This window comes from Amphiura filiformis, chromosome 10, assembly GCF_039555335.1.
Source record: "Amphiura filiformis chromosome 10, Afil_fr2py, whole genome shotgun sequence".
In the NCBI taxonomy this organism is placed as follows: Eukaryota; Metazoa; Echinodermata; class Ophiuroidea; order Amphilepidida; family Amphiuridae; genus Amphiura; species Amphiura filiformis.
The window spans coordinates 31051353-31195531 of NC_092637.1; the positions used below are offsets into that span (position 1 = coordinate 31051353).

The 144179-nt window shown below is 37.0% G+C and overlaps 4 protein-coding genes and 1 non-coding gene across 6 annotated transcripts; 1 reads left to right on the forward strand and 4 right to left on the reverse strand.

The window, feature by feature from the left end:
• Positions 1 to 14800: 14800 nt before the first annotated feature.
• On the reverse strand, positions 14801 to 15310 carry LOC140161797 (uncharacterized). Its single transcript, XM_072185095.1, has one exon. The coding sequence runs from the start codon at positions 15308 to 15310 to the stop codon at positions 14801 to 14803; it is 510 nt and encodes a 169-aa protein (XP_072041196.1).
• Positions 15311 to 25390: 10080 nt separating this feature from the next.
• LOC140162735 (TPR repeat-containing protein DDB_G0287407-like) lies at positions 25391 to 65997 on the reverse strand. Its single transcript, XM_072186020.1, is given in 26 exon segments — positions 25391 to 26695; positions 28661 to 28902; positions 30853 to 30973; positions 35233 to 35378; positions 37083 to 37206; positions 38165 to 38307; positions 39157 to 39294; positions 39767 to 39964; positions 40848 to 40932; positions 41671 to 41804; positions 43070 to 43261; positions 47707 to 47786; positions 48818 to 48990; positions 49182 to 49320; positions 50023 to 50218; positions 52246 to 52377; positions 52896 to 53123; positions 53469 to 53639; positions 54200 to 54321; positions 54324 to 54500; positions 54767 to 54982; positions 55739 to 55940; positions 56705 to 56802; positions 58201 to 58273; positions 58649 to 58747; positions 65897 to 65997. Coding segments are annotated over 26 exon segments (3873 nt in total). The 5' UTR covers positions 65978 to 65997; the 3' UTR covers positions 25391 to 26532.
• Positions 65998 to 71563: 5566 nt separating this feature from the next.
• Positions 71564 to 89846, reverse strand: LOC140161798 (uncharacterized). Its single transcript, XM_072185096.1, has 10 exons — positions 89742 to 89846; positions 83450 to 83602; positions 82882 to 82950; positions 80558 to 81355; positions 79362 to 79581; positions 77075 to 77340; positions 75783 to 75947; positions 74325 to 74467; positions 73445 to 73546; positions 71564 to 71581 (listed from the first exon to the last, which is right to left on the reverse strand). Exons 2-10 carry the CDS (start codon positions 83577 to 83579, stop codon positions 71564 to 71566), a joined length of 1911 nt encoding a protein of 636 aa, XP_072041197.1. The 5' UTR covers positions 83580 to 83602; positions 89742 to 89846.
• Positions 89847 to 127373: 37527 nt separating this feature from the next.
• Trnaa-cgc (transfer RNA alanine (anticodon CGC)) lies at positions 127374 to 127447 on the reverse strand. The gene has a single exon. It is a non-coding gene; the product is annotated as a tRNA-Ala (tRNA).
• A 2389-nt stretch (positions 127448 to 129836) lies between these two features.
• Positions 129837 to 139411, forward strand: LOC140162180 (cystatin-like). 2 transcript variants are annotated; one of them, XM_072185448.1, is made up of 3 exons: positions 129837 to 130040; positions 134388 to 134483; positions 139110 to 139411. In XM_072185448.1, exons 1-3 carry the CDS (start codon positions 129852 to 129854, stop codon positions 139197 to 139199), a joined length of 375 nt encoding a protein of 124 aa, XP_072041549.1. In that variant the 5' UTR covers positions 129837 to 129851; the 3' UTR covers positions 139200 to 139411. The 2 variants fall into 2 exon arrangements, with proteins under 2 accessions (XP_072041549.1, XP_072041550.1); XM_072185449.1 differs by having other exon boundaries at positions 134388 to 134451.
• The last annotated feature ends 4768 nt before the right edge of the window (positions 139412 to 144179 follow it).

Genomic DNA, 144179 nt, shown 5'->3' on the forward strand with positions numbered 1-144179 from the left:
CATCTGTCCAACGACGCGAAAATATACGGATTATTATTGACATGTTGTCTTAATCATAGTACGTCACCAACACCGCTTAACACACACCAGCAAGTTCAAGCGATCCGTATGGAGAGGCTGAAGTGATCACGTCAATTTAACTGATTGTTTGTTTTCTATCAATCATATAGGGTAAGTTGTGCTTTTTAGAACAATTTAGAATAATTTTGATATAAAAATAGCAACAATCGCGGGATTTTTTTCTCGTGTGTGAAATAGGATAATAAATGCGTAATACTTGTTGCTCGAGAAATTGTACAAAATAATGCACTTGTACTGAGATGTTGATGCATCAACATCTCAGTACGCGTGCATTAAGGTTACTTAACATTATACATGTTAAATGGGTGCATCCCTTACAAATCACTTATTTTACAATAAAAATTATATAAGTAATAAATTGCACCTGTAATATTGTATTAAAATAGCATTAAGGTGATACTACACCCTGATAAATTTTGTGACTGAATTTTTAAGAAATGAGGTACATTCTAGCGGTACCTCATTTTGTATCATAAATAACGTACCACTTGCTTTGAGTCACTGAAATTCCAGTGTAGTAACTGGATTCCTTGCCCTATAATATAAACACAGCCAAAATAAAAAGTCTCCACTAGTTCCACCCCCATTTAATCAGAGTCTGATGAGTTTATGGCAAAATAATTCATATAATAATTTTCTATACACTTTCCTTCGAAGGTTGATACCAAATTTGATATCAAAAGTTTAATCATCGTGAGCTAAGGAACCGTTGTTTGGAAATTCGTGCAATTTTAAAAATGACATATGAAATTGTATCACGTAACGGAGCTAGCGTGAGTGCCAAGAATTACGTCGCCTGAATAGGCCGGCAGGTTAAAGGTTTATCCATGCATGTCAAAATGCAAATCAAATACCCCACTCTTTCAATTGTGCGCAGGCAAGTGTACAATGATTCCTGTACGGGTTGCTTCAGGCCACATAATAAGCTGATACCATGCATTGACTTTTGCGTGGTCAATTCGTAATTTGTCATTTTTAAAATTGCACGAATTTCATTTAAAATTGCACGAATTTCCACACAACGGCTCCCTATGCTCACGATGATTAAACTTTTGATATCAAATTTGGTATCAACCTTCGAAGGAAAGTGTATAGAAAATGATTCCGACACATTACAATTATAATGTCATATTACTTGCAACATATTCGCAGCATTTACCTACCTTCGTGTTTCGATTAAAACGTGTGCCTGTAATTCAATAGTAAATTATATTGAATAGAGTTAGAAAACACTATTATTATTATGACGTGAATGTAGCAAACGGGTACTGCATCAAAATAACTATTTAAGCTAATATTAATTTTCCTAAATTATTGACGAGTTAATCTTACTCACTCCAAAATGAGGTAGTAAATTTTATAATTACAGAATAATGCTTTTACCCATTGCGAAACTTTGTCATCCCCTCCCAAAAAATCTCAAATTCAGCCTGCTTAAATCCGTTATTTTTGGCAAATTTACTTCATAGTGTAAATTCATGGAAATCAATTATTTTATAAAATATTAACCTATATCAAAGTAATAAATTGCACCTGTCACCTGTATTAAAATAACATTAAATCATTATCATTAAATTCAATCGCTTTAATGATAAAAACATGTTAATTCATTTATCATCACCATCTTGCCATTTTGATTTTTTCATCAAACCTAAATAATAACAAGTACAATTTTAAATATCAGACCATAAAGGTAAAATTCAGAAAATAGATTTTGTACTTGCTAAATAAGGTAAATTTTTCTAAATTAAAAACGTATAACATTTTGGCTTTTAGTTGCTTTTGATTTGAATAAAATTGGACATTTGGTTCTGAAGTTGAGGGTAACCAATGGGAACAAAGTCACGCGAATTGCATTTTGTCCTATACTAATGCACGTAATGTATTTCTTATGTATTGTGTTGTTTTCAAGGAGTATTTAAGGAGTATTAATATAAAAATTCATTACTGAGTAGTATAAAAGTTCATTGCATATAAAAGTTCTAATAACTAGTATAAATTTTATTGTTGAAAGAAACATGTTTTTTTAATTAACCTCATTAACATATTCAGTATTACGCAAAATGTCATTTTCTACCAGATGTCGTTTCGCGCAGCGTTTCGCAGCAACCATGTGATTGCTGCCAAATTCTGCATGTATGTTATTTAATATTGTTGTTATAAAGAGATGTGTTAAGTTTTGTTTTTTGAAAATTGAATATGATGATTTTGTACCAAATTTTTCCCCAAACTGTGATTGAAATGTAATCATTTGGCTTCATAACTTTTTAGAGTGTGTATCTAGCTTTGTGCATGCCGAATTTCAAAGTTGCGTGCAACAAATGCCTTAAAAATCTAACATGACCGCCGTTACCAGTGATGAGAATGAGTACCGTGACACGACCTTAAATAGTTTGAAATAATTTCTTTTGTTCATATAGAAGTTGAGCGGTGGGTGTAGCATCTATAGGGTAGTATTGACGAAGTTGAAGACCCGTTCAAATACATGTAGCTAATTTTTATACTGACAGTATATAAATCACAGATTACATGTAAATGCCTTATTTTGTCTTAAATACACGGCTTTTGGCTTAACCACTATCAGGCTATGCTAGCATATCTATGACAATGACAAAGGTACCAAAATCTGAATTTTTATTATTTTTACGATCGGCCGGATGAGCAAATCACTGAATGGGCCTTTAATTATGTTTTAAATGTTCTATCGTGTAGGCCTCACATTACCATATTGTCACCTGACGTAGTGCGAGGCCCCAAACTTCGTGTAATAAAAACTTCTTTACGACATCATAATTATTCTTCTACGATATATACAATTTTTCCCTCTTATACAGGGTCTGATCCAACAACTAATTGTCTTCCTGAGAAGATAATCATGAGGGTTATGGTGAGAAGGCTGGTCCGGAGCGGCATTTGCTTCATCCTATCTGTCCTGTGTGTTGGCTTATACCATGAATACGGGAAGATAGCACCAGGAGCGCCAGTACCGATCAAGAATTACCACAGTGGTCGTTTTGATAAGTTGAGGGAGTTGAAATTGAATTCGAACTACCATGGTTACGAGAAGAAATCACTAGCACCAGTACCGATCGAGAATTATCACAGTGGTCGTTTTGATAAGTTGAGGGACTTGAAATTGAATTCGACTTACCATAGTTACGTGGAGAGCCCAAGAGCACCAGAACCTATCGAGAATGATCATAGTGGTCGTTTTGATAAGTCGAGGGAGTTGAAATTGAATTCGACTTACCATAGTTACGTGGAGAGCCCAATAGCACCAGAACCTATCGAGAATGATCACAGTGGTCGTTTTGATAAGTCGATGGAGTTGAAATTGAATTCGACTTACCATAGTTACGTGGAGAGCCCAATAGCACCAGAACCTATCGAGAATTATCACAGTGGTCGTTTTGATAATTTGAGGGAGTTGAAATTGAATTCGACTTACCATAGTTACGTGGAGAGCCGAAGAGCACCAGAACCGATAGAAAATTATCAGAGTGGTCGTAATGATAAATCGAAATCGAATTTAAGTTCAGTTGTACCAGTAAGTCAATAGTATCTACACACACAAATAAACAAAGCATTTGCAAAAAAATAATGAAGTTTTTTTAAAATTATTATTTAAGCTTTAACATGTTTAACAGAACCATATATCAAAAGCCTCAATTCGTCGTCGAAATAGTGTAATGATCGGAATAACTACCATAGCAATAGCTATTTAAAGTTCTTTGCCAAGACCAAAGGAAAAATTTACGTTTTTCTGCTGAAAGTTTCGCCAGAAACCTTCTGGCTTTCTCAAAGCGATTGATGTTGTTATTGATCCATCTGCTTGGAGCGTGAATCCCGGCCGGATGTTATTGTTTTACCGGAAGTCTCCAACGTTGGTCTTGAGCAGAGGATCAAAGACGTGGCTTAGAAATAATGTCATGGTGTTGTCTCTTCTCCTGCGAATCCATACTAATTCCTTGGCCCATCTTGCCCTGCGGTTTTCTTCCCAATCAAGGATTGATGAGCTCACCCAGTCTATTAAATGATTGGTCCTTGACACATGATCTGTCATGGCTATCTGACAGTAAAACTAACATTTTGTGGAAAAGAAATAGAAATCTGTTTTTATGTAAATATTACAATATGGCTTTAACATAAATACATGCTACTTTTGATATATTTACTGCTTTACTCACATAGCCGGTCTGGTAGAAGGGGCGCCAACATTGATGTTTAAACATAAATCATTATTTTATTAATCGGGAAAGACTTAATCAATTCGATAATTGCAATATTGTGATTTTCAAAAATAAAAACTAATACAACTTTCTCAAATTAAATTTTTAAGAAAATAAAACATAATCTTTCGAATTTGCCATTCCTTACCCTTTATAGAGCGTTTCAACTGACCAACATGACCAAGAATGCAATGTGCCACGATTTGACCCATCTACCAAGCCAGACAAACATGTAACATGCAAACGCGTGAAACCATTGAAGGATTCTTGCAAGATAGCAGCCGATTTATTTTTGTCACAACCAGTAGAAAACTGTTCCTACCAAAAAACCTATAACATATGTGAGGTTATTAAGGTGAGCAATGCCGATGGCTTAATTTTATAATATGGTGTTCTTTACTATACGATCTATTATTGGTCGAAGCAGCCAAAAATGTATTTTAATTGAAATCATCAATGCAATTTTTGCCAAAGCTGGCTACCATTCTACCATTCGCAAGATGCTGTAACTACCAAATCGCAACAGTTTAAAATAGTTGCTAACCTTTAAAAGCCAGGAAAGCGACAAAAGTAGCAGAGTTTGCTATTTTAACTGTTGTTCATGAAAGTTCATCTGTGTTGGTATAAATCATGATTTTGATTTAAACTTTTGATCCAAACACAAGGAATTAATTGCTACCTCGGAATTTTCAGATGGTACTCCATCTTTCATCAGCGAGTGAGTGACTGTATCAGGTCGTGATTTTCTTGACCTTTGACCTGATAACAGACTCGTAGACTCCTGAAAGCTTGAATCTCGTAAATCTCTTGTGAATCTCGTAAGTAAACCTAAGAAAATTGATTCGAACATTAGCAAAGACGAAAGGAAAGCGCTTTAGGACCTAAGAAAAGATCAATCCATTCGTATTTTACCTGCCGATAAAGGCCGTTTATGTGTGATTTTGGACACCACTGAATATCACCAAAAGTGTGAAGCTTTGCTTGGGGATACCAACACATACAAAAAGTTCGGAAAACGTGATCCTTCCTCCAGATACAAGAAAAATCTTGTGTCAGTACTGCAGGACTTTGAAAATGAAGGTGTCATAAACAGGGTCGAGTATCGGAACCCAACTGCTGAAAATCCCTAAGTTTTATGGACTACCCAAGGTGCACAAATTGAACACTCCATTGCGCCCAGTAGTCAGCTGCATTGGCTCCATCACTTATAACTGTTCCAAATTAGTCGCGGACATTTTGTCACCTCTTGTCGGGAAAACTAAACATCATATTTCTAACTAGCAGCAATTTGTTGAACTTATCCAAGATCAAAGAGTAGAGGAGCATGAGGAGTTAAGATCGTATGACGTCAGTGCCTTATTTACATCTGTCCCTGTGGACAAAGCACTTGAGATTGTACGTTCTCGCCTAGAACAGGATAGCGCCCTCGGTGATAGAACTGAATTAACACCTGACCAGATAGTTAGACTCTGTGAAACCTGTCTGAAACAGTATTTTATTTACAATGGAGACTATTATGAACAGTTACACGGTGCGGCCATGGGCCTTCCGCTTTCTCCGATAGTGTGCGACATTTACATGGAAGACCTTGAACAGAGAGCTATTGCGACAGCACCCCACCCCCCTCTGTGGTGGTTTCGCTATGTAGATGACACCCACTGCAAACTTAAGAAGTGTCACTCGCAAGAATGTACTGACCATCTAAATTCGCTAGACAAGGACATCAAATTCACCACCGAAGGAGAGGAAAACGACTCGCTTGCTTTTCTAGATACCCTCACTGTAATCCAACCTGACAGATCCATCAAAGTCACCATTTACCGCAAAAGCACACACACCGATCAATATCTCAATTTCTCGTCCAATCACCCCATTGATCACAAACTTGGAGTCATCCGAACTTTGTACCATAGGGCTGACACCGTGTTCACTAACCTCCAGGATCGCGAGGACGAGAAAGCACATGTGAACAATGCTTTAGTGAAATGCGGATACCCCAAATGGGCTCTCGATAAAGCTACAGAACCAAAAACTCACAAAACGAGCGACGTGGGCGATAAACGCCCAAATAAAGGTCACGTAGTTCTCCCCTATATCAAAGGTACTTCTGAAGCCAATAGAAGGACTTTTAGTAACTACGGTGTTAGCGTTTTCTTCAAACCGACCCGCACACTAAGACAAATCCTCGTGTCACCCAAGGACAAGACAGATAAGAAGGACATTACAGGTCCGGTATACTACATCCCATGCCAGGGCAAAACTGTTACCGGTACCGGACGGTGCAAAGAAGCCTATATTGGCAAAACTGAACGCTCATTGAAAACACATTTTAATGAACACAGGAGACCCAGTAGTACAGCATCAGAGGTCTCAAACCACATCCACATCGAGTCTCCGGGACATTTTGTGGACTTGGATAAAGTCCGCATACTTGACAGAGACAGCAGGTGCTTCCAACGTGGAGTCAAAGAAGCAGTTCACATCAAAGCCAACCAACCATCTCTCAAATCAACAAAGACGGGGGCCGGTTCAAGCTTTCAGGAGTCTACGAGTCTGTTATCAGGTCAAAGGTCAAGAAAATCACGACCTGATACAGTCACTCACTCGCTGATGAAAGATGGAGTACCATCTGAAAATTCCGACTTAGGAATTAATTCCTTGTGTTTGGATCAAAAGTTTAAATCAAAATCATTATTTTAACTGTTGTTTCTTCCTCTCTCAGATTTATCTTAAATCTTGTTTGCATCTTTTCAAGGGGTAGACACTTGTATAATGGTATTAGAACATCAGCAAAAAGACTAACAAAGGGCATTTTCAAAAAAAAAATTATCATAAGTTATAACTCATATTATTTGCCTAGAATAAAAAATATCACAAAAAGCAGAAAAATTTGAATAATTTGATACAGAAACGAAAATCAATGTTAAAAGTTGCTACAAAATCTATGTGTATAATTATACAGTCTATTATTGTGTTAGCTGTTGGTATTATTCATGTCTAAAATTGAGCATCATATAATGTTTCGCTAAAAAAGTTCATGAATGATCACATCAAACAACCGTGAATTTTCTCTGAACCCTTTTCTCCATCCCCATTCCTAATAGCCCCTCTTTTCTTTGCGCTTTCTCTTTTTTACCTACTATTATTCAATATCGCAATTATGCCTTTTCCTATAATTCCTAGTCTTCGGTTCTTAACACGTTCTTCAGTCTCATATTAGCAAGCTTTGAATTGTCTTGTAATTTACATGTTTGTTTTGTCTTCTGATTATGTAACACGATCTGGTCCATGGGGGCCAAAGGAGGCATTTCTGAAAATTGAGTTACTGTAATTATTACATTATACATACAATAGTCTATCATTTACTGAAAACACCAAAGGTCTAGCAGAATTAGTTCTATAAAGTTATGAATTTTTTTGATGTCTATTTTCTTATGTATTTTATTGTATTTTTTTACTCCATATTTTTACCTTTATCTCAGTTTCAAATTTGGCGCCTTGGCCCCCACCAGTTAAACCTTTATCTGGTCTTATCCAAATACTGGGGTTTCGTGTTTATTCATTGTTCTGTAGCTTTATCAAGCTACCTGTAATTTATTCTATGGTTCCAGCAGGAGTCTCTTTTCATTTCTTCTCATTAAAAATCAAACTATCTCTTGATCCAATTTAAATTTAGTTGACAAATACTGATAATGTTAAAACAATGTGGCATAAACTGGTAATTATGTCCTCTTTTGGAAGTTGCATATATGCAGGACATTCGGTACATATTTGCTAAAATTCCAGCATTTTAAATTAAGAGATAATAATTATTGACATTTGCTATTTACTTTGACAACAGAAAGGTGTTTTTTTTTGTTTATCTTCTTTCAATTTTAGGATGCAAAAAGCACGCCATCAGCAAGATGCTCTCATTCGATGTGTAAGAATGGTTCCATTGTCTTAGGTATTGCCGATTGGAACCAAGGAATTGTAGAATGGAGTAAGATTAAAAATTCCGCTAAATTGGAGGCCCAAATCCAGAGCCTTGTGGAACAGCCACCAGAGAAACCAAACTTTGGGTTTTGTTTCATCAAGTGCATTGTCGTGGAACAGAAAAAACGGGGATTGACAAAAGGAGTACGTTCACATTAACGCGTCGCAGCTGCTGCTACTCCCACCACAAATAGATACCTCGAACTTGTCGGGCGCAAAAGCATATAATGCGGTGAATATCAATCTGATTTGGTTGGATTCACTTTCTCATAGCCATTTTATGCGTTCTATGCCAGCTACGATTAAAACGTTAAAAACTATTCAGAGACAAGAGACTGGTTATGTGTTTAGCTACAACTTATTCCAAGCGGTGAAGTACTATACTCTTCCAGTTGCGAGAGCGCTATTCTCAGGTGAAGTAAGTAATCGATACGGAAACATCCAAAGTGAACTGTTACTGGGAAGATATAAAAGAGGGGGTTATGCGACTTCTTGGTCAGACGATTTATGTTGGAAAAACAAGTGGGGCCTTGCAAACAAGCTTGCGTCTGATGGTAAGAATTGGACAAAGATTAAAGACGCTATCCCACAAGCAGGTATTGATAGAATTGATATGACATTATCTAATTGTGAAACTCTAAATGGTCGTTCCTATTTTAATGTTAACAAAGAAATATGTTACAACGGAAAATCCCAGCAATTTTACATCTTTACGTATTTAGCTGAACTGCAAAAACAGTTACAGAAACACGGTAAGCCATATTTTCACTATACGGAGTCGAACGTCGCGCACGAAGGTACCGGTAGGAGGATACAGACTCTTGATGAAGATCTGGCCAACTACTTGCGCACATTATCAACCCAGGAAAATACGTTAACGGTATTACTGGCGGATCATGGCAATAATTATGGACAATTATTCTCGAAAACATTTGAAGCTGAAGTTGAAATGTACCATCCTTTGTTAGTGATACATGCCTCAAAGGACTTGCCTCAAATAATTGGAGAAGATAAAATGAAGGCATTGGCACTTAACCAGGATCGGCTTGTCACCATACTTGATCTTCATTACGCTCTCCATACACTAGCTCCAGAGGGCAGCATTGAAGTGGCAAAGGAGCATGCTCAGTATAATATTGAACCGATGGGATTGTTCGCACCAACTGATGTCAATAGAACGTGTAATACAACCCCAATACTTGATCCTAATGGATGTATATGTGAAAGGAATGATACTAAATATGGTACTAATGACACAAAACATATGATGTTGGCAGAATTTGCTTTAGGAGAGATAAACAATATGATACAAAGTCAGTTCCGAGCTAAACATCCTGATGCGGCGACTGGGTTTGGTTCATGCCAGAGACTGTCAGCAACGTGGTTTGGCAATGTGCGTGATACTATTCTGACGGTAAGATAACCCATGTGAATTAAACTATACAACTCAAAAATATAAAAGTATCAGACTTTTTAATTGCCAAATTGAAAACGTTAACCATGTGTTAACCTTAATGGCCTTCATGATTGTGTATTTAGTGCTTTAGTTCAGCATCGAACAATATGAAATGTACAATCACTTATTCATGCGTTTCAGAGTCTTAGTTAGTTGGACTCTTGAAAGATACAGGGTGTCCGAAAATTATACAAAGCTTATTACCAAGTTTTACCAAATGAGCTTTCTGCAAATTATAGCTCTCACATTGTAAGCACTGAATGATGATTGCAAACGCTTTTTCAAATATCAACACATTTCTTGGAACATACTTTTATATGGGATACCCTGTATTCACTAAGAGGCCACTTGCAGAATCATCAGCCTCATCGGTAAAGATGACAGGACTGAGTCTAGTGTCTGAGGTGCCAGTCCACATAAGCGTTGGCGTAACATTAAATCTGGATTTGCGATGTGTTTCAGTCAGCCAGTACCACATCTGTTCTTCTGGTGCCAAGTACTACGAAGTTTTGTGCGATTTAATTGTCTCAAACTTGTACACTTGTGACATTGTGGAACCAGCTCCTGAGTCTCAAGTTACGGTCCTGGGCTGGGTATGTGACGACCTTGGACGACCTTGTCCAGATCTCTTATAATATTCTCCAGTCTCCCTGTACTTCTGCACAACCCTGCTAATGACAGTTTGGGTAACTCACATTATATCAGCCACTTGCCTCTGAGTCATCCCATCCTCAACCATTTGAAACGCCCTAGCAACTTCATCTACCGTCATCTGTCTTCGGACAGCAGCACAAGTCTCTAGCACCAAGATTTATGCACAGAGACACTGGATGGACATTATGAGGTGATCTTTTTTTCTTCTCCCTTCAGTCTTGCGCTTCAGAATCTTAGGTAGACCTATTATGACAACGCATATATTTTATCAAATGTTCATGAGAATCACGTGAACAACTACAGTATTATGGTATTTAGTCCTACTTAAGAAGCTTGCAGACCTATTGTACTCTGTTGCCGACTTATAAAGGCATTAGAATTTCTATGGAAAATGACATAACTGGGTAAATATTTAAATAGATGGGCGGACCCCAACGGTCACGATTTGCTTCGGTGAACTCACTGATTCTTACTAAACTGGGCTTAAAAAGGAAATTTTTCACAAGGTTATATCTTAAAATCATGTCCATAAAAATGAACCAAAATTGCACTCAGGGCTGCTCTAATACTCTACTCTAACACAGGTCAGTAACCAAACAGTTGTCCAACTGACAAGACAGCAAAATGCACTGACATGGAACAACTTCCTGGACCACATTCACAGCCCAATAAATGGCACCCAACACCCAAGAAATCTGTGAGTAAGTGGAATAGGGTGGAACACTAAAATTCCACTACTCTTTGTAAATAATCACATGTGTAAGGATCTTGTATGCATTCTCACCGATTTCTTATGCTGGGTGCCAATGCTGTTTCGTGTCAGTGCATTTCGCTGTTGTGTCAGTTGGACAACTGCTTGGTTACTGACATGTGTTTAGAGTAGAATATTGAAGTAATCCTGTGTGTAATTTTGTTTAATTTTTATGGACAGGATTTTAAGATATGACCTTGTGAGCGCAGTTTATTTATGTATTGGATGGCCTACAGATTGAGTGAACATGAAAAGCCAGCTTCGTAGTAACCAACATGATGTGACAGGAAAAGGCCTTGGCTCTCGCACAACTATAACGTGCGGACATTTGATTAGGATTGTTGGTGCTCAGAATGTAATGTCAATAACGGATAAATGTGTTATGTGAATACAGACAAACACTTTGGACATTATTTAAAGTCAAATCGTTTAATGTTATTTGTTGAAAGTTTGTGGCAACTAATTAAAATGCTTGAACTAACAACTGCTATATTCCTACAAACATATCCGTTGCATTGTTTCATCCTCATTGAATTATATTCACTTTTATGTTGGTACAAAACACAGGGCGCGGTAAGCACACAGCTATCTATTTACGTACCTGCTGGCAAGAATGCGAGTCAAGACGAAGATGTGTTCTGGGTTACCGTACTTAAGTCCGACAAGTACAAAATGAATCTGACCGACTACAAGCGCATATCCAGATACGGTCCATACAGAGCATGCGCAGATGACGGTGTTGACATCAAACTGTGCATATGTTCATTGATACGACCAATCAGCAAGTCAGATTACATGGCCATCCCATCGTGGCATTCAGGGTTGCCAGATATGTTTCAACGCAACACTACCACTAAAGCGTTGGATAGCAGCAGCTGTCTATTTTTATTTGAACGGAAAACAGAATGGGGTATGACCTTGGAGGTCTCATCGGAGTGCTCAAAGAAATCATATTTCGTGGAAGTTAAAGCAGGTAATCTTGATAAAGCTTTCACAACGTTGCCATTGACGTATAAGGTAATGCTGAACCCAGGTGATATGGTATTCCTTTTAATGTTTATGCCAAAAAAAACCAACAAACTCAAATTGAATGTGGAATTATATCATGCGCGTATATTGAGGGAGGAGGCTTTTGGGGCGGGAGACCCCTACCCGGGGTAAAAAAACCAACAGGGGCGACAAAAAAGAAGAAGCAGCAGATTTAGAAGATGAAAGTGCGGCAAATAGAATTATTAAAGAAAAAGGGCGCACAATTGTCAAAAGTGTTTACAAATTACAAATTAATTATACATACGTTATTGTTTTTAGGTTGTTAGCTCCTATTATCCTCTTTTTCTTTTCCTTTTTTTTTTTTTTTTTTTTTGCTCTTCACTTTTTCAAACCATCGGGGACAAAATTGGGGCAACCTTTTCGGAATGATGAAGGGAGCAGCAAAATTTCACCCCCCCCCCTGTAGAAGCCGCCTGAGTACACCATGTTCAAATACTGATAATAATGAAAGTGTTGTACCTAAACACTACAAACTACAGATGCAAAGTGATAAAAAAAAAGTTTTTGAAGCTTTTTAATATATTTATTTATTTATTTATTTATTTATTTATTTATTTATTTATTTATTTATTTATTTATTTATTTATTTATTTATTTATTTATTTATTTGTTTATTTATTTATTTATTTATTTATTTATTTATTTATTTATTTATTTATTTCATTTATCTATAACATTCGGCCGAAGCCAGGCCGAATATACAGTAAAGTATTTTATTAAGTAAGAGGAAATACTAATGGTAATAAACTCGTGTCATATCTATCTAGCCTTATATACTGAGTGAGTAAAAAAAAGTGCAACAGAGCAAAGAATCGATGATATTTATGTAAGAACCAAGTTGAACTTTCCAATTATTGAAAGTTTTTACAAATGCTACACTCAATAGTCACCTTCTGTGAAAAAATGAGGTGACTCGCTACCTAACGCTTAATTTTTATAAGTCCTTTTGCTGCGATACCCAATTTCATTATTTGTCCACGAGGTACCATGTATTTTGAATGAGAGCACACAATGCACGAGCTCTGAAACTGACTTTAACTTAAATAAGGTTGATTTTTGCGTTAGTTTAATTTTTTTTCTGTTCAAACCAACTTTCTAACATTACTTTAAAGGGGCATTTCGTGATCCACAGCCTCATCCCCCCACTTTTCTCAAAAAAAGTTGAGATTTTTATATCACTGGAAACCTCTGGCTACATAATGTTTATGTACAAAATATTTCGTGCAGATTAATTCGTTTAGCAAAGATATCGTGAAATTTGAATTTCGTTCTGGTGCACCAGAACGAAATTACAACGCATTGTCTATGGAGCAGTGTAATACACATAGGGCCTAATCATGCATAACTCGCGAACGCAAAATCGGAATCAACTGAAATTTTGAGAATAGGTTTTTTCGTGGATATCTAATGAAAAATGACATAAATAGAGGATGCTAGGATCACGAAATACTCCTTTAAGTCCTCCATACCTCACTCAACTCCAACTCCAGTTTTTTAACCCCCAATACGTCCAACTTACTGGATATTTTGTAATTCATCCCACTTCAATTTTCGTGCATTTCATTTCGACATTTGAAAAACCCGCCTACAAATTTGTTGTTGATAGAGAATAAACATCTTTAAATGAAAATGAAAATAACAACAAATAATGTTCCAACTCTACCTTACACAGAGTGGGTTGACATTCAAATTTTAGATATCTCTTGGACAAACATTAAAATTGGGTATCGCTATAAAATGTGTCATAAAAACAAAACAGTAAATGCTAATTCCTTGATTTTTTCACATGGATATGTTATGTATAAAATGTTTTAAAACCTAAACGGTTCAACTCGGTTCTTAAATAAAATGGATTCTTTTCTCTATTGCACTTTTTTTTTTACTCACCCTGTACTTACATGTACATGTAATCGTATTGCGGCCCATTATGGTTGCAGAAAGAAATTACGCGTCTCGCGCTACTAAGTACATGTAGAAGCCCCAAGTTACTATCTGTGGGCCCGGGCATTAGCGCCAATCCGGCTTGAAATGGGGGGGGGGTGGCAATCGGCCAAAATGGTCAAAAAGTGGCTGAAACAAAAAATGGGTCAATTTGCTGAAAAGTCCCCCTGTCCTCTACCCCCCCACAAACCCCGGGATTGAGGCCCACGGCCCCGAGTTACTATTTGATTTATTTGTACATAACAAGCAATTTGAGACCAACCCAGCAAACACAAAACGTTTTCGACATCATTCGCAAAAGGTTATAAAAGGTTGTCAGAAAACGTTTAAATGTCGGGTTATATAAAGGGTATATTAAGGGTATAAAACGTTTTCATAACATTAAAAATCATTTTTGATAATCTACTGCTCAGCAAACAAAAATGTTTTAGAGAAAACGTTTAAATGTCGGGTTATATAAAGGGTATAAAACGTTTTAATAACATTCCAAAAACATTTTTGAAAACTTGATACAAAACATTCTAAACAGAATGTTATTTTAGGTTGAAAAAATATTTTGCGAAAAATGACCTTTGCATCTGCTGATATACTGCCCAACACTCCTTGTTGCTGTATGCAGGTGGAGTAATCCGAGCAGGGTTTAGTGAGTGCGCAATTTATGATTTAGTTTCTTAAGTGTTCATGGAGTTGTTGCTTGAATACTTCTTGGTCAGTTGCTGATGTGATGTGGAAAGGTAATTGGTTCCAATCGACTATGGTCCTTGGGAAAAAAGAAAACTTGTAGCAGTCTTTCTTCGTAGATATACGGTGGTAGGTGTTGTTTATGTTGACAAATCTAGATGAGCGTGTGGTCGGGCGTAAGATGGTTCTTGCCGGGATGGATAGGTGACCGTGTACTGCGTCATACAGCACATTCAGGCGACGCTCCTTCCTCCTCAAAGAGAGAGGATCCCACTTTAAGGCGGTGATCATAGATGTAGGACTGCTTGTATACTGGTAGTCATTGAAGACAAATCTGGCTCCCCTGCGTTGGATGGCTTCTAACTGAGTAATCTGATCTTGTGTATATGCATCCCAAACAGCGGCACTATATTCCAGATGAGGTCTTACGAATGTGGTGAAAGCCCTGGCCTTGGTTCTTCTTGAACAGATTGCCTTTATATAACCCGACATTTAAATGTTATTAAAACGTTTTGAAAAAAACATTTTAAGAACATTTCTGTGTTTGCTGAGTGCACATATTTTAACATAATGTTATTTAAGTGTTGACAAAATATTTGGCAAAAAACGTTTGCAAAAGTAGTTTACAATAACATTTTTGAAAACATTTTAAAAATATTGTTGTAGTGTGTTTTCATACAAAACGTTTTAAAACGTTTTCATGACCTTTATATAACCCAACATTTTAATGTTATTAAAACGTTTTTATCCAAACCAAAAGCCAAAATATAACTTATTAAAAACGTTTTTAAAACGTTTTTGTGTTTGCTAGGAATTTCGTTCAAATCGGAGCATTTTTAATTTTTGGCCCCTGTGTGGCCAATAAAACTGACCACTGCCCAAAATTTAACCTTTTTGCTTATAACTCAAGAACGGTATGTCGCAGGTAGGTCAAACTATACTTTTTCTGAATCCTTGCAATGAGAGGAATAATTTGGTGTGCTTGTTAACCAGATTTGAAATTTGACCACTGTGTTGACCTTTAACCTTGAATATGGCCGGAGTGCCGGGAAATATTTTTGTTAACATCTTATATGTGTTATAGGACCATAAAAAGGAAACTAAAAAGTTGGTTTGGTAGAGTCCTGGGGATGTACATTTAAAAAAAAGCAGCATGAAAATGATATTCACAAGACAGAACAACATATTCTACAATATTTTATTTGAAAAGCACACACAGACAGATTTATTGCAATTTAGATGGACGAATACAATTAAACTCTTTGCAAATACTTTTCAGGAGCGGATCCAGTATTGTCAAGGGGAGAGCACAGGGGCCAGAATTGGCTAGATTGGGCTGATTTTGGCATGAACTTTTTCGGATTTTAGCTTAATTCCCTATATTTTGTGGAATTTTTTAAAAGAGGGGGTGTGCTACATTTTTTGGACCCGACCCTGCTTTTCATATGCATAACTTAGGTAACAAATTATCTTAAAATGGCTGCATTATCCACAGATTTAATACAGGGTGCTCTAAAGTTATTTAACTTTTTCAAGAATTCTTTATACAAACTTTTTTTTTTCTAAAGAACCCTGTAGATTACCCTGAATATTACTTGCAATGTTAGTTTCTAACATGTGAATGCAAAATGTGAATATTAACCAAATATTGGATGCCTGTATGTGCAATCGCCTTCAATCGAGGACACACACTCTACATTCCAACCATGGAACACTCGGCAATGGGGGACCTGCAATAACCGTCCTCGGTTAGTGGAGGTCTGCAAAGGACTGCAATTTTATGTATTATGTATTTGCGAAATACATCCTCTATCGTTATGTAAGAGATAACATTCACAGTTACTAGGTTAAATTCCATACCACAAAAATACACAAAAAAATGGCGAAAAACTTCCTCGGTATGTCGATTGAGTACGGATTCGGACATCCACATTTGCATAGTCTTAAACAGTGTCCATGTTTGACGGCGATTGCACGTAGGGGTGAGTGTGTAATGGTAAAATATATATCACAATGTCAAATTTTGACTGTCGCCTTGTGTGATATATACAAAAGTGATAGATTTATACCATACAGTAAACGTTCGCCTAATGGCGCACCTGGGTTCCTTTACCTTGGGATAAATTTCATGTACAAGTAGAGAGCTCATTCTCCTCTAAAAATCCCAAAAAGAATTAAGAGTATAGGCTCTTTTTTGTTGGTGGGATTCTCATGCGAGGGCACTTTTAGTTTGTGTCTAAACGTCCAGTTATGTCAAGGGAGCTCATAGCGCCAGTATGCAAACGTTTACAGTATTGCACAAACAAAAAATCAAATGCCTAATGTGTTCATTCCATTTGAAATTCATACTCCCTGTGGAAGATATTTCTGTAGTACAGGGGAAGTGTGAATTTCAAATGGATTAGCCGAATTCACTAAAACGGGTGATTAGATTTGGTTGAGAAGAGTCCTTAGAAATGGGATGCTAATTATTAATTTAAAATCCACACTACCCCTGTGGAAGAATTAGCTCAAGTCTTCCACAGAGGGAGTATAAGTTTTGAATAGAATAGACAATTGGGTAACTTCCATTTGAAATACTCATCACTCCAGTTGTGGAAGATATAGGTAAAGCCATAATACAGTGGGAGTATGGGTTTCAAAACTCTGACCATTTATATTTCAAAAACTTTCTCCCTCTATGGAAAATATTTCCAAATTCTTCCACATGGGTAGTGGGGATTTCAACTGGAATAGCCCATTTCTTTGGCATTGGTACCCGTCTTTCAGGTAATAAGTTCAAACTTGGGGAAGATATTTAGCAAAATAAGCAATTTAAACCCAGGAACCTGAGATGAGTGTCATTTCAAAAACAGTGATATTTTTGTGTTGAAACATAAAAAGCACATTTTGCTGTATAATAAAATGTCTTTGGCATAGCAAATGAATCTGCTTGTAAGTTATCTTTTTTACAATCCAGCGCACACACACAACCCAACACCTAAATGTGACCGTCCACCACAAACCAGTCGCAAAGTCGTCCAATTGTATTCTGAGTTACAGTGTAAAATGTGCATGAAGGTCATATTCATAGGTACCTCAAGTTGGTGCTACATATATATCTCATTTTGCTACTAGTGGCACTGTCGAACACCTTTTAAACCAGTCAATAATCATATTGTGTTGTGGAAGAGGATAATAAGCTTCTACCTATGTCTATAGAATTCTTTAAAGCTCTAGTCTTTGTTTGCTTTGGCTAAATCCTGTTCAAATGGTGGGTGAATGCAAAATAAAACAAAATTGACCAGGGGCCAACTTTATGGCTAGTTTGAGGTGGACGGTCACAGATGTTTTCACCAACAAACATGCACCCTATGACGCCTCCTATGTAGTTAACAACATCACAACCATGGACCTCTTAAATGCACTGACATTTGACTATTAAAAGCATAGACTTGTGTGGTAAGATATACTATTTAGTCATGAACCTGGTATTACACCTACATGTACGATGGGAGACCTATAATACCCCATATGCATTATTACGGTGTGTAGCGCCCTCTGTTGCTCTATTACAACTATGGACGCCCACAGTTTCTGTGGGTCTGCCACTTTATGAGTGAAATGTCATAGGTGGGTCCATGATTGTTGATGAAAAGAAACGCACTACACATGAAAAGATCAATTCAACGACTACAAACCACACAATATACTCTCTGCATTACGTTTCACTACCTGGAGAGAATTGCATGATCAAACATTGAATTTTCTCCTGAGGTTCATATCCTGTCAATGAGTTGACCAGATCACAAGGATATCATTATAGCTAGAGGCAGTATGTAACACAAATGGGTCAATTAGTTACATAAAAATGATCTTGTGTGGTACAGTGGAAACTCATTATAACAAAGTTGTCAGGGACAGAGAAATTACTTCCTTTATATCCAAATTTCATTATATCATCAGGGTTGTAAAAACAATAAATAACAAAAGAATTATGTATCTTGGTTCTGGAAAAATACTTCTTTATAACAGGGTTTTTCTTGTATCAGATTTCGTTATAATGAGGTTTTACTGTATTTAGTTCCCAGGAAGTGAGTTTTGCCTGAGGCAATATGTGGTTAAATGTTGATCCCTCATTATACATGAGTTATTACCGTCGATTTGGTTGAAAAAGGAGGTGAGACATGATCAGATCTCTCCAGGTAACAAAACGTAATGTGGCAATATCATTCTACGAGATACACTATGGCCCACAATGGCCTCATCCCAATGACATAGTTCAATAACCTCAATTCTTACAATCATAGTGCAAAATGTGACCTCAAGTTGCAAAGTATGAGGTTTTGTACCCAAATTCAATGAATGTACAAAATGTATTGGGGTTAAAGAACTGTGCCCTGATAGATGAGCAACGACAAAAACCCTGTTCTACAGGTGGTGGACTTGCCAAGAAAGGTCCCGAGTCGGTTGCCATTTTTTACTGGAAGAGGCTAAGCTTGAAAAATCTAAAAAGACCTGGAAATTTCTGTCAAAATCATTGCTTCAATTCCCCCCCCCCCAAAAAAAATGCTGTTTTAATTTTATACAACTTAAAAATCCCCAAAATGCAAATTTGAGCACGTAGAACAGGGTTTTTTGTCGCCGCCTAAGAGTTAAGACATTTCTTAACATCTAAAAATACAAGAATTTTCTCTATATTCAGTTGACAGTTTCCAACGATTTCTATGAATTTGTCAAAAATAAATCTATATAATACTATATAATTGAAAACAAACAGTTGCACACATATTTTATACATTCTAAAACTTTGTACTATTGCCATTCTAATAAATTACATATTTAACATATTGCAAGAGTTAACATTTACACAAAATAATATTTTATTTCTTTTCATGATTAATTTGCTTTTAGTTTATATGTGACGTGTCATGTCAAAAGGAGACACTTTTGGGCAGGTTATCAATTTTGAGGTGTTTACATATCTTAAATAAAGAGATATTTTGCTCCACAACGTCGTTTTTCCCAATGAAATCGGACATTCCTAAGCGAAGATATTGAGTTCGTAAGTTATGTTATAATAAAATTAGAAATTGAGATATCGGCCTTTAAAAATATTATTGACAATGTTGAGAGTAGGAATTACCTTGAAAAATGTCTCAAAAAATACAAGATGCCAGTTATATTCCGGTCTGAAACTATCAGACAATATTTTTAACATTAATAACATCACAAATTCACAACAAACCCAAATTGTGAAAAAAATCACCCCGGGCAGACTTGGCCATTTCTCCATTTACGACCCTGCCCAAAAGTGTCTCCTTTTGACATGACACGTCACATATTACCTACATGTATGCTAAAAAGTCAAATAATATTTAGTAATTTAACACCAATATAATTAAAGGCCCATTCAGTGATTTCTCATCGGAAGGATCATAAGAATCATCAGAATTCAGGTTTTGGCACCTTTGTTAGTGTCATAGATGTGCTAACATAGCCTGATAGTGGTTAAGTTAAAACAATAGAAGACATTTCTCTACTTAAAAAGTAGAGAAATTAGCTGCATGTATTTGAATGGGGCTTCAATTTCATCAATACTAATGTTTTCATTTCAAAAATACCTAATGACAATTTGAATGACTTATCTTATTTTTATTCAGTTTATATTTTTTATGAACAATTCAATTTTCTACCTTTACGCTAGGATCACTGAATGGGCCTTTAATATTGTAAAAACTTTGAGCAATATATGCCCTCAATCATTATCCTGATTTAACATGATTATAATTACTTTAAGGGGGTACTACACCCCTGGCCAATTTTGTACCTATTGTTGCATTTTTCTCAAAAATTATAGCGCATTAGTGACAAGTAAGATATGTATATTATAGGGGCAAGGACTGCAACTACTGTAATGAAAATTCAGCAACTCAAGGCAAGTAGTTATTGATTTATTGATCAAATACTGGTTTTCCTTCATTTTTGACTGTAACTCCACAACTGTTGTCTGTGCTGAAATAAAATTTCCAGTGCAGTAGTTGTAGTCCTTGCCCCTATAATATACATATCTTACTTGTCACCAATGCGCTTATGATTTTTGAGAAAAATGCAAAAATAGGCACAAAATTGGACAGGGGTGTAGTACCCCCTTAATGAAATTCAAAAACAGGATTGGTACAATTTAAATCATGAAATCAAATGATTTTTTTTTCAACTTTTACATTTTTTTACCATTTTTGCTCAAAGTTAAGTTAATTACTTTCTTAAATTGACTGTTTTACTAGTTCATTCCTAATGCTTCTACAACTTTTGGATATAATTAAAATACCTATATGATGTCATTTTATCTATTGCTAAACATTTATTTTCAAGGTGCAGGTTTTTTCCATGATTTTACGATTTGTTTTTCTTTGAAATTTTCACATGTAAAACATGTCCAATAGTCTCTTTTGACTTTATCATGGGTATAGAAGTTCTTGATTTTATTTTTTAAATCAAGAAAATCCCCAACCCTGGCAAAAACCATGGTCTAATTAAAAGGTGCTGTATTTATGATGAAGTCCAAGGTTTTCAAATAAAATCTTACGATCCTGAAGATAATTATCATCAACCATTCGATTATTCTCAACAAAAAAAAAGTATATAAGATAAATATATATACATATAATTTGGTTAAATACACCTACATGTATAAATATTGTTGAAATTTGCCTGAATGATGTTACTAAGTTTCTTTGTGAGGTAGAATTGGTTGATGCAGCGCCTGACCGGGTCGCTTCCGTCAACCGCTCCGTGATTTTTTACTGATTTATAACTGTGCAATTGTATTTGTGATGAAATGACTTTTACTTATGTGAGGGATCTATACCAGGATGAATATGATGCATCAATTTGTGAGTTTTATGTCCGGATTCTGTGCAATTTCTATGATATTTATGCAAACTCTTGCCGTTGAATGGGTATGTACTGTACATTATACATCTTCCGTATTTACCTCCATTGGATTTTTGATCGATACTACCAGTATAATCACTATGGATGATCATCTGTTCAACACCAAAACAAATCTGTTAAACATCAATACCAATATTGATCGTGTTTGTTATACATCGGACTTTCTTCATTCATTAGATTTGAAACCACCAGGTTTAGACACTAGTGCAATAGACTGTGGTATTTCTGTGGAATTATGTAGGCATTTGGAATCCATGAACTTACTCCAACATGCCTGTCCTTTCCACTCATCTGTACACCCCACAAAAAGAAAACGATGGAGAAAAAGAGGAAGGAGAGGTGTGCGCAAACCAAAAACTTTGAACTCTCATCGAATTCCCGTAATTGTGAATAACAGAACTGAAATTCATAAACCCGGTCAGGTATCTGCTGATCCCAACAATTTGCGTCAATTGAATAGACATGATAATAGGAAATTGAATATTAGACAGTGGAATGCCAGATCTGTTGGAAATAAAACTATTGCTATTGCTGACAACATCATTGAAAATGATGTAGATATCTTTGTCATTACTGAAACCTGGCGTGCAGAAGATGACCCTGTAGTTATTGGAGAAATGTTACCGCCTGGTTATTCTTTTTTATGAACTTTCCACGCAAAGGTGATAAACATGGTGGTATTGGGGTTATCCACAAAACACAAATCAGTCTCTTGAACAACACATCTGATGAAACAACATATTTTGAACATGCAATCATCGTTGTAAAAAACACTGGTCTTAGAATTGTCATCATATATCGCCTCCCCCTCAAAAGTAAATGGCTTCAAAACCAGCCAATATTTAGAGGAATTTGAATGTTTCCTTGATGATGTGTGTCTTGTTCCTGCCAAAACTGTATTTCTGGGAGATTTCAACATCCATGTAGATCAGCCTACTAAACCAGAAGTCATCAGATTCTGTGATACCCTATCAGCACATGGATTACACCAGTATGTTCAAGAACCCACGCACATTAGTGGACATATTTTAGATTTAGTCATATCGCGCATTGAGGACAGATTGGTTTCTAATTGCTGTGTATTACCATCGTTAGGTTCCGATCAGAAGATCGTTGATTGTGTTTTTGACTATGCTAAACCCATTCCTCAAAAATTGAAATCTACTGTAAGGAACTTTAAGAAAATGGACAAATGTGTATTTTCTAGTGACTTAACTTCAGCAGTTGGTGGTATTGACTTTCGAGGTACTGTTGATGAGATGCTTGAGCAGCTTGAATCGTCAATTACTTGTGTTCTTGATGCTCATGCACCTCCTCAGACACGTTCTCGAAGCTTGAGACCACGCTTTCCTTGGTACAATGAGGAAATTAATGATGCAAGGTGTAAGCGTCGTAAACTAGAACGTAAATGGCGCAAAATTAAAACCAATGATAATCATGTTGCTTATGTCGACCAGTGCAATATTGTTAACAAACTCATTCAAACTGCGAAAGAGGTATATTACAATGATGAACTTGAATTTTCTGACTGTAAGAATATGTTTGGTATAATGAACAAACTGTTGAACAAAAATGTCAAATCTTTACCCAGTTGTGATTCAATGTCTGAACTGAGCAACTCCTTTGCTCAGTTTTTCATCAACAAGGTTGCTAAGATAAGACAAGAACTTGTCTTGGTTTCTGATAGAAATCATGATATTTGTGTTATTGACTCCAATGTAGTTATTGATGTTGAACAATTTGATACTTTCAAACCTGTGAGTGCAGAGGACATTGAAAAGACAGTTCTTGCTTCTTCTAATAAGTCATGTGTGTTAGACACACTGCCGATGTGGTTGTGTAAAGATAATATCAAGATTATGTGTCAAGCTCTGGAGGTAGTTGTTAACAAATCTTTTTGTAGTGGTGAATTCCTTCTAAGCTAAGCGAAGCAGTGGTATGCCCTGTTTTAAAGAAGTCCACCCTTGACAAAAATGTCCTGAACAATTATCGCCCTGTTTCCAACATAAGGTACTACTCAAAAATCATTGAGAAGATTGCCTCAGTTCAATTACAGGATCACCTTCACTCACATGGTCTTCAGGAGGAGTTCCAATCGGCGTATAGGGCGCAGCATAGCACGGAAACAGCATTGCTCCGTGTAAAAACTGACATCATGACGGATATGGATCGTGGCAATGCGGTGTTTGTGGTGCTACTGGATCTCTCAGCAGCCTTCGACACGGTGGATCACCAAATCCTGCTCGATCGTTTATCAACCACTTTTAACATAACTGGTATGGCGCTGAGGTGGATTACATCTTACCTCCAGGGCGTAGTTTTCGTGTTTCCATCGGTGGTGATCTCTCCGTGTCGGAGGAGGCTGAGGAATCGGTGATGCTGCATGCACAGCATCGGGCAAGTATAGTCTGGAATTTGGAGTACCTCAAGGATCGGTTCTCGGACCGCTGTTTTTTGTGTTATATACCAACTATATTGGCGCAATCATTCGTCAGCATGGCATTGCCTATCACATTTATGCTGATGACATTCAGCTTTATCTGGCATTTGATCCAAAAACTGATGGAGCTGCCGAATTAGCATTAGCCAAATTGTCGACATGTATTAAGGACATTTATGAGTGGATGACAATCAATATGCTCAAGCTCAACAATTCTAAGACTGAGTTTTTGTTGCGGCATCCTCACATAACTTGAAAAAGCTGCAAGATGTATCTCTCAAAATTGATGATATAAATATCACCCCATCTTCTACAATCAAAAATTTGGGTGTAGTATTTGACCAAACTATGTCAATGAAGGACCATGTGAAATCTGTTGTTAAAACAGTTAACTTTCATTTGAGGAACATCTATAGAATCAGGAGATATATCACGGTTGAAAGCTGCCACCACCTGGTTCGTTCGCTTATCCTATCCCGCCTGGATTATGCGAACTCGCTGTTGTTTGGAATTTCAGCTAAGGACAGAAAAAAGCTGCAAGTACTGCAAAACAGGGCAGCTCGAGTCATTTTTAGATGCAATAGCACCCCTGCGGAGAGAATTACATTGGTTGCCTGTTAATGAGAGGGTTATCTTCAAAGTGCTGCTTTTGACCTTCAAAGGTATCAACAATCTCACACCTGGTTACCTGTCCTCATTACTCATTCAGTACAAACCAAGCAGGGAAAATTTGCGCTCCAGTAGTAATTTTCAACTTCAAGTTTCTCGTACTCGACTGTCAATAGGGGACCACGCCTTCAATGTTGCTGCCCCACGTCTTTGGAACTTGGTCCCCCTCCATATCCGCCTTTCACCCTCAGTCAATATTTTCAAGAAATTGTTAAAAACTCACCTTTTTCCATCTCAATAATGTTTTGTTCCTTATATGCATCCTTGGTATTTGCCTACATTTATTTTGTCATTATATTTGCTTTGGGGTTTTAAAAATTGTACTTCTTGTATTGTAATCATGTTAATAGGGTCTATTGATGATTTATCGTGTTGTTTTTTAATAATTATTGTTGTACATGTAAGTGATATTTATTTTTGCTGTATAATTTTATATTATTGTGTTTTTAACCATGTTATATGCTATTGTACAGCGCTGTGGTAATTTTTGATATAGCGCTCAATAAATGATGTGATATATATATACTCGGACGAATACGGTAAGTCATTACATAATAGTCACTTTATAGTCAATACTATTTGGGACTGATTAATAAACAACTAAAACAGCCACCTAAAGTCATGCAATCTTATAACAAAAGTCTGATTTAAAGATACTAGTTTGCATCTGACGTCCTCTGTTAATGAAACTCAGAAACAGTTTGTTTACGATTTGTTATGATGATTGAAATTTCTAAACGCAGCCAAAACAGCATGCTCTACAGTTAGTTTTACACCTTCAAACATACAAACTGTCTTAAAAGTTAGGTCTTAGTGATAGGAAACTTCCTTTATTGAAAAAGGCATCACACACAACCAATGCCTAGAAAATGCTTTTTGCTTCTTACTCTATTTTCTGTGATTCCTTTTCTCAGATGAAGGCACCAGATGAATAAACTTGTTTTACGCGATACTAAAAAAATAATCAATTACAGGCCATGGGGAGTTTGATTGCCATTATCAACAGATGCAAATTACTCCCCATTCCAGAAAAATACAGCACTAATTTTTTTGGGATTAAAAAAATATTATCAAGTTCTACCAAATGAAACATGGCTCAATCCTAATCATTCATTTAGTCCTAACTGGAGATAAAAGAAAAAGTTCACTATTTTACTAATTTCTTGAAAAAAAAAGGCAAAAACATGCATTTTCGGCACAAAAATCAGACTTGGAACAAGTCTAAGCATTCAAAATCTTGAGTATATGCCGAAATTTTGCTCTAATTTTCACTTTTATGTGTTACTTTAATTAAATGGTTGGTTATAAGAATGAAACATATCTTTTCCAAAATTTAGAATGCATAAACTGAAATTATTATAGTCTTAGTACAAGTCTTTGGGCTTGATTGTCACTACATACGAAAAACACCCTAAAAACACATGTTTTGGACCTTATTTCCAAAAATTGGCTAAATATTAAAATTTGACTTTTATTGCTAGTTAGGACTAACTAAAGGATTAGGATTTAGCTATGTTTCATTTGACAAAACAGGATAATATTTTTTTTATTCTATTTTATTCTGTATTTTTCTGGAATAGGGAGTAGTTTCTTTATTTCCGACTTTTATTATAGTTCTTTGACTTAAAATGGCACATACGAGTCTACTACCAGCTGGGTGTTCTTGGACTTATCCGGTAAATTCCTTCAGTTTTGCCATAGCTTTGGTGGCAGCTTTGGTGTGATAGTGATCGTTTCCAAGAAAGCCGATGAAGATACGCAGCGCCTCCTTGAACTGAAATCCAGCTCTCTGATATAAGTTGTTGGCCAGAAAGAAAGCTCCCAAATTGTACCTGTTAGAGTTTAAAACATACATCATTACAGTCAGTAATTTTGCAAAAAAATAAACAAAAATGTGCCAAGAAAATGATGGGAAAATGGACAAGCATAACAAACCATTACAGTGGATCTTCACTTGTTTATTTTATTTATTTTATTTTTTATTTTATTCATTAGGCAACAAACATCAAGTAGAAAATAACATAAAGGAGGCCTGGGAGCACTGAAAAGCACAGGAAAGCACTGTCGCCAAAAGGCGCAGTGCCCCCTGCTATACAGCGACGAATTTGGCAAGTTAAAGCCATATTGTAACATTTTCATACAAAATAGATTAGTATTTCTTGGCCATAAAATGTTAGTTTTTATTATAAGATTATGTCCTCTTTTAATTTGGAGCCGAGCAACTGAGATCAAGCAAATAAAATTTGAATTTACTACCAGCGCTGATGTCGCCAATGTGTATCTCTCTGTCGGTAGTGCTATGGTACGATCCTTTAATGTGTGTGTGAGCCGTTCCGCACGCCATGTTCGTACTATGTTAAAAACATTGCGTACATGTTTGACTAATATTTCCATCATAATAATGAAACAGTGTTCCTGTGTTTTATTCAAAATCTCGGATTTTGACAAAACTACAAAGTCTTGATTTTTGCAGAATATGTTAGTTTAATAAAGTACCGGTACATAACACCCGGGGGGGGGGGGGTTACTTGGATTATTTTTGGACAGGGATGTGCAGCTCGAGCTTCCGAACCCTTACCCATTTCCAAGGGTATTTTACCGCAAATAGAGACCCATATCTAAGGATATTCCGAGTATTGGGACCCATATCTAAGGATTTTCAGGAAATTAGGACCCATATCTCAGGATTTGACCTGGAAAATAGTAAAAGCAACACATTTTTCACACATAGCACAAAATTTTTTTAAAGGACACTCATGTGTAAGGATTTTTTTCTTCAAAACATAGACCCATGTCTAAGGATTTTTTGTGGAAAACCTACCCATTAGAGTGGCACATCCCCGTATGCCTTTACTATGTGAGTACCCCTCCCGGGACATAACAATCATGTCCTCCTCAGAAAATGTTACAATATGGGTTTAAGGGTTGGTATTAACCCTGCAATTATGGAAACATGGGACACATTACTGCTAAATTTCTGGTCTAAAGCATATAAAAAGTATACATATTTAGAGTAACAAATATTTGATGAATCCAACTGTGACATCAGTTTTGGAAAAAATCATAAAAAGCATGATTTTGACTCCAATTGTTGTGGACAACATAAACAAATATTCTTCAGTAACAAATTTTTCTCAACAATTTTCAAAAAATATTAAGATCTAGGAACGCATCTTATTATTCGTTTTTATTTTGACCAACTTTATCTTGGGTAAAATCATGAATTGGGTAAAAATCATGCTTTCATATGATTTTCTCCAAAATTGAGCTTTTTTTAACCATTTTTGGTGAATATTTCAAAAAGTTGAAATAAATAAGGTTATGAGGCCTGAAAGTTTCCATGATTTCAGTATTAACAACATCCTAGCCCAAAATTTCTTAGACTCAAATGCTGACGGATGGACCTAAATTATAATTAATGCTTTATCGGCTGCAGTTTTGCTATATTATAGCAGGATAACTTTCTAAAAAAAAAAAAAAATTGGGACAGCTGGCTACCTCGCAGTCTGAATTTTCTAAATGTCATAGCACAAAATCAGTTCTATATGGATTAGCCATGTAAAATTCACATTAGCTGATTGTCAGCTGATAGATTGGCACTTCTTACTTTTCAACAACAACAATCACATGATCATCTCTGTCAGACTCTACCAGTTGTTCAATGGATGATTGATTGAATGAACGATTAACCGCTTGATCAATTGACTCGAGGGCCCTGTGCTTGCACTGATCAGGGTTTACCCTCGTTAAAGATGTCATTAAATAAATAAATAAATAAATAAATTGACATTTCTTACCTTACAATGGCCACATCCACATGGTCATTGCCATAAGCCTCTACCAGTATAGCCAGCACATTCTGGAACATATCCCCAGCTCTCTTATCATTCAGATCATCCATCACCAAGGCGATATTATTCAAGATGGCCGCCACACGTGGATGGTTGAGACCAACGTCACTCTGCGTCAGTTTGAGGTCCCACAGGTGGTGAAGGATGGCGTCTTCCAACTTGCTCTGACCGTAGGAAAGCTCACCAATCTATTAGACACATTACCAAACAAATAAGGTAAAGGTTTTTTATTACATTCACATCTGATCAAATACCTCAGGTCCATATTTATTATGGCACCCTCATCTCTACAAAATAATCTCATTTAAGTTGTCATTGGTGTGACAGGTTGCGGGTTCAAACCCCGGTGGTGGTTTAGTACGTTCTCATGGAATTAAGTAGGATTGAAATTCCCCTGGACAATGAACTTACTAAATTGTCTTGTTGTAACCAGTACAAAACTCAGGGAGCTGATTCTGGCTGCAAAGTTCAATTGTGGAATATAGGGTGTGTGCAGCAAAGTTCCTGAGTAGTTGTTAAATGGTTTATGGAATGATGTTGGGCCGTAGTGGTCAGCAACAACCGGTACAGTGTGCCGAGGCTTGTGGATTAATGTCTAGGCATTGTGCCTGTGCCTGTTTTTTTTTAAATATCTAACAAACATGTATGCTCACCTTATTAAATCATGTCCATTGTATGAGATGAAAGATTAAAATTTGATTTGATTGCACACTTAATTTATAAATATGAGCATATTTCAAAATATTAACCCCATGAGAACTACCTGCTGATTGGCCAGAAAGAAGTTTTCATTATCCATTGGCCCAATCAGCAACATTGTTAGAATAATTTCACCACACAAAAAATTGGGGTGAATTATTTGCAAAGCTCCATTCTGATTGGTGATTAAAGTGAAGATATCATGTAATTGACCAATCAGGGGCAATGTTAGATCGGCAGGTAGTGCTCAGGCGGTTAAGCGTTCATTTGATATCCATGTTTCTTGATTTGAGATATAGGCAGATATAACTTGTCAAACATACAAAATATGAGCTGTTTTTGATCATAGTTTCAAAACAGTAGGGTGTCAATTTAAGTTTGATTTTAGGGCAGATGTTGGTGGCCTTAACGCACAAAGTTTGAAAATGGCGTATACCCCGTTTTGCATCTGGAAAACATTTCCAACCAACTGATCATACCCTAAAACAAGCTCTACAGAATCTCGGAAGTGCTGGGCTTTGGGGGGGGGCATGAATGTCCGATGTGATCAGAGTAAATTTGTTTATGTCCGTCACCATAACTATATGAATACCTGAGTGGAAGAAGGGCCCAACTCCATCAAAACTGTTTTTGAGATATTAAGAAAAAACTTAATATTTGGAAAAGTTTTATAGGCAGAATGTTTTCATCTTCAGGGGAACTTTAACACATGAACATACAATATTACATACATTCGAAATTATAAATGATGTTTCCATGGCAACGGTGCAGGTCTTAATACGAGCTGGAGTTGGGCCCTTCTTCCACTAATATACTGCAATAGCTACAGAAATAGCTACAGAAACTTGGTAATTATCCATTTACTGCACAAGTAGGAGCATGTAATATGTTAGCAAGAAAGTTTATTGTAGTGAATAACAGATTTCATGGATGAACGAAATTCCTCTTTAACCCAATATTTGTGGAAGAAGGCCCAACTCCATGGAATTGGACCTTTCTTCCATAAAAACCATAATTAAGTGTACGTGGAAGTCTTTTTAGAGAGTGGATTTTGGCTCATCTTTCACACACAAGGAAGAACAATCTGCTGGCAATAAAATGCTGGGTCTAACTCGTTTTTGTAAAAAATTGGAGTTGGGCCCTTCTTCCACTCAGGTATTCATATGTTTTCTTTATATATCTCGATTTTCTCTCCATACTTTCTTTCTTAAATGCAATTTAGTCCCACGTTTACATCTTACCGGCTTTCTTTACTCAATTGAACTATTTACAGATTTACTGATGATAAGACTGCGTCCATCGCGATCGCATCAATACGCGCACAAACACTTGTGCGTCACAGCCATTGCATAAAGCATGCGCAATGTTTAACATTTGAACGTTTGAGCTGGCTTTGCCGATAAATATGGTGGAGGACAACTAAACATGTTGTTCCTTACCTGTCCAATAATGGCTGCCACATAGTGATGATTTGAACCCAACACCTCCGTGGCCACTTCCTGTGCTCTCATTAAGAACCGCTTGGCCATATCAGCATTACCCTGTAGCCTCATTACAGCACTGTCATACAAAAATAAAAGTTCAGTTTCATGATAAATCAAATTGATTGTGTAATTTAATGATTGATTGATTGATTGATCGATTGACTGGTGACAGATGTTAAAATTTCACGAAAAATGGTTATCACAAATTGACATATAAAATCTATTACATCTGTGAGATTTTACAACATACTACGTTTTGTAAATAACTTTCAAAGGTCTTCTTTTAATAGACACATGAAGTCCTGTACGATAATCACAAGTTTATAAGGCAAAAAAAAGGTTTGTCTCAAAGCTCGCTCACGCATTTGTAAAATCGCATGATTTGAAAAAAAGAAGAAATGCAGACATGTTTCTTATTTAAAAAAAAAAAAATTTCAAGTCGGGAATAAAAAAAATCGCATTTCGCATTTGTTTTCAAACCACTCGTGAGCTTTGAGACAAACCTATATTTTTTTTTGCCTAATCTACGCCCAATACAATTCACCTACTTAACGTTTTCCCCATGTCCATTTGCAATCGATATGTCACTATTTAAACACCCCAGTTTTGACATCTGTTACTAATACTATGTAATACACCCAACAAATTGTATAATTATAATAACAATACAATAACAATAGCAGCAAGTGAGCTATGCTTTCTACAAATGGTCAAAAAATGGCATTGATTAAATGATTGATTTATATGACATTTGATTGATTGCTTCATATGGTATTGATCAATTCAAATAATATTGATTGATTCCAATGATACTTATTGATTGCTTGTTTCATGTTATAGTGATCAACGTGATTGATTCAAATGATATTGTGTGATTGATTCAAATGATATTTACAGATTGGGTGACTGATTCATGAAAATGTTTTGATCAGTGTTGCCACTGATCAAAATGTCACTGTCATATGATGTAATGTCTGATAAATTCACCTCCTTCCATGTTTTTTGTTTGTTTTTTTGAGTGTGGCAAGAAAAAATGTTGACAATGAAAACACCCAAAATGATCCCAAATGACAATGTAAAACACTGTGTTATATGGAATACCATGTTAGTCCAAAAATATGTTTGGTTGCCCTCAGAAATCTTGGGTTGGGTGTTTTGTTTTTTTCCAATCACTTTTTTAGTAGAAACCTTAAATTTGGACAGTATCAAGGACAATTAGTATTTGTTATTCACTCATTTTATTTATTAAATGCATATTTGATAAGGAGTATTTCCATTTAAATTCTGTCCAAAAATGCAATTTTTTTTAATGTGAAATGATCAAGAATTTGTCAATAGCCTTTTCAAAATGGAGCAAGTGCCCATGAAATAAAAGGATCGACCTACCAACCCTCCAAATGTTTGTCTTTTGGGCTTAGCACTCTTCCCAGCCTTTCTTACAAAGCCCCTGATTGATTAATTACATGATATAAGCATTTATGTAACCAATCAAAATAGAGCTGTGAGCTCTGTTGGCAATTTTAAGTTTAATCCCCTTTCAGCCCTATATTCTTACCATGTCTCTGATTGGCTCAATACATGATAGAGCTCTTTTTGTAACAAATCAAAATAGTTTTTATGGGCAGAATTAGCCATGCCATACAGGAGAATTCTGACAGTAAAATGCAAATGTTTAAATATCCAGCATAAAGGAGTATTTCATGACTCTGTCATCCTCTTTTATAGTATGTTTCAGTAGCTATCCACGAAACAAGTTTATTCCGAAAATTTCAACAAATATGTTTGTCAAGTGAGTGAATCTGCAAGAATTTGTTTTGCAGACAAACATGACGTCACGGTTGTTTGATGTATATAGAATTGGCTTCATTATTAACTTAATGCAAGCTATAGATGGCGCTATTTATCCTAAATCATATTTTTTAATTTGCAAGGGGTAGGTGATCAATACTGCCTTTAAAACAGATCGAATAGGTGAAACAAGCAGCAAAGAAATTTTATAAACATATTTCATCAAAAAATTTAAGAAATTGGTTGTATTAAAAGCTTGAAAGAGTAATTTTCAGTAACTAAATAGCGCCACCAATTTTGTCATAAATAGATACATTTTATATCCGTAAAGCTTTAAAAAAGGCTATAAAAGTGAATAATTTTGTAAAAGAGGAGAAATGTAAAGTTAAAAATGACTAAAAAGCATCTGTATACATTAGCATGATATCGCCTTTAGCTGTTTAAGCCTAGAATTGGATTGTACATGATGTTTTGATTAAAAAACTAATAAATGATCACATCAAACAACCGTGACGTAGATATAGGTTTCCGATGGTATAAAATATCAACTTTTCTTTTAGAAAGTAGGGGGACGAGACTGTGGATCGCAAAATGCCCCTTTAAGCATCCAATATGCTAATCAGATCAAAAATTGTCAATGAATGAGCTTTTGTTGATAAGATGATGTGTGATACAGATGTTCAATTATATTGAATTGGAAAACAATACCTTGGATCATAGTCAGCAGTCAATACAATACTAGTAATAAAAAATAAGTCAATATTAACTAACAGAACAATAGGCTATTCCAGTTGAAATCCATACACCCTATGGAAGACATGACCTTTATTTCCCACACAGGGAGTGTGAATTTCAAATGGGATTTAACATGAATAAGTGACTCAATTTGAAATCTACACTCTCCGCTGCATGGTGGATTATGGTGATATCTAGGGTGTATGGATTTCAACTGGAATAGTACAGTAACTAGCCTAGCCTTAGACTGCGGAACTCAGTCTTCAATGATAGTCAGTAATTTATCTTTTGGTCGTTACATGACTATCATTTGAAGACTGAGTTCTTATCATACATCTTCCGAGGAGCAGTTTCAGACAATAGCTCGGGATTATTGGGGCAGAGGTTATCTTTTGAATTCTTTCATGACCACTGAAGCATAGTCACGCCTGTCAAGGACACTCGGCGTGAATTGAAAGACCATGTCACTCGCCACAAAAGAATGTCAAAGGTCATAAAACACCAATTTGGTGTCTTTCCGCTCCTCGAAATATGATGCTTAAGGCCTATGACTGGCCTAGCCTGGTAGTTAAAGAGGAAGAATTGTTGACCAGGCCAACTATGGCCAAGGAGGTAGCCAACATCTATTTAGGCTCAGCATATATTAGTAGCAATAACTTAATGTTTATAATTGAATGTGGGCAGGTGACCTTGTCCTTACATATCACAGTGTTCTTTTGCACTGGCTTGGACCTTGGTGAGTTGGACACTTCCAATTAGGAAAAAAAATTTGATTGTCCTTGACCGACCGTACTTCTTGTGCCGATACGAAAAATATTTTATTATATAATTCTTTTTTTACTTTTACCATAAAAATCAGAGCCCATCACGAAAAAATTTCTTCTGTGTTGTGTTTCGCAAATGAAATAACATCATCGCAAAATGACGAATTCCCACTATATCAACCTAGAACTGATAGGTTTATGTTGTTAACATTCACAAGCAAGATAATTATTTTCATAACACAATGCCTACACCATTCTAAGCGTGTTCTGATAACACTCCAGTATCAAGTAAATAAAACAAGGTGGCATAAATCTAAAGCCAAGAATTTTCCGCGTTGCGGAAATTCCGCGAAAATCGCGGAATTCGGAGGTAAAGCGGAAAACGCATTTCTGAGAAAAAAAATTAAAAAATAAGCAAAAACGACCTAGAAAAAGAAAAAAAATACAATTGAAAATAAATAAATAAAATACTAAATGAAATGGGTCTTCAAAATTCATCAAAATAAAGTAAAATCCGTCATAGATTTACCGTACAACGCCTGTCCTTCAATTCAGTTTGAAGGGCGGCTACAGTAAAGGTAAGATTCTTGTGAAATTTTATTATGTCAGAAATGTGCTAAAATTACAAAGCGGAGAAAAGCGGAATTTAGCATTTGTAAAGCAGAAAATTCTTGGCTTTACATAAATCACTAGATTCCCCCCTTGCAGTTACAGGAGGGTGTGATAAAAATAGGAAGTGCTTCTCGAACCACTGGGCATCCTACCATATAGCAGTAGCAATAAGTCAGTCAGTCCAGCAATTTAACCCTATTTAACCTCATTTGAAGTTCGACCCACAGCCCAACTCCACACAACCACCCATATACTCGCTTAGATCAAAATATATCACATTATCGGGCATACAATTGGAGTGACGCAGGGATGGATGCCAAGTGTTTCTATAGCCCTTTTCACCAATTCTTGGCAGGGAACTAATAAGCAAAATAATGGCTTTACACTCTCAGCTTACAAACAAACAAATATTCCTGAAATCTAACACAATACCTACCCCATTCCTAAGAGAGCTTTGACAAGCCTGATCTTCTCTTCCGGAGTACTGGGTCTTGGCTGGCGGCTCAAGGCTTCATGGAAGTTTTTGAAAGCGTCTTTAAGCAATCCAAGTTTTTGACACACTGTTCCCATGTCAATCAACACCTGTAATATAATAAACCTAACAAGTTATAGTATTTCTACAAGTGCGCTGTTGGTTATCGCATTACTGGTGGAGCCAGTCCCTGTGTGAGTGGTCAAGCTTTCATTAGATATGTCTCTGACTTCATCAGGGCTGCTGAATTAATCTTCATTAATTCCTGATGAAGTCACGATGAGTTTTCCACTTATTGTGATAAATTGATTTCATTGTAAGTTATAGTCTTCCTACGAGTACGCCATGAACCGGTGCAGCTATTTTTCAGATGTGTCTCTGCACTTCATCACATCTGACGAAAGCTCGGTCACTCACAGAGAGATCGGCTGCTCTGGTACTGTGATAACCAATGGCGTACCTGTAGAAATACTAAAACCTTTTATGAATTCCTGTCGAGAAAGCTTATCTACTTAGAGGTTAATAACTGCGATCGGTTATTTGGAGGCATTGTGAAAAATCTAAACATTTTGCCTTTGGAACCGAGGAATATCCCGAGGCGCAGCCCCGAGGATATTCCTAGGTCCAAAGCAAAATGTTTAGATTTTTCACAATGCCCATATATAACCGATGCAAAGTTATTAACCTCATTCATCTTCGTCACTTTGATCTTTTAACTTTACAAAATAACACAAAATTGTCCTCAAAAGTTTGTAAAATAAACAATTTTACATCTTCCCTTTCCCAAAATCGATCAGGCTAAAACAAAGCGACCAATAACAAAAGTGCGTATCAGAATCTGTACAAATATGGTAGCGCATAATCCAAATCGGCAGCCAGCGCACTTGCAGTTCGTTGGACGCTGTCTGGTACGCAGAAGTCAATTGTGTGCGACATTGGAACAATTACGCATTTTGCGGTCAATTGTGAGATATTAATGACCTCGATTTGCGTTGGCGTTTTCACAAATAATAAAATATGATTGGATCGCACGCATCGCGTTTATTAATGAGGTTATGAATTATAATTAATACAACTAAACTTTTGACACCATCAGATACATATACATGTACACTGTACACATAATTTTTCTGCTGAGGGGTATAATGCCCAAAATGTATCCTTACATGCAAAAGGAGTCAAGTCAAGGGTTTTATTTTTAAAATTTAACATAAAAATATTTAAACATAAAAAATAAGGACATAACATTCATACTTGAAGAACATTACGTTATTTTGATAACTATATGATACAATCGCAAAATGTCTGGTTCCATCATGGATGAATAAATTAGAAAATTAATTGAGGGCATGATTGTTCGATATGCCCTTGGCTGTGTACCTCTATTAAAGCCATAATGTACGATTTCTATCAAATTTTTATTTTGTAATTATTTACTCAAAGTACTGAAATAACATTTAGTAATTCATAACTGTTAGGAACGGTTTCTGGCTGTAATAACAAGGTAAGGTGTTTAACATGGCATTCTATGTGATACAACCAGGGTTGCCAAAAGATTTCAGCCCGAATCGCGGGTCAAATAATCTAAAAGTCGCCCAATTTGTCTCATTACCATTGGTTTCTATGGGGCAGGAAACTATCGGAAATCGCGGGAGCCAATGTTGAAAAGTCGCCCAATTTTTTTTTAACCATTGGTTTCTATGGGACAGGAAATTGTCAAAAGTCGCGGGAAAAATCTTCAAAAGTCATCCAATTGGGCTACCAAATCGCAGGTTTGGCAACCCTGGATACAACCCTAAGTATTCAAATCTTACATTGATCACTTCTGTGTGGTTGCACTTCAACTTGTGAGTGTAGTTACCATGGTGACGAACCAGGACGCAGTGAGTCTCAGAATACCGCAGCTCCAGCTCCTTCAACAGTTGTTCAAACAAGAGCCTGCAACAACAGAGTAATACAGACATTTGAGTGATTACTACAAAGTCTTAAAATACTTTTAATAATTGACCATTTAAATTGCTTCATCATACTAAAAATGGTACTATATACTTTTAAAACATACTTAGTATTGGCATTTTACTGCATATCCTACATGGTGTGTAACAAGGGGTTCTCAACTAGATTTTTTTAAGTGTCAATTAAAAATGTAGCAAATTCATAAGTGTCACTATCCACTATCCATGAGAACGGAGTTCTGCATAGTGGAGCGGTTTGACTAACAGGTGGTGTCCATGGGTCAGTCTAAAAGCCTCAGTTTGGGTAAAGGAGCAATTCCCCAGTGGGGATCCAAGGGCCATGCCACTGGAAGCTCCTGGATTTTAGCCTAGACATGAAACCTTGATTAATCAAGAGAGAAAGTCAAGATGGAAAATTATGAATTTCAATAAGCCCTTAAAAAATTGTACAAAATTGTAGGGTAGGTAGGAATTTCTTTTCTTTCTTTTTTTTTACTTTTAAAAGCATTAAGCATTTTTTGCATTTGATAAAGGCCTTGGAACTTTTACAGGGGTATGACAGATTTTAAATGGAATAGCCCAATTGCAATGGGTTATTCCATTTAAAATCCACACTAACCCTGTGGAAGATTTAGCTATAAAGTCTTCAACAGAGGGAGTATGAATTTAAAGTAGAATAGACAGTTGGGTAACTTCCATTTGAAATACTCACTCCAGTTGTGGAAGATATAGGTAAAGCCATACTACAGGGGGGAGTATGGGTTTCAGAATGATTAACACTGACCAATTACATTTGAAAAACATACTCCCCCTGTGGAAGGTATTTCCAAAATCTTCCACAGGGGTAGTGTGGATTTCATATGGAATAGCCCAATTTCACAATAGCCACCTTTGGCCTGATTGGATCACATCACATCATAAATTAATCATCAAGAACTTACTTGGCTCCATTGAGAAGGCCCAGCTGCATGAAGAACCCAGCCATGGACCGCACCAGTCCTGCTTTGTCCCGAGTTTTCTCAAATTCTGCGGTGCGTGTGAGAACACCAAGGTAGGCATCCTCCACTTGCTCGTACCCACCGAGCTGGAATGAAACAAAGTATATATATATTCTGTACAAAATATTTTGTTCAACAGCTCCACAATACCATTAAAGGCACACATAAAAATAACAGATGTGGAAATAGGAGTATAAACTGACCAGTAGATACCAGTTGTAGTCCTACTAATGCATGGCATATTGAATGGCCTACGGGAAACTTTTGCAAGACTATCCTTGCCTTAAAGGTGAAAGAAACCTACACATATGTTACCCTCTGGCCATGGTCTGGCCAGCTGTCAGAACTTACCCAGGGAAAGATGACATTCCAATATTCCCCTTTAACATAAATACCCCAATTTTATCATAATACATAATTCATGTCTAGTTTATAAAACATTGGAAATAACTTGTTCTGTAAATGTCAATTGTAATTCATAGCATTGATTGCTCTGAAAGTAATATGCTAAAGTTTGTGTGGCTTATCACTGGTGAAAATTATTCGGTGTTTGTTACTGCATACATTAATCAAGTCCCAACTTACACTCGCGTAAATTCACATAAGTGTGTGCCAGCCACGTATTATGCAACTAGTGTAAGTGCTGCGTCCAACTGCGTGCACGCCATTCTATCAATATACACAATCTTCGCGAGTCTCATTTTTTCGCCAATTATAAGCCGAACAAACATTAAGCATACATATAGTTTCTGCTTTTGACGATAATAAAAGTATGAAGATACTTATATTCTACCTTCATTTGAAAACGTGAGATTTTGTCTTTACCACACTTTCCATTTCCTTGGTTTATTAGCACATCTATACAATGTAAGCTTGTTCCAAATATGTTCATTATGTTATTTTTCTTGTTCAAATTTTTTCTTCAACATACATACCAACTGCCATGATTTGATGAGTTGAAATTTGCCTTCTTCGGCGCTCATGAGTCTCTGGAACACAGCTATGTTTAACACAGTAGCTCGCAATCGTTTCAATTCCCCAGCCTGGGCCAGCAAATATGGGACTTCATCCACCTATATAGACAAATAAATTTCAGGGGAAAAATGGTGTAAGGCAAATAAGTTATACAGGATGATGGGTACCAATCATTTTGATACAGCTTGTAGACCTGTTAAGATTAGAATTCAAGCCAAAAGAGTGGCAAAGTGCAATTGTCTGGTAGTCTTTTTTGGAATATGTGCAGAACTTCGCTTCACCAAATTTGTTATTTGTTGATTTTTGCCCCACTCCCAACACTTTTGAATACTGGATGCCGGTACACCACTGCAAAAACTCCCATTATGTATGTACTGCTGATAGTGTCAGCGTATTATGTACTAAGCATAAAAGGAAGTGTTACATACATACACCTCTAAAAGTGAGTTCCACAACGAGTACAGTAACAATAGTCTACTGCCTCATAGACGACAACCATGAACCAATGAAATTTAGCGCTTACAAATTAAATCACACCCACTGACTAAGAATTTGAGCTAAATGACTTACATATCTGTCATCTATATCATCACTACAGAAGAAATCAGCCAAAGCCAAGTATCCCTTGCGTTTATCTTCTGGTGTCGGCAGGTATTTGCGTTCCACGGCTTGACGTAAGTGATCGTGGAAGAAGTTGACGATGCCGTTGCGATTCACAAGATTCTCGTCCAGGGAGAGGTAGAAAGGCGACCAAACATGGCTTGGAACCTGTCAAAAATTATTGTTAGGTAAAGGATATTATCATTCTGCAACTGATCCTTACACACAACATATTTTACACATCCGCAAGTTTTGGTCTTGCTGACCTTGTCCAAATACTGTTGATCTTGGTGTCCTTGGTTGGGTGGTCACAAAATAAGATTTTGATTGGATCAATATTTATTGATCTAATGCAGATAATGCAATTTATCAGGATACTCTATCTGGTCTCCATACCGCACATTCACCCATACTATGCTGCTTCAACCTAGAAGTACAAACCAAATCTGTAGCATCAGGGGTCAATGCTTTGCGTCACACGCACTGCTCGGCAAGTTCAAAAACCGCATAGAAGTTGGCTCTGGCAAAGAAGCATTTACACCCGCATTGCACTGAAATAATAATTATTCTCATACCTCCAGTTTCCGAGGTCTGCTTACTTTGCACTTCTGTGTTGACGGACTATATGAGATGACAACTATACTAACCTGTCGTCCCCAAATTTCAGTTGTCTAATATCATGCTTTAATTCATTCTTAATTTCTAGTAAATGAAATTTGCGAAACAAACAAAACAAAAACAATTGGGCTATTCCAATTAAAATCCACACTACCCCTGTGGAAGATTTTTGAAATATCTGCCACTGGAGGAGGAGTATGAATTTCAAATGGAATTCAAACACATTAGCAGCTCCATTTAAAACTCACTCTCCCTCAGAGGAAGATTCATGTTGAATCTTCCTCAGAGGGTCTATGAAATTCAAATAGAGCTGCCTAATGTGCTCATTCCATTTCAAATTCATACTCCCCTGTGGCAGATATTTCGAAAATCTCCACAGGGGTAGTGTGGATTTTAAATGGAACAGCCAATTACAACAGTAAAATCAACTTACTTTCAAGAAGTTGAGTAACTCTTGTTCACTCATTCCTCTATGGGAACACCAGATGGCTGTGGTGGTATCGCGTACAAGTCCTGGTCTGAATGGGGAAAAATGTAATTGTTTTAGAAAGGTCATTAAAGGGTGTGACCTTATCGACAGACTTATGTCCCATTATCTTCATCAAAACTGAGATTTTGTTATCAGAAGAAAGCTCATATTTTTCTAATCACCCAGGTAAATTGAAGTATATAATAACAATTAGTAAGTTTTTTAGCAGGTTCACCATCAGACAACTTTACAATTGTCTAGCTTTTGTCATGAGTAGCTCTGACTTCTTCAGGACAAAATACCTAATAATGAGACATGTAAACCGCCCCTTGCCTACTGATGGCTCTGAAAAGAGCCGTTCACTGAAGACTGTCCCTTGTCAACAGAGAACAAGGAGACCACGCCTATCTGCTAATGTAAAAGATTTGAAGACTGTCCCTTGCCAAGTGAAAAACAAGCAGAACTTGTCTATCTGCTGATGCAACTGCAGAGAGTTTGATTTTTCATTTTTAGTCTATTTTATAAGTTGAACTCAAATGACCTTTGACCTTAGGATTTTAAATTCTTCATATGAGACCAGATTTTAAGCAAAATCCGTACATAATTGTTGACGGTCAACACACACACACTGACAACTCGTAATGCCATAAGGTCTCGTCCTTCGGACGACATGAAAATATGAATTTTGATTAATTTTAAGGTGTTCTAGTTCACCAAATCACTAACTAGGTCTTTAATTATTCCTTACAATTGTTTATATAGTACACACATGCTTTTCTACAAATACCTAGACACAGCTCCATTGTCAAAGTCAGCTTCAAGACGTTCCAAAATCTTGACAAAGAGTTCCCCTGCATTGTCTGCTGCAAGGTAAGACTGGATAGCTTTGGTAAGCTGGGCAAAACTGCCATACATACGAACCTGAAATGGGTAAATGATTGGAACAAATTAGAAATGGTTAGCTTTTATATTGCTCATGACAAAATAAGAGGTTTTCCTGGGTCATATGACTGGATAGCTTAGTTAAGCGTTGCAAAACTACCATATTTACGAACATGCAATGTGCACAATTAACAAATAAGAACTGCTTAGCTCTTATGTTACTCTTCGACAAAAAGTGTTCCATGCATAAGTAGAAAATAAAATGCATAGCATGTACATCAAAATTAATCCATATATTTGTAAACACCAAATGTGTACATACTGACATGTGTAGATGCATGTCTATTTTTGAATTTTTCTACACTGTTTCCTTCGGGGTGTTTTTTGGCAGAAAGTGCCATGATATTTGTCTTTATATAAATATTCTTATCATTTAATTGGTCAACATTTCATGTACATATCCTTAAAAGTTTTGAATCCATGCTTTCTTCAAATGTTTTCAGCTTTGACAGCCAGTTGCCATGGCAATTGCCATGAGCATGAAAGTTAGTCTTAAAAACACAGTGGTCAATCTGTCATCCTAACCAGCTGGACTTCACTTGGGTCACCATACTTTATGCCCTCTGGCAATTCCAGCCCAGAAACTCACTCCCCTGCCCAGCTGACCTCCAGAGCACCAGGAATGTGTTGACATGCAAAAGGTCAAACATCAGCAGGTGTCGAGGTATATAAGATCAAATTATGAAATCCAATATCAGAAAATGAAACCAGTGAAACAAAATTAATTACCCACGCTTTTCTCTAATCGAGGGTAATTTTGCTAAAGTTCTTTAAGGACCCGTCGACGAAATGATTACTATTGATTATTTTTGCTATTTGTAGAAAAAGACTATTGCACTCCGCGCCAGTGCAATAGTCCATTTTCCATTGCACGCACGCGCAGCTACCATAGCAAAGCTGATAGACGCGAGCGTATAGCGTGCACAGTGACCACCTCGACTCGCCAATTATAGGTGTGGGCATCGCTTTAAAAAAAATACAGTTATTAATATTTGTTTAATTTATTTTGTTTTCCTGGGGATTTATAAAATTAAGTGGAAGAAAAAAGAATTTTTACATGAGTTATATAAAACAAACATTGAATGTTTTTATTCGTACAATGGAAAGAGTATTTTCATTCGGTGAAATATGATCTGTTCCATTCAACTCGGCAAAACCTTATTGAATGGAACAGTCCATATTTAACCTCATGAAAATATTCTTACCATTGTACTCAAACATTGCCCTTTGACCTCTGACCTTACCTCATCCAACAAAGCTTTGAGGTAGAGCGGGTTACTACTTTGCTTAGCATCAATGATAAGTTTCTTTTGTTCTTCTGTAAGAGTCTTGGCATAGAGGGCCATATACTGGGTGATAATATCCGTTTTCTCATCAGAGTTGAGCGGAAAAACCTGCATCACAGGCCACTTGGCAGCTTCCACTGCATCCATAGCCTAGGAAAAAAAAATAAAAATACTAACTTAGTAAAGCAAAAATTAGTAACGGTATCTGAGCTATAGCGGTGTTTGTGCTCAAATACTGAGAAAAAAGAGCCTACACTCATAGGGTAAGGTATAGGTTTAATACACGAGATCCCCAGGCACATTAATGGGCTTTATTTACCTCCACGTGCATGATTTTCACTGGGAGGTGGGAAATAGCCAAAAAAAAATTTTTTTGACCTATTATTTGTCATGACTTAATAACTGCAATACGTATGGAAATATAAATGTAACCACTGGCTTCCTTGACTCATATTGCCAATGTATTACTCCTGGGGTATTACTCTGCAGAAATGATTGTATTATTTAAGCAAAACCCAAACTGGACAAATATCACCTGAAGATTTTGAACTGCCTTTGGTGGATATTTTTCAATGTTTTTGTGTAGTTTGGTTATTTGGATAAATATTTAAGGGTCTTTTTCACAAATTTCCAACAAATGAAACAAAATAATGACTTTGTGTGAAAAATTGGAAAGTGGGAAAAGGATTCAGGATCATTATGTGGAATATATTTATAACATCTTTCACAGGGGTAGTGTTGGTTTTGTATGGAAAAGGCCAATGACAAATATAAAATAAATGTAATATCAGAAAAATAATAGAATGTTTTCTCATTCATGAAATGGAAAGAAAGAGCGCCAGAATATTCTAACAAAATCACATTGGCCTTTGAAACATCACACTCATGTTAAGGAATATGCATGCAATGAAGTGCATTATTCCGGTAACCTATTTTCAGCAGGCCTGTTGATCTTATGAGTTGACTTCTGACGTCATTGCCTGGCAGTATGCACGGGCATCATCACAATTTCCATTGTTGTTTGCCTGGCAATATGCGTGTGCATCATATTTGTTCAGGGTTTGTGGTTTTAAAACTCCCGCCACTCACAATAAAGGCTATTGAAAAGTGTAGTTGTTGTACGCAGTTCGCTGAAGCATATCGATATACCAGTCCCTTGCCTTTGTTGATAAACATTGAGGTCAACTCATCTATAGATGGTGGTTATTAGTAAACAAAATAGTTTTTTACAATAAAATCATGATGTTGTAATGTAGGATATGTAGCAGCCAGCATGCATTACTACCATCACCCTCCCCACCACCACCACCCCCACGTCGACAGGCCTGTGGAAGTATACTGTAGTTAACAGTGCATATCAATTTTCCTACAAATCCTATGAATGATCATAAACATTTGCTACAGTGTATTATGCAGAATGTGAAAAAACATGCAATTAAGGGCATTGTTTCTGCTGGATAGGGTGGGGATAGTGCAATCTTGTACCCTTTCTTGGCCGGTGTACGCTACAATGGTTTATTTATGGATACAAATTAATGAAAAAGCTATTTTATGCAGTTCATGAAAAAAATATGCAATTTCAAAGTGGGGTGAGTGATTACTTATGACAGTATTCGGCAAGATCCCTCTTGATCAGCAATCAGCAATGTCCGAGTGCTCTTCACGGATATTGCGTAAAAACTTATGAAGAATTCAGTTACGCGATGCTACAAAGCTTGATCGGCGAATGAGGTGCCGATGTGATCAGCACCCAACTTCCATGTTTTTGCTATAAACAGTGCCAAATCAGTAGACCACTGAAGAACCTTGCCAAAAACTATAGTGGATATAATTTCCCTGCACTCATATATATATATGCTATTAAATGCAGATTATAAATAAGCATGGATTAAAATGCATCATTCCCTGGAATTAGGTTGGGGATGGTCTGATTGCCCCCCCCCCTTTCTTTGCTTGTGTGAGTATATAGGCCTAGTGGTTATTGGTGGATGCACATTTTCCTGCACTCATAATGCACTCAGATTGCAAATGTAAGTCATCAGATATGGGATTGTGGTAGAGGAAGGTACATTTCCGCCACACCTTATGCATGTGCCTTGTGCCCCCCTCAGATTGAGGTGAGGAATTACTAATAGGTGAATATCAACTCCCCTGCAATCATAATGCTTTGGGGTCGGGATATACAGTGCACCACAATCACCCCCCCCCACTCACTTCTTTGCTTGTGTGAGTATAGACAAATCCAATTTCACGCATTCCTACACCTCAATGGCAGCCATAGCCGCGACGGGGACCCAGCTATCTCACCTAAAATGTGAAATGATGCGGCCTTGAAGGGTATTTTAAACTGCATTCTATCACCCGTGTTACACGTAGACAAAAGAATGATGACAGTTTACAACACAAAAGAATCTAACATTGAATTTTAAGCGGGTTTAATCCACCCAATTGGGCACTCACAACACCTGTTTGGTGCATGCGGGGAACCAATAATGGCTGACCAAATCCTGACCATGACTTGGCTTGTTGGATTCGTCTATACAATAAGTTTCCTATTAATGGATATTTCCCTGCACTAATAATGTTATTACATATGCAGATTATAAATAAGCACGCAACTAAATGCACCATTCCTTTGGACTATAGGTCTGGCTGATGCAACCCCCCCCCCCCTAAGTTCCCCCTCTTCTTTGCATGTGTCCGTGTACAGTGGTTAGTTATTGGTGAATAAAAATGTCCTGCACTAATAATTAATGATAATTTATGCAGATAATAAATAAGGATGAAATTAAATGCATTGGCAACTTGGGATTGGGGTGGGGGGATGATGCACCAGCCATACATTCTCCCAGTATGCAATGGTTATCGGTAGAAATACATTCTCTTGCATCATATTTGCTGATATGCATATTATGAATAAGCATGCAATTATTAGTAAGTACAAACATTTTGCCATGCTGTGAATATCTCAAAACCAACATGCAGACATGCGCAAATCAAAATGTAAACCTACTGAAGTTTCGCTGCATGACTTGATGTCAACATCTCATTCTCTGTAAATATAATTTACATAAATGGTTATAAGACTTCATCTAATTATACAGTCAGCTATATAAGTAAGGTCGCAGTTCAAGACTTATGACCTTATAGCCAAATTGAGGTCGATTTCAAAAATCAATGTAGCCATAATGGCGGCAAGGGTGTTTTCTTTAATTTGACATATCAGTGACGACAAATAAAGCAAAATTATATAAGTTATGGAACTAAGACCGATAGAAGGTACAGATTCGAAAGTTCCAACCTTACTGGTTTATACCCATCATGCATGCCATGAGTATATATGACAAAAACCTTATTCATCATGAGTGCCGAAGACAATGGGGCTTGCTATGGTAAACATTGACGGAAAGTGAAAACTTGAAATAGTACTTCCTATCGGCTTTAGTTTTAGAATGTAGAAACTTACATCCCTGTCACATGAATCTGAATGCATCTTAATTTACCTAAACACCAAGTTGGGACTCCATATCCATTAAATATTTTAAAGAGGAAGTATAAAAATCAGGGGGCTTCAATAACCACTGAAGTGGGTTAGTGTATACATTGTGTCCTTGCTTTATACACCAGTGAGGTCCAGGGTTCCAGTCCTGACCTCGGGTCCAGACTGTTCCAAAATGTATTCCTCATGCAATTGAAACTAGGCTTTCTTCCCCAAGTATATTGATCTGCCTTGTCTCCCATATTGAATGTGATAAATAAAAAGTATTGGATACTGGTGCAAGTGTTGAGTAACCGATAAGCATCAATAAATCCAAACACAACATACTACTCTTCAGGTTCAAAAGTACCCTTTGCTCCAGGAATGTGGGGCTATTTTTTCTTCTTTTTTCACTTAAAAGGGCATTTCGTGATCCACAGCATCATCCCCCACTTTTCTCAAAAAAAGTTGAGATTTTTATATCACTCGAAACCTCTGGCTACATAATGTTTATGTACAAAATATTTCTTGCAGATTAATTCGTTTAGCAAAGATATCCAGGGGTGTGAATGGAGCTTTCCAAAAAACGTGGAAAAAAGATCAAGTATCCATTAGTGCCAAACTCGCAGATTTGAAAAATTTGTAAAAACATGGATTTGGGAGTATTAAAAACGCGGATTTCCATGTTAACGCAGAGATTTCACACCCCTGGATATCGTAAAATTTGAATTTCGTTCTGGTATACCAGAACGAAATTACAACACATTGTCTATGGAGCAGTGCAATATACATAATCACGCATAACTCGCAAACGCAAAATCGAAATCAACTGAAATTTTGGGAATAGGCTGTTTTCGTGGATATCTTCTGAAAAATGTCATAAAATGAAGATGCTAGGATCACGAAATACTCCTTTAAATAAGAACAAATTAAAAAAAAGCCTTAAGCCCACATCATTTGGTAGTTTGTCAATCCAATCTCTAAAACCTAACCCCAACCGCAATCCTATCCTAAAATTAATCCTAATCCTAATAATCTTTTGAGGTGGTACTGGTCAATTTTTAAAGTCTCAAAAAGCTTGTTTCTTAAACCACAGAATATCACTTTTTCTTCTTACCTTTCCTGGTAGTGTGGACATCAGCAAGTAAACATTTGGTGGCAATTCTTTGGGCAACCATTTCAATTCCTGCTCATCACCTGTATGGAGGAAACACACAATGTTATTTTTCATGCACATTGATTAAACCAGGGGTGGGTGACCTCGCACCAGCGGGCTGGAAAAAGAGATATTCTCTGCATACACTTATCATTGGGGGGAGTTGTACATGGGGCCAGTTTGTATACGTGGGGCGAGTTGTCTGTTGGGGCGAGTTGTCCGTTGGGGGGAGTTGTATTTGGGGCAAGTCATCTGGCATTCCAGCCATAATGGTTTGCTGAGCTCACCCAATTATTGCTGCCTTCACTGACGGTTTAGCTTTACTAACAAGCACACAGTATACCAGTTTGCTGACATGTATCAGAGCCTTCAGCAAAGCAGCAGGATTATAAACATAGGATGATTTGATTTGGGATGGGATGACACAGCCATAATCAATTTCTTTTGCATTCAGTAAGTGCATAAAATGACCCACTCATCAAATGTTAAAGTGGTCATTAAAACAGCATGTCTGGGGTTGTTGTCTGTGGGCAGTAGTAAGTCAATTAGGTATCAAGGGGTTGTCAATTCAAGCATGGTCGTAAAATAGATTAGATCGATTTTTGGTCAACGGTGGTATCAGAGCGGTGTGTATAAATTCAGCAAAGCCTGCAAGTTTTCTACAGGCTTTTATGGATTTGGGCTTTGCTAATAGCCAGGTACCCTTCCCTAGAATGTGTTACTGAAAGCAGCAAAGCTCGGCTGAGCCCATCAGTTAATCATTTTGGCTGTCCTTCCTAAGATCGAAACAGGTTGGTCCCCTCTGTTTCACATCCAGGGTTGCCAAACCCGCAATTTGGTAGCCCAATTGGGTGACTTTTGAAGATTTTCCCTGTGACTTTTGACAATTTCCTGTCCCATAGAAACCAATGGTTAAAAAGAATTTGGGCGACTTTTCAACATTGGCTCCCATGACTTGCCCCATAGAAACCAATGTAAAGAGAAAAATTGGGTGACTTTTCGATTATTTGACACGCGATTCACGCTGAAATCTTTTGGAAACCCTGTTCACATCATATCCTCTGAGACTTACCTGAGGAGCCTGCTCCACTGTCAAGTTGATTGAGGGCATCCAACACAAGCATGACCCTTTGACCTTTATTACTGGCAAGCTTGAGCCAAGCAGGTAATTCCAAGACAAGATTACGATCTGATGAAGGCACTACTAGGTCTTGTCGGAGGTATACACGGATCTCTTCATATAATCTGAAATGATAACAAAAATAAAACAAATAACACGTGTCAGACTATTATATGAACCCAAACCAAAGATATCACACTCAAAACAAAGTTAGTTAATCCACCATGTTGGTTTGTAACTCATGGATGTCACTTCATGTCCCTAATTTGTTGGCAAGATATACAGCATGTGACCTCATCACACTTATAGACCTTACCGTCTGAGTAAGTTGAGATGTGAGGCACTCTCAGGTGAACTTCCAATGAAATGCATGAAGAGGAAATCTTTGGGGTTCTTTTCTTCAAACCGTCCACACCAGTTGGCCACTAGGGCTGACTTTCCTGAACCAGACTCACCTGGTGAGTAAAATAACATAAACTAATTAAATGATGTACACATTAAGTAAGAAGCAGAAATTTAGGCAACCTGCATTTTTTACAGGACGGAATGCCCATCTCTCTTTCGTTAGTTATTGGTCAAGACTCCACCATGAAATATTGCTGGGGGATCGCATTTGCCACACCTGCTCCGCAGTAAGTGTGCTACATAATTCTCAGTATTTAAGAATGCCAGTACCCATTTATACACCTGGGTGGAAAGGAGTGATTGAGATAAAGTGCCTTTACTCAAGGGCACAACACAATGGCGTCGCCGGGGTTCGAACCAATCTTCCGATTATGAGTTGGAGCTTGTTCCGCTTGGCTCATATATTATATATTATTGAATGTAATCAGTCCGAAATAACAAGATCCATCCATCAAGTGATGAGCAACATGTCACATAACATTCCCCCAGGAATATCAAGGCCCAAGTTATTATTACCCTGTTCTATGCATTTAAAAATTAGAGTCTAACATATTGAAGTGTAAGTTGTCTCTATAAATAAATAACTGCAGGCAAGTGACTGATGATTAAACTTGTGAAAATTACCACTTTTACAGTTTTGTTTGGTGGTTATTTTGCTGACGGTGTATGTAAAATACACCAATGCATCCTACATTCAGTCCCAGTAGCCTTATAAAGTCAAACTGTATAAAAGCTACTCAACCTTAACTTACCCAGAATCACAAGAGGCTGTTTATCACCAGCAGCAGCTTTCTCAAAATGCTCATCGATGGCTTTGAAGTACTCTTCACGTCCGATGTAAACTCTCTTGCGCGCATCGGCAAAAGCTGCATGCGCTTCCTTTTCTCGCTGAAGAGGTGAGAGCTGTGAGCCCGGTGGGAAGTCTTCGTTCACGCATCGAGTTAAATCCTGAAAGAAAAGTCAAATTTTTTAGCTGCCGTGAGATTTATGTTATAGGGTTATCTAGATGGCAATTTTTAGCGGAATCTTATTGGACTCCATGCTGTTTCTCTGCAATAAGTGTCTTCATTTGACCGTCAACTTGCCCTACCTCAAGTTATATTTCTAGTACTGGAAAATAATGTGTTCCAGCACCAGTCCAGTGCTTGGGAAATTGTAACAACATAATAAAAGAAACTCTAGTTAGTTACTCATGAACTTCCAACAATTTGCAGGAGGATTCCTGCAACGACCCTGAGCAATACAGGTAGCAGTTACATTCAGTGACTCTGGAGTACACCCCGTCAGTCCGATACCCCGTCAGTCCGAACTATCGCTAGTCCAAATTTTAAGCTTACCTAACCCTAATCCTAAACCTAACCCTTACCCTAACCCAAAAAAATCGGACTAGCGGTGGTTTGGACTGATGGGGAAACCCTAATACGTACATGCACTCACTCACTCACCAGGCTGTGTTCGACTATTGTTGGACGTAGCCCTCTTCATGATTCTTCCACTGTTCTCTGTCTCTTGCATTTCTTGTCCATGTAGGCAGTAATGTCATCACGCCACCTCCTCTTCTGTCTTCCTCTTGATCTTTTGCCTGTTCTTGGTTGCCATTCTGTTAGCCGTTTAGTCCATCTGTTATCTTCCCTTCGTGCCAGGTGACCTGCCCATCTCCATTTCGCTTCTTTGAGTTTCACCATAATGTCTTTGACTTGAGTTTGACGTCTTATTTCAGTGTTCTTAATTTTATCCCTTAAGGTAATGTGTAGCATCTTCCTTTCCATTACTCTTTGGGCTGTTTGTAGTTTCTGTTCCAGGTACTTGGTTGTTGTCCATGTTTCTGCCCCATATGTCATTGTTGGCAATACACACTGGTTGAACATTCTACTTCTCAGATGCATTGGTAACTTTTTATCACATAGAATGTCTTTGAATCTTCCAAAGCAACTCCAACCTACCTTTATTCTGATCAGAGCTTCTTCCCTGGTGTTGTCCTCCATCTTCACTGTTTGGTCAAGATATTTATATCCTTCCACCCTTTCAATAACATCGCCTTCAACTACAATGGCGTCCTCTGACTGGTGGTTTGTCATATATTTAGTTTTGCCCTTGTGTATGTTCAGTTCAATCTTTTTACTTCCTTTATTCAGATCATTTAACTGGACCTCCATATCCTTTACTGATGTTGTCACCAAAGCTACATCGTCTGCAAATCTCAGATCTGTAAGCTTCTCGCCATCAATGTTGATCCCCTCTCCTGTAGGTTCAGCTTTCTGAATATATCTTCCATTGCTGTTGTGAATATTTTTGGGGATATTGTGTCTCCCTGTCTCACACCACGCTGAATTTGGATTGTTTTTGAAACATCATTTTCAATGTGGATTTTTGCTGTGGCATTTGTGTAGATGTCCTCAAGAATTTGGACATATCCTCATTGACTCCAACTTTACGTAGTGCTGTAAAGAGGTCTTTATGTTCCACTGAGTCAAAGGCCTTCTCATAGTCTATATATCCAATGCATAGCTTCAAGTTATATTCATTTGCCTTCTCAATAAGTTGGTTGATGGCATGTAGATGGTCTACTGTTGAATATCCACTTCTGAAGCCTGCCTGTTCTCTTGGTTGGTTGTCATCAAGCACTCCTTTTATTCTGTTTTGTATTATCCAAATAATACGTACATGCAGCCCATCATCAAACAGATAATTGAGAGACTCTGGTATTTTTGGAGAGGATAATTTTGGCCTCTGGACAGAGACTCCTGTCAGTATACTTGAGTATTACATTGAAATCATGCCCTCCTGAAAGAAACTCAGGTTTTCCAGTGTTACAAGTCAAGACCAGTGCTGGGTTTGCTTTGTGCTTGATCAGTAAATCGGAATAAGGGCAACTTTATTTTTGTTAGGGTGGCTATATAGAACCACACACACACACACACACACATTTAGAATCTCAATGAAATGGCAGTAAAACTTTAAGGATTCTGACTTACTTCCTTTATCATTTGGCAGCCATCTTCAGCTGTCTTGAACTCTCTGGTGGTGATGCCAGAATTTTTCACGATTTCACGGAATTCATGCTGCTGGTCAAAATGCCATTGGGTCTCGCCTTTCTTCTTTTCTTCCTGAAGAGAATATTAATATAAAACAAATTTAGGCAATTTTCATAAAGCCACATACATTTCACAATAAAATGAAAAATAAGAGTGCAAAAAAGAGCAAAAACAGACAGAGGTATTCACATAGCATTCAATAAAATGGGCTATTTCAATTGAAATCCATACACCCAGTAAGGAAGACATGACCTCAATCTTCCACACAGGGAGGGTGAATTTCAAAAGGCCCTGCTTGTGCAAACCAATATTAGGGATTTTATAAGGGTGTTCCCTTTGACAGATATGAGAAATGGGTAAATGCAATAGATGGTACAACCCTAACCCTACAAATGATGCTGGGATTCTGAAGCCCCCTCATGGTTAGAACCTTGATGCAGCCAAAAGGGTAGAAGATCCCAACATTTTCAGGATTTTTAAACCACATTTTTTTATGATTACAGTGCAATTTTGAGGCTTTAAACAACTGACTTAAAAAAATATTCTAAACAATAATTTGGAAAAGTGTCATAATTTTTTTTTTTTATTACCTTTTTCTTGCCATCTTTTTCATTTCCATTTTTGTTTTCCTCCTTCATCTTCTCCTCCTCCTTCTTTTCCTCCTCTTTCTTCTCCTCCTTGTCCTCCTCTTCCACCCCTTCAGGTTCTGGTTCTGGAGGAGGAAGCTGGTCCCTCTGTACTCGCGATTCTCTCAAGTAGAAGAAGGTGCGATTTTTCTCCACTCCATCATCTCTGAGGGCAGCATGCAAGACCTCAAGCTGAAATAGAATTGTACAGAAAATGGTAACCTGAGAAACAACATGACTTTAAAAAAACTCTTTGTGCTCCTTACATCATCATGCTCGGTTACAATGGTAAATTATTTGAAAAAAAGGCTGTTCTATAAGTTGCACCTGAGTCCATGATAGGAGTCAACTTCCTTAAAACAAACACATGGACATGCCTGGCCCATTGTATTGTTTGAGAGTTGACTCCTATGGATGGAGTGAACATATTGAGTGAAAATGTACCGTATTCATTCCATTAACGTTCCAAGAGACTGCCCACCCCCCCCCCCCCCTCCCTTAGAAGATTGCTTGGGGGGGGGAGGGCCTTAGGCTTACCTTTGTGACACTTGTGTTAAACCTGTAATCTTCCAGCCATTTAAACTTCTTGAAATTCTCCATGGCAAACTTGTAGCTCTTATCCAACAGCTTGTCTTTCTTCTTCTGAGTCTGACTCCAGCCAAAGCGGTCGCCTAGGAGACAGATAAAATATGGTCGACAACGCTCCACCTACATGTAGAAATAATCCCAAATATTACAGGGTGTAAATAATGACCAAAGTGAAGAAGCATATTTGCCGCACAAAGTCCCCCCCTTAGGCTATTCCAGTTGAAATCCATACACCCCTGGAAGACATGACCTTAATCTGCCACACAGTGGGTGCAGAATTCAACTGTTGTCCCCCATTCAGGTAACCCCATTTAAAATTCACACTCCCTGTGTGGAATTTAAGGTCATGTCTTCAACAGGGGGTGTAAGTATTTCAACTGGAATAGCCCAATTGGAGATGTTACCCAATGAATATCGCCGTTGGGCAAACCTTATGTGTCATTGGCCCCTTATGTGTCATTTGCCCCTGAACATGCTTAAAGCAAAACCTTCGGTTCAAAAAGTGAGTGTTGTTGACCAGTTTTAAAATATACCTTTGATGTCTATTCCCAACACGTATAAATCTCTTCATTCGCCAAAACCTTCTATGTAACTGGTTGGCAGTTTTATTTTAAACATGTTCAGGGGCCGCAAACACATACATGTAGGAGGTTCTTCCTGCGCAACGACGATATAATTACCTCTCTCAAACAGATGGAAATGGTCTCCCCGCTTTCTGTTTGCTTTGTCGTTATCCCCCATCTCAAATCCACATACGTGAAGAACACACCACGATCCAAACACAGGCGATTCAACTCGCGGGCGCTTTCTTGATGAGAATCTCTCTCTCGTCTTGGAAGTCGACAAGCGTACTGGAAACGAAGATGCGAATCTCACGTTTCTTAGGCCTTCCTAGTGAGACTGGTTTTACATCATTGCTTGCTGCTAGTGTAGTGTTGGTGTTGACCTGAGCTGGGGATGGCTTAGGGGCTTCTTTTTCAGCTGCAAATAAATGGATTGGATGTGAGATATTAATGGGTGAATAAAATCATTACATGTTTAATTCGCCCCCAGATCCACTATGAGTTGTTGTGGCGTGTGTGGTGGTGGTGAACTCCGACTTGAAAATCGTGAGTGTGCGCTGGTTCGAATCTGAATGGTTTTGATGGCCCTTTCTATTGGCCTGTGACTGGGTTTTTACAGAAGCTTGCAGTGTCAGCGGACCACAGGCCGTTAAAAATGCATAACGAAATTACATAACAACTTACCTATTGTCTTTTGCAAATCTTGTAAGCCTTCCTTGTACTCTGCGTTCAGATCTCCAATGACCCTGTTCAATTCTTGCATCTTGTTTGGAGATAGTTTGGGCTCTACGACATCTCCATCCTGATCCGAATCATCTGGCGCCACCTCACTCTTCACACGTAGCATTGCAGCAGAAGCGTACGCACCAAAGTGACCACCCCAGAACTTGTCATCGCGAGCTATTCAAAAAAGAAAGTGACAATTTAATTACTTTATCATATCATTATTTAGACAAAACAAATTGTTTGTTTCAGAGCTCCAAAGTCAAGTTAGCTCAATTGATAGGACATTTGACTATGGTGCAAGAGGTTGCGGGTTCAAAACCTGGCGTTGGTTAGTACGCTCTCGTGTTAAAAATTGAGTTAGCTTGACATTCCCCTGGACAAGGAACTTGCATCTAATTGTCTCGTTGTGACCCGTACGAATCTGCGATGGTCAATTGTGTAATGTCTAGGGTATGCGCTTATTAGCTGCAAGTCTCTGTATGGTTCTTTAATGGTTTGAGGAATGATATGGGGCTGTAGTGGTTAGCAACAACAGAGAGGGGGGGTAGAAAGGGATAGCGAAAGGGAGGGCAAAAGGGAGGGAGAGAGGGAGGGAGAGGGCGGAAGGGGATTTAAATAAGTTGCAATTCTATGATATAACTTCACATGGGCGATTTGATTTGATTTTGTACACAGAATATCAAGTTTCCCAGGGAATTTTGCACATGATTGCACATGACCTTAATAACACAAAGGAAATTGATTATGGTTGTGTCATCAACCCATGTTTATAATCCTCCTGCTTTGGTGAAGGCTCTGATACATATCAACAAACTGGTATATTGTTCGCTTGTTAGTATCAAAGGCTCTAGCGAAGCTTAACCATCAGTGAAGGCAGCAAAGCTTGGCTGAGCTCAAGAAACCATTTTGGCAGTACTGCCTTACACTTACCAGAAGTTTCAAATCCAACGATCCTAACTCCCTTTTTGTAGCCCTTGAATGTAAAGCTTTCCTTGATCCAATCACGTGTTTTAATGCTTCCCTTTTCCCCGGTAGTCTGGCTGGTGATAACTGCACCATCGTATGTCATAAGACTGACTGTTAAACCATAGAAACCACCTTGATTGCAGCCTTCATGGAAAGACTCTGAAACCTGAGATAAACAAATTTAAAGAAGAAAAAATCAAATTCTTGTACTGTTTTAAGGACTAACGAAGGGTTTTAAGTCTGGTCTTAAATTTATGGACACTTTTGAACTTCATAACTGCAAAATTGTTGGTCTGAAGTATATAAAGGATTTGGAAACATTTGCGCCTCATAACTGCTAAATTAAATTGTTGGTATGAAGTATATGAAACTTTAATACACTCAACACGTTCATCTGTGACATCAATCTTGTGTAGTTTTGAACAAAATAAAAAACAAACAAAAAACCAAGGGACCCAACCTTTTTTGGACAACATAACAAAAAAAAGACCTTTTACAAATTTTCGAACTTTCTGACCATTCTTGGTAAATATTTCTCAAAGTTGAATAAAATTCAAAACAATTTAATACACCTTTCAACTTTTAATTATGCTTTACTGTTTAATGCAAGTTATTGTTATTTTATTATATTATATTAACCTTTTGCTTGATTTTTTGATGATCTAGTTTGGCAGTACTTGCGTGTAGGTGTATATGTGCTTGTTTGGGTGTTTTTTTCATTAGGCCAAAGAAAAAAAAGGTTCGTCTCAAAGCTCTCGCGCACATTTGTAAAATCGCGAGATTTGAACAAAAAAGAAATGCAGATTTTTTTCTCAAAATACAATAAAAAAGTCTGGAATGAACAAAAAAATCGCATTTCACATTTGTTTTCAAACCACTCGTGAGCTTTGAGACGAACCTTTGTTTTTCTTTGGCCTTATCACCCCTCACCTGTATTTCAGGACAGGAGTCAAGATGCTTCTCAGAGAAATGTTGGGTCAGATCAACTTCTTGATACTTGGTGCACGTCATGTAAGAAGAAACGAACACTAAACAAATTTAAACAGACAAATGAACAAACAAAAAATAAAAACATGAGATTAAGGAGTCAGTCACCCACCTTTGCACAGTATTTTTTGTGGGACCTGAGAGCATATCAGACATATCGAATTGCATTATGAATACGAGGAATGTCCTTCTGATATCAAATATATAGATAAATATTTTGAAATTTGTGATATAATATAAATTTTACAGCAAATTATTAAAATTTGATATTTTTTAAAAATTTTTATATTTGACAGTCCTCGAAGTAAACTTTATAAGTGATATGTACTTGTATGTAGCTGGGATGAAAAGCTGACCATCAATTGAAAATACATTTTTTTCCAAAAAGACCTACTTTTTTGGGCGTTTTGGAGAACAAATCTACCGTATTTCGTCAAATAGGCGCCCCACCTCAAATAAACGCCCCCACCACTTTTTTCAACCAAGATGTTTAAAAAATGCTGATATTTCCATGCTATCTTGTAGTAAGCTTACCAAGTTGCCCACATGCTCGTCAATAATTATTTTTCCCGTCTTGATTTTTTTCTGCGACTATGATTTTTTTTCTGGGAACGCCGGTACCACGATACCGGGGATTTCGTAGCCCTGATAATAAAGGTCAAAATTTTCATATGATTGACGGCTTTCCATCCCAGCTACATACTTTAAGTACATGTACATATCACTAGATTTATACAATTTACTTTGAGGATTGTTACATTTCAAAAATATAAATTTATAATCATTTGCCATAAAATGTGTATTATATCGCTGTGTCTGATGTGCTCTCAGATCCCACAAAAATATGTGAAAACTTCGCTATCCAAGCCCTAAGTTCATAATCATGACAAATCCAAAATTCTACTCAATATTATACAGTTTTGTGACCCAGGTCGGGTGACTTCTTCAGTAATATGATGATCCGCCAGTTTTCCCACGAGTCTTCTCATCCCTAGGGTGCACAGTTCTCAACAGCGGCTCATATACATATATGTATATGCGATTCAAATAATATATGCAATTTAGCGTCTCCTGCCCCCTCTTTCTGATCCATAATGCCTCACATTTCCATCTTGGGTGTAGTCATTTTCCAGTATCTTTGCCCTCTCCCAGTCTATGATATGATTCGACTGCTGGGAGATTTCATGACATAAAACTTTTACTAAATAAAATTTTGCTGAATAAAAATTAGTTTTTAGTGATTACAATAATATTCAACTGACCAAGAATGAGGATATGTGCCACCATCCACTACTCAAAATAATGAAACTGTCTCTCAACTTTGATATGAAAACCAATTTTTGTATCTTTATTATCTCTAAATACCGGACATAACCTACATGTACCAAAAGATTGCAACTTCATTTCTAAATTTTCATTTCAAATTCTACTGCACTTACTTTTCTCTGTCTGGTCACCGCCATCACTTGTTTTCCAATTTCCAGAACAATTCCAATGGGAGAGATCTCCCAGCTGCATAAAAACAAACAAACAAACAAAAACAGTTCTCAGTTTCAATTTTGTAATAATCCAGCACCTTCAAAGATATTTTAATTTACATTTTTCTCTTTTTCATTGTAAAAAACAGGTTTCTAAGAAAAGTTATATGTTTGAAACTTTTACGGAAATAAAGACGATTATTCGATTGATTGACTTATAGATTGATCATCTGTTTGATTGATTGACTTATAAGATTGATCATCTGTTTGATTGATCGACTGACAGACAAATTGACTGATTGTTTACTTGATTGACCTGTTAAATGACTGATTGACCGATTGATCAATTGGTTGATTACTTGATTGATCCATTGATTGATTGATTGATTGATTGATTGACTATACCCACCTCAGCTGATGCATTTTCTAGTAGATTAGATGACCATCCAGCAATCTTCATTTCTTTAGGAGAGAACGTCCTATCCAGAGGAATCAGGTTGTCACACACCTGAAGAAAAAAACCAAAATGTTTTCAGGGACCTTACCAAACTTGAATGTCTTCCTGTTGTATTCTTTTTAAGTATTCTGAATATATTCATAGAATGTATTCATGATGTATTATTTTTTAGTGGTTTGAATACTAGCTAGAACCACATAATTCAACGGACATAACAAGTCTTTCTGAATACTAATATGTAAATTAGAAGATTAATAACAGTATTTGAACCACTTATTTGAACCACTTAATTTATATTAGCTTATGTTGTAATACTAGCACTAGTATTCTAACCACTACCACTAGTATTCTTACCACTACCACTAGTATTTTAACAACCAACTAGTATTCTGAATACTAATATGTAAATAAGAATACACACACTAGTATTCTGAATACTAATATGTAAATGAGAACAACTCACTAGTATTCAAACCACTTATAAGTATTCCTATAAGCAAAAAAATTTAAATGAGAATACTTGCTAGTATTCTTAATACTAATATGTAAATGAGAATACTAATATGTAAATGAGAATACTAGTGGCATTTCCTTCTGAATACTATTGCAAATGAGAATACTAGTGCTATTTATAGCATTCTGAATACTAATATGCAAATGAGAAGACTAGTAATATTGCTTGCCTAAATGTTACCATGGTTATTGAAGTCATACAGCTATTTTGTTCTGAACATATTTCTGATTGTGGTCACCTCATTTTGGCGGCAGCAAAATATGTCTAGAAGGAAACCTGGTTCTATTTCAATTACACATACCACAAGACTACTGAAGGCATGTTCATGTTGGTCCGACTCCACTTATTGTGCATGCAATACAAAATGCTGTTTGCATCAAATTTGAATGCTGTTTAGGTCAAATTTGAGCTGCTGTTGGCAAATTAGTAACGAAGGAGTTTCCTTTTGAAGCTCACAGTTTACCTACCTTAGGAATTAATTTCGAGTTTTATGACAAACATTTTAGCTTGCAGCAAGGAGTTGCATGACATTATGGTAGGCCTACAGTACAAGTTTTTAACCACCCAACCGATGCAGACAAGTAAATTCCACCGTGAATGAACAAATAAAAGATATGATACATTATAAATCAATTTAATACTTGTTAATGATGATGACCATTGATAGGGGAGCACTCAACTTAAGAAGTGACGGTATGTGTCTGTCAATAGGCCCCTTGAAGTCGCATATACCCGATGACCCCTTTTTAAAAGTCATACCCAATCACCCCCTTTTTAGGTGCAGCTACCCAATGACCCCTTTAAATTGTATCATAAAATGCTACGATGAATAATGCGGAAACTTTCAAATTCTCTTAATTCACTGATGAGCAAATTTGTATTGGAATTTAGAATAAGAATTAGAATTTTGCTCCATTTTTTCCAAAATTGTCTACCTGATGACCCCTTATTTAAAATTGTATACCCAAAGACCCCCTGTTTTCAATATATTATAGGCCCCCTACCCAATGACCCCTTTTTATTTTCTTTGTACCCAATGAACCCCTTTTTTAAAACAACTTTTTGTAGTGATAGGCCCCTACTTTAGGCAGGTAGGCACATATATTACCCGTCACTTGTAAAGTTGAGTGCCCCCGGGCATTGACCATCATGATTGTAATGAAGCTGAAGATCCTAATGGAGATGGCATTCTTTTAGCGGCATTATTATATTTTGTTTGCATTTTGATGGTAACCATCTTGATGAGGACTGACCAATGATGATGACTATCATGTTGATGATAATGATGATGCATGTAATCGAAGCTGAAGATCCTAATGGAGATGGCATTCTCTTTTATTTGCATTTTGTGTTAGTGTGTGACATTAATGATGACGATGATCCATCGATCACGATGATGACTTGGACCCGTCTAAGATCGATTTATGCGACATCTTGTTTTAAGGTATTGCCGTCCGCCGAAAGCTACACTCTTCCCCTATTGAATGATGTGTTAAAGTATTCACACCACATCATTTTATCAAATTATGAGCTTTATTTTATCATATTAAAGTTGATGAAAACCACCTCAGGAAAAACTCATTTTGAATCCATGCACTATATAGATAGAGGTTATTTATATACTAGTATTTATTACACAGAGGCTAAGAGCAAATTGCAACATTTGACATTAACATTCAATATCATGGATGTTTAATTGTATGTGAAGTATAAGCTTACCTTTTTACTCCTTGTTCATGTTGTTTGGCAAAGCCAAAGTAGCACATGAATTACCTGATGATTACAGCACACAGTGGAACCCAACTAAAACAGGTACACATTATCCAGGAAGGTTTAAAATGCCAATTTTTGTTTAAAATAACAGCAGAATTATATATGTAACTGCCATGTCTGAAGCAAATTTGAAACTGGCAGTTGACCTGACCCTGACCTGGATGTAGTAATATTATACCACTTATTCTTAGTATTATTTTTCTTCACAATTTCCCTCTGGGTGTTGATAGTGTAAATACCACTTGTTAAGTATTCAGATATTTGGATAACGTTCTTAGTGGTGGCTTACTATTATACCACTTATTTTAGATTGCTAACTACATGCAGTATTCATACCACTTAATAAGTATTCGATGCTAGCTAGTATTCATACCACTTATTTTACATGCTAGCTAGTATTCATACCACTTAATAAGTATTCAGATTTTAGATTTTAGTATCAAACCAAACTGAAATTTAGTATTGAAACCAGGAGAATACAATCAACCACAAAAATACCATTAAACAAGTATTCAGAAGACAACATGAATATATTCAGAATACTTATTAAGTATTCAAGTTTGGTAAGCTTGCAGGAGAGCATTAAATAGCTCTTATGGAGCCTTATCTGTTTAGAGCATTTACAATACAATGCAAGGAGAGAATTGTCAATTAAGGAGAGCTAATCACTAAAATCAGATTTAAGAGCAGCAGAGAGTGATTGTTCTCGCTCTCCTCAAAAGGCCATCCCTGGGTTTTGCCTCATATGTTAAGGCCAAAAAAGGGAACATATCTGACAGTTAATTAATTGCAATTCTGGGTAAAAACCACATGTGCCTGCTAACGGTCAAAAAAATTTTATTGCATGAGGTGAAAGGGCTTTGGTAGTAGGTTACAAAAAGTCACATCAAAAATTCCTCCGAGCTTGTTGCCATAGCAACGGAAGTTTTATGATTTTCGTGATTTTTGCTTATTTTGGGGTGAAAATAAGGGAAAATATGTACTTTTTTGAATTGCTCCTGACTTTAAATGTGAGGTCACAGAAAAAAAGTAACCTTACCACCATAAAGTATTGTCTTTGTGCTTTCCCCAGATGTAAAAAATATTTCAATAATATTTCCCCATGTGCAATTTTAGGGCTGGGCAACATTGCCAATTTAGCACTTTTGAAAAAATGCAATTTTTACCCTATCTTTGAAGTCTAAAAACTAATTTTGCTTGAGCACCCAGAATTATTTCCTCTTTGTTGGTACTTGGGCAGACATTGCCCCTTCCAAATTTGGTAAAAAATCTCTGGGGCTATTTGACCTGTAAAGCCAGTGTTGCCAGAAAGTTTGATAATTTTCAAAAAATGCATTTTTCAAAATAATGCATTTTCTACATATTTACTCATGTAACCTTTAATATCACCAACTTAATTGAAATATTAGCACACTTTGCATACATGATTAGACACACACTGCAACGTAAGCAACACTTTGAGGCTGGGTTCATGTCCTGTCCTGCAAAAACCGGTATTGCCAGAAAATCATATTTTATTAATCCAAATTTCCAATTTGTGCATTTTACAATTATTTATTCAATTAATTTTATAGTATCAATGTTAGTTGAATATAATGTGCATTTAAACATCATCTGATACAATACAGGTTCAGACACATGGGCGAAGTTTCTCGACAGGTGGCTTAGTAAGCCTTAGGCTTTGGCGACCTAGAGGATACTAAGCCTACTTTTGACCCACAATAGTAATTTTTACATAGAAAATTGTTTGGAAAATGATATATGCACCTTAAAAAGTGTATCAGCTTACTAAGATGGACGTTTGGATCAAAAAAAAGTAAATCACAATATTTTTCTGTGACCTATTTTTACCTATGACCTCTTGGAATTCATTAGTAGGCCTAAAATGCAGGTTTTTAATGATTTTGGTCATTTTGGGCATTTTGGGCAAAAATGGACCCTTTTTAACCACCATCACAAACAGGTTTTGAAACTTAGGCAATGATGGTATTGCCAGATTATATGACAATTAATTTACCCACAGGCTTACCCGTAATTTTTGAGTTTGTCAAACATGCGTGCATTTGTTTGAAAACGTAGCCATGTAAAATTAATGATACGCACAATAATATAAACTTAAAACTCCCATGGGGGCATCAATATTGACATTTGCATTATTTGACACCCTTATTGAATTTCTCTCCTAAATTAAGACATCCGTTCTGATACCATCAATTTGACTTCTACTTTTACGTTGATACAGGACCTGTTGAAGATATACTTGTCCAGGGTGGAAAGGTAACATCACATGTGTTCACATCGAAACAACCGTGCAGACAATATTTACCATGTTTACAATGCAAATAATAATCCAACTGATGGTGAAGAAGCTAGTGGGTCATGATAGGCTGTTGCAATTAAAACACTCCCTATTTTCCCGATTGTCACTTGTTTCTAACACAATCCTCAAGATAATTTTCTATCTGTATGTGTAGGCCTATATGCTATCGATTTGGTTAAGAATTGCCATTCCAAAAGTATCATGGTATGATCATTGGGTGGAAAAGAGAGCAGTTTCATATCCCCGCCAAGACCCTGGCGCGGATTTGGGGGAGGGGCAGTGGGCCCGGCCCCTCGTTCGCCGCCCCAAAAAAAAAGGAGAGAAGAGAAGAGAAAGGGGAAGGGGAAAAGAGAAGAGAAAAGGGAGGAAAGGCGATTATTTTAGGCATTGCTTGAAGGCGGGTCCTCGTCCTAAAATCATGTGAAAATTACTGCGGGCCCGCCAATATGCAGGGCCCGAGTGGGACGGGAGGGTCACTCCATTTCGTACATTTTTCTCTATTTTTTCTCAAATCCCCCCTCTGACTGCCCTGGATCCGCCACTGCCAAGGCCACATCATTTCACATTTCAGGTGGGATAGACCTAAGGGGGGCAGCTATGGCCAGCTATGGCTGCCATTGAGGTGTAGGAATGCATGAAATTGGATTCATCTACAATATAGCCTCGATTCTTTGTTAGCCTTCTGTGCCATGTTTCGCTAAAAATTGTGTAGATGTAGTCTACGAATGCCTGTTGAGTCAGGTTTAAAACTCATTATTCTCATAATAGATTACACAAAATATCTGATATATTTACAGGCTAGATCACACAAATTATGTCTGGAAAATGTACTTAAACCATTGCTATGACGCGTCTATTCATTACTGAAGATTATTTTCACGAATGAACACTTGACACGCTTTCTATGCAAGAATCCACAGTTTTAGAGCGTATTGTTAGTATAAAGCAATGGTTTAAATCAGCGAATACACTTGAAACTGTTATTCCTTGATACGAGTTCACTCGGCTATGCCTTGTGGATTCGTAATCAAGAATCAGCAGTTTCGTGTATTCTCATTAACAGGATTATCATAAAGCCTCAAATATTGTTTGATTGGCATAACATTTTAAGCTATTAGGAGAATTCAAAGAGATGCCAGTTTACAAGGAAACTGCCTTTTACGCCAATTTTTTGCTAATTTTACTGGGAAATTAGCTCTATTTCACAGATATTTGCTTAAAAACGAGCATAAATGGTCGTTGCCATGGAAACTGCATACTTGTGAATTCTCTCAATAGCCTAAAATTAAAGAAGCCCTATTTATCAATAAAGTTAAGTGTAATTTAAAACTTTTGTAATGCAAAAAATTGCTAAAAATGGTAAAAAGGGTCCATTTTTACCCAAAATCAACAATATCGTTGAAAACCGGCATTTTAGGCCTACTTATGAATTGCAAGAGGTCATAGGTCAAAATCATAGGTCACTTTTTTGATTTAACATCCATCTTAATAAACTGATACACTTTCCAAGATGCATTTGTCATATTTCAAAAAATGTCCATGTAAAATTACTATTTTGGGTCAAAACTAGGCTTTAGCCTATAGTATCCTCAAGGTCGCCTAAGCCTAAGGCTTACTAAGCCACCTGTCGAGAAACTTGCCCATGTGTCTGAACATGTATTGTATCAGATGATGTTTAAATGCACATTATATTCAACTACCATTGATAGTATAAACTTAACCGAATACATAATATTGTAAAATGCACAAATTGGAAATTTGGATTAATGAAGTAAGATTTTCTGGCAATACCGGTTTTTGCAGGACAGGACTTGTCCCCAGCCGCAAAGTGTTGCTTCCGTTGCAGTGTGTGTCTAATCATGTGTGCAAAGTGTGCAAATATTTCAATTAAGTTGGTGGTATTAAAGGTTACATGAGTAAACATGTAGAAAAATGCATTATTTCGAAAAATGCATTTTTTGACAATTATCAAATTTTCTGGCAACACTGGCTTTACAGGTCAAATAGCCCCAGAGATTTTTTACCAAATTTGAAAGGGGCAATGTCTGCTCAAGTACCATCAAAGAGGAAATAATTCTGGGTGCTCAAGCAAAATTAGTTTTAGACTTCAAAGATAGGGTAAAATTGCATTTTTCAAAAGTGCTTAATTGGCAATGTTGCCCAGCCCTAAAATTGCACATGGAGAAATATTATTGAAATATTTTTTGCATCTGGAGAAAGCACTAAGATAATACTTTATGGTGGTAAGGTTGCTTTTTTAATGTGACCTCAAATTTAAAGTCAGGAGCAATTCAGAAAAGTACATATTTTCCCTTATTTTCACCCCAAAATAAGCAAAAATCACGAAAATCATAAAACTGCCGTTGCTATGGCAACAAGCTCCGGAGGAATTTTTGATGTGACTTTTTGTAACCTACTACCAAAGCCCTTTCACCTCATGCAATAAAAAATTTTTGACCGTTAGCAGGCACATGTGGTTTTTACCCAGAATTGCAATTAAATAAAACTAACATTTTGTGTAAAAGAACTACAATAATATTCTATTTCTTATGGAAATGTTACAATATGGCTTTAATTATGTGCATACCATTACCTTTTGTTTCTGCATGAGTTCTGTTTGTAATTCTTCATCTGAGAGTTGAGGTTCCTTATACTTGGCTGGGTCATATATCATCAAGGCATTTATCCTAGTCGCTCCCCACCACCTAATATGATAGAAATAAAATACAAATGTTATATTTACATTAGTTATGCCCCTTGTGCAGTATAAATAAAGCCACAAATGAAGAAACTTATTTATGTCTGATATTCCTGTCAAACAAATTTGCCCAACCCGATTGGTTAGTATCAGTGGCGCGCAAAGGGGGCACAGGCCCCCCCCCCCCCACTTTTGTTGGTCATTCGGGGGAAATCAGTCATTCCACTCGCTGGTTAGTATCGCATAACTAGGGAAGGCACTGCCTTAGTTTCACGATACACCCAATGGGATGTGCTATTTTGATCGATAGAAACATAACATGGAATACAGTGGCATGATTGATGGGAATTAAATATTAATTTTTCACCGGGTTCAATGTTGCAGATCAAATAATAAAGGAGGCAAGGCTAACATCCCATAAACTTGAGTTCCTGGGTTTGATTCCCAGGTGGGATCACTTTTGCTACTTGTCTCCTTTATTATTTGCGATGGCAAACCTGGTAAAAATTGTGTTTATTAAACATAAAGAAGCATTGTTATTAGCATACCAAGCACCAAACAAATGGATTTGAAAAGACATCGCATAACATAACATAACATAACATCAAGTGCTATTTTATTCAAAATAGAGATTTTTGTCGATACACTGCACTCCAAGAATACCTAGGCAGGGTGTTAGCTTTAGCCACCGATCATTTTGGACAGGCAGTTTGCTTCTGGGACAGGCATATTAATTGCTCAGTGCCAGAAGTGGGTAAGTGCAATAGCTGTCATGTGTAGATATGTACAATATACCGTGTGTAAATTGCCAAATGTTCACAGGGCAGCTATTGCACTTACACATTTCTGGCACTGAGCAGTCGATTTGCTCAATTCTAAAAATAATGCTTGAATAAGATATATAGACTCAAAACTATAGCAATAGCTTCTTGAATAGACTAAACCCTACAAGGGGCAGTGGTCTGTTTTCAAGCTCAAATTTTGGAAAGGCAGTTTTGGTGCCAATGACGGGCACTTGTCAAATCCTAGCTAAGACTAGCTAGTGAAATGTATAGAATATTTAAAATTGTATTACCTCCACGACCCATTATTCAAAATCGCGTCACATGAAAGACCATTAATTAGCAATAAAGTGGCCAGAGCAACAAACTTTATGTTCTTCTCGCATCACAGCGCACAGCAAAGCGTGATGCAGTATATTAGCGTCGTTACGCATTCTACGCAAAGCATTACGCTTGGTTACGCGTTCTGCAATACTTTGGGCAAAAATGTAGTAATAGAATAGAAATAAAGGGTGCAGCATTATCCTTTACACGCAAAATAATGTGTCCTCGGCACTCGGCAGTAAAAATGTTTAAATAATGGGTTCGGCTGCGCCTCACCCATTACGTTTTTACTGCCTCGGACACATTACTTGCGTGTAAAGGATAATTACCCTTTATTTCTTAAGTAAAAGCTATGCTATCTCTTTCAGCTTTATATCAGTCTAGCTGCTTTGAAATCTATCCAAATTGATTTTTTTTTTGCATAGAAGTGCACAAACCAAAAAAACAAAAGCACAAGCATTTGAAAGACTAAAACAAACACTAAAAGCCAAATCTTTTCTATATGAGCCATATACTTACCACCTGCGCCATCACCATGCCCACCACGCCCTTCAAATTTAAGAAGAGAAAATCCTTCTAGCAAAGGTGTGAATAATGTCTGGGCCAAAAGCTATTTCATACCCAAAGTGGTTTGCAGGAGTAATTTGGCAGTCCAATTCCAACTTCTATTATTTGTTACCAAACATGGCATACATAATATTTTTGCTTACTTAATATCAAAACTGATAAAAAAAATAAAGCTTACTTAAGGGGTGGGGTATGAGCATTTGGACAGTATTTTTTGTGGGACATGAAAGCACATCAGACATATCAAATTGCATTCTGGGTACGAAGAATGTCCTTCTGATATCAAATTATTTTGATTTTTTGAAATTCTGGAAGTAAAGTACTTCTTTCTATTGTGACTGTATTGATTGATTCAACATTCAAGCTCATTCCTCCAATTCAACTTATTTTGGTCTTACTTTAAGCTTGTTTTGTCATAAATTCTTTTGATTGCTTTCTATTGTCAGCCAAACCTAATTCCCCATTCAACCAGGGTATTAAAAGAAGGATGATTTTTCCAAATCAAGACATTTAGAGTATATATCAGATATATATTTAATTGATTCTTACCATTTCGTACATGTATAGTTGCATGTCCCTGTTCCACTGGGCATGGCAGAATGGCCTCTCTTCCAGTAAACCCAGGAATAACGTCTTTGCTCTTGGAAAACTCTTGTAAATACTGAGGAAGGTAAAATAAGGACAACGTATGTACATGATGACATTTTCACCTATCCAGTAAAACAAAAAAGTATTGTTCCTGAAAGTTTATCTGCTATTACTATCCATTCCACCATCTCTTGGTTTTATTTTGACACATACTTTTAGTTATTTGCGGCTGAAAACAGGCCCGCAAAAATGTAATTTCTTTCAATCGTAGCATTTCGCTTTCCTCAGAGATGTAGGTGGCCTGAAGTGACTTTGCGGGAAAATGTCTCAAAACAAACTTAAAAATAAACAAGAGCACCAATGGCGCTGTGGCTCTTTGCTTTTTGGGGACAGTGAAAGTGATTTTTCTTGGGAGTCAAATGCGCAACAGGTGACATCATTTGATTATGTGACAGGTCACATGTTGGTTGGTACATGTAGCTATCTCATTTGCAGAGCATACATTAATCAATTTAGGACAAATTTGAACTCAGATGACCACTGGGTGACCTCAGATGACTCCGAAATGCCCTTCCAAAAATTTGACTCCAAAAGTTGTCTGTACTTACCAAGTTTCATGCCCAGACAAGTTTTTAGTAATTTGACCTCAGATGACCCCTGGGTGACCTCAGATAACCCAGAAATGACCTTCCAAAAACTTGACTCTAAATGTTGACTGTACCCACCCAAGTTCCATGCCCATACGACAGTTTTAGTAATTTGACCTCAGATGACCCCCGGGTGACCTGAAATGACCCCGTAATGCCCTTCCAAAAACCTGACTCTATATGTTGACTGTACCCACCAAGTTTTATGCCCATGCGACAGTTTTTAGTAATTTGACCTCAGATGACCCCTAGGTGACCTAGGATGACCCCAAAATGACCTTCCAAAAATTTGACCTCAGATGATCCCTGAGTGACCTCGGATGGCCGAAAGGACCTTCCAAAATTTGACTATAAATGTTGACTGTACCCACCAAGTTTGTTTTTAGTAAGTTGACCTCAGATGATCCTGGGTGACCTTCGATGACCCTGAAATGACCTTCCAAAAACTTGACTCTAAATGTTGACTGTACCCACCAAGTTCCATGCCCATATGATAGTTTTTAGTAATTTGACCTCAGATGACCCCTGGGTGACCTCAGATAACACTGAAATGACCATCCAAAAACTTGACTCTAAATGTTGACTGTACCCACCAAGTTCCATGCCCATATGACAGTTTTTAGTAATTTGACCTCAGATGACTCCTGGGTGACCTTAAATGACCCTGAAATGACCTTCCAAAAACCTGACTCAAAATGTTGACTGCACCCACCAAGTGTTATGCCCATGCGACAGTTTTGAGTAATTTGACATCAGATGACCCCTAGGTGACCTCGGATGACCCCAAAATGACCTTCCAAAATTTCACCTCAGATGATCCCTGAGTGACCTCGGATGGCCCCGAAAGGACCTTCCAAAAATTTGACTATAAATGTTGACTGTACCCACCAAGTTTCATGCCAATGCGACAGTTTTTAGTAAGTTGACCTCAGATGACCCTGGGTGACCTTGGATGACCCTGAAATGACCTTCCAAAACTTGACTCTAAATGTTGACTGTACCCACCAAGTTCCATGCCCATATGATAGTTTTTAGTAATTTGACCTCAGATGACCCCTGGGTGACCTCAGATAACACTGAAATGACCTTCCAAAAAATTGACTCTAAATGTTGACTGTACCCACCAAGTTCCATGCCCATATGACAGTTTTTAGTAATTTGACCTCAGATGACCCCTGGGTGACCTTAAATGACCCTGAAATGACCTTTCAAAAACCTGACTCTAAATGTTGACTGTACCCACCAAGTTTTATGCCCATGCAACAGTTTTTAGTAATTTGACCTCAGATGACCCCTAGGTGACCTCGAATGACCCCAAAATGACCTTCCAAAAATTTGACCTCAGATGATCACCTCGGATGGCCCCTAAAGGACCTTCCAAAAATTTGACTATAAATGTTGACTGTACCCACCAAGTTTCATGCCCATACGACAGTTTTTAGCTAATTTGATCTCAGATGACCCCTGGGTGACCTTGGATGACATTGAAATGCGCTTCCAAAAATTTGACTCAAATGTTGACTGTACTCACAAAGTTTCATGCCCATATGAGTTTTTGTAATTTGACCTCAGATGACCCCTAAGTGACCTCAGTTGACCCTGAAATAACCTTCCAATAATTTGACTCTAAATGTTGACTGTACCCACTAAGTTTCATGCCCATACGACAGTTTTTAGTCATTTGACCTCAGATGACCCCGGGTGACCTCGGATGACCCCAAAATGACCTTCCAAAAATTTGACCTCACATGACCCCGGGTGACCTCGGAAGACCCTGAAATGACCTTCCAAAAATTTGACTCTATATGTTGACTGTACCCACCAAGTTTCATGCCCATACAAGTTTTTAGTCATTTTACCTCGGATGACAGGTTAAAACAAGGGGTCATGGATGACCCCTTAACTTACTTAAAATATTTAAAAAAACACCTTGGGGTCAAATGTGTTTTTTTTTAAAGGTCAGGTGAACAATTCTTATGACATTATTATGCTTATGCCCCCAACCCAACCCCTGGACCCCCTCAAGGTATTTCATTTGGATTTTTCATAATTTTTTTATTTCATCTATTTCAATAAAATTCATTTCAATAAAATTTATTTGTTTCACTTTTATTTTTTGTTTATTTTTTATCATATTAATTTTGCATTTTCTTATTTTATTTATTGTGTTTTTATTTTCATAAGTAAATATCACTATTTAAATATTATTTTATTCTATTTATTAATACTTCAGCGCTCCCAATAGCATTATGAATATTCATTAATAGCATAATGAACCAATCACTGCCGGTCGAGCTTTTGTCATACAGGCTTGATATAGCAAGTACCTAAAATTTCCACCAGGTGAAATATATTCTTTTTTGGCGTTCCTATTATGCTCGGATTCGACTATTTGAGACAACAAAATGTCCTTATTTTAACAGTTTTATGTAAAATATACTCTATCCTATGTTCATACGAAACATGAAAAAGGTTGCTTCGGTGAAAGTTATGAAATTGATGGATTCCGGCGACCATTATTTTTGAAAGATCGGAGAACATTCATCATTTTCTGGCGACAATTTTGCTTTCGCTCACGTAAATTGCTATGTGATTCTTCGTCAATTTACTCACGAACCTTGGTGATTTCCGCAAATTCAGCCATAAAGTCATCATTATTGATTCTTAATCTGCTGTAAAATGTAGCATATTTGTGAATATTGATGTAAAAAGCTAAGAATAACGATAGCTTCGACATGGTTTCATCATAGCTGGATGGTTTCATGTTTACACTTTTCTTTGATGTAGCCGGCCCTATTAAATTGTAATTTGTTTTCAATAATATAATTGAAGATTTCTCCACTTATCTTCATAAGGGCTCTTTCTCCTTTTTTATTTGGTGAAAATTCAGTATTTTTCCCCCGATGCTTTGGCTCTCAGTCATACATGTAGATAGCGAGTTGCATTCACACGCTGCTGCATGGTATCTGGGTACCGGTAGGCCTATGGAATGAATATTTGCTAGGTTGCGATGTGCGCTACTGCAGCGCTTAGCAGCGATGACCGCCCGCCGGACATGTCCCTGGCAGGTACTAGCATGATCCCGGTATGATTGCCGTGTGGCAGGTATGCATTTTATTATATTCCAGTGATCATCATCAAGATTTACAAGCAACTAATGACATAGCTAGATCTCCTTCCACCTCCCTTGTGAAATTGAAAATGTCAATGGTATCATTCGAACATTATTTTCTTCCTAATCATCTTGGTAAACTATTTTCATGATAATTATTTTATCAAAAGTAGCGGCGTATTCAAAGTCCGAATGTAGAAAATCACGACCTTGACCCGATACATAGAAAATAACCATGGATTCAGGGTTGCCAAACCCGCGATTTTGTAGCCTATTGGGCGACTTTTGAAGATTTTCCCCGCGACTTTTCCCTGCCCCCATATAAACCAATGGTAAAGAGAAAAATTGGGCGACATTTCGGTTATTTGACCCGCCATTCAAGCTGAAATTTGTTGGCAACCCTGGTTGTTTAACCAAAAATCATCACAGTGCTTTCGTACTGCACTTGCATAAGCAAAATAGTCCCCAGAAAAGTCATTTGTACAGATTTATTCGGGATTTATTCAAGATTCAGACATGTTCTTGACTATTTTTGACATTCCTTACCTATCTCTTTATTTAAATTATAAAGAAATAGTGAAGAAAAGTTAAGAAGTAGTCAAATAATTTCTGATCTGAACTAAATCTTAAGAAATGTACCTCCATTGGTTTCGCGTCTGTATCACGCATCTTAAATTATACAGACCAGAATAATCTCTAGCACGCACAGGGAACCAAGATATAACTCGATTATCGTGACTATTTTGGTCTTTTTTACCCAAAAATAATACTTTTATCGCCTGAATTTCAATAAAATCTGGAGTGCAATCGATTCAAAAATAACTTAGCCAAACTTAGAAACGAAACTTAAGTCTTCATATCAGTCATTAAATGATCCTTAGCATAAAAACCAACAGCGTATTGTGGCCTGAAAATGAATGCTAGTTAGTTCCATGACAAAGGCACTGATAGCTCCGCTCAGAGCCAATAATAGTGTGAAAATTTGGAGTAACCAAAACAGGAAATCTTACACTGTACATCCCTGTTTCCGTGGAGAATGAAGGTTTTTAAAAACTCTGTATTTCAAGTATCATCCATTGTGGGCCTATTAATTATTTGACATATTGGGTGAGGATAGGGCACGTTTATTGAGTAAACTAGAATAATATTAAGGACTCTGACTCAGGCATCAGAAATTGGCTGCGACTATGACTCGATACCAGTGACTCAGACTCGGGTAAAGGTGGATTTGACTGTTGAATGATAAGCTTGTTCTCTCTGCAGTACAGGTTGCCTATATCAGACAATGAACCTTCAGTTGTAATTACCAGAAAGGTCATTGATTGATTAATTGGTTGATTGATTGATTGATTGATTGATTGATTGATTGATCGATCGATTGATCGATCGAGAGGGTGAGTGAGTGAGTGGTAGATATACTTACCTCACTGGAGTAGTTATCTCCGCTGACTGTGAAGTAAGGGCTGCCTATACCACTACTCAGACAGTGAACCTTCAGTTTGTAATTGCCTGCTGGTAGTGGAATCTGTGGGAGAAAGTAATATAAAAAAAACCCATAAAGTTCATACTAAAGATGAGCATTAGGGGTGTCAGCGTTTACACATTTCACCAACAGCAAATGCACTATCGGTTTCGGAAAATCACTAACTGTTTAAACGTAAAAAAAATGCTAGATCATTCATGGATGGTTGACATTACATCGTTGGGCAGGAAAAACCTCCTATGTGTTTTTAGCCCCTGAACATGTTTAAAACAAAACTGCCAACCAGTTATAGGAGGTTTTGCTTTAAGCATGTTCAGGGGCCAATTATGAGGTTTTTCCTGCTCAACAATGATTATTTAAAAAAAAGAAAAAGGATAAAAAGAAGCCCTAGTGTTTTTATTATGCAAAGTTATAATTTGTGTTCATGTTACAATAGGGATTTTGCAAAGATGTCCCCTTTGACAGACATGAGAAATGGGTACGTGTAATAGATGGTACAACCCAGACCGAGATAATGGGATGTTGGGGCGATACCGGTACTTACTTTATACCCTATGTTGTGTGGGAGGTTTGGGGTGATACTCAATACTCTATATCATCTGCAAATTCTGGGTGTGTTGTATTGTAGGTACTATAGAGGAACCCATCATAGGTGCTCGACATCACTGAATATCTTGAGGGTGTCCCCTTTACGTGAGAAATGGGTTAAGTGCAATAGATGGAACAACCCCGACCAAGAGAATGGGGGTTTGGGGTGATACTGGTACTTACTTTATACCCTATGTCGTGTGGGAAGTTTGGGGAGGATAACTGTACTTACTTTATACTCTATATCGTCTGCAAATTCTGGGTGTGTTGTATTGTAGGTACTATAGAGAAACCCATCATAGGTGCTTGACATTACTGAATATAAGTTACTCTTAGTCGATACATATTCTCCATATTTTCTTGTGCATTGGTAGCCTAAAAACATGGATTATAAAGACATAAAAATAGGATAAAATACATTTGAACTAAGCTTTTATTAAATTAAATTGGAAGTCATAAAACAACCTTCACAAATGTAAGCTTTAAATTCCCATTTTGAATGAAAAATCCATATATGTTCCTTACCATCATCCCAGATTCCTTAGGTTGAATTTAATATTTTGTTTCCTGCTTTTTTACCTGAAACAAATTTCCTCTAAAATTATCTTTCCTGCAATGTCCGATTATACTATTTTTTATATTTAAGCCCTGGATTCACCAGGAGATCCCTGCTTAATTATCCAATAATAATTTAGGCTATTCTAGTTGAAATCCACACACCCCTATGGAATACATGACCTTATTCAACAACTCTTCCTATACCTTTGTACAGGAGCCAAGCGTTGTTAATCCGTGATGAATCAACACTTTTACAGTAGCGTATACGCGAACGCACGGTTACGTGTTACGCGTCAGCACGTAAAATTTGTTATGCCTGGAACCAGAGATAAAACAAATTTGCTGGAACTTAAATGCGTAAACACTATGTTATTAAAGTAACAACTAAACATTTCCGCTTTATTCTTTAGTTTTATTGCTGATATCAACAGGAAAATCACCGATCTTCTTGCAAGCTTGATTGGCAATGACAAAACAGATATAAAAAATGAAAAAAATCATGTGAATTAAAAGATCTTTAGTTTGTTTTCGTTGTTGAAAGGGATTCAATCATGTTTCACCGTTGTTCATCACCGATTAACAACTCGCGTCCGGCACGTCTGCGTGGTTTACTTCGCTCGGGCAGCTAAAGGTAAACCACGCAGACGACGCGGACGCATCGTTGTTAATCGGTGATGAACAACGGTGAAACATGATTGAATCCCTAAATCTCTCACACAGATGTACATGATTTCAAATGGAGTCCTCCATTCAGGTAACCATGTGGTAATTCACAATTCCTGTGTGGAAGGTTAAGGCAGGTGATGTCTTCCATAGGGGGTGTGTGGAATTAAGCTCTAATATCCCAATCTAATACAACTTGTGTAAGCCTTTTGAAAATCCTGAATGAAAAATCCCTTCTTTGTGGAAGATATAGGCAATTATTCAGCCATAATATGGGGAGATAGATTTCAAAATGAAAATCAACCCTAGCCAATTACCTCTGTGGAAGATTTTTGTAAAAATCACCCACAGGGGTTATGGCAGATTCAAAATGGATCAGCCCGTAGTTTGTGTAAATCTCTAAATCTCCTTCATTTATTGTGTGTTCCCTTTTACCTGATGAACATATTGTTATTGACCAGTCCCTTACCTCCTTCCGGATGCACATTAAACAAGGTCTGAGTGTCTGCATAGACCACTTTGTTTTCAGCCTCATAAGCTGGACCCCCTAGGTTGACGGCAAACAGTACCCCTGGTGGTTGGCGTTGAACTTCTTTTGGTGATCCCTCAAGCTCAACTGGCACAGAGTTGTTATCTGATAATATATACGGAAGAAATAAAATACTTTACGGTTGGAAATTGCTTGCAAGGGTTTTTCTTGCACTTTCTGTAGTTAATTAAAAAATTTATTTAAAATTTAATGACACTATAGTCTTTGCTGGCACTCACTGCTCAATGCATGAATGGCGGTCATTGATGATTTTCGCATGGTACCTTTTACATGTACGCTTTGGTATGCAACATTCTGATTGGTTTTATAATATGCGACCCGTTCTGATAAAACCAGGAACAAGTCACATTTTTGTAAGCACAAGACAATAAGCTTTAAAATGATACCAACATTATATTCTGTCGGTCCGTGCCACATCACTTCCAGTTGATGATGTGACTCATGGTCGGGTGAAAACAAGTCCCTGATTTGATTTTTGTTGATGATTTCTGTCATTGGTATTATGTAAATTTCGATCGCAAATAGTCAGTGGAATCAAACAACCGTTTTTAAGTCTTCAGAGTGGAAGAAACTTACTTGATTTACCGCTTATATACTGACAAACTTAAAATTAAATTCCATGGTCGAGTGTCGTTTTTTCGTTTTTTTCGAAATTGAATGTCACTCCAACAACATCGCTATGTAGCCTCCTTCACAGCCGGTTTCTATCGTTCATAACAAACCGTGAGCCACATGCAGTTTGGGCCCGAGACTAGAGATAGCCCGGATGTTGGACCGTCAGAATACATATAGCATCAATACTTTTCAAGATATGGATAATTTTGTTAATGATACCATGATATTTTTGCCAAATTGCTATTCTGAGTAATGGGCTAATTAGTTTCTTGCCTTACACATGCAGGATTGAATAGGGATTATCATAGTTCAACTGTTGATTATTGAATAAGGATTTTTTTATGGGAATGTCATCTTTAAGGCCTATTAAACTCTTTTTTTATTAAACTTTTTTGGAAAAAACGTACACCTGTATTTTTAACAATTTCCCGTATGATATACTGGAAAAAATGAACTAGTTATATAGAAAGTCTGCAAATGGAATAATTTATCTCAAAATTTGGAATTAGAATGTGGCACACTGCCACTGTATATAGCCTAAGATGCTTTTGAAAAAAAACATGTCCCTGACTTAAATCTACTTCAGACTGACTTACACATATCATTGACTAGGCCATACACCTTGATAAGTTTCAATCCAGGGCTGTTCTCTTCATCAGTCAACTCCCTCTGGAATCCTAGCCGTCCATCAGGCTGTTCCAACAATTGAGGCATCTGGATTGTTTCAATGACTTTTTCATTGAGCATTATTCTCACAGAGACTGCTTCGCTCACCCAACCCACAACAGTTTTGTCTCGCATTTCAACTCCTCCTCGGAATGCAGTGTCCAAGCCTGCTGCTAAGGAACTGGTTTGATTGCACCTGTGTTATGGTAAGTTGAATGGGTTATTTCATTTAAAATCCACACTACCCCTGTGGAAGATTTTGGAAATATCTTCTACAGAGGGAGTATGTTTTTCAAATGTAATTGGTCAGGGTTAAATCAGTTTGAAACCCAAACTCCCCCTATATCTGTTCTTATGGAAAATTTGCACTACGGTCTACCCAGTGATGTAGCTATGGCGGGTGGTGGTGGAAGGCAGAGCCAGGCACTCAGATTTAGAGCCCACCACTGATAAACAATTTAAGCTCTAGCACAAAGCACTCAAGAATTGCAAAATCACATATAGAATTTTGGCCAAATTTAGGCAATTTTCAATAAAATTGTCAATTTCACAAAAAATGGCCTCAAAAACCCCCCGGCACTAAAATTCTCTACCCTGGGTCTACCCATACAAAATTTGGAGAGCTGATCCTGGCTGTAATTGTTATTATTATATAAACTGCTCAAATAAAGAAAGTCCGCAGTCATGTAACCCATCCTACACCAAAACCTGATCTTGTTATGACAATTTGATTGATACGATCGTGTGCAGAATCTTGAATCTTGTTAGCTCCAATTTTATACCAAATTTGCTACCAAACACTCAAAAGTGACAAAGATTGATACCAGTTAAAGGCATTTGGTGCATTTTCAAAAGTTGCAAATCAAAACGAAGCACGCGGTCGAAATTGCTTAGCGTGGCAATGTGGTCAAGCTTGCTTGCCCATGATGTGCCCATGTTGACTATCATAAGTGCGCACTTTATTCAATTGTTAATTTAAAACGCACCGATTGCTACAGTGCTTTACTGATGAATACTAGGGCACGATGCGATCGATATGACCTAGCGGTTGTTTCGGGCTATGTCAATATGTCAATGTTCGTGCTCTGCCATCCACCTCTACAGGTCCGCGTGGTCCGTTTTTGCAACTTTTGAAAATGCACCAAATTTCATATACTGGTATCAATCTCTGCGAATTTAGAGTTTTTGGTAGCAAATTTGGTATCAAATTGCAGCTAACAAGATTCTGCACACGACCTTTTCAATCAAATTGTCAAGGTTTTGGTGTAGGACGGGTTACATGACTGCGGACTTTCTTTATTTGAGGTATTTATATTGGCTGGTTAGGATTCGGAATGATGCAAATTGGTTTACACTGTAAAGTGCCATGGCTAGTAGGGTAGTTAAAAAGTACACCCATTTTTGCTGCAATTTTTAGGTACTTATTGTATTTCAAAATAGTCAATGTGAACTAGTATACTAAAATGTGTACTCCTTGTGCAAATTAAGGGCTGGGGTATGAACGTTTGGACAGTATTTATTGTGGGACATTAGAGCACATCAGACATATCGAATTGCATTCTGAATACGAAGAATGTCATTCTGATATCAAATAATTTTGATTTTTGAAATTGCAATTTAATACACATTTTATGGCAAATCATTAAAATTTGATATTTTTGATATTTAACAGTACTTGAAGTAAACTTTATAAATCTGATGATTTATACTTAAAGTGTATGTAGGTGGGATGAAAAGCCGACGATCAATTGAAAATTTTGACCTTTTCGTATTGAAGATATGGATTTTTTCCCCAAAACACCAAAAAAAATTAGGTCTTTTTGGGAAAAAATCCATATCTTCAATATGAAAGGTCAAAATTTTCAATTGACCGTCGGCTTTTCCTCCCTGCTACATACACTTTAAGAATATGTCATTAGATTTATATAATTTACTTCGAGGACTGTATTATATCAAAATTTGCAAAATATCAAATTTTTATAATTTGTCATAAAATTTGTATTATATTGTGATTTTCAAAAGTGAAAATTATTTGATATCAGAAAGACATGCTTCAGATTCAGAATGCAATTCGACAGGTCTGAGGTGCTCTCATGTCCCACAAAAATACTGTCTAAACGTTAATAAACGCCATTTTAGATCCCTTAATATGCACTAGATGGATAGTAGTATGTTTAATTTGTAAAACAGATTTTGCATTTTACTTATCTATCTTACCTATCACTAGGACTAGGTGTATCTTCAGGAATGTTTGCGATGAATGCGTAACGGCTTGGTACCGAAGGACCTACGACGGAGAGCTCATCGTTATCACATGAAACTGTCCATACTGACGGCGATTCCAAATTGCCTGAACTGCCTGCTATGTAATTGCACTGCATACCAGACTTTTGTAGTACCACCTGGTATATGGCTGAAGTGGTAGCATCATTCACACCTGAACACAAATTATTTAAAAAATGAACAAATTTGTAAAAAATTGATGCATTGATGCATGAAGTATTTTTAGGTTTGCAGAAACACCTGAAATGGGCTATTCCATTTTAAATCCACACTACCCCTGTGGAAGATTTTGGAAATATGTTCCACAGGGGGAGTATGAATTTCAAATGGAATTAGCACATTGAAAGATTCAACAAGACTCTTCCACAGAGGGAGGGTGAGTTTCAATGGAGCTGCGTAATGTGTTTATTCCATTTAAAATTCATACTCCTCCTGTGGAACATGTTTCCAAAATCTTCCACAGGGGTAGTGTGGATTTTAAATGGAATAGCCCAATACATCAAAGGCAATGGCAATGCAAAAGGGAGTGTTAAAGTGTATAATGCAGCTGGGATGAAAAGCCGACCATCAATTGAAAATTTTGACCTTTCATATTGAAGATATATACATGAAGTTTCATAAAAAGACCTAAAATATAACTTCTGGGAAACTGGTAGTCTACAGTATTTTATCATCAATGATGATCATATAATAAATTGATATCAAATGAAAGATTGTGCTTTTCTCATTTACATAGCGAAATTAAGAGTTCTGAATTTGTGCATTTCTGTCTAATTAGTCTGGAATGTGGTATACATATTGTACCAGAGGCAAAACATTTTTGACAGTTTATTGATGATTTCATCAGAAATAATACCGATTTGGAACACTTAATTTCGAATATATTAATGAGAAAAATATGAGCTTTCACCTGATTCCAAAATCTGAATTTTGATGGGGTAAAGTGGGGGATGAGGCTGTCAATCGGGTCACCCAACATTAAAAGGACTTTCCTGGCCTGGTCTGGACTTTTCTCACCTACAATTGGTACTCTGGACTCTGTGGGTTTCTAGTGTTCTCTTGCACAAACTCACAATATCATTACACCAAAATCAAGACATACAGCTGCAGAGTAAAACATAGATCCTCACCTGAGCTGCATGAACACATCAGAAGCAGAGAACGTCCCATATGAGTTGAACATCTTGATAATAAGCGTGTCGGTTTTGATCCGTCAAACGTCTGTGAATGGTACCCCTTCCCTGTTGGTTTACCAGCTTGTTGACGCGCGAATCGCTCGCTAAAACTGTAAAGAACGGCATAATGGCTCTGACTTGGTCCCTGGACTTCAATTTGTTCATCGTCCGAAGCGACAAATTTCCAAAGATTGTCCTTATTAGGAAAGAGTGGTTTAGCTGACAGCCTACCTTCACTGTTACCTTGATGTACCAAGTATATATTACCTGGGCAAACACCTTTTGCAGGGGGTGCGCTGCATATTACCACAAGAGCGCCCCCACCAGGGCCGCACGCTGCGTTCAGCCCAGGCCTCATCACACCTGCACTAGAGAAGCCCTTAGCTTTAGAGCCCTCATAGACAACTGCACACCCACAGTGTCCCATGCGTGCAATGTTTGAAAATACAGAACAGTGCGCTTTTCCGAACATGGAAGCCGGACAAAGATCACCAGTGCTCGTTGTGTGGACTTCGTTCCACTCGTAGATGCTATGCGTGCCGTCATTAACGATAGAGGTATACTGCATATGGTTACCGCTGACTCCACACCGAATTAGTTGCAGTTCAGATCCGTCGTTGTCCGATTTGTTGCGAGATATGAGCACGAGGGCGGTTCCACCTCCATGTCTGGCGTTGATGTTGAAACCTGTTTTCATCCAGATTTGGACTGGCATGCCTCCGCTTGAAGATGCTTCATAACAAGGAAAATTTGCTGGAATAAAAACGAAACAAAAATAACAGGTAAAATTAGTTCTTGGCTCATTTTTTTGGCTAATGTTTTTCAAACTTTTTATGCAAAAATCATTCCTCCAGTAACCAAGATTATCAGAGAATCTATTGGCTCTTCCAGTTGAAATCCATACACCCATGAAATACATACCTATACTTGGTGTAGATTTAAAATGGAGTAACCCATTCAGGTAATCCCATTTGAAATTCACACTCTCTATGTAGAATATTAATGTCACATCTTCCATAGGAGATGTATGGATTTCAACTGGAATAGCCTGATAGCCCATGAGAACTTAAAATGTTTGAGTTGCTACACTGTGGTTGCTTGTACCTCCATCCGTCCCTAAAGTTTGTTCGGTTTATATAAGGCAGATAAAATAAGACTCATAACACTGTGTATTGATATAGAATGGCATACACGCATGGGTGCAATGCTTATGCTATTTTTGCGTTGCGTGCGTGACTGGCACTCGCTTATGTGAATTTATGCAAGCGTGATTGGGACTTTGTTGGCTCGCGCAGTAACAAAAACCACATAAATTCCACCTAATAAAAAACGAACAAACTTTAGCGCAACACCAGTTAGATTTGACCTGATATGACCCACATAATGGGCTATTCCAGTTGAAAGCCACACTACCCCTGTGGAAGAAGTTTTTGGAAATATCTTCTACAGGGGGAGTATGTTTTTGAAATGTAATTGGTCAGGGTTAATCATTTTGAAAACCATACTCCTTCTGCATTATGGCTTTACCTATATCTTCCACAACTGGACTGTGTATTTCAAATGGAAGTTACCCAACTATCTGTTCTATTTTAAACTTATACTCCCTCTGTGGGAGACTTTAGCTAAATCTTCCACAGGGGTAGTGTGGATTTTAAATGGAATAGCCCATTGGAATCTAGAAAGTACTTAATTCCTACTGTACATAATACTCTCTTGCTGCTGTAAAACTTCATTGAACAATTAAATCTGTAAACATAATATCTACTTAAACCCAGGACCTCCTGCACCAGAAGTGAGTGCTTTAATCACGAGGCCTTGCTCTCCCAAAAAATGTCACCCACCTGACTTAACTTCACCCACAGCTGTCCACTTGGCCAGGGCCGTCGCTAGAGGGGGGTATGGGGTGTGACACCCCCCAATACACAATTTTGTCGGCAAAATTTGACTGCTGTCGGCAAAACCATGTGACTGTCGGCAAATGTAGTCAAAGGTATGTGTGATTGTCGGCAAATTGTGAGAGCCATATAACAGATTAATGTGTTACAAAATTGTGTTGTTGTAACGTAATAGATATACTGTGAATGGAATAGTAGTTACTAGTTTTAAAAAAATTGTTGAAAATTTTTTTGACTCCTCCCCCCCCCCCACTATTTAGATTTCTGAGCGCCGTCCTGGCTAAAAAAAATTTGGGTCAACAAATTACAAAAAATTTCCGTCTGCAAACCATACTGCACCCCGAATCATATTGGTCTAGCGACGCCCCTGCACTTGGCACTTACCTGTTACTGATGAAGGTGGCTGAGCAGGTGAAAGATTCAAATCAACTTTCTGGAAATTTGTTGGCTTAACTGGATATAGGAGGGAAAAGAGGTCAACAAAGAGTGGATAGTTAATATGGAGGAACTGTCCCATATAAATCAGTGCTGTTTTGTAGTCAACAGAGCGCACCTAATCTGAGAGAGTCCATGTCAACATCAATGTCCCTGAGTCCGGGTCCCTACCAATCCCTGATGTCAAAGTCAGAGTCCTTACAATGTTCAAAGTTAAGTCCCTTCAGAATAATATTCCATGATTTCACTCAACTCAATTGTGCCCAATTCCACAAGATGGGTATTAATTTACAGGTAAAATGAGTAACTATAAAGTAAATTATGAAGTTCTAAGTATATATCCAGCGCATCAAATGATACCTTCATATGCCTTTGATACAAAATTTTATTGCAAATTATTTTCACTTTTTCACTGTGCATGGATACTTCCTTAAAATGAATTGCTCTTAAAAAAAGCAAGATTTTTCTTTAACAAAATGTTTGTACACAATTTTATGCCGTGTATGCCTGATCTTACCTGATGACTTTTTGGAAAGTAATGCCATCCGTTTGATCTGTGCTCCTTTGCCAGCAGATGAGAAAGCAGTGACGGCAGCCACCTTCTGCGAGGCATTGTCACCCTGCTTCTTGGAGACTTTAGTCCCCATGATGTTGTCCTATTCCAAGCACACTGAAAATGTACATAAAAAGATGTAATCTCAATCAGGGATCAAATAAATAGGCCTACCTTTTGAGAATTTTTTGAACAAGTTCTATGAGAGCTAAATTGTCTGATGTACTTCTATAAGCCTTGAACTTTTCTATACATTTTGACTTCATATAAATGAAGAAAAATCGCACTGGAACCTAGGATTGACTGCATATATCAGAACTAGGGATGGTCCCCCATCTCTTTTCAAATAATTCTGATACTAGTTGCCCACGTCCAACTTTGTTTCGTCAGCACAGACATTATCATACTGACATTTCTTTTTTAAATGAATATACTGCCTTCCACAAAGTTGAATAACCTGTCGTAAATCATGTACGGTACCGGTAGCACAAATTCATTTACGGTACGGTACTAATTTCAGGTCCCATGTATCTTTTCCTACATGTAGATTGCAAACGTTTGGTTCCGCTCCCTCCACACAAACAGGCGGATGGATCGGAACCAAAAACTGGCTGCAGTGAAGACTTGATGTGATCTCAGTTGCTGCCCGGAAAAGGGGTTATTTTTACCAGTAGCAAGGGCCTCGAAATTGGCAAAATAGGGGTATTTAATTTGCACTGTCCATGAAATTTGACAGTGGCAAAATAGGGGTATTTAATTTGCACTGTCCATGAAATTTGGATAAAAGGGTACAGTACTTGGGAAAATATAGAAATTTTATGTCAATATTTAGTGTCATTGATAAGTGGTCTTTGAAATTCTATAGTCATTGAAAAACAAAATTTTGTCCTCTATTTTGCATGAAAAAGGGGGGAGGGTAAATTTGATGAAAAATCATTGCAAAGGGGGCTTTTAAAAGATTTGGTAACTCTCACGGTTGTCAACTTTTGTGTTGAGTTGGGGGGGCCACGAGACGTCACACACACTACCTATCTGCATTCTGCACATGCTATTGTGTATTCTGTAAAGTAACCAAACACAATCATAGCTAGCTAGGATTTCTAACCTGTATAGGAACATTTTGGGAGAGGACGAGAATTCTTACCTATAAAGGGGAAGCCGCAAGCTTACAGCTTGAACCCTTGCCGATCATATATTCTCCTGGCTGACAGCGCAATGCCTTAACCGCTCTGCCATCTCGCCCTCGAATTAAGTGCCTGATCTTATCTCATTGGGGCCATTTTGTGAAATAATTTGGGAATGAATCATTGTGACATTGAATATTGACATATTAAGGATGCACACAGGATCACTGAAGTGTTACATGGCCAAAATTGAGTTTTCATCACTAATGTCATCTTTAAACCGTATTTTATCTTGTCATTAATAGATTTTAAAGAAATCTTAAAATTTGAACCATAAGAAAAGCTATTTTAAAGACCCTTTTTCATTAAATATTCGTAAAAATGCCAAAGCAAATAAATCATTGTTTTCCGCAATAGATCGCGTTCTCGTAACGCGTACTGCGGCGTACAGCTAGCAAAGACACGCCCACATGGTAACCTGGATGGAGGAGGTGATTGCTGATTGAGGCGCTGAGTCGCTAATCGCGATCACTACCGTATTTTATCGTATTGATCTCTTCCAAGGTAGGTAAAGCTTGCACCATTGCATTGAGAAACTGCGGGCCGACAGACCACCACCGTCCCCGTCCCAGAATCAGTAGGCCTACTCGATAAATTTCGCCAAAAAAGTGCTGATATAGTGGTATAAATTATAGGTGTTTTTTTTATAATTATGAACATAATAGTGAATTTTTTGTTTGTTTTTGTTTTGTTTTTCAAGTTTCATTCTGAGCTTGAAAAGATGAAATTTATCTGTAAGAAGTAGTTACCCGTAAGAAGCCCTGTAATGATGACGCAATCTATAGTAGATACGATGGAAAACGAGGCCCTAAATATTTTGCTAGTATGCTAGACTTAGCCCGTATAGTACATCATTGGGCTTATTATTTTATGTTTAAAAATTTGTTTTATTTCATTCATTCGTTCATTCATTAATTTCATTGTTATTATTTGATTTACCAAGTTGGTGTAGTTGAACAAGAATATAGGCCTATTATATTTTATGCAGTCCCAGCCTTGGTTCGGGGCCTCTGCGGTCGTGTCTTAATTTTGAAGACCACAAAAAATAGGCAAGCAGTTACTACCGGTAGGCCTATATTAGATACCTAAGGCCCTGAATAATGTTTCAAAACACGGATTAAAGATTCGTTTTCAAACGTTCTCTACTCCTGATTGACCGTTAACGCAATGTCAAAAACGCGTTGACATTTCAATACATCATATCGACCATCTAGGCATAGGCCTACAACTCTGTCAAAAATGTCGATATTTGAAATTGGCATAGCGAAAGCAGCGTTTATGAAAGCATTTTCGTGAATGTTTTAATGCTAAATAATAATTTCAAACAAGAAATATAATCAAAAACGCAAATTCGTGCTTTTTTTCATAACCCATTTTAACTACATTTCCATTAGTAGGCCTATTAGGTCTACCATATGCCATGATTGCGATAAAAGCTTTTGGTTTTACAACACTTTTTGCGAATGTTTTGGCTGAATGCTTTTTTATTTGCAATGTTTGTCTGGCTTTCAACTTTCACGTTTATAATGTTTTCTGCATACTTTAAAAGGTAAACTGCTTTATAGCATTTTTCGTGAATGTTTTCATGCAGTGTTTTAAAACGCTCTTTATAGCATGATGCCTATATAGGCCTACGGTAGTAGGCCTACTGCATAATCATACAGGGTCGTAAAACCACAATCTAATTTAAAGCCATAAGTGTTCCGCTTTTCTACTTTTGAAATTCGGTTTTGTTAGGCTATATGTCAATTTCCGTGTTTTTCAGTTTTCTTGTGACCTCTCCGTGTTTTGCCCGTTTAACATAATTATATATAGGCTACTTTTTGTCCGTTTTACAAGAAGTTTATTCAAGACATATTACAACTTTTACCCCACTTTTTACACGTTTGTTTGATTGAAAACAACAACAGACACACACTTTTTTGATTTTTTTTTGTTGTATTATTATTCGCTTTTTATGCGGTACAAAATATTTTACAACTTTATTGTGGCTTTAGGCCTATAATAGGCCTATGACTTTTGTACGTGTTTGATATTCCGTAAAAAAGTTTAGAATACAATATGATAACAACAAACTATTACAATAACAAAAACGGAATATTGAGTAATGCGACACATCATCAGAATCTTTTAAAATGTTACTTGGGATTCCTGTGGTGTAGGCCTAGCTATAACGGGCGTTAAAATGCCTATAGCGCGGACGGGCCGCTGTGGTGCCTCTCAAGCACCAACTAAAAAGAAAAAGCAACGAGTAGTAACAACATCATGTTTGCGGTTCAGAAAAGGACAATAATGAACATAAAAATGCAATATTTGTCAAAACCAAAAAAAAAAAAAAAAAAAAAAAAAAGAAAAAAAAATCACCAAAACGATAAATTAAAAAACATTGCATTTTTAAAGCAAAATTATGAAAATTAGTACAAAACAGAAATCGCAATTATCATGATTATGTCTCAATTTATTCTTTATTTCATAAAACTTCCTGATTATCTGCTAAAATAATTGCTTGTCAGTTATTCTATCCTAATTTTAATGTTCTGATGTCCGCAAATTTTAATACAGAGCATGATCTTTTTTTATACGGAACAGGACAAAATTGTACTTAAATAATTATGGTTTCGTTCGCGGCAACACGACCATGCACTGTGCAACTTATTCGCAGAACCTGTCAGTCTGTCCGCGCCTGTCGCTCCTCAAACGCCGACGCGACTCTGCGGCCTTGCCGGAAGCACTGCTGCACCATGGAAACAAGACTGCAGTAAATAAAATGGCTAAACCATGTGGATAAACATATGCCGAATGTGCACGGATAATTTTTTCATATTGTATATTTTACCTTCTAAATCACCAAAAAAATGCCAATCTGCTGCAGTTGGACGCCTTCTCATTTTCTAACTTGACCAAACGTCACAAGTCACCGGATTATATATTCATGGAATAATCTTTCAAAATGGACCTAAAATCCGCTGTATTTTTCTAAATCGCGATTTTCGCAAGTTCACTTTTGACCACTTTAAACCATTTTGGTCCGCCATAGCGTCTAAATGAAGCATCACTGAGGTAAGTTTTTAAGTCAAACGCTTAGATATGGCCAAAATCTAGATAGTGTTTTTTCATTTTTTTAAATTAGGGCCTAGAACTTTTTTTATCACCCATGACTCAAAAATTAGAACACGGGTCACACGTTTTTACTGATTTTTTGCCTATATTTTAAAAACTAAGCAAAATTTCGAAAAAATAAAAAAACACTTTCTAGATTTATTTGTCTAAATTAATAAAATTCATGTTTTACAGTTTTTGATTTTCAAATAATTTTTTATGGCGGACCAAAAATTTTTGGTCAAAAAGCCGCTTTTTTTGGGATTTTCTAAAATTGTACTTTTTGACCCAAAACTGACATTTTAAATGGATTTATGCTCATTTCCATTAAAAAAATGTATACTTTTATATACTTTACATAAATAGTTTTCGAGTTATGAGGTGAATGATAATGGATAATTAGTGATCCTGTGTGCCTCCTTAATAACATAACATTAATCATATGTTAATTGGAATGGGCTGGCTTTACAATTAACACTGGAAACACCCTGGCATTTCCTACAAGTTGAGAACAAGTCCTCAAACATACGAAATAAATTTGTAGTTACTACAACTAGCCTGTAGTCATTTTTATTTTAGTAGCTCGATGACATGGCCATGCATGACATGCAATGCTGACACACTGTGACAAGCATTCAAGTAGGTATGCTAGGTGAATTCAAATTTGCCATCAAACTGCATCATTTTATATATCAAATCAAAGCCCTTGAGTAAACAAAGCCAAAACTGAAAACCATTTTTTCATAGCACTTTCCGTAGCAAAGTTACATCTTGTCAAAGATTGACTTTCATCAAAAAGTTTCAGCTAGCAAAATTCCCCAAAACGGCATTTCGGGGGTGTTTCTAGATCCTAGTCTCATTATCTTATGAGTGCCTGATCTTATCTCATTGGGGCCATTTTGTGAAATAATTTGGGAATGAATCATTGTGACATTGAATATTGACATATTAATAACATAAAACATTAATCATATGTTAATTGGAATGGGCTGGCTTTACAATTAACACTGGAAACACCCTGGCATTTCCTACAAGTTGAGAACAAGTGCTCAAACATACGAAATTTGTAGTTACTACAACTAGCCTACGTAGTCATTTTTATTTTAGTAGCTCGATGACATGGCCATGCATGACATGCAATGCTGACAGTGTCAGTGACACACTGTGACAAGCATGTAGGTATGCTAGGTGAATTCAAATTTGCCATCAAACTGCATCATTTTATATATCAAATCAAAGCCCTTGCCTTGAGTAAACAAAGCCAAAACTGAACACCATTTTTTCATAGCACTTTCCGTAGCAAAGTTACATCTTGTCAAAGATTGACTTTCATCAAAAAGTTTCAGCTAGCAAAATTCCCCAAAACGGCATTTCGGGGGTGTTTCTAGATCCTAGTCTCATTATGATAGCAGCTTTTTTTAATGGAACTGCTATCCAAATCCCTCTAAAATTCCATGTGCGAGTGGCTTATCACCATAAAAAATCATATATTTGGGTCAAGTGAAGTATAGAAAACATATTTATGTACGTTTCCTTCTTCGGCCAGTTGTTTTAAATTTCTATGTAAATATGCATTGACATTGTCGGCGAATGTGGCTGACTAGCAAATGTGTTAACAAGTCTAAGGTTTGCCTGGGTTACCTATACTAAAATGCAGCAAACCTTTCACGAGCGCGACTACCGTGATGTTGCAAATTCGGCGCTAACAACGCGTACGGCGCACAGTTCATTCATAAATTTCCACTCAGCAACAACATATCGCCTTAGCAGCCAATCAGAGACAAGTGCATGCAACGCAGTACATACGCGATCGATGTATCCTTACAATACGCGCTCGTCAAAGGTTTTCTGCATTTTAGTATAAAGCATGTAAGTGTCTTGACCTTGAACTTGAGTTGAAGTAAGCTTACAACATGTACAAATTTATTCAGACTTCTGAACAGAATTTTTATTGCTAGCACACGGATACTCACCTGGTATTGAAAAATAAGAAAAACACCAGTTTACCAGTTCTTGGAAGTTCGAAGTAATACCATCATCATGCTTTACCATTAATTACCAAGCATGTTCAATGTTGATGTTTAGGCTAATGAAAGTTGACTCCCAGTTTCCCGTTACCCGACTCCGGTCAGAAAAAAATGCCGATCAAATATTTCATTATTTTCCATTATTTCATTATTTCACATTTTTCAAGTTTTTAAGCAAAAAAGGATAGTTTTAATGTCATCTTTCACGTCCGACACGTATTTTAAGCACTTTTACGCCGACCCTGACCGGCCCGAATAGTCTTTGTAAACGCTGGGTTAAACTACGTGGTAAAATGGCAATATCGTAGGGCGCATTTACTGGAGACTAAAATTCCCTGCATCTAAGTTTCTCCTACCACTAAATGGATAGACCGAACACAAAGAGAGGCAGCCAAGTTTGCGGGAACCAGCGTATGAACAAATATGAAAGCATTTCTACCGTGCACTATGTAGCGCGCTATATATAGACAACATCAAAATAAATAAAATAAATAAAGTTTGAAGTCAAATTTATTCTGCTTTTCTTACAAATATATGTATTTAATAAAATAAACTTATAAATAAAATGATTTATTTGTCAATTTCTTGCATGGTTGTTTTATTATTAACACGTGTACCCTGTGATGATTTTTACCAGCAACCTCCATGTGAACGTTCGAACTTTCATTTGTTGTGCAACCTAAATTGGAAAACAATACAATTTCCATGTATAAAAGTTTACTTTCAAAGATCTGCTTTAGGACCTGTGTCAAGTATTAAAGTTTTGACAGAACAGCTACAATATTTTATTGTGCAACCTAAATGATCAAAACAGTTTGTGCAAGTAGACAAACTAATTTCCGTATAAATATTGCTTCCAAAGATGTGCTAGTGGAGAGTAAGTTTGGTTTGTAAAAAGTAGTGTGCAATAGAACACACAGACACAGTGTATTTATATGGAAAAGTGGTTCTCCAAAGACTATCATGGACTTCTGGTGCTTTCATATGTTGCACAACCTATAGGTTAATTTGAAGATTCCAAAGAAGATGTGCTTAATTAAAACTTGTTTTGAAGACTAAGTTGGTAAAATATTTGAGTGAAGCATGGTCATTACTATACTTTATTATTTTATTTGGGCCTCAAAACATAGCATTCCGTAATTAACTTTGCACCGATAATGAAAGTTTGAAAATAATGAATAATGAATAATGAAACAGTCACCTACCCAGTCATGAAAAACTATGTAACGGGAAACTGGGGGTCAACTTTCATTAGCCTTATCATTAGAATTTCGTCCACCTGTTTTCCCGTTTTGGTTGTCTGTTTTGTCCCCGTTTTCTTCTACAGCACACATTTTTGCCCATACGGAGGGAAACCAGCCACATTGCAGCTTCTCGCTGCTATAGCAATCAATCAATAATGGGATATTTTTACGCAATTATTATTTTCACGTAGGAGTGACGATGGCCTATAAAAAAAAAATGCATATTTTTTGTTTGTTGGGTTTTTTTGTTTTTGTTTTTGTTTTTTGTTTTTTGTTTTTATCATTTTGGCAACATATTAACGCCCTGTTGATAAAAATAATGTACATGTTTTGTCAGGGAAAATCTTCTTTGGTTTTATAATTTCCAGGGCTTTATATTTAATAAAAAATGTTGTTTTATTTTAAATATCATTATTTGTATTTATTTATTTATTTATTTATTTATTTATTTATTTATTTATTTATTTATTTATTTATTTATTTATTTATTTATTTATTTATTTATTTATTTATTTATTTATTTATTTATTTATTTATTTATTATGTTGCACTACCCTCTAGCTGAGACTAGTATACCTAGGTATACTAGTCTCAGCCTCTAGTATACAAATATATACTTATAATATACAAATATATACTGCCATGAGATGTTCTGGTTAAAACTATGGGCCCGAGGTGAGATCAATAGTACTATTTTCCTGAGGGGCGCAGCCCCGAAGGAAAATAGTATTAATTGATCTCATCGAGGGACCATAGTTTTAACCAGAACTTCGAATAAAGGCAGTATATATTTGTTTTATATACTTCATTAATATGTTCTTTGTTCATTGATTGGTTAAAAGAAAATTATTTGACGTTTTGACTCTCCAGCTTCTATCCTGAGTGAACAGCACGACCAATTTAAGCACAACCTATATTTTGCCCTTCAAAAAAAAAAATCGAATAGGCTAAAATCGGGCTAACTAATTACAGCAGCGCGAAATCACGCTATGGCAGTTTCGCGTGCGTGAACTGTTCCGTCGCATCAAATGCGCGCACGCGGAAGGCATGGTCAAAAGTACTATTTACGGCTTGGAGGTACTATTTACGGCTCATCCGGGACATTGCAAATACTATTTACGGCTTAGAGGTACTATTTACGGATAGGAGTACTGATGGTAGAACTATTTTTGGTCATGTGATCCACTTTTAACCAATCAATGAACAAGAATATATTAATGAAGTATATAATACTCACTACTTAGTGTTCTTATTTATAGCACGCACGGTTTAGAGATTTATAAATTCGTTATTACGGAATTTTACACTTTTAATCGTTTTTCTGCATCGATCGAGGATACTGGAGTCATTTTGAGATCGAATTGGGACTTTCAAAAATTTTGGCCGAAAAAATTCAAAATTGAACTTCGTTATTTAGGCGAATTTCGACCTAAATAACCACTTTAATGTATGGCCTATCGGTCAAGTGTTCTAGAGTATTTGAACACCATTTTTGGACATTCAAAAATTTCAAAATTTGGAGCTTCGTTATTAGACCGAATTTCGACCTAAAACACTTTTATGTATCGGTCAAGTGTTCTAGAGTATTTGACACCAGTTTTGGACTTTCAAAAATTTTAGCCAAAAATTTTGAAATTTTGAATTTTCGTTAGCATGGTTAGGCCCTATATTAGGGTGAATTTCGATCTGAAAACAACTTTTTATACAGTGTGTCCACAGTAGAGTCATTTTTGGATATTCTAAAGATTTTGTCAGATATTTTTTTCAGATATTCGTTATTTCGCAGAATATCGATCTAAAAACCACTTTTCTACACCAATCACATGTCCTGGAGTCATTTAAACCATTTTTAGACCAAAATCGAAATTGACCAAAAATTTCAATTTTTAGACATTCATTATTTCGCAGAATTTCGAACTAAAAACCACTTTCCTAAACCTATCACATGTCCTGGAGTCATATGACACCAGTTTTGTTTGACCTAATTCAAAACTTAAAGACCCGAAATATTATATTTTCAGACATTCGAGATTTGAAATTAGGCAGTCGTTATTTCGCCGAATTTCAAACTAAAAACCACTTTTCTAAACAGATCACGTGTCCTGGGTCATTTAACACCATTTTTAGACATTCAACACCATAGACCAAATTTTGGTCGATCCTTCATGTAATTATTTCGTGTAAGCTAATCCTAACCCTAACCATAATCCTAACCCTAACCCTAGTCCCAGAGGATGATTTAAGCACTACCCAGCACTCCACGGGGTCAACTTGTGGTTAGCAGGGGTGCGTCAGTGAACATGACACCACTGCTCGCCCACTGCATAGACGTGCATGGTTAAATTTGAATTTGGACAGATATATTTACAATAAAAAAACATTCAAAATGTTGGTCGATTTCACATTTTATGTTATCTACAGAAGGTGTGATTTATCCTTCATGCATAGCCTACATCACTTTTGTTCTGAAATCGACCAAGTAATAATGACACACACACAATTCTAAAACAACATCTTTTGCACAGAATTCAATGGGATTTGAAAACTGAGTAAAGTGGCAGTTGAAACTCTAGTGATAACACTTTTGCAGTGCATGATGGAGCTTCCTTAAATCATCCTCTGCCCTAGTCCTAACCCTAACCCTAATCCTAACCATAAACTAACCCTAACCCTAATTTCGTGTATAATTACATGAAGGAGTAAGCCACATTTTAGACGTTAATTATTTTGTGGAATTCAAACTAAAAACCACCTGTTTACACTTATCACGTGTCCTGGAGTCATTTAACACCATTTAACACCCAAAAAAGTGCATTTTTACCAATCCGTTATTCATTATTTCGCAGAATTTTGATCTAAAACCCCTTTTCTGCACATTGATAGTGTAGAGAACATGAATAAAGAGATGAAGATCAAGGTGGTAGCTGGGCCGGAGCTGCGCTGTGCAATAACTATGTGTACCCTCGGGGTGGTGAATTCAAAGTGGTCCCCCTTTGGCCATGCCCAAAATCTTTGCCCCCCCCTTTTTTCTGACCTGCCAAAAACCTTTGCGCCCACCTTTTGACGTGCCCAAAAAAGTCCCCCCCCCCCTTTACACACTAAAATTATTTACAACCTTAAATTGTCTTATTATACAGGGTGTCTCAATAAAAATAGGCCCTGTGGATCGGGGGACATAATTTAAAATATCAGCAATAAAATTAAAACTTTCTTGCAGATTCAAAATCCATGAAGTGTCTTCTATAGATTGGTGCATCAAAATCCGTTCACTCGTCACTGCACGAGAAAATTGGGAAACTGTAAATAAACTCATTTTTGGACCTTTCCAATGGGACAATAGGCCTACACATTAACAATAATGTGCTGCATTGTAGTTTAGAATTGAACAAACTAATTTCATCACTTTGTGTGATCTCTGAAACCAAAAGTAGGCCTAGCAAAGCCAATATACAAACTGTATCAAAATGATTGGTTTGGTACCCATCAGTTTTCATCGATAATGGATGCATCTGACACATCAAATTCACCATAAGATCCAAATAATTTGTAGACTAATTGTAAAACAAGTCATAAACTATACTATCTGGACATTTCAAGAGTATCCATATTGTATTTGGAAGATGCAGGCTTTTCAATAAACATCAAAATTGATGGGTACCAATCATTTTGATACATCCTGTAGGAACAGCCCATTAACCAAGTAGGCCTAAATAATAAAAAGTTACTACAATTTGGTCAATCAATTTCAAATGATCTGTATAAATTATATAGTTGATTGATAAAATATAGGTGCCCTTCAGAACATGAAAATATAGGCAGATTATTTTGCATTTGTGGAGCACTGGTAAACATTGTAGAAAAATCCAGACATCCTAGGATTACCTGGTTCACGTAAGAGATTCATCCGTAAACATGGTAAACACACAACACGAGTCATTGCATGCCAAGTTTATTCATGTAGAACATAATCGAATTTAAATATAATTTTAGATTACATTTAAATGTGATTTTTAAAAGCACCTCGTAAACTCATTTGTTGTAGTTTTGAGAAAAAGTAGAAAATATCTTTCAAACTAGGTAGACCTACAAATTTTATTTCTTTTGGGAAACTTCACTGATGTATTATGATTATTATCTTCAATACGAAAGGTCACAATTTTCATATGTTGGTCGGTTTTTCATCCCAGCTACATAAACTTTTTAAAAGTACATTTAGGACTGTTAAGTGTCAAAAATGTCAAAATTCAATAATTTGCCATAAAATTTGTATTATCGCGAATTTCAAAACAGAACAAAACTTAATATCTGGACATTCTCCGTATTCAGAATGTAATGTGGTGTGTCTCATGTGTTCTCATGTCCCACAAAAAACACTGATATAAAATTGGATCGCTTGAGCCCATGGTCGAGCTATGAATTTTAAAACGTCTCGTCCATTATTTTAAAACTCATAGCGAGACCAATAAATATTGGGCGCAAAGCATCCAATTTTATCATTATTATGTGTTGGATCCAATATTTTCACACACTTGGATTCATCAAAACATAATAATGTGCAAAGGTGGATGACAGAGTGACCGGACCCGTCAGCAACTCAATCATTAGTTGTCAGGTAGATAGACATAAAATGTGGGGAATTGTTTATTTCCCGTATGACAATATTAAGGGATATATAGGGGACATACAAACCGCCATAATCCAACGTTTACTTACGCGTACGACAATGATTTCATTTTGGAACCAATGATGTAACTTATTGATTGTTCTAACTTTCTAGAATTATTTGCACGCCAAGTTTATTCGTGTAGAACATGAATCGGATTTAAATATAAATTTAAATTAAATTTAAATCCGATTTTAAAAAGCACCTCATCTGTAACTATAATTCGATCTAAGCTTATATCACACATATATTGACACATACTTTTCATACGCACATTATTTAAAACACAAGTCGTTGAACTTTGTGAAAGCTTTCCCTTCCTCCGGAACAAATATATGGGAAACATTATATTGTGACATATTTTTGTCTTTGAAGATCTCTTTATCTTTGAAGATCTTTTGAGAAAACGTTCAACCTCTCGCATATTTCTACATGTATGTGGGTATTTCTCTGAAAAGGTGTACTATTGGAAGATAGGCAAATATGAATTTGAAAATGATTATAAAAATGTTTCCTTTACATATCTGTAAGGATGTAAGTCTCTAGTGCATGAAAACAATATTTGGCGCAATCTTTAGGGCGCCCTCTATATTATAGAGGGCGTAATCTGCAGGTTGTGCCAGGTGAGCATCATCTCCGTCACATTTAGGCCAAAAAGGAAACAAGGACAACAAAATTGTTAAAACTCTTAATTATGAGTTTTATGGATAACTTGTAAGTTGCTTGATTCATGTTTGCTTTTTTGATTAAAAAAATATGATTTTGTACTTTCGTCATTTAGTTGGGACAATGAGAGGCAGGCTGTACGGAAAATGTCATATCTGTTAGTATTTTTTTATACAAACTTAAGTATATTCATAATTTTGCTTGAAATAACTAAATAAATTTCTATTGACATAGTAAACACATACAATATCAATTACATTTCCAAATAGTAAATTCCATGTTGTCTGGGTCAAAGGTGAAATAAAGGTCAACAACAATTGTGATGGAGATGACAATGCTGTGATGGAGATGATAGTGCTGTGACGGAGATGATATTTCTACACAAATTCCTATAGAGAATCATCTCCGTCACAGACATTTGATTTCAGTAATGTTTTCACACTACTTGAAAATGAAATTCATATAGATGAGAAGGTTTAGAATTGGTAAGCATTTTCTGATAAACTAAACTGGACTTCGCTGTATCTGAAGATCTGGTGATGTGATGGAGATGATGGTGATGTGACGGAGATGATATTTCTACACGAATTCCTATAGAGAATCATCTCCGCCACGGCAAATTGTGACGCCAACTGATGTAGCGGAGATGATGGTTCAGACATTGCTTACGATTAATAGCAGGGTTAAGCTTACCCACGTGTTACATATCACCACAACAGCTTGTGGGACATATTCAACCATCATTATTTTCCGGAAAAATTCAACAATAAGACTTATATCAAATTGATCAGAAACGTTTGGAGATGATGTTGAATAAAGGTACGCGCGTGTATACTTGCAGATACCCTCAAAATTGACAGGAAAAGAGTGCCAATGTGCACCTATTCCGGGTTGATGTTTTTCGTCGTCTGTAAAAGGCAGCGTACAGGGTCAAATTATTGACCTCTGATATTTGGTCTTCACCTCCAGCCGTTTTGATGCCAATGTGACGGCAATGATGCAAAACCAAGGGACAGCAATTTTTGACACAAATTTTGAATTATTCCATAAAATTGACTTTAGAAGTGGTTTTAAGCATTTAAACCTTCTTAGACATGATATTTACCCCAGTCAGTGGTAATTTTCACTTCCCACACTTGCTCACAAAAATACTACAAAATCACTAAAATTCGGTGCGTGACATCGGGACATGGGGTTTTCAGGGGGGTCGTCAGATATTGAAGAATTTTTTGACCCCAAGAAATTAATTTTTCCCCACTTGGATGTTCTTAACTATTTTTATACATACAAAAGTCCATGACTAAGCCAAAAAAGGAAAAAAAAATCCGCTTTTAAAACTTTTATGAGCGCCGAAAGTCGCGGGACTTAAAAGTTCCCCTTTTCAGAGAATCACCCATGTATTGAAGGTAGCACAATAGTTATAAAGTTTCCTATACTTTGTGTACAAAATGGGCTCTATTCAAATGGCTCTACCTACCAATACTAAGCCACTCATTTTTTCAAAGTAATATTTTCCTGAAAGACAAACAAACAAGCAAGTAAACAAATAAAAAGAAATAATCGGTGACCATTGAATTTTCGAACTACTGGACTGCGAAGACTATCAACTGTGTTCAGCACATTTTCAGAATAGCGCCACTTGTTATTTTACTACTGGTGGTTTATACATTGAAAATCTGAATAAAAATACAGAATCTTTCACAATCTCGGCAGATGCTTAGATTCAAGCCTACATTTAATACAAATTGTTCTAACTTTCCAGTATAATTTCAGGAAGACAACTATTATATTTAGGTAGACATAAAATACGAGAAACTGTTAGTGACAGGCTCCAGTGGCGTAGCCAGGATTTTGGAACCGAGCCCGGGGGGGCCACTGTAATGGTGAAGGGGGTATCAGGCGCGTCCGTAAATTCACGTAAAAAGGGTATTTTTTCAAACTAGGGTACGTTACGTGCGTAACGTGAATAGGGTATCAAATTCCTGTAAAATTGGTGTAAAAGGGTATGTTTTTGGAGCTCTTACGTACTTAGGGTAGTTTTGCCAAGTTTGGGATTTTGTGCTTTCTCCTTCATTCATGAAAAGTGAAAGGAAAGTGTCTTCTTCCTACACCCCAAAAGCAGTTAAAAGCCATCTTTTAGCTGTCAGAGATGACAGATCCCTATACTGGCCCAGCTAGCATACTAAACACGAGGTCCCCGGACGAGGTCACAACTTGTTCAGAATATACAACCAATCAGCGTGCTTTTTCTTAACTGTGAAGTCAATAAATTATGAGGAAAAATATAAGAGGATTTATGATTGGCCGAACCTCTTTAAACTCATTAATATTCATAGTCTTGGTGGCTTCCAGCCCAGAAAATTTGGTTGATCGGAACATGGTCTAAAGGAGCAACAAAGCAACCACGAACTTCTAGGTTTGTAAACAAGCTGTGTCAATGAACTTTTGACATGTGTGAAATTTTACCGGGGTATTTACAAACAGAACGATTGAATAATTTGGAACTATTTTGGCTTTCTTAAAATATAAATCAATGAGTTTCAGGATTTTGGGTTGGGTTTACCACTAAATCCAGTATGATAATTAATGCTCTAGGATGTTTTAAATCGAGACGAAATTAGGAAATAAACCCAAGCTAAACTGGCCGTGTTTGCCGTCTTCTTCCAGCTTCAATGTGTGGTTTGCAATCGCCATGGTCGTAATTTGCGTTGGACTTGCAGTTCAAAATTCTCTTGGATATGTGGAGAAATGGGTACATCTCAATCCCAAAGAATAAATTCTACAATATTTCAATAAAAAGGGTTGGATCTGTGATCCAAAAAGGGGAAATTGTTGGCCCAAAAATCTTGAAAATATTGGACATACTACATGAACTTTGAGGTAAGCTTTAGCACCACGTAAACTTGTATGGCTCAAAATTTAGACAGCTTGCCACAAATTGCTAGCCCTATCATGCCACTCGCCGCCTGGGTTCTGTGTGTTTACTTGTTTAGGGGTAATAATTGCATCAATTACTTGTTTAGGGTTCATGATGCAGTCATGTCTACAATAGAATTCATCTCGACCTTTGCAGGACTTAACCCCATTAAAAGCTATTAAACCAAGATAACACTCATTGAAACAGCTCAACTGATTAAATCGGATCTTCTCTGGTTGTGCACAAGTGACTGTTTTCATGTGCGATATCGCAATAAAGCTGGTATTCATAGCTTCAGTTGAGTAACCGATTATAAAGGAAACGAAAGGAAACAATGTTATGTGTGGCTTTGTTCACGAAATCAGACAATGGCGTGCTTTTTGTAAACCAGCATTCTTGAAAATGAGCAACATAATGATTTTTGACTTAACACGGTTTGGAAATAATTTCTTCATATTTTTGGTGTTATCTGTCGTTTACATGTCCTTCCTAAAACACAAAAGTACGACCCTCTCCAAACACCTAAATTAGCTAAAAATTTAGGACATGTTAAAAACTATATTTTCTAGAATTTTAGAAGAGTACTTTTTAATATTGGCCGGTTATTTATCACACAGCGACGTTAACTAGGCAATGTACTATTACCTATAACATTAACTAAAACACCAAAGTACGAATATTTCCAAACATCTAAATTAGCTAAAAATTTAGGACATGTTAAAAAACTATATTTTCTAGAACTTTAGAAGAGTACTTTTAATATTGGCCGGTTATTTTTCACACAGCGACGTTAACTAGTCATATCCCCATACTGTTAACGTAGGGCTATTTGTAAAGGTCACGCGTCAATGGGAAAGAGCACTGTGTATTGTGTATAGGAAAACGGACAGTAACTGCAGTATGTGGGGAAAAGACAACTACTTGTTTAGGGTAGCAAATCGTGCAACTTATACTTGTTTAGGGGGAAATTTCAGTCTCGGAAATACTTGTTTAGGGTGCTTTTGAGAGTCCTCGGACGCGCCTGATACCCCCTCTTGACACTATAGTGGCCCCCCCGGGGAACCGAGGGGGCACAACTTGTAAATGTCCCGATGGAAGTTGTGATTTGTTGACCCCAATTTTTTTGCATGGTTTGAAAAAGTGAAGAGCAAAAAAAAAAAAAAAAGGATTTAGGCGGTAGAAACATAAAAACACAATTTTTATGTAAAATTCAATTTCATTCACACTTTTTCATCATTTTTTTTTATAATTATCCCCTTTTTTCTGTCACCAGGGGTAAAAACTAGTAGTCTATAGTTAACCCATTTTTTTTTTTCACCAACGCCTTCCGTCTACAGACGGCCTTACATCAACCGACGGGGGGGGGGGCACCGGCCCCCCTGCCCCCCACCCCCACCCCCACTGGCTACGCCACTGGCGACAGCTTAAAAATGTTCATTTTGGTATTAATATAGAAGAAAATAATTTTGAATCCCTAGTGGTGGAATTGTAGAGGAGTTCGAATTTCCCCGACTTTTTGGCCAGTCGTGATTGTTGGAAATCCAGACTTAGTGTCCAAAGCGACAACAATCCAGCATAAAAATATGAAAAATCCTCAATTTGAGAGCTCATTTTGGACATTTCCATGATTTTTTTATCCATTTAATTGGATTTCCACGCTTTTCAGCCACTATAGGGGGTGTGCACTTATTATTGTTGGAAAAGCCCAGTCAAATACTTTTAATAGCCTACTTCTCTTAAGGGACGGATAGCAACGTTTACACAGTTTTTTTTTTATTGGTGATATAATACACATTCTATGGCAAATTATTAAAAAATTCTATTTTTTTTTTCATTTTTCAAATTAAACAGTCCTCGAAGTAAAATTTATAACTCTAATGATATGTACAGACTTGACATTTAGTATAGAATATTTTGTCGCAAAATTTTAAGACTGGTATGGAAGGGTCTGTATAAACAGCAGGGGTAAATATTAATTGGGGTTTATCAGGAAATGGTGTAAAGTAGGCCCTATTGTTTGTTAGAAAATGTGCTTTCCATTAGTTTACATTATGGCGCTCATAATTAAAGTGAATTCGCCTAAAATGGCGGATTTTTAAATCCGCCATTTAAGGAGACTGAATTTGATTTTTGTGTTGGTAAAATTTCTGAATTTGAGCAACAATATCTGATATTTTCAAATTGATTGAGGTTTGAGGTGAACCTAAATACCAATAAGTGTTCTTCAGAACGGAAATGCATTTGTAATCTACCGGTTTTGAATGCGGGAGCAGCTTTTTAAAATATAGTCTGAAAAGTGGCACGCACTCAGAAAGTTTAAATGGCCCCCTGGGGCCAAATGTTGTAAACTTACTGTACACAAAGAAACAGTGAAAGTTCCTTGGACAACCACGTAGTTGTTTTGTTCCGTGAGTTTATAACATTTGACATCAGGGGGCCATTCGAACTTTCTGAGTAGGCCTACGTACCACTTTTAAGAGCCATATTTTAAGCTCCTCCCATGTTCAAAAAATTGGTACATTGGAAGTGTATTTTTAATAATTTTGAGCCTAGGGGCCAAGCAATCAGGCTATTAAAGTATAACACAACACCTGGACGATACCAGGGGGTGTATGACGTACATTCCCTAAATTCAGTAAATTTTCATCGTCAACCGTGTAATTGAATGGGATTATTTTGAAATTTTAAAACGCTTGAAATATCACAAACAAATAGGCCTATGTTGATAAATAATATAAATACAAGCTAAAACCGTTGGGGTTCGATAATGAACCCCACAAAACTAAACCGAGTATATGGAAAATGCCATACGAGCTCATACGGCCGGGCGGTTTCACGAGTTGCCGGCTCGATCATGTCATCCGCCGCCTGGACGATACGTTTCTTTCCCACTACGCATACGCATGCGCCGCTGCCATTTATCAGCCGACTAATGACTCATTTTTACGATCTGCGCATTAACGTTACCAACTCAGGAAAGGTCGATTTTTTGTCAGTTTTTGTTTTCAATACACAGGCTGGGTTTTCAATACGCAGATTTTCAACACATGTAGGCCTATTCAACTGCAAGTCTTACAAAAGTTTTTTATAAATACCAAAAATGACGAAATATATTCAAGGGTGTAAGATATATTCATACATTGAAATATCAATGTTAAAATACACCACCATAGGCATACGTGTACCTAGGGAAGGCCACACAGTTATTCATCTCAATGCAACTATGTGCTTCAGGAATGCGCATATGGAAAGGTTTCTATACCAAAACGATTCTCTTATAAACCATCATGCGCACAGTTTCCACCTCGATGCACCTGAGCACACATTTTCGTCCAAAAGCTCTCAAGCATGCAGTGAATTGTCTCCGCACAGTCTTTGATTACACTACACGGTTGAGTGCATAGCAATGTAAGAGTTGTGGAGGTTCTAGCTGAAAATGGGCCTCTTTGATTGGTTTTTGTCGCAACCTCAAGTGTTCCCTTCATCCAATCAGAATAATTTATTTATATCAAACGAAAGCTATACACTTCCCACTAAAAACACTTTTCGTCACTAGGTCAACAGATAACACAATTCAATGTTATAGAAAGCCGAATGTGAAAAGTCTGTTGAAAAACACCTATCCAAGCATATTTTTTGGCCAAAATGTATTTTCCTCAAGTGTTCCTTACAATATTTTTCAAATTTTATGTCATTAAATGAAAAAGCACACTTATATTGTTCATGCACTAGCGTCACTAGAATGGGCAATGGCCAATTCCGTTTAAATTGCAAATCTTGTGCAAAAAATTACTATTTTCGCCTGTTTTGTCATACGGTTGTAAATTCAATGAACTATGACTTTGCTAAAAAGCGCTTACAAATTGATATGAGTTGATTCGGTCAAAATTTGAGGGTAAAATTCATAATAAACGACTGATAAAGAACTTAAAAGATGCTCCGCAAGACTTTGATAAATAAAAATATGTTATCATGATGAACGCATTCAGTTGAACTCGAAATTATAATGATGTTTGTTACATCAAAATACTGGTAAATGGTTATCAAAAAGTTTATAAAATTGGTGACAGTAAAAATGAAGTATTCGTATGCTCTGTTAAATAAATAAATGTAAATATTTATATAGCGCTTTATGCCGTAAACAGAAAGGGCTTTACATTTATCCCGCCGTTATTAGAATATGTCGGAACCACGTTTGCTGCCTACAAATGGCGCAGTGTAACTACCCCAACAGCTTCCCATTGCACCTGGGTGGGGTGAGGCAAGCGTGACAAATCGCCTTGCCCAAGGACGCAACACGGTGGCGGGACGCTTAATTTCTTTCTGCAACCATAATGGGCCGCAATATATCACTAACCGCATCGTCCGAGGCAAGGTTCATTATTGTCAGGGTTAGGGGTTAGGGTCTTATGGTTTAGGGTTAGGGTTAGGGTTAGGGGTTAGGGGTTAGGGTTAGGGTTAGGGTTTAGGGTTTAGGGTTAGTGTTAGGGTAAGGGTTAGGGTTAGGATTATATTCGTATTTATTAGTACTAATATAGGCCTACTAGTAATAGTATATTGTGTGTATGCACTTTATTCCGTAATCAATAAGTATCATAAACAAACACCTTTCTGGCACAACGAATCATAGCACAGTCGTGTAGGCATTAGACTCTGGATACATAGGTTGTGGGTTCGAACCCCGGGTAAACCTTTGTATAATTTTAATTCTATCGATTTCTTTTTATTTTATTAAGTAAGAGGAAATAATAATGGTAATAAACTCGTGTTATATCTAGCCTCATAGGCCTATAATCACTACGTGTTATCGCATTGCGGCCCATTATGGTTGCAGAAATAAATAACGCGGGACGACGGGGACTGGAACCCACGCACGTCAAGCAAGCTCTCAGATTATGAGTCCAATGCCGTAACCACTGAGCCACCGTGCCCGTACAAACATCCGGGCTACAAAATAAAAGTTATTTGGTTAAATGTGATTTGCTCGATGTGTTCGTTAAAGTGAATACAGATTTAGTGCGTCGGAAAAGGTCTAAAAAGATAGGCTAATTTTGACTTAGAATGTTGCCCACATCTAATTATGGAATCATTACAGATTTATTTCTGAAAATTATTTAAAAAAAATTAATAATATCTAATGCTTGAAGAGAGTTTTTGAATGACCCTCGTATGTTATTATTATTACATAATACTTATAGGGCGCTCTACGGAGCACACAGCGCCTAATGTTCTGCTTTAATTGTTTTGTTTGTTTGTTTTTTTGGTTTTTTTGTGGTAGGCCTATCCATAATTTCTATACAACATAGCCTATACGCAAAGGATAATTAGGTTTGCATGGCCAGACAAACAGAGATATTAAGAATCTTATTAAATGATTTAGAAAAATCAGATTTCAAATCAATTTTTTCATCCATATTATAACTCTATACAATTATGGCCTTCGAATCGGACGATTAATTTTGCATCCATAAAAATCGGATAATTATTTTGTTTTTCCGGACAGCAGAAATACTTATCTGATTTGAAGCAGAATCCAAAGATAGATTGATTAGTTTTTAACACCATAGATAGGTCAGGAAAAAATTGCAAAATCTTTGACAAAACAAAAAATTTTCAACAGTGTTTAACAAACATTCCATCACATTGTATGAGAAGGTGTTAACAGCGTTTTTCAATATTTTAAAGTTGTGATGTAAACTTTGACTTTGTCGACAGTTTTCATGTTTTAAAAACTTTCCAGCAACATTATTTTACAATTTTGGCCTTTTTTAGCCAAAAACATGCTGTTATTGGGGTTAACAGAAAGATGCATATGGTAATTTTGAGGCCCTTAAATATTTGGGGCCTTAGTGGACCCAGGCCCATCTGGCCCAATGGTAAATCTGTTTTCTATTTTCAACCCTTATTTATTTTTCGCTTTTGTGCTCGGGGCCCCTGGACCCTCGAGGCCCATGGACTTCGTCCAACCTGTCCCCCGCTTGCTATATGCCCCTGGATGAGAAAAATGTGAAATTCGGCGTGGGCCGTAGAGTCAACTTTAAATAAAAATGCGCAAATAGATTCATCAGGATTGTCTATTGAAGTTATTTAATACAACGTTCTAAAATAAATCCAATATAAAATAGGCGATGTTGACATACCTCAATGACGAAGGATTATAAAGATATAAGCGCTAGCGCCCTAAAAGCAACATATTTTGATGACATGTATAGTACCATTTTTTCAAAAACTGTTATGCTTTTTCAATTTTTCTCCGCCCTTCTTTCTTTACTAATTCTTTTTGCCGCCCCTTCTTCTTCTGCCGCCTCTCTTTTTGCCGCCCCTTCTTCTACCGCCACCCCTTCGTTTTGGCCGCCCCTGCTTTTACCCCGGGGCTGGCGCCCAAAGCCCCCATACGCGCATGTCTTTCTTATCCATATAGATTCCTTTATGTGTCTTTACGAAGACAATCACGTGATCGGATGAGACGAAGCCAAAATAAGAGACACTGTAACAGGAAAAGAAAAATCACTATGAACCACAATAGCCTCATACCAATGGCATAGTTCAATAACCTCAATTAAACAATCATAGAGCAAAATTTGGCCTCATGTTGAAGAGTATGAGTTTTTGTACTCAAATTTTCAAAGGTCATTCAATGAATGTGCAAATGTATTGGGTTAAAGAACTGGGCCGTGATAGATGAGCATGTTGTGGATCCTAGTGAATATTAATGCTAATTTATTGCACATTCTAAGGAAACCTGATTACCTTTTTGAAATAGGGGGCACAGTGTCATCGACCCTATATCTTCATGCACACAATCTTCATGGGAGAAATCGCCATGGTAGGTTGAATCCACAGCCACGATTGGCCATTTGGTTCAGACCTTTGAAGCTCTTTGAGACGAATAATTAGTCGAGGGACATGACTAAGGCTACTCACAATAGCCATGTAATTGATCTTGGTTGTGCGTGAATAAGCTTGTATACCCCATTGAAGTCAATGGTCATCGACTTTTATACTGCCTAGTAGTGAGTGCAGCTGTACTACACGAGTACTACACGATGTAGTCCATACAGGACCAACGCAATATAAAATTAGAGTTTTGGTCCGATTTTGAGTTCAAAGCGCACGGCCAATTTTCAAAGCGCATTCTAGCGACCATCATATCTGTTCAACACGTATTTTCAAGTGTATGAGACCACATCTGGTTTCTTGAGAAAAATTCATTTACGGGAGATATTCATCATTTTCTAACCCGGTATCCGAAGATTTTCGTCTGATATCAAAATCGTGCATAGCAATTCACGTGTATCGATCCCGTGTATTCATTTTAGTGTCTCTGCTACATCAAATAATTATTAGCCAGGCGGTGTCGGTGTGGGGGGGTTTTCCATGAAATATTTTTGTGTAAAAACTAAAGCATCCCATGTATAAAATAATATATGAATATTATCTGTACATATTACGATTCGTGATACCCAAGCGTGCTACAGTTTATGTGATCCAGGACTAGAAAGATAATGTGTTTTTTTTTAAATTTTATATACGCCACAATATTTTGAAGTTGCGATTTAAGTTCAAATTTCAAGATGGCTACCAATAAGTCAGGTAGCATAGCGGTCTAAGGCGCTGGATGTAGGCCGTAACTGTATCAATGATAGCGTCGCGGCGTGGGTTCGAGCCCCACCTCTCCCGAACTAAATTTACTTTTTGGTTTAAATTTCATAATAGGGAAATGTGGCTGGGAGAATTTATGTATGGCGCAGGGAGGAGTGGGGGAGGCCCGATGGATTTTCGAGTTGTTTTTTGTACGGGACACACCGACATCGCCTGGCTAATAATTACTGTGTCAGCAGAGATACTAAAATAAATACCCAGGATCGATACACGTGAATTTGCTATGCACGAGTTTGATATGAGAAGAAAATCTTTGATCTTTGGATACAGGGGTAGAAAATGATGAATATCTCCCGTAAATGATTTCGTATAAAGAAACCAGATGTGGTTCCTTGCACTTGAATATATATTTTGAACAGATATGATAGTCGTTAGCTTGCGTCTTGAGACAGTAGCTTGCGTCTTGAGTCAAAAACTGACAATAATTCTGATTTATATGTGCCGAATTATATAGCGCAGTGTATAGGCCAATCGTGGAAGTAGTCTAAACGAATATGACATATTGCGTACCATAGGCCTACTCGACTGACACACAGCGAGGTCAGTCACCGAGCTAATCGGGGCTATTGTCAGTAGCCTTAGTAAGATGTCCTTCGGCCCATTATGCGACTCAAAACTATTAATCAGGTCGATACAAAATGGCCATGCGTGGCGGTGGATTCAACCTACCATGGCGATTTCTGCCATGAAGATATCGGGGCGATGACACTGTGCGGGAGATGCCACGCAGACTTTCGGATGTTGACTGGCCTACTTTTGGCTGTTTTCACAAAAAAACACACACATTTGCCCGAAATTGTGTGCTTTAAAACAAAGGGCACTTTTGGCCACTATATACGCCCAAAAATTAACAAAAGTAGGCCTATTCCAAAGAGAGGAAAACGAAAGCTAACGAAAGACTTGGGGGAAAAAAGCATGAGCCTAATAATTACATTGTTCTTGCATATTACAAACATTCATTTAAGGGGGTACTACATGTACACCCATTGATTTTTTTGTTGCATTTTTTTGCATTTTGTGAAGAAATGAGAACAAGAAATTGGACAAAGTGGTATGCAAAATGAAGGGGCAAATCTTCTCGTTTTATTGGTGGCATCGGTATCAACGTAGCTTACATGCTTTTAAAAGTAGAAGCCAAAAGGAGGTACATCACTGATGATTTAAATTCACTTCATTTTGGAAAGCTTACTATCAACGGATTTCGTTAAAATTTTGGATATGTGTTGCTAACACGTTAGGGAAATAAAGTTGATATGTAAAATGGGAATAAGTGGTTCCTGATTTCTTTTATGACTTCATGAACTTGGTGCTCCACAACTATCAAAAAAGGAACTGGTTAAAATGCTTCTATTTTCAATGTTGAGCTATATTTTGTATTTTTAACTTGCGACATTATTTCACTGAAACTTAATTAAGCCACATGTAACAGGTTACCACAACCATACTACAGCAATGTTGAAAAAAATTGTATTTCTTGTCACCTATACCACCATATTGGGTAGTTTTCCGTAAGCTTAACTTTTGTGATTTTGGTAACTATTTTATATTTATTTGTGAAATCCATCTCAACTAGGCATTCTAAATTGTACTCACCTTTTACACACCTATGTATATTAGTTTATCCACCTTGCACTTCTCGTTATATATCCAGTTAAAGACAAAATATCAAAATTATTCCTCATTATGATATCACAGACTCTCACATGTGTATTCAAAATTGATGCTTAAATTTGACCTGAACCAATTGACCTATAATCTGACATACGGTGACCTAATAGCCTTTTCTTCTCCTAACAACACATTATATATAGTATTAAATTGACTAATGACTATGCATCCATTGTGTAAGTGTTTATTTAATTTATTCAGTGTTATATATTTTGCATGTATCACTAGATTTTCTATAGAGAGTATAACAAAGGATTTAATGTATTCTATTCATGTACCCTACTTGAACATGTTGAAAAGAATAAATTATGGTTTGTTATGAAACACGCATCTGAGTTACTAGGATACAGTAAACAAAAAATATATAGGGCTAAAATGACTTACTATACAATGGTTTAAAAGCACCTTTTTTTATTATTATTTTTTTTATTTCACATGATCCGTGCATATATCGCCTAGCTATAAATGAAATTTTTTTTTAGACCAATCAACCCAATATATGGGTGTAGTACGCCCTTAATGTTAGAACATTTTGTTTACTTTTTTTCCCAGGCAGTCCATTTCCTTTATCCTCAGCTATAATTAAATCAAGTGTGTCTCCCATTATTATGCCACCCAGACCATGAAGGTTGTACTACCTTGTGAAGGCCTAAAGTTGCGTATAGTTTCGATAGTTTGGTAATGTTTTATACATGTTCAACCTTTCATGATGTTTTCACCCTGGAACGTGTATTAAACATTATAAAACCCAAAGAAACTATACGTAACTTTAGTGTATACATGTTGAGGGGCCAAGTGGACTTACGGTCTTCTTGCGCTCTGAGGTCCTCATGTCCAGACATACTTTCGTAATTTGATTACTTGATATTTTTGAGCAAAAAAGCAAACTAAAACAAATAGTTTTCAACTTCATTAGCGTAATTGCACCTATAAAATAGCCATTTGCCAACCAGTCCGTTTTGTCATATTATACAATTTTATCCTGTGCTGTAATTTCGATCAAGTGATACCCCCCCTTACCATACCAGATACCACACCATCCAAGTATAGCATCATAATTTGTTCATTTTCTGGAATCATCTCATCATACTTGCAACTACAGCCTGTCTCAAAAAATATTGTGCAAGTGAAAAGCGCCCTCTATGGCAATTAGAAAATACCGTTGTGACATGATGCTTACATCAACGTCAAGGGCGCAGTCTTAGCTCTCAAATGCCGTTTGTTCTGTTCAAGAGGGCACACCGACATTGCTGGCTAATAATTATTTGCTGCACGCAGAGATACTAAAATAAATACCCGGGATCGATACACGTGAATTGCTATGCACGATTTTGATATCAGACGAAAATCTTCGGATACCGGGGTGGAAAATGATGAATATCTCCCGTAAATGATTTCGTCTCAAGAAACCAGATCTGGTCTCATACACTTGAAAATGATAGTCGTTAGTTTGCGCTTTGAGAAAAGGCCGTGAGTCTTGAACTCAAAATCTGACCAAAATTCTAATTTTATATTGCGTTGGTCCTGTATGGACTACAGCGCGCAGGCTATAGCTGCACTCACTACACCAGTGGAGGCAATATGACCATTGACCGCAATGTCGTATACAAGCTTACTCACACATCGAGAAATCAATTACCCCCGGCTATTGTCAGTAGCCTTAGTCAGGTCACTTGGCTACTGCGTCTTATATTAAAGGTGGAATAAAATGGCCATGCGTGGCTGTGGATTTAACCTACCATGGCGATTTCTACCATGTAGATATCGGGGCGATGACACTGTGGAGGGCGCATTTCACTTGCACAATTCTTTTTTGAGACAGGCTGTATAATAAAATATTTGAACGTTTCCTAACATGTTTCTACACCTTTTAAAGTCGTATTATATCAAAACGGTGCCCAAATAATCTGTACCGAAATAACTTCCCCCACTTTTGGCCTGCCAAAAAATCTTTCCCCCTTTTGGTCTGCCACAAAATCTTTACCTCCCCATATAATTCATCATCCAGAGGTCCCGGCCAGAGGTACACATAATTATTGCACCACTCCTTAGGGCCTCGTTATCTAAGTAGATTCGCGCAGAAAATTTAGTCTTTACAAACCTTGCTCCTAAGGACGGAACAACTTTCTACATTCCTGTGCCCATGTATCCCAATGAACGGGGTTTCAGCGCTATGATTAGGGACTGTTCACAAACACTTCTTAGGGGGCCTGGTGCAAAAAAAAATAATATCGTGAAAAACTTTTTCGCCCCCCCCCACCCCACTTTTTAGACCTCAAAAATTTCAGGGGGCCCTTTTTGACATGAAAATTATTGGTCAACCCCATAGAAAAGCATATGTGACGTGTCATGTCAAAAGGAGACACGTTTTGGCAGGATCGTGAATGGAGAAATAGCCAAAAATCTGGCCGGGGTGATTTTTACACAATGTGGGTTTGAATATAACTGGCATCTTGTATTCCTACTCTCAACATTGTCAATAATATTTTGAAGGGCGATATCTCAATTTCCAATTTTATAATGGCATAACTTGCGAACTCAATATCTTCGCTTAGGAATATCCGATTTCATTGGGGAAAACGGCGTTGGAGCAAAATATGTCTATATTTAAGATATGCAAAAACCTCAAAATTGATAACCTGTCCAAAAGTGTCTCCTTTTGACATGACACGTCACATATAAACTCAATTTTCTCCAGGAAAAATTGTGGCCATTTTTTTCAGGGACCCCCTTAGGAGGGTCAAAACTTTTAACGCCCCCCCCCTTTTTGCATCAGCCCCCCTAACAAGTGTTTGTGAACGGTCCCCTAATGATCTGCGGTCTGCTCTAGACCTGCTTGTTTGTAAACTTTACGTTGTTCCATGAGGCCAAGGAAATATTCATCTAGGGGCCCTTGTAACATCAATCTTTTTACATGTCGGAATCGGACCCTAGACACAAAATGTTGTCTACACTCTACAGTTCTAGGGCCCGAAAAACTATTTCAAATTAATGGGCCCCGATGCCTAATGTCATTTTCTTAATGGTGGGCATTATTTAGATCCATGGGGCCCAAATGTTCAGCTCAGCGGGTATAATTAAAGACTGATTCCAGCGCAGGTGTGAAAAAGAAAGGAAAATTGTTTATAAATTGCTCAAAAGTGAATGTTACCAAATAGTTCCACAAAATGTTGACAAGAAGTTACTTTAAAATCATTTGAATTAATTTTTCTTAAGGGATCTGGAATGTGCGTTTCGACAGTATTTTTTTGTGGGACATGAGAGCACATCAGACATATCGAATTGCATTCTGAATACGAAGAATGTCTTTCTGATATCAAATAATTTTCATTTTTGAAATTACGATATAATACAAATTTTAAGACACATTAATAAAATTTGATATTTTTCACATTTTTGATATATAACAGTCCTCGAAGTAAATTTTATAAATCTAATGATATATTCTTAAAGTGTATGTAGCTGGGAGGAAAAGTCGACGATCAATTGAAAATGTTGATCTTTCATATTGAAGATATGGATTGTTTTCACAAAAGACCTAATTTTTTTGGTGTTTTGGGAAAAAAATCCATATCTTCAATACCCACCTACATACACTTTAAGTATAAATCATCAGATTTATAAAGTTTACTTCGAGTACTGTTAAATATCAAAATATCAATTTTAATCATTTGCCATAAAATGTGTATTACATTGGGAATTTCATAAAATCAAAATTATTTGATATCAGAAGGACATTCTTCGTATTCCGAATGCAATTCGATATGTCTGATGTGCTCTAATGTCCCACAATAAATACTGTCCAAACGTTAATACCCCACCCCTTAAGGAAGGTTCGAAAAATATTTTTAAACGTGCATTGCCAGACACGTTTTAAAAACTTACGATATTAATGTTTAATATTTTAAAAACATTAGCAAATATTATTGTCAAGAGGTTAAATTCCAAAACAAATTACCAGTAGTCCAGGCACTTATTATGCAAATTAAATTATGAAATATGATATTTATCCTCGGCCTTGTTTTTTCAAGAGAGTTATTGTGCATGAAGTTGTCTGATCACTGAGTCGAAAACTATATATCATCCGATCCTATTTGCTGATTCAATATAAAGCTTATAACAAGTCATTCAACTGATGTGTTGAATGACTTGTATAAGCTTTCTTGAGATGTTGCGCGTTTAGTTTCGATTGGCTGAATCTCTCGAATCAGCCAATGGGATCGGAGGATATAGTTTCCGGCTAAGTGATCAGACAACTTCATGCAGTAGACCTGCATTGAGATGCTTCTGGTTAGGTGAATTCAGCCAATGGGTGTACAAAGTTTTAGACTGGGAGTGGCTGCTGGTTAGGTGAATTCAGCCAATGGGTGTACAAAGTTTTAGACTGGGAGTGATCACCAAACTTTAGAGCCAATGAGAATCAAAGCAATGTGGGAATTAACGTCATAGAATAATGGAAGCATAACAAGTAGCCTATATATTACACCACATTCATCCGAAATCTGCCACAGTTGCGTCTTCGACTTGGCAACAGTCGATTCAGCCATCTGTCTCCGATTCAGGTTTGATCTGGCTTACAATCCATCGCTGTACGTGTAACCTATTTCCTGTTCAGGTAAGTGTTTACTGTTTAACCCACTGGTCATCTAACAGCATTTCTGATTGGTTGATAACTTGAAATGCTCATTTCAATTGCCAATTATGACTAGGTTTTAAACTATTTATGGTCAAACTTGCATTTTCAGATGATTTTATTGATGTATACACTCCTTGATTGGTTCAAAATTTGACACGATTTTCATTTTGGCCAATTGGCAGGTAGTTCTTAAGGGGTTAATTAACTAAGCCAAGTTCGGACAAGTTAGAATCTAGCTTACTTCGCTTTTATAGGCCCACATGCTGGTATTAAGTAATAAGCATGACGTCAAAGCTTATATTCATCTATTTTGTCTGATTTGAGCAGTGACATATTGGAAAATGTCCTGGAAAATGTCACCAATCAATATTCAAAAGATTTATAAGGCTTATGAATACGGAAGCACTTAATTGTTGCGCGCTGCTCTGACGATTTCTATGGCATACGGTATATAGCTTGGCTATGAATGAATACAGTGCGCAAAATAATTAAGGTATCAGTTATGTTCACCCTGTATATCCTAAACGAAGACAGGAGGGTGAAAGTGCATATAGGAACAATGCCAAAAACTACGTCACGCCGGTCACGCTATTGTTCGACTTAAACTACATCATTCGCCATTTTGTAAATATTAACGCATGATCGTTGCTTTGAAGTTTCCACCGGATAGTCTGTGGATAGCGCAAGAGCATGCTTTGACCATGCGCAAAAAATGAATATCATGAAGATGTTTAAGATTGATTCTTAGATGTTTCAAAAATTACCGTCATATTGCATAGATTCATCAAAGAATGGTTTGAAGTACTAACCTTATTTAGTAATTGTAAAAAATCGGGAGAATTTTACAAAATCAATGTTTTTACCTGTCGGTATTACAACTCGTGAAACACATTAGTGATGTGCCTGGGTGACCTAATCTACTAACCTTTAACGTTTCCTCTATGAACTCTAACCCTCCTGCAATATGGCGCCTATTGTCTAAAGTTAAACTACATCTTTTGGTGTGTTACGTAATACTACGATGCCTATCCCATTATATCGATCCCTGACGAAGACAGATTATGTCATAATTGGAACCAGCCGCAATAGCTGCATCTTTTAGCTCGGATTTAAGACTTAGTCATTCGTTGCAATCATTCAAGAAATAAAGACACGATGATGATAAACTCAAGGAAAATCAAATTCAAAAGTTGCAGTTTACACCATTGCATGCCCTTGTACACAAACAAGAGAACTGGCGTCATGCTTTCCATTGATTATAGTACATTAATACTAGCGTCGTGTTTTCATCATTAGAACATAAAAGTGCAACTTGGTTTCGTTCCCTCCTTAGGTTTTAGATCACTGTCTGTTTAATTCTCAACCAATTTCAACAAATGAGGTTTTTAAAGCTGAAGCTGAAGGATGCAGGTATTGGCTGCTAGTTTTATTTTTAACATAATTTAGCTGTTTGAGTTGTCCTTTTCAAAATACCTTCAAAAAGACCATGCGATACCCAAATTAATAAATAAATTGAATAAAAGTCAATTTAAACCAGCTTTCTTTATATCATATTGATCTTCGCCATGCGACATGCACATAAATAGAGAAGTGTATAATTAGGGATTCAATCATGTTTCACCGTTGTTCATCGCCGTTTAAAAGCTCGCGGCCGGCGCGTCTGCGTGGGTTGCGTCGCTCGGGCAGACGCTGCCGTATCGTTTTTAAACGGCGATGAACAACGGTGAAACATGATTGAATCCTTTCAACAACGAAAAGAAGCTAAATATCGTATAATTCACGATTATTTTACGAGGAATGTCAGTTAATCATTGCCACTCAGCCTTACAAAAACTTCGATGATTTCTCTTTTGATATCAGCAATAAAACTACAGAATAAAACGGCAATGTTTAGCCGCTACCTGAAAAGTACTGAATTCAACTTGTAAGCTGGCATACGCATAAAGGTTCCAGGCATGACGAATTTTACGCGCTCTCGCGTAACGCGTAGTCTCGCTCGCGTTCGCGTATACGCTAAAGTAAAAGTGTGGGTTCATCACGGTTTAACAACGGTTGGCTCTTGTACAAAGGTATAGGAAGAGTTGTTGAATAGTGTATATATAACTGAAGTGTCTATATGTCACTCTCAAGTGTATAATCTCTCAAGTGTCTACTGTAATGTCGGTGGAAATAAAAACTAAATTAATGCTTTCAAATGTAAATTGACTTGTTCGACTTCTCTGTTCGTGAATATTGCAATGCGAAATTTAAAAACTTCTTTTGTATAATTTGATGAAGGTAACTTCAAACCTGATTTCCTGTGGTCATACAGTTATATAACAACAAATGAAAACTGAAACGGCTTGGTACAAATTACTAGTTTGTAACAAAGGGTACAAACAAAGATATGGATAATTACATTACTCAAGAGCTTAGGTAGGATAACAGGAAACCACGTGACCAAAACCAAAACTAAAACTCAATATTTGAAATGACCGACTGGGTAGATCGTAATAATTGATGTATTTTACGCATATTTTTTTCGTTCCAGATTTGTTTTCTGCTTTTACGCATTAACCATTTGTGTGACGTCGGCGTAGTGATCATAGTCCTGCCCAAGTAAGTTGATCAATAATTTTCTTATTCGTGGCATCAGGCTCAAAATAATCTTGCCAGTATCGGCACGGCACTGATTCACGATGTACAACGGGCCGGCGCAACCTATGCGTCAGGTCAGGCGATCGCCGCACCAGTTTTGAGCAAAGCAAAAAAAAAAAAAAAATATTTCTCCTATAGTAGAAGCAATAAAAAAAAAAGAACACTGATACTAAAAAAGTCGTTGTAGTGTTTTTGCATATACAACGTTTTTAAAATGTGACTTACAATGTATAATTATATTATGTGACTTGATGAACAGGCAGGCACTCGAGCAAGATTTTCAATTAGCGAATAGATGCAAATTTTAAGGGATCTAGAATGAGCGTTTATGGCGCTTCGACAGTATTTTTTGTGGGACATGAGAGCACCTCAGACGTATCGAATTACATTCTGAATACGAAGCATGTCTTTCTGATATCAAATAATTTACATTTTTGAAATTCACGATATAATACAAATTTTATGACAAATTATCAAAATTTGATATTTTTCAAATTTTGATATATAATAGTCCTCGAAGTAATTTTATAAATCTAATGATATATTCTTAAAGTGTATGTAGTTGGGAGGAAAAGCCGACGATCAATTGAAAATTTGGATTTTTATATTGAAGATATGGATTTTTTCCCAAAAGACGTAATTTTTTTAGTGTTTTGGGAAAAATCCATATCTTCAATACGAAAGGTCAAAATTTTCAATTGATTGTCGGCTTTTCATCACACCTACATATACTTTAAGTATAAATCATCAGATTTATAAATTTTACTTGAGTACTGTTAAATATCAAAAATATCAATTTTAATGATTTGCCATAAAATGTGTATTACATTGCGAATTTCAGAAAATCAAAATTATTTGATATCAGAAGGACATTCTTCGTATTCAGAATGCAATTTGATATGTCTGATGTGCTCTAATGTCCCACAATAAATACTGTTCAAAAATGTCATACCCCTTCCCTTAAGTATGCATCTTTTTCATACAAATGGTCACCGTAGCAACATATTTGGACAATATTATCAAAATTTGCAAAACAAAACTGGGCTTCATTTTGCTATTTCAGCTTTAAAATTTGATGGATAGCTTTATTACGGGTAGGCTTATTTATAGTTACGTTTAGATGTGTTAATAAATTTGACGATATTTTTGCTAAGCGGCTGAATGCTTGATTTAACCGAAATTCGCAGAGAAGATCTTAATGATGATGCTATAGAAGCATTTTAATGAATCTGAATTTGCTAATAATTTGTCATATATTGATTGGTGAAATAAACATCTCAAAAAAGTAACTAACCCCCTTAACTAATGACCATTATTCAAAAACGAGTGGTTCTATTACAAATCTGTAAAATGCGTTGGAAGCAGAATGTATTTCTGCACATTTTGATACCTCATTTGTAGCAATTGACTAAATATTGACGTCACAGCGTACATTTAAATCAATCTAACCCAAGATTTGAAAGTTACAGTAAGTTGTATTGATTTTGTATTCAGTGTAATGGAAGGAAATCTGTGTATTAAAAAATTATATTTGAGTGTATTTGTATTGTAAAACTTTGTATGTAAATGCAACTTTCAAATCTGGACCTGATTACATTAAATTGACCGGTGTTTTATTGTTTTCTGGGCTATCTTATCAAATGAGGTGTCAAAATTTGCAGAAATAAATTCTACTTCCAACACATTTTACAGATTTGTAATACAATAGCCCATGTTTAAATAATGGCCATGTTTATATACTGCAATTGGTGAACAGATGATGCTGGAAAAATATGTTTCTTAGGACCTGTGACAAGCATGTATAAGCTTGTAACTTTTTAAACCAGGAAAGTAAAAGGTTATCATATCTTCCCCTTGGATAACACCCGACTGATAAAAAACTTTCTCATGAACGGGATTATTTAAAGAAAAAGCTCAGTTATTAAATCATCCAAACGTTAGGGATTACGGTTCATGCGGTTAGGGATTAGGGTTACGCTTATAGGATTAAGGTTTGGATTAGGTTTATGGATTAGAGTTAGATTCCCATAGTAATGATTAACCTTAATGTAACAGTATGAACGCATGGTAAACGTAACCTTATTGGGCTATTTCCCCTTCAATAACCTTAATATTTACCCCGTAATTTCCCTCATTATTCAGCCACTGCCCTCTATCGGGGGCTAATTTATAGTTTAAGTTTGTTGGATAGCCATATTTCGCGGTTAGGGATTGTAGCCCTGCGAGGCAAGTTAGTTAAATATCCACATTTTGAGGCAAGTTCTTGTTTCAAAATTGACCAAATGATTTGTCTGTGGAGGTAAATGTGACTTGCCAATTAATTAGCTTTATCCAAATTCTGCTTAAATAATACAAATGAATGACAATGAAATGAGTCATGGAAGCCACTGGTCACAATTGCATTTTCATGTTGTTTTGCAGTTATTGAGTAGTGAGCAGGGCTGGCCTTTTTTTACACACGCCCGCACGCCAATTTCGTGGCAATTTCGTGTACTTTGTTCCATTTTTGCACCATACTTTAATAATTTATGGTAAAGGTTTTTGCACCATAACCTATTCGGTCACCAAAAGGTGGTTTATTCACTATACTGATGATAAAAAAAATCCCCCATCAAACTCTGTATAAAGGTATGCATTAAGGCGCCGCAAAAAATACGCCCGACCCAAAATCCCATGGCCCACTGAAAATCAAATGGTGCGTCCCAATGGTAATACTGCATGTTTTAAACTTACTAGACTATCGTCTATCCTCTTCTTTATCCCGTTTATTGTAACATTATTTCCGGAAAACATTCGGGCTTGTATATAAAATTTTATTGCGCGTGTAACTTGCTTAGAGTTACAAGCTTGACTGGCCAGTGCCAAAAAGTTAAGGTCCAGCAGTGGTTATGACAAATAAAAGACCAATTGAAAACCAACGTTTTCGCTATTTCCCCGCCCAGCATGCCCAGTGAAAATCATGAACATAGGGGGAAATGTATCCATTTGTAAGCGCAAAGTCATAGTTCATTGAATTTACAACCGTATGACAAAACAGGCGAAAATAGTAACTTTTTGTACAAGTTTTGCAATTTAAAGATAATTGGCCATTGCTCATTCTAGTGACGCTAGTATTATGGACAATATAAGTGTGCTTTTTCATTTCAACAAATTCTGATTGGGTGAAGGGAACATTTGAGGTTTCGACAAAAAACAATCAAAGAGGCCCATTTTTCAGCTAGAAGCTCCATAGGTCTTACATTGCTATGCACTCAACCGTGTAGCGTAATCAAAGATTGTGTGGAGACAATTCACTGCTTGCTTGACAGCTCTTGGACGAAAAATGTGCACAGGTGTATCGAGGTGGAAAATGTGCGCATGATTGTTTATAAGAGAATCGTTTTGTATAGAAACCTTTCCATATGACTATACTGACTGGCTTGTTGTGTTTTTTGTATTATAACAGATCATGGCTGCACCAGACATGACCTCTTTTGTTATTCTCATTTTGGTATTTTCACCGTTGCTAACTATGGCCCAGCATACAAAAGAAAGGGACTGGATGATGTCCGCCGAGCTGATCAGGATCTCGAAGAACGAGATGATGTTTATTCTAATCAAGAAGGCGGTTATACTACCAGAACGGGACAAACGTGTATGGATCGCTGGGGTAAAGGGAAGGAAGGTTGCGGGTATTACGGTGGAAAGGAGCTTTGGTGTTACACTCTTCCTTATGGGAAGAAGGAATCATGCTGTATAAATGAGTGTACAGATGGTCCCTTTGGTTACACTTGCAATGACGGTGGGTTGTTGGCCGAAACACTGTGCAGAGATAACAAACCTCGTTTAATACATGGACGCAATATGCTTGCAGAAGAAAAGGGACTGGAGGATGTCCGCCGAGCTGATCAGGATCTCGAAGAACGAGATGATGTTTATTCTAATCAAGAAGGCGGTTATACTACCAGAACGGGAAAAACGTGTATGGATCGCTGGGGTAAAGGGAAGGAAGGTTGCGGGTATTACGGTGGGAACGAGCTTTGGTGTTACACACTTCCTTATGGGGAGAAGGAATCATGCTGTATAAATGAGTGTACAGATGGTCCCTTTGGTTACACTTGCAATGACGGTGGGTTGTTGGCCGAAACACTGTGCAGAGATAACAAACCTCGTTTAATACATGGACGCAATATGCCTGCAGAAGAAAAGGGACTGGGGGATGTCCGCCGAGCTGATCAGGATCTCGAAGAACGAGATGATGTTTATTCTAATCAAGAAGGCGGTTATACTACCAGAACGGGACAAACGTGTATGGATCGCTGGGGTAAAGGGAAGGAAGGTTGCGGGTATTACGGTGGAAAGGAGCTTTGGTGTTACACACTTCCTTATGGGAAGAAGGAATCATGCTGTATAAATGAGTGTACAGATGGTCCCTTTGGTTACACTTGCAATGACGGTGGGTTGTTGGCCGAAACACTGTGCAGAGATAACAAACCTCGTTTAATACATGGACGCAATATGCTTGCAGAAGAAAAGGGACTGGAGGATGGCGGACGAGCAGAGCAGGGATCTCGAAGAACGAGATGATGTTTATTCTAATCAAGAAGGCGGTTATACTACCAGAACGGGACAAACGTGTATGGATCGCTGGGGTAAAGGGAAGGAAGGTTGCGGGTATTACGGTGGAAAGGAGCTTTGGTGTTACACACTTCCTTTTGGGAAGAAGGAATCATGCTGTATAAATGAGTGTACAGATGGTCCCTTTGGTTACACTTGCAATGACGGTGGGTTGTTGGCCGAAACACTGTGCAGAGATAACAAACCTCGTTTAATACATGGACGCAATATGCTTGCAGAAGAAAAGGGACTGGAGGATGTCCGCCGAGCTGATCAAGATCTCGAAGAACGAGATGATGTTTATTCTAATCAAGAAGGCGGTTATACTACCAGAACGGGAAAAACGTGTATGGATCGCTGGGGTAAAGGGAAGGAAGGTTGCGGGTATTACGGTGGGAACGAGCTTTGGTGTTACACACTTCCTTATGGGGAGAAGGAATCATGCTGTATAAATGAGTGTACAGATGGTCCCTTTGGTTACACTTGCAATGACGGTGGGTTGTTGGCCGAAACACTGTGCAGAGATAACAAACCTCGTTTAATACATGGACGCAATATGCCTGCAGAAGAAATATAATTTTACGATTTAGGCAATTCTTCTTGAAAATACTTAGTTCCCTTTACTTTACCTCATTGTTTAGATCAGGTCTCAAGTTAGACATAGTCTAACTTGTTTTGTGCATACGGGCTGACAAGTTTAGCAGTTTGTCTAGCCAAGGGCTAATATGACCCAATTGGGTAATAAGTTACATTGGTTGTCAAAATTGACATGCTGGAAGTAAACATCTCAAAAAAGGTAACTAACACCCTTGAATAATGGCCATTATTGTATTGCAAATCTGTAAAATGCGTTGGAAGCAGAATTTATTTCTGCGCATTTTGACACCTCATTTGATACGATAGCCCAGAAAACAAAACACCGGTCAATTTAATGTAGTGAGGTCCAGATTTGAAAGTTGCACTTGCATACAAATTTTTACAATACAAAAACACTCCTGTGAAGATATCATTACACAAATTTCCTTCCATAACACTGAATGCAAAATCAATAGAATTTACTGCAACTTTCAAATCTTGGGCTACATTGATTTAAATGTACGCTGTGATGTCAATATTTAGTCAATTGCTACAAATGAGGTGTCAAAATGTGCAGCAATACATTATGCTTCCAACGCATTTAATAGATTTGTTATACAATTACCCGTTTTTGAATTATTGAATGGTCATTATTAAATGGGGGTCAGTTACTTTTTTTGAGATGTTTATTATGGCCATACTATAGTTAAACGGACGTTTTAGTTATTACTCCCTTTTTTTTAAGCAAAAACGTTGGTAAAATCGACTGCTCAGTGCCAGAAGTGGGTAAGTGCAATAGCTGCCATGTGAAGATTTTGCAATTTACACGCAGTATATTATACTCATCAGCACATGGCAGATACGTATAGTAGCTATTGCACTTAGGCCTACCTACTTCTGGCACTGAGCAGTCAAAAAAGGTGTATGTGGCGTAATGATCGAGCTAATTATATTTTACCAAAGCTTAACATTTAGTTTAAAGCGTCATTGTTTCTTTTTAAAAGCTATTCCAGCTCCGGCGACACCTCATTATTTTCCTTGGATTTTTGGATGCATTTTAATAGGTATGTTATGATGCAGGATTTTACTGTGAAAAATCCATCTACTGTATAGTACACATGCACCTCCATTTTGCAAACCCTACCCAGGACAATTATATATGAGGTATTACTGGACCTGGAACAGATTATAATGCATACGTAAAGCTTGTATTGAATTTATTTATTTAGTAATCATGCTAAGTAGCTAGGTAGTCGCTGATTTTGAACCGCCGGAGGTTTAACCCTAACCCTTTGAACCCTAACCTTAACTCTAACCCTAACTCTAACCCTGAGTCCAACCCCAACCTTAACCTGAACTCTAACTACCTTCCGGCGATTGGAAATCATTATTTATCCATTTTCAAGCATTAAGTTGTACGATGTTGTTCTCGATCTAATATTAACAGTTAAGAAATATCTTTTAACATGTTTAAGAATTCTAAAAGATTTTAAAAATAAAACATATTTGGTTGTGGGCAATCTATCAGCACACCATTTGTAGTTTTCTGACTTTGTTAGTGTGTGTCTCGGGCACCTTTGTTCCATAACCACTAGGGTATAGGACATTTTTTGTTTTTGATATAGCCCCCGAATGAAATGTATTTAATTATGTTTGTACTCACTCAGGTAGCATTGTGTGTGAATTTTACATCCAAACTAGAGGCTATTCTTTTTTTATGGGCATTTTAGTGTCTAAAATGGCCCAAAATGAGGGTTTTTCAATATTGCCGTCCATTTCTAATCGTCACCCCCATATAGGCTAGGATAGATATCACTTTTTTTAGGTGAAGGTTAAACAAATTGCAATAAAATTTTTTTCACTGCAGTGCATTTCAGTGAGGTCCCCTAAATGGCTACCTAAAAGTCCAAAAATATCCACGTAGTGGAAGTGTGCCTAATTTGCATAAATCCAATATGGCCGCTATTTCGACAATTTTCGCCGAGATTTCTTATCGTAGGTCGATGTTGTGGCACTTAAAAGCACAAAGTTCACATTTATATGGGTGAACTATGCATTATATATCATATTAAGAGACATATCTTGTTTAATTGTGCATCGCAGTATTCATAAATCCAAAATGGCCGCCGATATTAAGATTAACACACAGATTTTAGGCCAATAGTATTAGTTTTAACCTGGAAATTGTTTGTAACAAGCTGATTTTTTTTCTGGAATAGGTTCAAAATATGTGTAGAATCACTGAATAGGCTTTATATGTAAAATAAAAAGGCACATAAAATTTAATAGCCTCTAGTCCAGATGTAAAATTCACACCAAATGCTTTTTGAGTGATTACAAAGATAATTAAATACTTTTCATTCGGTGGCTATGTGGAATTTTTTTTTTTATGTATTCTTGTACAATGACATTTCACTATAAAATGTCCATTGGAAACAAAGGTGCGGGGTGTGTGTCGGGGGGGGGGGGGCTCGATTTTGAAAGTGACGCGGATGTGCGGCGCAAACTACGGGTCTTTCGGTGAGAGGTATTTCTTGGAAAGGGGGTCATTGGGTGAAGACCCCCCCCCAAAAAAAAGAGGTCATTCGGTGAGATTGGGAACAATTTTGGGTGAGAGGGTCAACGGTCTTTTTAGTCTAGGGCCTTACGTCAATTCGTGAGAAGTTCATGTTTATTTTGTTTTCTTGAACTGGAATCCAATCTACATGGACCACTGAATCAACTGAACCATACTGCCCATTTTTCTGATGGAGTTAAGGGGTCAACAAGATGGCGGCTAAGTTAAGTAATAAAATATCAACATGGTCCAATCAAGTTGTTCAATACATCAAATTATTTCACTAATCACAAGGAACAAAAAAGTAAGTGGTTGCATATCTTTGATTGGTTAATGAGTACAAATATGCAAAAGGTCAATGACCTTTTGAACAGTGGTCAAGCTTTCAATATTTTCTGATTGAATCGAAACCTTTGACTATGACATTCCACTTGACTGTTCCCACAAGTAGAAGTTTGATGATTTCAGAATCATGGGCCATATCGTCAGTCTGCTACGCTAATTGCCTAAGTCATTTTTGTAATTTTGAGAACAAAGTACAAAATGTGGTTCAAACATGTATTTAAACATATTTATTCACCAATCTTGTGCACAAGAACCAATGATAATGATACAAATGAAAGGGAATAATCCGAAATAATTAGGGTGATTGCGTAACTGATGCATGCTTGAACCTCATTTTGTTCTTTGTTCTCAAAATTACAAAAAATGACTTAGGTAATTAGCGTAGCAGGCTGACGATATTATTTTAACTTGTCACTGATACTGAGTGAATTTAGATTTAATAATATGTTTCACTATCAAAATACTGTGAATAATGACGGCCTTGCACTTTGAAAATGCTGGTGCACATGAAAAAATGTGGCAAATTCTTTTTTGATTCTTTGGTATCTATTCTACATTACATAAAAGTTTCCCCTAATCTAGCAAAAAAATGCAACTCTCCATCTTAAACTTCAATGCATATGTACTAGTAAGTAGCTTCACTCTGCTATGTTATTTGTACCAGAATAGGCATTTCGAAGATATTTCGTTTAAGACCGGACGTCCGGAAGTGAACCCTTAATGACATTTGACCCAAAACCTGTGTACAGCCTGTAGACATTGGCTATTGTCAATGCTTATAATCGATTTAAAAACAATGACAGATATTATTAAATCTAAATTCACTCAATATCAGTGACTGTCAGCAAAAAGACCTCTTTTCCAAAAATTCTGGAAAAAAAAAATCCGATAATGGAAAGACTGACTGTGGACAACTAAACTGGGTCCAGTAATCAACAGGGGCATGAAAATAATAAGTAACCTTAAGGGTGACGCCTTCTCTAAAAATTAATGCTAAAACCGTGAGTGACCTTAATGTAACGACCATGAAATGTAATATAACTTATAAAAAATACTATTTTTTTATTTTTCTATTCTATAGTGTTGATTCATATGAAAAGGTTTGGCTACAAAACGATTCTCTTATAAATGCATCTATGCACAGTTTCCACCACTGTGTTTATAAGCCTATTACACGGTTGAGTGCATAGCAGCATAAGAGATCTTGTGGAAAATAGGCATCTGTGCATGATTGTTTTTTACAAAAACATCAAGTGTTCCCTTCATCCATTCAGAATTTTTTTATATTGAATGAAAGCTAACACTTCCCCCTAAAAACACTTTTTTCATTAGGTCAACAGATAACACAATTCAAGGTTATGGCAAACTTTGTACATGAAAAGGCGCTTAATAAATGATGCTTATTATTATAAGGCGAATGTGGACAAACTGTTGAAAACGACCTATCCCAGCACAATTTTTGACCAAAATGTAGGTTTAAAAAGTCGAAACCTCAAGTGTTCACGATTTTTCAAATTTTATGTCATTAAATGAAAGGGCACACTTATATTGTCCATATACTAACTTTATTTTAATGAGCAATGGCCAATTCACTTTAAATTGCAAATATTACGGTCATACGGTTTGTCATACGGTTGTAAATTCAAAGAACGATGATTTTGCTAAAGACGCTTACAAATTGATATGAAACCTCAAGTGTTCCTTAAAATATTTTTCAAATTTTATATCGTTAAATTAAAGAGCACACTTTATATTGTCCATATACTAGTACTAGCTTCATTTCAATGAGCAATGGCCAATTCTGTCTAATTTGCAAATCTTGTGCAAAAAGTTACCATTTTTGCCTGTTTTGTCATACGGTTGTAAATTCAATGAACTATGACTTTTCTAAAGAGCACTTACAAATTGATATTATTTATTTACAACGTTTAAAATCGTAAAGTCAATTTATAACAACAGAGGAAGTCGTCACTCTTTACCATAAACTGTCGTTTATAAACTGACTATATAGACCACTTGACATCATTGTTTATCAACAAAGGCGATGGACTGGTCTATCGATATGCTTGAACGAACCGCTACACTGTTCAATGGCTTTCTTGACGTGTGGTGGGGGATTTAAAATGCACGTTCCCTGAGCAAACTACGATGCGTACGCACACTGCAGCGCAAAGAACAATAGAAATTGCCATAATGTGCGAGCATACTGCCGGGCAATGACGTCACATGTCGAGTGGTATATACGGCAGTTTAGTTGGTAGACCAAGGAGGTTAGATATAGAAAGGAGAGGAAATAGATTACGTAACGCATATTGTTCCTTTGTGCCTATTAGAGTTTCCGCCAAGCTATTCATCGAGAGGTACCTTTTGTTTGGGACAAAGGGCTTCCGCCATTAAATCGGTAACTGACCTGACAGCGTATTAACGCTATATAGGCAGGCCACTGTCATTAAGTGATCAAATGAAAGTCACGTGAAAGCGCCTACACGGACGAGAGATACCTTTTGTTATAATACCACACAAGGGTGTGCTCGAGTTGTCGCATACGCACAAAAACACACTTTACCGTCGACATAGAATTATTGACCGCCCATCTTAATTTAGGCGCCTCATTTAAATAAATTCAATAGAGTTGCTGACCGATTACCCGTAACAACGTGTCATTGCTGCCAGGTATATCTGTGTCACTTTCTATAATTAACTACTTCGCAGCTATTATGTTGTTATCATGGTTATATAGGCCTGTTCAATAAAATCAAATGGATTTCTTAATATCACGAATATCCATTTTAAAAGCCAGGTCCAATTGAGGTAGTGAAGGAGGGTCGAGAGGTGAAAAGAGGAGAAGTGGATGGGTGATCGAGATTGTAGGGGAGGGCGGAAGACAAAAAAGAAAGGAAGAGGGGGAGAAGGAGAGAGAGGTAGAAGGAGAGCGATGCAGTCACATGGCTCTAAATTACATAGGCGTAGATCGGGGGAGGGGGGAGTTGGGAGGATAAATCCCCCCAATATTTTGCCAGGGGGATGGTCGATATAATCACACCCCCCCCCCCAATATTGACGCCTGTGGATTGGTTTCTGTCAAAATTAACCTCATATTTTTAGCGCTTCGCGCGAATTAATTCCACTTTTGTCCCATATTTCACCAGTTTAGTTTCAATTGGCCTATGCTAAAATTTTCCCGCGCATTTGTACCATAAGGTTCACTGTACTGGGTTCTTAACCCCCTCCCTCCCCTCCCCCCTCCATGTCAAAAAGAAATCTACGCCACTGCTTAAATGTGTGCATAAGAAAGAATAAGTGCAGAGAAAGGAAAAGAAAGGAATGAATAAAGAAAATAATAATTATTATAAATAAACATTAATTTTCATCAGGTTCGCCGTCGCAAATAAAGGAGACAAGGAGAAAAAGTAATCCCGCCTGGGAATCGAACCCAGGACCTCAGGTTTGCGAGACCTATGCCTTAACCACTTGGCCACGGGAGCTTCATGATTAGGCTGGTTGAAATTCGAACCCATAAGCGGTCACTTAAACTTATCCCCTCCCCTGTTTTTCCGTGTAATAATTATTATTATAGAATCTAAGCATATAACAGCACTAGGCAGCCATTTAATGATGCCAAAACCTTAATACGTTACGTAATTAAAACACCCAGTCAGATATATTTCACACATGCCAAACACATGTCACCCAATTCAGTATCGAAGTTACGTAATGTTACTATGTCAACGGGATCACGCGCTTGAGTTATGAACCACGATCGAAACAATCACCACACAAAGTATATGGCACTTGAAGGCATATCAAAATAGCGTGATCCGGTAACCAAGAGAATTACGTAACCACTTCGATGCTGAATTTCGATAACTGGACGTTGAATGTACACTCTCATGAATATTGATTGGCAACATTTTCCAATATGTCAGCGCTCAAATCGGAACAATAGAACAATAGAACAATAGACCCTTCAGTGCGTTGTGGTAGACCAGGTTGATCATGGATACACATAATAATTATTATTATCACCATGTCCAATAAATGATGAGGGACAGAAATTTGGTAGTATGCACATTAGAACACAAATTGCGCGGTGTTTCTTTATATAAATTAAAGTATAAAAAATATCATACTTTTTAGTATGTAGAATTGCATACTACACTGGCGCTATACCCGGGCGCTATACCTACACCAAACGGTTCATCGAGACATCCATGATCGAGACGGCTTAATGGCATTGACGTATTAAAAGAAGGACGTTCCCTTAACTTTGGACTCTTTGCCCTAAAATGATATAAAAGTCTAAATTACTTTGGAATATAATACCTGTTGCCGTTTACGTTTGCTATTCTTATTAGAGAGATTGCGGAGAGGCGTTCACTGCAAACGCCATACGGGTTACGGATTTCTGCATTTTGCGGTAGAACGTCATAGTCCCGTTCACATCCAAACTAGCCTCCTACACAGCCAGTTTGTGTCGGTCCTAACGCTCGTCGTTCCTAGTATGCTCGTGATAGCCGCATAGAGTCTGACCCAAGACTACGTGTAAACGCAATTGCAATCATGATGGCGCTATGCTGAGATAAATAATCTAAATGTAATTGGAAGCACCCATTGATTCACCTTGGGTGCATCGAACCAGAGAAGATTATCTTCTTTCATCGAACTACTTTCCTCGGTATTGATATGCAAATACGACTGGCTGTATTTATAATGCTCTAAGCATTCAGTCCAGATTAGCGATATTTGAGTTTTGCGGGCTATTGGAAAATGAGTATAGGCCTATGTTCACACGTGTATACATGCTATTTGTCTAAATAATCTAAACAGAGTTTGGTGTTGGATGCCTAGGAAGTCTTGGTGTATATTATTCGAATAACAAGAAACAAACTCCATTATCATATAGATAATACACTGTTTACTTTCTAAAGCAAAATGAAAATAGATAATCTAATATGCCTAGTTACTACCCAGCAAACACAAATATATTACAGAAAACGTTAAATGTCGGGTTAAAGGTTATGTGAGGGTCAAGGGCATTAAAAGTTTTAAAAAAAAAAAAAAAACCCTTTGTTCTAAACTTGCTGATAAACGTTCTAACACAATAGACACTTAAATATGTTTGCCAAATGATATTTTACTGTAGCATTTCGAATTTTGGCTTGAAATGTTGTTGGATTATTTTTTCAGTATAACACGAGTTTTCATGATTTTTATATAAACATACATCGATATGTTATCAAAACGTTATAACTAAAACCAAAAAGCATGCATTATCATGTTTTAAAAACATTTTGGAGCTTGCTGAATAGTATCCATAAGCAAAACACTTTGACAGCTGTTTAATGCACAACGAAAAAGCAAGGCGAAAAATAGCGTTGCACGAACTTCTGTTCCCCGTCCCAAACAGACAATTATACCGCATTTATGCCGTAACACGACACAATCTTGCCTAAAACGCCTCTTCGCAAGCTGATTTTGGACGGCATTTTCCACACACAAATGAATAGGCAATCTACCCGTTCGAATTCGCGTCGAAAAAAATCTAAATTTGTTCACTTCTTCTTGTCTATACGAGATCAAATTTTAACTCCCAAAATGGATTTTATACATGTCGGACTCTACTTGTTCTATTAGGATACTTTGATTCGTTTCATAACATGATAAACATAACATTTTTCTGCATTTTATAATGCGTTTTTTTGTCATTTTGGAACGTCATTTTTTGCTACCAACCGCAACGTAATCGCCTTACGGTAATTCCACGATTGACCAATTCACAATAGATTTCACCTCTAGAGGGCATAATAACCGATTTTCGACTAATGTAGCTTGCCGTTCGCGTTCCCGTGTCACGTTTCACGTAAATTTCGCAATCTCTCTATTAGCAACATGACGCCGTCACAGTGTTTCCTGAGTGTTTTACTGCTAGTGGTTTTATCATGTATCACATGTGTTGATGTCGATGTAAACGACGAGGAAGTGCAAAAGATAGCAACATTTGCCGGTATGGAAATTAACGGGGGGACAAATGATATGCACATTATGATGGTAACCAAAATTGTAAAGGCTAAAAGAGAGGTAAGTCATACGAGATCAAGTTCAAGTCCCGGGTTGAAGTGCATTTCCTTCTTAATATATTTTTCACTAATATACAGGTGGTAACCCGGTGGTAACCTACTTCGCTCATTATCTTAGTAATATAGATGTCAAGGTGAACCAAAAACCGGGCCAAAATCTTGATTGAGGCACATATTTTCGATAGTGGGGTTGTAGGAGACTTCAAAAATGGATTTAACAACATGAAACAACTAAAAACAAACAATAACATGTAACAACTGAGGCAACAACAACAACAAGTGTGAATACTAAAACAACAACAAACACAAAACGTTTTAAAAACATTTTGTACAGGTTATATTTTGGGTTTTTGGTTTGGTAAAAACGTTTTAATAACATTAAATATCGGGTTATATAAAGGCCATAAAAACGTTTTAAAACGTTTTGTATTAAAACAAACTTCAAAAATATACACAAATATTATTTTGTAAAATTTTTAAAAATGTTATTGTAAAATATTTTTTGCAAACATTTTTGCCAAATATTTTGTCAACACTTTTAAATAACATTATGTTAAAATATTTGAGTAATTTATCATAACATGTTTTTGAATGTTATGAAAACGTTTTATACCCTTTATATCCTTTATATATATATACTTGTGAACCCGACATTTAAACAATATCTGGTAATCTTTACTAACTTTTTGCGAATGATGTTGGAAACGTTTTGTGTTTGCTGGGAAGGGAGTGTTGAAAAAGACGTTGGTGGGGACGTGGAATTAACAGAGAGATTACGAAGAGGCGTTCACTGCAAACGCCATACGGGATACGGATTACGGCATTATGCGGTAGAACGTGATAATGCCGTTCACATCCAAATTAGCCTCCTACACAGCCAGTTTGTGTCGGTCCTAACGCTCGTCGTTCGTAGTATGTTTGTGAACCAAGACTACATGTAAAAAGCTCATGGTGGCGCTATGCTGAGACAAAATCTAAAGATATAGGGAGCACACATTGATTCACCTTGAATGCATTGAACCAGAGAAGATTATATTCTCTCATCAAACCCACTTTCCTCGGTAGGCCCTATTGATATGCAAATACGACTGGCTGTATCTATAATTGCTCTGAGCATTCAGTCCAGATTAGCGATATTTGAGTTTTGAGAGCATTGGAAAATGAGTATAGGCCTATGTTCACACGTGTATGATATTTGTCTAAATAACCTAAACAGAGTTTAGTGTTGGATGCCTAGGAAGTCGTTATGGTGTATATATTCGAATAAAAGGAAACAAACTCCATTATCATATAAATAGTACCCTGTTTACTTTTTAAAGCAAAATGAAAATAGATAATCTAGCCTAGTTCGATTACTACCATGATGCAGTCATGTCTACAGTAGAATTCATCTCGACCTTTGCAGGACTTAACCCCATTAAAAGCTATTAAACCAAGATAACACTCATTGAAACAGCTCAACTGATTAAATCGGATCTTCTCTGGTTGTGCACAAGTGTCTGTTTTCATGTGCGATATCGCAATAAAGCTGGTATTCATAGCTTCAGTTGGGTAACCGATTATAAAGGAAACGAAAGGAAACAATGGTATGTGTAGCTTTGTTCACGAAATGAGACAATGGCGTGCTTTTTGTAAACCAGCATTCTTGAAAATGAGCAACATAATGATTGTTGACTTAACACGGTTTGGAAATAATTTCTTCATATTTTTGGTGTTATCTGTCGTTTACATGTCCTTCCTAAAACACAAAAGTACGACCCTCTCCAAACACCTAAATTAGCTAAAAATTTAGGACATGTTACAAAACTATATTGTCTAGAATTTTAGAAGAGTACTTTTAATATTGGCCGGTTATTTTTCACACAGCGACGTTAACTAGGCAATGTACTATTACCTATAACATTAACTAAAACACCAAAGTACGAATATTTCCAAACATCTAAATTAGCTAAAAATTTAGGACATGTTAAAAACTATATTTTCTAGAACTTTAGAAGAGTACTTTTAATATTGGCCGGTTATTTTTCACACAGCGACGTTAACTAGTCATATCCCCATACTTTTAACGTAGGGCTATTTGTAGAGGTCACGCGTCAATGGGAAAGAGCACTGTGTATTGTGTATAGGAAAACGGACAGTAACTGCAGTATGCCCAGCAAACACAAATATATTACAGAACACGTTAAATGTCGGGTTAAAGGGTATGTGGGGGTCAAGGGTATTAGGTTTTAACATTTAAAAACATTTTGTTCAAAACTTTGTAAAAACATTTTGTTCAAAACATAATGCATTATCATGTTTTAAAAACATTTTGGTGTTTGCTGAATAGTATCCATAAGCAAAACACTTTGAGAGTTGTTTAATGCAACGAAATAGCAATGGCGAAAAATGACGTTGCACGAACTGCTGTTCCAAACAGACACTTCTGCCGCATTATGTCGTAAGACGTCACGATCTTGCCTAAAACACCTCTTCGCAAGCTGATTTTTGGACGGCATTTTCCACACATAAATGAATAGGCAATCTTCCCGTTCTAATTCGCGCCAAAAAAAATCTAAATTTAGTCACTTCTTCTTGTCTATACTAGGTCAAATTGTAACCCCCAAAATGGATTATATTACATGTCGGACTCTACTTGTTCTATTTGGATACTTTGATTTGCTTCATAACACGACAAACATAACAGTTTTCTGCATTTTATAATGCGTTGTTTTGTCATTTTGGAACGTCATTTTTTGCTACCAACCGCAACGTAATAGCCTTACGGTAATTCCACGATTGACCAATTCACAATAGATTTCACCCTCTAGAGGGCATACTAACCGATTTTCGGCTAATGTAGCTTGCCGTTGGCGTTCCCGTATCACGTTTCACGTAAATTTCGCAATCTCTCTAACATGAAATTGTGACCTGCAACTAGAAACCGGTTGTATAAACAAACAAGATTCACAATAATGACAAATGACCATAACACTACTTTCAAAATTTGATATATTTGACAGATTACACAATACAAACAACAATAACACCCTAACCTGGGACCAGCAATACTAGCTGTCACCCACTCTTCGTCATACATGAATTCTCCCAGCCACATTTCCCTAACATAATACGTAAAAAATGAAAGAGAAAACCGGGAGGGTAAAGAAAAAGAAAAGGGGCAAGGATTCCCTTTTCTACCAAAATTCAGCCTACATGGGCCAAAATAGTGTAAAATACAAAACATTGTAAAGATAAAGCCACTTCCCATCCTGATAATGGGCAAAAATAGTGTAAAATACAAATTTTTTGCACGCTACGCGCGTACATCGTCCAAATAAAGCCCTTTTTGAAGCTACAAACAGTCTCTATGTATTGTATGATGCAACTGTAATTCTTTTTGTCTGTGCCCCTGCAAGAAAGCTGGCTACGCCCTGATTTCTTTTAAAACTATTTTTCACTATACATGTGGTGACAACAGTAACATAGAAAGCAAAATTATACTTCTACGCCGTTCAAATTGTGTACACTCACCGGAGCGCTTTCACCGGGTCAACCGGCGTCTTCAGCGGATGAATTTTTTCTGTTAGCCAAGATATTACTCATTTGGCTCCACATAAAAAGGGCATTGTTGATGGGCAAAAATGTATTTATAAAGAGCCGATGTTTTCACGACACCCAATATTTATGTAATATATACAGAACTTAAAATCGTTTTACGAATGCTTCACCGAGACCGCCCTTGATATCTGATGGTCATGGGTGGCAACCCTGGGAGCGGGAAAAGGGACGTACATACTAAGCTTACTATACTGCTTGGAAGTTTGATTGACCAACAACACATACTATTTTTCTTTACATGAAATAGACTATTATGTTTTACTTTACCTCAGTTTTATTGGACTAAGGAGTCAATCCGTTGATTGTGGGGGGGGGCACAAGCTTGGTTAAATATGACCGTGAAGCTTGCCTCTTGCCACGCTTGCGCGACGTAGGGGTTGTCTAAGAGGAATGTGCCATCCTCAATCGTTGGAAAGGTTTACAAAATGGGCGCCATTTAAAAGCATTTGATGGACACTTTTTACACTACGGTTTTATTGTGTAAATGTTCGTTGGAAAAAAAATTTTCAATATGAAGGCCCAATTGAAACAGTGCATATTTTTACTAATTTTATAATTTATTGTTTGCTCGTAATTAAATAATCAATTATTATTCTTGATATAATGTATAACGTCTCCAGGGAGCGATGTTAAGAGTCATCAGTACTAACCGGGCACCGATAGTTCTATAGGACCAAATTGGATGTGGTACCTAAGTAAATTGTGTTGTACATGTAGACTATTTGAGTAGTTTTCCTCTATTTGACAGGTTGTTGCAGGAATTAACTTCCACTTGACTCTGGAAATGACCTTAACAGACTGCGTGAAGGGCGGTAAGCAAGTTTCTTGTAAACTTAGAGATACAGTAAGTAGTAAGTAATATTTCCCAGATTGGGACTAGAGTAGTGGTTTTCAGACATATTAGCATATCTGGATGCAATGCCATCATCAGGAAAGCAATTTCTGCTTATGAATCAGTACGAACCTCGTGTAACACCCTGGTTTATCCTTACATAAACTACATGGTGTATCAAAATAAAGTATACAATTTGAAAAATGCCACTAGATTAAAAAGTATGAGGTATTTCGTCAAAATACTTAAGTTGATAGCTGAATCAACATCTTGCCCTCCCACAACTTTAAAATCACTGACATGTGACCATCAATACGGACTCGGTAGCTATTTATGTGAGCCATGTAAACATGTAGTTGCGCGAATTCAATTAAAATACATGAAAATCACAGTGTCACCACATCTTTACAAGTAATTGACAGAACACCTTGCAAATTCAGCAACTCAAGGTAAGTAGTTATTGATTTATTGATCAAATATTGGTTTTCCTTTATTTTGGACTGTAACTCCACAACTGTTGTCTGTGCTGAAATACGATTTCCAGTGCAGTAGTTGTAGTCCTTGCCCCTATAATATACATATCTTACTTGTCACCAATGCGCTATAATTTTTGAGTAAAATGCAAAAACAGGCACACAATTGGGCAGGGGTGCAGTACCCCCTTAACACATTCTGACTCACTGTTTTCATCATTAAAAAAAACAAAAATACATATACTCGTATATACACCCTCCATCTTAATCCCTTTGACCTACTTGATCAAAATTACTTTACTATCAAGAGTGATGTGCATGAAGTATAACACTCCGCAGATGATAGCCATATTGATCAGCCAAACATGAACCATATAACACCATCAGAGTCAGGGCTGTCACCTCTCACGTATTCATCGCGATTCTCACACATTTTCACCCATATTTGGCCATTTTTCACACACACACCCCCACACCCCAATAATATTATTATGTATCACAAGGAATTTATCAATACGAATTGATTAATTCGTCTAATGAACGATGAATGATCCACTACCACACAGTATACACAAAAGTATAGGAATTTTAAGTACAAAATTAATGAAAATCACATCTAAATTGATGGTGTATATTACAATTCGGGTGAATGAGATTCTTTTATAAATGTTTGCAGAACTAAATTTAGAAACATTGTCGTAAATTCTTGAAATAAACACACAGACTTGTAAAAAAAATGCACAACATTTTGCATTGAAACTGGGAGTTTGTACCTTTTGTTCAGAAAAGGGGGTTCCGCCATTAAATCGGCAACAGACTTGACCATGCTGACAACGTAATAACGCTTCATCAGTCAGGCGACTGTCAATAATTAAGTGTTTGAGGGGTGTAAAGAGAGCGGGAACCTGGTTTGGGTTCCAGAGGGAGCGTGCCTGTAAGAGACACAGCCATCAGAAAACAATAGGCAGAGCTGGGAATCGAACCCGGGACCTCACGGTTGTGAAACTTCTTGATATTGCTGAATAGGATAAATCAATACTGATATTATCTAACATGCTATTCAAATAGACGTTTTATATGAACTAGGAAAATGTGAAATAGCTATCAATCGATCAAAGTTTTCAAGTTATCAGTCGTAAACTGGATGCTTTATTACATCATAGACTCTGAATCAATCAAGCGTACATCAACTTAAGGTCAGTCATTGAATAGCAAGGCATTATACAAAGAGATACCTCATGTAGGTGCCAATCACAGCATATATCTGATTTGATAACAGTTTGGTATAAATCAAAATAAGTCGTGCCCTTTCTATGAAATTTGATACGACTACAGCCGTTTCGAACTCAGCCAGGAACCCTGTTGCAGACGAAAATTTGGATGTTGTTATGTACAATGAATTCAAAGAACTTATATCGTCAAGAGATCCACATAGAGCAATACGACATCTATCCTGAGCCAATCTGCATTCTGTTTGGTGCAAAAACAGGCGGTCAGACATAAATTCTAAAAGGAGCATGTCCAGATATCAGCGTTAATTTCATGGTAAGCTTAAAACGCATTGAAAACGCCAAATTGCAGTCACAAAATATACAATATTAGTAAATCGCCAAAGCGAATGGTAACATAGGTATGTGGAAAAGAACTGTATTAACATAACAAAGTATGTGCCCAAAGATTTGTCTTTGACATGTCGCTTTTTTTTCACCCAAATATATCCTACGTCCCACAATAAAACAAACATGAACATCCCAAAATAAATAGCGTTGTGATTCGGGGTAACTCGTCGCTTCCCCTCTCCAGTTACCTGTACCTTATGTTTGCCCATACCTTAGGGGGAAGGAGAGCGAGAGAATGAGCGTAGGCCGCCTAAGAAAGAATATTAAAGTGCAGAGAAAGGCAAAGAAAGGAATGATTAAATAAATGTAATAATAATTTTCATAGAAACTAAATACATATTTCCTTTCTATAAACTGAATGGCGTAATATGGCGACATACAACTAGTACCGGGCGTTAGAAGAAGCTTGTCAATACCATGCGTAGGTTGTAAGTTTTTATCCTTTTAGCACCCAAGGGAAGTAGCAGTATTGGCTGCTACATCTTCCAGCATACACGTGAATTCCTCGTAGCCACTTATAAATTTCAGGTGATGGTACGTTTCCTTTGCCGAGTTATTTCAGTGTATTTACAATTTGTCTGGTGCTTCTAATAATTTTGAGAGGGCAAAATTCTGCCCCATTACACTTATTCGTCCGGTGGTATCACTGACAGGCATTGAATGTCAACCAGGTAGGACCATATTCCTTGATGCTCAAAGTTCATTATAGATATGTTTGAAAGCTATGGCCCTCATGTTGTCTGATGTTCCTGTGATTATGTGATTGTCTTGCTTCAAGGAGTTTTCTCAATAGAAGAACCCAGCAGTATGTATCTTGGGTGCAGAAGTCGACCTCAATTAACACCAGACCTCGCAAGTTCAAGACCATGGAAGATCGCCTGCTATACTGTGTGCTATGGTCAGTACTGTACTTCAGGTCTAGTGTGTTTGTTAAGACATCTATTCTAGTGACAGTAACTGCAGAATTAGTGTAGTTGGAAATGACCTTATCAGCCAGGAAGAGAGTCAGGCTATCCTGCGACTTCCTACTGACCTTCTTTATGTCTTTAACAGTAAGTTTATAAGTAGGTCTTCATCGCTATCGTCTTAGAGAGTCAGCTTCTTGTTGTAGTTATCAAAGACACGTGCTGCTGTATAACCTAATTCTTAAAGAAAGACTCAATATTGGTAACGAATGTTCTCGCAATATCATCAAAAGTGCGGAACACATTGCTTGCTACACTAACGTTTTACCGTTTTCCAGAGTCTATTCCAATTTGTGTACCTTAACATTGCCATTCGTTTCCAGAGGCTTACATCTTCATTGATTCGATCATTAACAAAGTCAAGTTTTGCTTTCTCACCTCTGCTTTCAAAATCTAACATCGACGCTTGTTTGATCTTCTTTTTTAGAAGCACCCAACAATGTTGGAAATGCCCTAAAAGATCTCGGCAAAGGAAACGTACCATCACCTGAAGTTGAAAGTGGCTACGAGGGATTCATGTGTATGTTGCTCTGTACCAAAGATGTAGCAGCACCAACTGTTGCTTCCCTGTAGAGGAAAAATTAAAAAACAACTTAAAGCTACGCAGGGTATTGACAAGCTTCCTCCAACGTCCGGTGCTATTTTACAGCTTATTTACATCGCGGGTGCCTAGATTCATTTAAGTTAAAGACCTACTTGACAGGTCCGTCTGCCTGTTTTTGTTGTCTTATTAAAAACGTTTTACAAATATGAACTTATATATTGTTTTTAGGGAACATCTTACATGCCAGAATTGGGAGTATTACAAACTTTACAGTTTGAAATAATCTCCTCACACTAGTAACCCGTATTATTATTCAATTCACTATGATGATACAGGGTGTTCCTGAAAGAACTGTATCGTCGGAAACTGATTTGTTTGGGTACTTAAACGCATAAACTAAACATAACTAAATAAGTGGTGATGTTGAGGAACATATCAGCTATCACATATTTTTTTAATTTTGACAATTGACCTCCGTTTTTGAAATGAAAGAATTTAACCTTACTCTCTCATTTTCAAGCCTTTCCGCGGAGTCAATATCTATCAATGAAAGGCTTGAAAATGAGGGACTTTCGTAAAAATTCTTATATTTCAAGAACATTATGGTCAATTGTCAAAATTCAAAATGTATGTGATACCTAATATGTGACCGTACACCACGAATGAGCCGTAAATGTCCTCAATTGTATTCTGAGTTACAGTGTAAAATGGGCATGAAGGTCGTATTAATAGGTACCTCAATTTGGTGCTACGTGTACCTCATTTAATGAGATACACGTAGCACCAATTGAAATACCTATGAATATGACCTTCATGCCCATTTTACACTGTAACTCAGAATACAATTGAGGACATTTACGGCTCATTCGTGGTGTACGGTCACATATATTCCTTAACCACACTCAGTATTTAGTTATGGTTAGCTGTGGCGTTAAAATATCCAATAATTAAGTTTCCGACAATACCGTTCTTTCAGGCACACCCTGTAAGAAACTGTTTACTTTTTTACTTTTTTCTATATTTATTTATTTTGCCAGACTCACTTGTGTGACGTGACAGTATGGGATCAGCCATGGACAAATACAAGACGTCTTACTGATTGCAGTTGTGTACCGGACATTGCTTAATTCAGATCTTAAAGTAAATAAAAAGTAGTCATTTATAATTAAAATAAGTGTCAAATACAGTGTGGACAAAAAAAATAAATGTCTTTCGGAGAGGCTTGCTTTGCCAATGTCGAATCCTGTTAGAAAATTGGAATTTTCAGGCTTTTTGATATTTTTCTTATGTTTCTGTTTCTTACCCTCGGAATAAGGAGGACATTCAGATATCTTGAATATTTTTGGGTGGATTATACGGTTTACCATCGTAAATATGTCTTTAAAAAATCATATCGGAAATTATAATTTATTTATAATTCGTCGTTATTCTTCCGAAATTTTAATAACGATAATCAGTAATTTTAGTCTTGTCAATATGATTTTCAAACCAAGGTGAACAAACCAAAGGCGACTGTATATTGTAGGGGCTTGACGCACATTACTAACCAAGCAAATACAAACAAAATGAATACGTTATAAACGCGTTTGGGTTTGGTCAAAACGTTTTAATAACATTTAAAAATGTTTCATGGCTTCTTAAAAGAAGCCATGAAACATTTTTAAAACAATTTATTTCAAAAACACTACAAGAGCATTTTTAAACTGTTGTCAAAATTCTATTGCAAAATATCTGTTGGCAAACATTTTGGCAAATAATTTATCAACACTTCATAATATATAACCTAGTAAACACATAAATACTATGTCCTTAAGGGGTCTGGCAATTTTGCCTTTACATTACCATGTTTGCTGTGAAACACGTACTCCCTCATTTCAAATCTTTAGTTTTGGTTTCTCTTTTATTCAGAAACCAAAAATCAAGGGATTATAACCAGAAGTATACAATAGCTATTGTGCTAACATAATTATTATCATGATTGATATCGGAAATCTATATCCCCGCGGACGACAGTTGATGCTCTCTGTCGAAGGTGACATATTACACTCCGAGTTCTAGGCCTAGAAATCATATACATGCGCGTATATTGAAGGACAGGGTGGGGGCTTTGTTTGTTTGTATGAAACATAAACGATGCATGGAGATGATTTGATTATGAATTAGTTTATTATCCCCGGTAAGCACAACCCATACCTCTTTAAGAGGGGGCTCCCCTCTCCCCCACCTATATTAACTACCTCTTCCCTAATTATCTCCTTCTCCCCCCTCCTCCCCTACATTCGATATCTCCTCTATTTCGAGCTCTCCTTCCCCCTTCTCTTTTCACTTCCAATGCACTCTCCCATCTGTTTCTCTTTCTCCTGCCCTTACCCCCCCCCCTCCTTACCTCCCCCACACACTCTCCCCTCCCACACACACCACACATAATCTCTTCTCCCCTCTATCTTCTACTTTTTCCAGTAAAAATTGCTTCAGTAAAAGTCATTAGCTTATTAGAAGTCATATAATGGCCTTCCATCGATTCTGGTACATGGGATTAAGGACATGAGTCGATTTTGTTTACAACACCTATACAATTACAATAGTCGCCCCTTTTGTAATGTCGAATGCAATTATTTCGATGGTCTATATCAAAGAGCTTTTAATAGAAATAGAGTCGCAATAGATTATATAATCTTTTGTTCGTTTGATGCCGATTAGAAGTTGCGACAGGCTATTCATAAAAGTGGTACCATTGTTTCGAAGAAAGGGGTTCCGCCATTAAATTGGTCACTGATCCGGCATCATATCAACGCTCTACACAACAGGCGAGTATCAATAAGTGACCACGCTACAGTCATGTGTAAGGGCAGTCATGTGTAAAGTGGTACCATTGTACTCAAGTATTCCAAATGTGTGCTTGTGTGGGTCTGAAGACTATAAGGAGGCTTTAGCTGTCGATGCCATCATCTTTACCACCCACCTGACGATAGGCGTTTCATTTAAATAAATTGAATGCTCTTGGTGATCGATAACACATTAGAATGTATGAAGGCTGCCATGTCCAGTCCATATATCTGTATTACACTATAATGGTAATCGCTATACGTATACATGTAAGTATAAGTATAGGCCTATGAAGGTTGTTTTAAAAATTTTTCCATTTAATCTTATTTTAAGAAGGAGATTGGTATAGAAATAGTGGCGTACCCAAAGAGGGGAGGGGGTTGGGGAGGGGCAGATTCACATCTGTGAGAAGTCTTGGGAGGGGAGGAGGGAGGAAGAGGAGAGGAGGGGATATGGAGAATGAGAGAGGGCTGGAGGAAGGAGAATTTAAAAAATATAATAAAGACAAGTAGATAAATAGAAATATAAGGAAAATGATGTGAATGAGAGAGGGAGGGTGAGAGGGGACAATGAGAGCGAGGGAGTGATAAAGTGTAGGTCTAGGAAAGAATAAGTACAGAGAAGGGAAAAGAAAGGAATGATGAATACATTTAATAATAATTATTAGGCCTATATAATAACTAAACACATAACAGCACTGGGCAGCCATTCGTCGATGTCAATGCCTTTATTCGTTACGTAATTAAAACGCCCAGTCAGATGTATTTCACACCTACCAAACACAACTCACCCAATTTCGCAAACTGGACGTTGAATGTACACTCTCATGAATATTGATTGGCAACATTTTCCAATATGTCAGCGCTCTAATCGGAAACAATAGAACAATAGACCCTGCAGAGCGTTGGTCTATATAGTTTCACAGCTAAAATAGCCATGGCTTATTCGATTTTATAAACCACGTCTTTCAATGTAGATTGCCATGCTCGACGCAACGTTCCCGGAACCACCGCTAGGTGGCAGCACACGACGAAAGCCTTGATGGAACACCTCAATTACTTTCATATGGAAAAACCAGGTAATGCTCTGAGATGCCCGAGATATCTATGATGTAGCCACAATTTTGACATTGTAGCGCATGGAATGCCTTAGAATGGTTTCAAAAGGGTTGGAAACGCTGATAAATATACGAAACAGCATAGATCTGGGCCAAAAAGTGCATTTAATCGACAGATCTAATAGACCCGTGACGTCTGCGTGACGTCACTGGTCTATTCATGTACAGGTAGCCGGGTATAGCCCCTTCATCTGGCCAGACGCCACCAACGGCATCTATCTCTACTTCCGAAAAACTCTGGATTTCTCTCCTCGTGAATATTGCACTGCGAAATATACACATTTCTTTTGTACACTTAGATCAGGTAACTTCACACCAAATAATTTTCTTCTTAACACCACTTATAAGAAACTGAAACGAAAACCGAATCTGCCTGATACAAATGTTCAGTTTTTAACAAAGGATTCGATATCTTGAGGAGTCAAGTGGTTAAGCAGGATATTAGGAAACTACGTGACCAAAACCAAACCCAAAACTAAAACTAAACTATTGAAATGACCGACTGCGATTTCCAAACGTAGACATCGGACGTACGTTGATCTATTCAAAACCACTCTCCTGTATCGAAGCGAGGTCACGTATTTAGCTATTTTTGAAGATACTCCACGTGCGGAATCGATGTAGATACATCGTTGAAAATGCACAAAATGTGTCCATTTCACAATATGATAAAGACAGTCAAAGATAATGAACATACGAAGGAAAGTCTAATTATTATTATGATCCAGCGATGTGTTCAAAATGGACTAAATTTAAACGCAATATTCATACGCAGAGAGTGCCCATTGAAATGTGTGTGATACTTTGCGTACAAAAATTGACATTGCGATTTCCCATTTTGGATTCCAACGTAGAATAAAACGCAGATGCTACGTTGAAATATGCTGATTTGACCTCATGTCTAAGTTCATGCAACGCGCCCAATTTTCAGGACGAAAAAGTCTCATTTTGAAAGTAAAGTCATGATGTCTGTACATGATCTCTAATCTACCAAAATATATAATACTTGGGAGCACAAAAAACAGGATCCGAGGAAGGAAAGCAATAAGTCCAAGTAAGTCCAAAGTCTGAAATGGCTGTTCCATTTATTTACATACACGTACTTCCACGTCCGATTGAACTATCACCAATTTTTTTTCAGGAATATCTTGTTTCAATCACTATGCCCTCTATCGACCTAGATTAGATTAGATCAAATATTACAGTCTTCATTCCAGCTGACTTGTTCTCCTTCGTGACGAATGAGCACAATCCAGTTTCGAACCGAGACTAGCAATATTTAACACCGTATTAACGTACGTAAAAACGTACGTGAAGACGTACGTTCTACGTGCTGCGTTTGGAACATCGCAATCTCTTTACTATCTGCTGTGAGACGTGTGATTTTAATCCTTGATATTGCTCAATGGAATAAATCGTGAAATTCAATCAATAATAAAAGAAGCAGATTTTTATTTAGGGCTCAAATTGGAGAAAGCTCTACTAGAAAAAATGAAAAAATGTGTGTCTCTGCTCTAAAGAAAATATTTAAGTTAGAAAATAATCAAATAAATTCAAATAAATATTAAGATGTTGAAAACTTGTCTATACTATTATTTATTTATTTATTTATTTATTTATTTAAATTCAAAGAACAGACCTTCCAGAATAGGTAGTCGTTACTCTGAGTTTCATGCCTAAAAGGAAATCGTCAGACGACACGATGAAATGCTTTGGGTGGACTACCATCACTTAGGAATGTGAAAGATTATACATTCCATGATGTCAACACAGCCAAAGTCTATTCAGAGTCAGTCTGTCTATCGGAGTAAAATGTTGTTAATACGCTTCTGTTTTGCAGTTGAGCACTTTCTGACTATCTCCGATAGACAGACTGTAAAAAGGCCTATTATAATGGGTATACTTTTGGAGCTACATTTTTTCTCATGTCGAAATATGGTGAAAAAATGAAATGTGTAAAAAACGCATTTGAAAATTTTAAAAAATTTTTTGTTTTTAAATCTTTTTATCCAATTTGCATAACTTTTAAATTTTGTTTCATGTATTATCAAAAGTGCATATGTTAATGTGTCTAATAATGAAAAACACATTGATATAATGATGATTTTTGGATTTCTCTTGACACCTGTCTCACCTTAACTTCAAAATGGCAATTTATTGCTCT

Coding starts and splice junctions, on each gene's coding strand:
- LOC140161797 (XM_072185095.1), bottom strand. CDS start 15,310: ATGTCGGGTTATATAAAGGCAATCTGTTCAAGAAGAACCAAGGCCAGG.
- LOC140161798 (XM_072185096.1), bottom strand. CDS start 83,579: ATGGGGACTAAAGTCTCCAAGAAGCAGGGTGACAATGCCTCGCAGAAG. Junction 77,341..79,361: donor ACACCTAGTCCTAGTGATAG/GTAAGATAGATA, acceptor ACCATAACACAG/GTGCAATCAAACCAGTTCCT. Junction 73,547..74,324: donor CAGACGATATAGAGTATAAA/GTAAGTACAGTT, acceptor TTTCTCCCACAG/ATTCCACTACCAGCAGGCAA.
- LOC140162180 (XM_072185448.1), top strand. CDS start 129,852: ATGACGCCGTCACAGTGTTTCCTGAGTGTTTTACTGCTAGTGGTTTTA. Junction 130,041..134,387: donor TTGTAAAGGCTAAAAGAGAG/GTAAGTCATACG, acceptor TCTATTTGACAG/GTTGTTGCAGGAATTAACTT. Junction 134,484..139,109: donor CTTGTAAACTTAGAGATACA/GTAAGTAGTAAG, acceptor TTATTTTGCCAG/ACTCACTTGTGTGACGTGAC.